Below are 144,179 nucleotides of genomic sequence, written 5' to 3'. Positions count from 1 at the left end.
CCAAAAATTTTCGGATAGGTAGATAAAATCGGTAAACCACTGTATTGATAAGAATTAGCGATGATTTTCCCCCTAGGATGCGGTGAACAGAGGGTAGGCCCAAAATAGAAACAGGCCGAAAAACTGATGTCGCAGCCCTAATTACTTATATTATTTATTTATTTATTTATTTATTGATCTCCAAAAACTTAAGACTTCTGTCTTTTATGTTCAAGTGCCGAGGGTAAGACAAGTGATACGTGTGAAAAATTAACAATAAGAAAATTTATACATGAGAAACGTGAAACATTGATTTAAAAAAAACCTTAATTTGAGAAAAACTCAAAAGAAATACTCGAAACATAATCTTCTGAATCCTACTGCTGAATTGTTTAACTGTATGCTAGATGGTAACTCATTCCATGTGCTGATACCTCTTACAAATAACGAGCTACCATAGTGGGAAGTTCTGTTCCGAGGAATTAAAAACTTTCTACCGCGCTGACTTCTCATAGTTGTCAATTTTTCAAATAAATACTTTGGCGTTACATTAGTTATTATCTTATGCAAAAGAAAAACCGACCTCATCTTTGGAAATTTATCAAAGTTAGAACCTATCAAAATATATTGTAAATGAGTCAAGCTTGCGAACCGATTCAAATTAAATATGAACCGTATGCAACAATTTAATGCAACCCTCAATCGATTTACGATGTTAGCTGAAGCCTGCATAAGTATAAAATCACAGAACAGAAAGTGAGGGTAGACTAGAGCTTTGAAGAGTCGAAGTTTAGTCTGAGAACTCAGACACCCAGCTTTCCATCTGAGTGATCGTAATGAAGCATATATTTTACCACATTGTTTTAATACGAAAGAATCCCATTCGAAGTTACTCTTTATGGTTATTCCTAAACTGACAACTTCATTTGAGAATAAAATTCTATTATTATGCAGCAATATGTTTAGTTCTATAGATGCATTTCTACTACGACTGATGAAAATAGCTTGTGTTTTTCTTGCATTTACAATCAAACTATTTTCATTGGACCAATTGGCCACATCTGCCAAACAGTCATTAATGAGACTTTCAGTTTCTTCCTTCGTCTTGTTAGTACAATCAAAATACATTTGAACATCGTCGGCAAAAATATGTACCGTGCAATTCCTCAGCTTGGAGGGTAAATCATTTATGTACAATGAGAATAGCAAAGGGCCTAAAACGGACCCTTGCGGAACGCCAGAGCCAATTGGCAATAAAGTCGAAAAACAATCATTACACATCACAGTTTGAAATCTATCTGACAAATAAGATCGAACCATTTTTACTGCATTAGAACAGAAACCAAACTGATTTTGAAGCTTTTTACAAAGATTAACATGGCTAATAGTATCAAAAGCTTTTGAAAAGTCCAAAAGAATCATGACTACGCTTCCTCCCCTGTCGAGAACTAAACCAATATCATCACAGACACTAAGCATGGCTGTTTTTGTGCTATGTCCGGAACGATAACCAGATTGCTTGGGAGAAAGAAGATTATTTCTTGAGATAAAAGAACTGATTTGACCCTTGACCACTCGTTCGAATGATTTAGACAACGCGCTTAAAATACTTATCGGTCTAAGGTTTTCAAGTGACGAGGATGATTTTTTCTTCCTAATGGGAAGAATTTTAGAAGTTTTCCAAATTTTTGGGTAATTTCCGGTCTTAATAATTGAATTAAATAAATGTCTTAAGGGTTTAATTATCAGAGGGAGAATTAACTTAACGAATTTAATGGGAATACCATCTAATCCCACAGCATTTGACTTTATATCATGTATCGCATTGATGATATGATATTCTTCAACTGTATTAAACTGGAAAGGAGGATTATTATTTATATGATCAACTCTCGCGAATTCATTCCGGTTAATTTTTTACTGGAGGGAAAAATTCAGATATAAAAATTCGGTCCAAATGTACTGAAAAACAATAAAAATTGGCCCTATACAATTGCCATTGTATTGTATTGTATTGTATTGTATTGTATTGTATTAAAAATTTTATGTGTGCCTATTTTAATGTGTAAATTCACTAGTTTATTACTAAAAGATGGATTTAACTCTTTAATTTATTTACATGAGAAAATGTTCACATTCAAAATCTTTGCTAATACCTTGTTAGTGAAAAGCAATTCTGTAGCAGTACAGTAATGAACATTTGTAATCTCTCATTTGTGCGTTTGTCCTTTGCACGTTACGTATAGGTGCTAATCTCTGTAAATAATAAATGATACTATGGTGCATAAATAATGATATTGATTTTATTTACTTTTTTTTATTTTTCAAGGTATCATAACTGGTGGGCTTATAGATACTATATATGTGAATTTTTATCACTGGTAAATGTGATAGGTAAGTAAAATAAAACAATCCTTCACAGCACCGTAGGCATCTAATTCATAATTTACCATTATCAATTTTCCTTTAATTTCAGGCCAAATGTTCTTAATGAACCGATTTTTTGACGGCGAATTTATGACTTTTGGTTTAGATGTAATAGCACATATGGAAGCGGACCAGGAAGATCGAATGGATCCAATGATCTACATATTTCCTAGAATGACCAAATGCACCTTCTATAAGTATGGTGTCAGCGGTGAAGTAAGAATATTTTTTATTTTTAAGTGACCTATCATTGCTACTTGTTGTTTTGCAGGTTGAACGACACGATGCCATATGCATTCTTCCGCTTAACGTAGTCAATGAAAAGATTTACATATTTCTGTGGTTTTGGTTTATAATTCTATCAATTCTGACAACGTTGACATTATTTTATAGAATAATTATTATTTTCTCGCCGCGAATGCGAGTATATTTATTAAGGTTAAGGTTTAGGTAAGTAAGAATATTTTTTCTATATATTTTGTATTCAGTTACCTAAATGATTTAATTCTACACCAATTTGAGAAAAAACTATTCCTATGATATATTGATTGAAATAATTTCATGCTCTTGATTCAAAACATACGAAAAATGTAAAAAATGTACGTATTGAAAATACACCTGATCTGGAGGACCTAACAAAATTTTAATAGGCCACGTTATCTTGTTACCAACTTTTCCAACAATGAGTGTTTTAAATGGGCATCAATAACTGGTTGAAAGGTTGAAGACCTTCTAATCAATAATTTACTTTATACATACTTTATATTTGTTTATTATAATACCATGACTTCTGATTAGTTTATTTATGAATTTTATTACACTGTGTTACAAACATCAAAGTGATATATTTTTGCCAAGGTCTACTGTTAGAGTATTGTTCTATTTAACATGAAATAAAAGTGTTTGAAATGATTATTTGAAACAGTAAGTATCGCCTTCAATTTCCATTCGTTATTCCTATCTAATAGTTTGGTAGTAAAATCTGTAGGTTTTTATGTCCTGTTGAAAACTTACAAACATTTGCTGTTCAACCACGCAAAATTCCATTTTCTGTTCAATCAGGGCGTACCAAGTACATGCTAATTATCAACACGGTATCATATAATGATTTGGTATTTTGTAACGGCTATTGATTAATTTCATGAATTGCATGTATATTGACTCACTTTTGGTGTTTTTCGCAGCAAAAGATTTTAATCAATAAAAATAAATTTATTTTAAAAGAAATTGTATCTATTTCCTTTTGGCTGAACTCAAACTTGAAAAATACAATACAGCTCTACCAACGCTGTTTTATACTTCAGGGCAGCCGAAAGAGCTGTATTCCAGGTTCCTATGGTTGGTTTTCGGTTCGCTCTGCTTGGATGCAATTTGGTGCATGCAACCAGTGTTGTTACCAGTCCGAACGGCACGATTATTTTATGGTCAATAGATTATCAGTTTTTGAATTCAATGGCATAAATAACTCAATTTTTGGAAAATTGGCGCTCGGTTCGCTTTGGCAGAACCCCGACCATTTAGAAAAATTATATCAATATAAGCCTCCCAGTTGTCCTTGCGGCACGACACTGATCTATAAAGCCAGTCGTAGTAGGTTTAAATCTTGGCTGGGAGAGACTGTTAGAATCAATAGGATCGTAACTCTTGGCACACTATTGTCCTGTAAACTTACAGTTGGTTGCGAAAAAAAGAATCAGTAGATCAAATCATGATTCAGAATATAGTACCAGGACTTTGTTATGCTTACATCCCCCACCCTGCATTTCAGATTCGATTTGGTCGAGCCATCTAGCACGTCGTGTGCGTCTATTGCTGGTGCCGGTAAGCAGCTAACTGGCACCTTTATCTCATTTGCCTTTAGTTGACTGATTTCTGACAGGATCTTCTCAAGATCGAAAGCCGAGATGCTACTATCGGTTGTGGACACTCCCAGGTTGAATTTTGTTCCGCCTCATTTCACTATATTGCAATTGATATGTTCAACGAAAACCTGCTTCCACATGTCGACCACCTCTCTTTGCTTTATAATCCGATTTCCTCACGGTACTACTAGGCAGCCATGTTAATGCAGTCAACATCTAACCATTTGCGTAAATTAGACAGCATGGCACCGCTATACATTCTGTTCGATTCACTCTGCAAAGCCAGTATGCTGGCAGATCGGTATTATTTTCAAATCATATCCAGATTTTTGCAAATAATACCCACGCCGGCAGTAGATGTTGGCTACTGTCAAATACATAGAGGACACACTTAAAAAATTTTACCGAACACCGCAATTTTTTGATGAAATTAGAACTGCTGAGTGTTCGGTAAAAATTTCGGTGATGGATATCAACGTTTTCGGGCCTTCAGTAACGCACGCTATGTCCGAAGGCACTTATTATTTAACTTTCATGCACCTCAGATGTTTCTTCACAGGTTGTTAGTATTGATCAAGACAATGAATTTAAAGAAGGTCTTAAAATATTCTATCTTGGGTTTTTTTAAATATTCCATTTTTAAGTTTATGACCCCTATCATTCCCTCTCAAGTGATCTTACTCGTTGTAATTGACCACCTCCGATTTCAACCAAATTTGTTATAATTGCTCATTCCACCCCCACATTTAACTTTTCAAAGTTTTGTACGGATTAATCAATCCCCCTTGCAGTGACATGCAGTGGAAAATGAGTTTTTTCGAAAATCTGAGAAAAATAGCGAAGCGGCACTGCGAGGGGGATTGATCAATTCATACAAAAATTTGAGAAATTGAATGTGGGGTCGGAATGAACAATTATACCGAATTTGGTTGAAATCGGAGGTGGTCGATTAAAACGGGTAAGATAACTTGAGAAGGAATGATAGGGGCCATAAACTTAAAAATCGAATTTTTCAAAAAACCCAAGATGGAATATTTTAAGACCTTCTTTAAATTCATTGTTTTGATCAATACTAACGGCCTGTGAAGAAAAATCTGAGGTGCATGAAAGTTAAATAATAAGTGCCTTCGGACATAGCGTGTAACGTTTGGCATCACCGAAATTTTTACCGAACACTCAGCAGTTCTAATTTCGTCAAAAAATTGCGGTGTTCGGCACAAAATTTTTAGTGTGTAAGGATAGGGTTGCCAATCCCTTGAATTCCCCTCATTTACCCTACACATATCAGATTTTGGTATGTAGTTCTTACAAGATTGGTTCACCTTCTTGCTAGAGATGCTAGGTCTACGGAATGTTCGTAGATCTACGGAATTGTTCGTGTTTTACGGAAATACGAATCGTATTCAACATCTTCGGAATTCAGTATAAACTATAAACTATACGCAATACTCCAGATTTTTCAAATTTCTACAGAACTGCAGATTTTTTTCAACTCCAGACGTTTTCCCTAGTCTTTTACAAAATCATTCAATCATTTCGTAGTTTGCTCAGGTGGTGTTCACTAAGCTTCAAAATATGTCTCCAATGTAACTTATTGGCGATCTATCATAGGAATAGAAAAAGTCTGTAAAAATCCATTGATCTACGATTTTAAATTATGAAAAATGTGGTATCTCTGTTCTCCATAAAACTTGCGTGGGTTGTTCGGTTGCCGGATATTTGGTTCAGGAAGAGGATTTTGTTACGTATTAGGGTGATTTATGTATTTTGGACAAGCGTTGCGCGTACTTTATTTTGGACATTTCCAATGGATTTTGCCGTAATGCCAAAATAGATAAATAACCCTATTTAGAGCGCACCTGTATTGCAACTAGACCGTTCCCAGTCAATGTCCGCTCTCAGTAAAAAGCGTACGTTGGTGATGTTCAAGAAAAACCGGTCATCGATGAAAATCAATATTGCATGTTGGTCAGATGATCTCCAAGTGGCCTCCATGGAGATATTGATATTTCACGACGAATAGCTGTCACAGATTGCCTCCAATTGCGCGTAGAACGCTTCCTACTCGTTGTCAGAAATATCTTCGTGAGGACAGTACACGTTAACGATGCTGTAACTGAAAAAATGGCTCAACAAACACGACCTCTCGTAAATTACCTAGTTCAACAATTCCGAACTTTCGATATTCTAGCTGCTCAAGCAGCATCTGGTCGACACATAAGAAGTTCAGCGATCTGCAGTTCCAGGTACTTAGCATCTATCTGCTTATATAATTACTTGGTTCCATGCCGCAAATTCCGAGTCCAATTTTCTTGGTTGTTCGCAGTTATTGTATTTGGTTGGTTATCATACTACGACAATGCTACCGAACTACGGGGTGAGATCTTAGCTCTAGCGTCCGAGAAAGCATGTTTCTTAATTTAGTCGTCCTTATAGTTACTATATATATAGTTCGGCGGATAGAAAATCGGGAGCCAAATAAACGTCAAAAGCGGAGCCAAAAGTTTTTTAAAAACCAGAATGCAGGAGTAATGTTAAAAAAACACACTTTATTTTCATAGAACTAGTCATTTTCAACACCCGCCAGTGATTATTTTTCGTAAAAACCTGCACATTTCACCATAATTTCAAATTTAATTTCATAAATCAGGGATGCCAATTCGCCTGGTTTTCTATCCGCCGAACTATATATATAGTAACTATAGTCGTCCTGGGTCAGACATTAGTTGCTACCGCGGTTGGTTCTCGGGCTACACCAATAACATACAATGCAATAACACATAACTTCACTGTTAGAGCTCTTCTTACCTTCGGCAGTGCCAATGGCACGAAAAAACAATTATTATATTTAGGAGTTCCATTTCTCGACCAACATGTCAAAGGTCCAATGTGCAAAAGAGAGATTCTCTTTGCGTCTCCTTTCTTATGCTTATTACGACGGCATAAATGCATTTCAACCCATTTTTTCTTAAGGGTTAGCTAGCCAATAACACCAGCAACCGTTAGCAAACCGTTAGCAACCGTTAGCAAAATAGCCAGCTAGCATTTTTATATGTATATGTACTAGGTGACCAGGCAAACTTCGTACTGCCACAAATTGGACTAAATGTTACGATTTGTAAATTTCAGATGAACTACTGCTGATTTTTAGAAAAATGGGTTATTCTCTGAATTTTCAGAAAACATCTATATCTAACAGCTAAATTTAGCCATTAGTAAGAAATGGTAATCTGTCAAAATTCCAAAATTTATTATCCTCTACGCTTTGGCAATACGTCGGTGTAAAAGTTGGTTTGCCAATCCCCAATACCAATACAGTTGTGTTGGTTGTAGCTTTGTCTTATATACTCTACTGTTTAACCCTCTAATGGGTAAGCCTGTAGACGGCGTTCGCTTTTGGAGCTCCAGAGGCGCATACAAAATTTGTTTTTAATTGGCAATACTCAAAATGTGTTCAGAACAGATTTCTTGACATTTTGATACTAATATCATAACATTCTGACCATGCATTCAAAAGTTATCATCTTTCAAAAACAAAAATTCGGAAAATAATTAATGCGCGAATATTCCCTTTTTAACTTTTGAAGGAAAAGGACATCTAGAACAAAATGATTGACCTAAAAAATGTTTCTATGAGTAAATTTCATGCATTATTTTAATTTTGTAATATATCTGAATTGAAAAAACATCTGGACAAAGCGTTAGACATGAAAAAAGAAAAAGAGAAATTGGACTTTTTCTTACCTGGCGCTCCTCCAGATAATTATTTTTGCATGAAAATCAGAACTTAAGGTTTTTTTGTGTGTACTTTCATGATAAAATAGTCATTAGCTTGATCGCATCGTTTTTACGGTGTTGCCTGTTAGAGGGTTAATCCTCAATTGATCAACCGGGTACACCTGTACCCTTTTCATATTTCATACTCTGATTTCGGCATGTTCTTTTAGAAATAATGTCTAAGGGCTCATGTTCCTCGTTATTTAGACGAATTTGGATAAAATCAATCATTTATTTGAAAACACGTTGAAAAAAAATTTTGAGTTTTGGGCCGTCGAAGTCTAATACCTCGATTTTGATCAACCGGGTACAGGTGTACCCACTTAGCAATTCCATGATAAAGCCGATCTGTTCCGATTTAGTTTAAACTTTGTGTACTTGTTCCTTTTCTCAAAATTTTATATCATCATTTTTAAAATAATTGAGACTATTTTATAAAAATTTGTATCTCCAAAACATAAAAAGATACGTTTCAAAAATTTTGTTATGTTATGTAAAAAAACGCAGACTTTCAGAAAAAAATATAAAAACTGGGATGTTTTTAGGTATTACAACATGAAAACACTAAGATTCAATGATTTTAAAAGTAAGTAAAAATTTGGGTTTCGATCCAATATTTTTCACAGAAAGCTCATGTAGGCATCAAATTTTTCTTAAAAGCTCATCATCATATCTTTCATTTGCTATCAAAATCATTAAAATCGGTCGAGTAAATCAAAAGTTATGATTTTTTTTTAAAAAAAAGGTCTCATGGCAAGGGTGATGATTTTTTGAACCACCCTAAGTAAGAAGGGGGATCCCTACGCGCCAAATAAAAAATATAGGTCACAAATTTTCGAAAATTCGTTTTTCGATGCATGCAAAATTTGAGCAAAATCGGTGCACTTTTTGTCATGGAATTGCTAAGTGGGTACACCTATACAGTCAGATTGCGTTTATTTTTTGGTTGATTAATTGAGGGTTAAGAAATGATTGTACTGGCTACTGGGCGTTGATTTATTTTGTGTAACAGTAAGTTCGATGGCGAGCATATTTTGCCGTATATTTATATTTTGCCAAAGTAGCATTTAAGGCGACTTAAATGCTTATTGGCTTGCATTTGAATAGCATTGGTGATGCTTATTGGTTGCCTGGGATGCTTTTATAGTTTCGTAACTGCCAAAATGAATCATCTAAGGCAGCGGTTCCCAAATGGGGGTTCGCGAACCCCCAGGGGTTCGCCAAAACTTTAGTTCGCTGCAGAATAGTATAGGGAAATCCGTCAGGGGGTACGCGAACCGAAAAAAGGTTGGGAACCGCTGATCTAAGGTTGAACTCTTCAGAAACTTGCAAAACTCGAGATTGTATCAAAAATCATCCGAGCTTCATGATGTATGAACAACACAGGTTAATTTGTGGCAACACGAAGTTTGTCGAGTCAGCTAGTATAAGATAAAAGTTAAAAATCAGCATTACGTACATATATAAATACATGCTAATAACTCGTATTTGATGCGCAAAATTGGCATATTCGTGCTATTTTGGAGGCGATAGACGTGATGAGGAATAAATATACGCGTTTCAGCTATAGAAGTAATTATATAGGACAATATCCGATTAAGCTCGACCCGGTCCATGCTACTATATCGTATGTATGTCAGCTATTATTATCATTATATACGACTGAAAATCAAGTTGAGCGTTAGCCACGATTCCGAAATTGTTAAGAATTAGTTATGATAATTTTCGGTTATTGATGAACGATTTGGTGCTAGCTGGGTAGAGGCATTCAAGTGCATTTATGCCGCCATGATAAGCGGAAGAGAAAAGACACAAAGAAAATCTCTTATTTGCACATTGGACCTTTTGAAATGTTGCTCATTATTTATACTACACTCAAGTCTTTTTTACAGGGGGATACGTGGCGCATAAGAAGACGTGTTAATTTGAAAAATGATGTAAAAAACCGTTAATTCAAAAATCGTCATAAATCGATTCAAAAATCATAAAAAACGTGTAAAAAGAGACTTGAGAGTATGTCAGGTATACATGCTTAAGTTCGTCAAACTGAAAATACCTTACGCAAATAATTGAGAGATAAGACCGTTAGGAGTTTTTTTTAACTAAAACACAAAAATTACTTAAATGATCCTACAGTGGCACGAAAAATGCCAGCGTCAACATTTTAAGGGGAGGCTGTATATAAAAAGGTTCATTTTCGAAAGAGTTTTATGCATTTGGCATTGTCTGCTTTTATAGTCTTTCGAATCTGATTAACCAATTTATCATATATAGTAATACTTCGATATAAAGCAACCTCGATTCAAAGCAACTTCTATATAAGGTAACTCGATATAAGGCAATTTTTACCCCGATATAACGTAAATTTTTAAAATCAATAAAAAAACTGAATTAATTTTCATAGTGGTGTGACCTCGCATTGCTACTGTGTGAAAATAATTTTTATTTTTAAAATTTTGTAAGTTATGATACGATTCCGTTATTTAGATTTTTAAATTTCAATTAACATGATCCTTACACGCTCTTCGCTTCTTCGCATTTGTATTTTTCAAACTACAAGACCAATCACCATAAAACTGGACAGTTAATGGTTTGAAAGGTCCTCTTTCATTTGCAATCAATTTCGTTCGAATAGGAATGAATTTCGTTTTTGATTCGATATACCTAACGTAACGAAAATAAATATAAACTTCTTTATATCGAGGTATTACTGTATCATATACCTACCTACTTACTTTATGCGCTATTTACAAATAGCGACAGTTTTTTCTCCCGGAATAGAGAGAACAAAGGATAGGTCGCAAATAGAAGTCAACCAAAAAAAAAACGTTCCCGTACCCCATTAAAAGCTTTTGCAGTTATCGTATGATGGTTTTGCTGAAATTTAATTTGCACATTTGATTACACATAGTTATAGTTCTCCCAATGAATAATTTCAAACTCGAGCTTATATGACAATTGATTGATAAAAAGTAAGATCAATTTGAATACATTCACAAAAAAGTAAGTTCATAACAACAGCAGAGAACCATGACTTGGAATTGGTAAAATTAATCTAATAATCTATCAGACCAATATGAGAGAAAACAATTTTGAAGCTCAATTTACTTGTGTGTACATATTATTAATAATATTCTCTATAATTTCAGGTTAGTTCGTCGCGACGCTATAGAGATTATAGTAAGACGTTCGAAAATGGGCGATTGGTTTTTATTATATAGATTAGGTGAAAATTTAGATAGTATTATATTTCGTGATGTAATGCAAGATTTAGCAAATCGTCTACATAATAATCAACACCATCGTGTACCTGGTATGAAAGGTGAAATACAGGATGCATGATATTGGCTATCATAGACCTTATTTGTTATTACAACGCTGTTTCTGTATAATTTATTTACTCCTCGATTTGATCTTGAGATATTTGTGTTTGTATAAATACTCATAATTCTTTCGACATATTTTGTCATCATTGAGGTAGTTTCATAAAACAACACAAACCACGATATAAAAGACTAACGAGAACAAAGTATCTCTATCAAACAGAGCTTTGTTTGAGGTGAAAATTTAAAATGACTTCCATTCAAATCAAAAGTAATACTTTGAATTAATCGGCATCACCAAATCCTTGTTAAGTTTTAGCTATATTTCCGCAATAGAGCATAATCGCCTACGAAATAGTTTTGTACTAGAAAGATAAATATTTATACGACGAATGATACTAATACACCAAACAAAAATGACTTTGGAATGTTTCAACAGATTCTAGAATGTAAATATCACTAATAACGAAGAATGACAGACAGGTATTAGGATAATTATTTGGCACATAGAATTGATAATACTCGGTCACACAAAACGAAAACACACATACGTATTTAGCTATGTACATTACATATCCACAAACCATGTCTCATTATGATTGTAACTGCACGCAATTAGTACATATTAATGTCACTAGAACTTTCTTTACATTTTTTCATCCTTTCAGAGTTCAGTTTTCCTAAGTTTCTAGCATTACACCCTTCGATTCAGTCCGCACCCGATTTTGTCTATTCTGATCTCGATTATACATTGCCCACTTATTATTCAGTAACAACTGCACGCATTACCGATGCGATTGGTTTTAAAATAAAATAATTCAATGGATTACTATTTGGCACTTGACGTCATATTCATATTAAACCAAGCATGATAAATGGTGATTTGTTTCAACTACTTTGCTACTGTTTTTATTTTATTTGCATCAATCAATACTTAATTCATTGTTTAATTTATACTGATTCTTAGTTTATAGGAAAACGATTATTTTTCATCAAACATATGTATGTCTATGTACCAGTAATTTTGCGCATAGTTCCTAATTCTGCGCACAGCATATTTTTATTGAAAATTAAAATATTCTCAAATTAATAACTACATGTACGAATATTTTGTTAGATGCATTAATGGAGTTAACAATTTAGAATTTTGAGAACAATTCAGAAGTTTTGGCTGAAATTTTACATGCGCAGAATTAGGCGCGCTTACAGTAATAATACGTGAATTGTTTTCAAAAATTACAAGCTGTATTGTGCTTTGCAGCAATTTTACGAGTGCTACGCAAATTCATATTTGAACATTAATTGTCCCGTACAAACTAATAAATTGAAGATATGCTTGTCAAGCAAAGAGGCGTAAAGAGGTGTCAAATTGGAGGTGAACAAATGCATCAAATTGCTAAATTGCAAATTTGTATGTGAGACGCAAAAAAAAACAACGCTAATAATTTTCGCGTCGGAGTCTAAGAAGGTGGATTTCCGCAATATTTGGTACTTTATGATTTATAGGCATTCAATTGAATTTCTCACATATCAAGGCTGTGCGATACTTCTGAGCAGAAAAAGCGAAAAAAATAATTTTGAACTAAATGTTACGGCACAGCACATCTCGACTGCTACCTATTATTAGCTACTTGAATTTGATGTTTGTGAGTCGTTGGGTTGGCCTCCCAGTTGGCTTCGAGGTATGACGCTGGCCTAATAAGCGTCGTCGTATGTTCGAATCTCGGCTGGGAGAGGTTGTTAGAGTCAAAAGGATCGTAGCAACTGGTCCTGCAATTGTTCTGTACTCTAACAGCTGGCTGCGAAGTCTGCCGTATAAAAACAGAAGGTCAAGTTTGCTTTGCTTTTTTTGAGCCGTAGGGTTCTTTATCTATTTTGGACAAGCGTTACGCCCACTCTATTTTGGACATTTTCCATTTGATTTTGCCATAAAAGTCCAAACACCTGTCCAAAATAAATAAATCACCCTATTACTGATCAAGATGTAGGGTGATTAATATACTTTGGACAGCCGTTACGCGTATTCAAATTAAATGGAAATGTCCAAAATTTTCCATTTCCATTTGATTTTGCCGCTAAAGTTCAAAATAGAGTACGCGTAATGCCTGTCCAAAATACCTAAATCAAACTTGGTCACACAGATACCTAATTACACATTTTAATAAAATTTGCTCAAATTAAGTTTAAATGAGATTTATCGGTAAACTGTATGCAAAAGCACCATTTTTCATGTTTTGCCGTTGAACTTATTTTCCTACAACAATATTCAAAGGCGAACAATATCATAAAAAGTCCAACTTGATGCGATGACCGAAATTTTCAATTATTCGATTACCGATTAATCGGTTAGCTTTGTACGCACTGATCGATCACTTCAGTATTCGTGCTAGTAGTATTCGACTATAAATATTCGAATATTTTGGCTAATTATTCGATTAATCGTACGCTTATGAACGATTAATGGAGATTATTCGCATTTTTTTATCCCCTTTGAACTATTTATTCGATTAATGAATTACTCGTGTCGGCAATATTCGATTACAAATTATTCTATTATTTCATGTTCTAATCGATTACTCGACTATTCGAGCGATTACCGGACATAACTAGATGCCACCTGAAATAGTTATTGAACTTTAAACAACGTGAAATTTGAATGGAGTTTTAATTTCTTCCAAACCGTTGGGTTTTAAGCGCAGCATTAGACTGCGTTCTGCAAATCGATAACTACGGTAGAATCGGTTGGATTAACCATCAAATTTTCAGAACGTAGCTGCAAACTGTCAAATTTACGAAGTAGGATTTGTGCACAGTCCTTATCTGACAGAATAAAGTTTATTTATCCATCCGGCTACTTTGATTCTTTCGACAAATGATGTCACACTGTATGGGATATTTTAGATATGGTACTCATGAAAAATTAATTCGCTCACTTCGACTATTCCAAAACCTAAAATATGCACCGCTTCCGCTTGCCATACTTACTGGCAGTTTACGTCAGCATGGAAAAAAATTGCAAGTCCGTATCATCTAAATATTTTTGTAGTGAATGTTTTATTTTATAATAATAGAGTTGAGTGGATACATTTTCCTCCTATACTCAAATCTGAGAATCTACTAAAATGGAACTTTGTGTATGAAACTGCCAGTGCAATAGGTTTACAGTTTATCTACTGCGGCTCAGATATCTAAGTTTACTGATCCCAGTGCATAGACATTGATTTAAGAAGCTTGATCGTTGGGGCGAACCAACCAACGGTTGAAAGCCCCATCAAATAGTAAATAAATAAAAAAAAGCTTGATCTGAATGCAAAAAGAAATTTCAGGAAATTTGAGCAGTACTGTATGCCTATATGCTGTGTTTACTGTTTACAGCTTTTTTATTATATCTAGTTGAGAAAATATTAAAAATTTCTTACATTAACTTTTCATTGATGAAAAGATCCTTTTATGTTTCAAGAGTATAGGTATAAAATTTGAGTTGGACCAATCGTTTTGTGCGGTCTGACATATGTTTACACTATTACTATTCTTACATACAATCACGAGGATAGGATAGAGGAAGAGGAGATTAATAACAGTTGTTTTTCTTAGCTTCTTTATATTGATGTTTAATAAGATTATTATTATAATTTCAATTTAGCCACATTCAATGAAATAGAATTGCGCATCGACTCCATTCGCATTAATCATAACTCAAAGCACATGAATAATAATAATCTACTACACTGTATGGTCGACTGCAAATCATTCTAAACTTGTTTGTTTTAGTGTTTTTTTACTTCTCTTATGTGTTCTGTTGCCAAGCCTTTTTAGTACATTAAGAGTGGCTTTATTAACCGATCATCTATAATAATAACACATCATACTATGCGCTAAATGCTTTTTCTTGATTTTCAGATGTCGACAAAATTGAGTACGGATTCGGAGTAAATTTATTTTGATTTAAATTGAACATACGCCCGACGGATTTTGCTAGTTACACACATAAATTACGGATTAAGTTATTCGAGAGCTTATGATGATCATTTCAAGTAAAAATAAACTATTAGCCAAACATATTTAGAAACGCATTACTAATCAACTGAATTACACTTTTATAGTAGATGAAATACATGCATTTACTGCTAACATTTTTCAGTAGAGACGTATTCAATTGATCTCACAATTTTCATCTACATTATAGTCAACCTTAGAGAATTAGAGATACATAAACAATTTCACAAACAAAAGCAAACCATCATAACAAGTCTCAATAAAATCATTAGCTACAGTTAAGATAGGCATAAAAACATAGCCCATCCAGGGTTCATCAGGCAAAACTATGAAACGCTAAAAAAAATTACATACCGTGGGACACGGCTTATGTCCAAATGCGAATAGCACATAAATAAATAAGTAGGAGAATTAGTTTCCCTTTCATTACGAAAAAAACAGTTCGTTCAAACGGCTGTATTCATTACGTTTTGTTGTAGCTATTGCTCTGTTTATTCATATTTTTACCATTGTAGTCTAAATGACTTTGTTATGTAGTTGAATCGATAAGGATTAATTAATAATAGCCATAATAGTCCTTGCTCTCGCACAAAGGACACTTCAGTTCGTAAACTCGAAAACATGGCACAATGAAAAAATTCAAATACTGTTATATACTGCTTTTACTATCCTTAGACACTATATAGCTTCTACGTAAAAAGCGAATCGAAATATGCATTACATTTTTTTAATATGATTTGCGAATGGTTTTATTTTTTGTTCAAACTCTATGACACATCGCGTGTACCTTCCGAAGACGCCAGGCTTTCAGGCAAATGAACAAAAATTTCTTTTGAGCGAACCACGTGAATCATTGTATGGAAAAACAGCTAGCAAACTGGCCCGTAAAATTTTTTGTAAACACTGCCAAACATCTCCAGTAGAATCGAGCTCAAACTAATGCATGAATCGATATATTTCACATATTGTTAATATGCTCATAACAGCGTTTGTACATAATTTCTAACTTTTTTAATATGATCATCATCTTCGACAAACTTATTTAAGGACTAAGAAATACTCATCGAGTGATTCTTTTAAAAAGGGTCTTTAAGTCTAATTTTAAAGCATGCAGATTCCAAAGTATTTATTGAAAGATATCACATACTGTAAATAAATAATATCTGCGTGTAATGCAGTTTTTTTTCAACGTCAAACAAATCAACCACTGGTCAAATCACTGTATCTTGAAATGGTAGTTGTTTTAGAAACCGACCGAAAAAGTATCAAAAATATATATATAAAATCTCTAAACAGCGAACTATGCTATTTCTCGATTCAAATCAAAATGAAATAACTAGATAGTGTAAATATTTAAAAATTGTATATAACAATGATAAGAAAATTTATATCAACGAAACCAAAAGAGGAAAACAATTCAAAGAATTTCAGCATTTCCAAAAACTACTAACGAGAGCGCGATCATGAAATATCATGTAAAAATAAAAATTGCTGAGTGATATTTTATGCAAAGCACCACAAAAGTCTATATAAATAGTAAAATGGCTTCAATTTCACTCTATTTCATTCAATAATCATTTATTAAAAAGAGTATTTTTAGTGCTTCATGATTTATGAAAAATCCTCATAGAGCATCAACTGACAGTTTATGTGGGATTTAAAATCAAAATTGTTTCTTTTGGCCTTTGGAGAACTGCCGTTATAGATTCGTGTGTATATCGACACTACAAATGTAAATAATCGTCTAAATCCGACCCTGCAAAATAATCTTACATAGCAAGAATCGAGTCGTAATCCCGGCGTAACCGGAACTCAAAATAGCTATTTAATACAAAATGACTGCTCTTCATCTAAAGCCAAACACCAACTTTTTGTACCGGACAGAAGAGGCGCACCAAAATTGCTACTTCTCAAAGCAAAATATTTTTCTTACAAAATGTGCCAATAACAATGATGCAATTACGAGCACGAGAACACTTACGTCAATATGACCGACGCAGGCTTGGGATTTTGTTGCCAGTTTTGAGTCGATAGAATACAAATCTAGTAAATCATACGCCATAAATTGACAAGAATTTCTGGTCAATCATGAGAATCGTTCACATTGATTTTCTTTTACCATGTCACAGTGAGTGACAGTAGCTGAAAATCCAGACACGAACTAAATTGGGGCTGCTGTCAACTCTTAGCCGGCAAAGATGAACAAGTAAAAAAAGCGGTGCAGATCTAGTTAAAGCACATAAAAGCATGTCGATGATAACAATATTATTCTAAATATGCCAATCGCTCATTTGTTCGCTGCTGTAGGATTTATCATGATATCAAGTGATTGATGTAGCTTTTCTGCCCGGTTCAAATCACAAACAAGGAGCTTTTTTATGTAATACACAGTCATTCCATGAAATGAAAAACGAAATTTAAAAGTGCTCCGATTTTGTTAAAATCATGTATACTTTTTCATTTTCGGAAAACTATACACACGTGTTTTTACATTTAGCGCTTCCGGTGATACCTTCTCTTCACCTTGAGACCTTTCTTTAGAAACCCATGCCTTCTAAGTAAATTGATTGAATGATTTCGGTGGCACACTAAGTATGTTTTAAAGAGTTTTTTAGGAAAAATATTGAATTGTAGCTTAGTTTTTTCATAATTTCAAAAACATTAAAAATATTCGTCGTTCGTTTTGCATGGTGTGAGGACCAAAGAAATCCCAGTTTTTAAATATTTTTCTAGAAAGCTGAAATGTTTTTAAAACCAAACTTCAGAAAAACAGCAATTTATTATTTTGCAATAATATTTTAAATACAATGCGACAATGGATAAGCATGGTGTACTATTTTTAATTACAAAGAAACAAAAATTGCTTGCAAGGAAAAATTTTATAACATTTTGCATTTGCTTCGTGGACCAAAAATATCCGTATCGAAACTTTAATTTTTAGAATACTTTATCTCAATAACAAAAATACACGTCTTTTTCATGTTTTATCGACATATACTAGTCAAGTAATTTTACTTTTTCAAGGGAGGTAAATGAAACAAAAGGAACAAAAATCGGATAAATTGGAAAAAAATAAAAGCAAACAGTGAAAAATAATTGACTGGGCAGATGACACTTGAACCCACAACTCTCAATCTCGCGTCGAATGCGTTTCCAAAATATATAAAAAATATGGTTTTCAGAATTTCTGATACGTTATGAAATAAATATTAATTTTCCAGAAAAAATATAAAACAACTGGTAATCACACCATGTAAACTCGAAAAACGAACATTTTCTCTGCTTTAGCAATTATTAATATATTCAATTCAATATTTTTTCTGGAGCTTTCATTACCTAAATCACTAGGGTCAGTTCAGTAGTTTAAAAGTTATGATTTTTTCAAGAAAAATTTCGAATATTAAATTTCAACAGCAGCTTTTTCTTGGAATTTCTGTGTATATAACATACATATATACATCTTTGTGCGTATATTGGGACATAATGTGGACATAGGCTAACAGACATGCTATTCCTAAATTCAAAGAAAAGCACTACGACTTCGTCGTCCTCTTTTTAACCATAATTCCTAAGCGCCAAAATATGAGTATATTTCTCACAAGCTAGTCAGTATATCCTTTGGCTGAGTAATTAGTTTGGGCATTAAAATTAAAGCGCTAAATAATGTATTTTTTTCGACAGACTAATTTTCCGTGATATTTTAATATAATTCTAAAATGTTACTATTACATCACATTTTTTCTATTAAATTTTACGTAGATGCAATTATGTCAATTATGTACACGCGAAGCTTACCGTCTGTTTTGATACAGCATTAATATCATCTGATCAACTAGCCAATGAACTTAAACAAAGGATTTGTACCTAAGTGTAGTCAATATTTCGGAAACACAACTGGCAGTGTGGTCGACTACTAGATCGAATTTTAACTAACTAGTATTTTCCAGGACGATGAAATCAACAACGAGTGCCATGTCTGTTCGTCTGTGATGTAGGTTTTATCTAATGTTCTAAAGGAAAGAGCATGATAACAATGTTGAAGAATATATGGGCTTTAACATGAACATACCATTAAAAGTTGACCTACCGATAACGCAGGTACATCACAATTAGTATAAAGGTCAATGGTAAATATTTGTCATTATCACTGACAGTTGCCATTATATTATTACTTGTCATTAAACCAGTAAGCAAAAATGTTTCACCAGTACGCATAACAAATTACAGCTGAATATTTCAAAACAAAGGTAAACTGTGACTTTATGATTACGGTTACACCATATCCAATAGATATTACTTAAGCAAGAATATCACTTATATAATAAAACAACCTCACGTGGACGCTTCTCACTGAAATACTGATCTGTCTAACAGAGAAATATTTCTTTGCACATTATAAGAAGATACAAAGTAAAACAAAAATTTAATCAACCACTCAACTTATGATATGCGAAGAAAAAATATATTAAATTATAGCCGTGTAGTGATATTAAAATCGAAAATACTAGATTTGACAATTTGAATATCTACGGCGCGGCACAACTAAACCACTAGATGTCGGCTCTTTGCGACAGAACAACTGGTTGAAAATTATTTTTTATGTTATAAAAGAAACCTTGATGTTACTTGCTACAGCATATAATCTTAGTTTATTCATTAACCGCATGAGATTCGGGATGTCTTCCTGTACGAGCCGTATTCCTGTTACAGTAACGAAAAAATAGCGTTAGAAACCAGCTTCAATGCGTATTACATACAAATTACTGCGCATCAATATGGATGGAGTATGGATTACCTCTTCATTGTCGACAAAAAAAAAATATATTAGAAAAACGTTATCCTTACAATTTTGTTTTTTTTAATTAAAGCCGATCTTGAGCATTTCCCGATCACCCGTACTAAGGAATCCAGAGGGTAAAACGTTCCTATATACCCCTTTCCTTAAGTGCGTTACGTTATTTGTCCCTAAGAAGAGATATGTTGTGCTGTGATTCAATCTCTTCCTCACTTATAATGAATTAGCTGAACTTCGCATAGCGTCTAACTGAGAGCTAATCGCAGATGTCCAGCCTAATATGCTAGAATATCTGTGGGAAAACACCTCCTTGAAGTGTGTGTGTGTGTGTGGTCAATCCTGGTGTAATGGTTAGCATTCACGCCTCTCACGCTGAGGACCCGGGTTCAAATCCCAATCCCGCAGCAGTCACGAATGTCCTAAGCTGTTAAAGTGACTATAATCTAACAAAAAAAAAAGAAAGTTCGTTGATATGATAACCTAGATAGCACAAAACGCCTAAATGTACCTCTAACGTTAAGTCAATTTGAGGCGTCCTGTCAGAAGTTTTGGTTACAGGCAAGACTCTTAAATAGTAGGGAAACATTCATAAAATTCACAACACAGCTCTTAATGAATTTTAACACCCCATATCTAGCATAAACCTTCTTGTAGGACTACTCGGATACCTATGAAATTATTCCAATGATAGATGCGACTTCAGCAGTTCGTCAATTGAAGCGATTTTTCCCTGCTGGTTTTCCGTCTATAAAAGCAGTGATCTTCGAAATATGAAGAACTACACACTGTGGAATTTGCCAGCCATCGGTATTGGAACACTTGAAGACGCCGGAGCGAATGACGCCACGTTTTACCTGTAGGACTGCTTGCGAGAGAAGAGGCCGATAAACCATGCCAGAAAACCGAAGAGCCCGGTTTATACAAATGTGCTAATGTGCGCGTAATCTCAGTAATACGCCGCGCACACACAGAGGCGAATGCCAAATAGGCAAAGCCCCTATAAGTATTGTACCTTGCAGCAATTTTACGAGTCCTACACAATTTTCTTTTTAATAATAATTATCCTGTACTTACTAAATACACTGAAAATATGCTTGTCAAGCAAGGAAGGGTGCAGTGAGGAGGCAATAACGAAAAACTGATGATTGCTAAGCTGCCAACATGTGTGGTAAACGCAGAAAATAACCACGCTAATAATTTTCGCGTGGTTCTCTAAATTGGTGGAAACTTCGCAATATCAATGTTCAACGTATGCCGATGCGAGTGGAAATCAGGTGCTGCTCAATATTAATCGAGAACTATAGTTAACTCGCAAACGGGTAGTCTCGCCCGTATCCCACAACGTCAGCTGAAGACGAATAGGCAGTTAGAATCGCTTGAAAAAAGTTCTTTCTTGGGATACCGCTATATCAAGTATCAACATTTGTAGCTCGAGCGGCACGTTAATTTTTATCAGTAAAAATATAATCGCAACTTTTGATAATAGAATACAACCAAATTAGCAAACTTCTAAAACTCGTACAAATTATACTTGATACTTTATATTTACTAATTCTATTCGTATTCGTTCATTGTCGTAATATGCTAATTTGAAAAAAAGTAAAACATATTAACACATGCAATAGTTAATGGACTATTCATTAACCATGAATGAAAACCAGTCATCTCAATCGTTGAAATATCGTTTGTCGAAACAACTTTCCCATGATTTTAATTTACAATTTACCATTTTTTCCAACGAAAATTTACAATTCATGAGTCCTAGTACCGTTTTAGCCATAGAGAGAATTCTAGATGAAAATTATAGAGCATTATAGGTACTTTTAAATCTACTTTCGAAATATATTAGGGTGATTTATGTATTTTGGACTGGCGTAACGCATACTCTATTTTGGACATTTCGATTTGATTTTGCCGTAAATGTTCACAATAGAGTACGCGTAACGCCTGTCCAAAATACGTAAACCACCTTACTGGTTAACAATTTACTTTGCTCTTCCCGTGTAAAGTATATGGGATAAGTTAACAAACTCGTTTATTCATACGGCCTATTGTGTGAATCGTTTTGAATATTAGTTGAGCGACCAATCGAAGAACACCAAAGACCGGTAATAAAAAAAACAACAATTTCTCTGTCAATTCGCGTCGCGGGGATTCCCCGAAATCCATAAAAATTGTGAATGTATGCATAATGTATCTATCAGTTGGCCTTTAAGCACGATACTGGTCTACAAAACTAGTCGTGGTATGTTCGAATCTCGACTGAACGAGACTATTTGAGTGAATAGGATTAAAGCACTAGCCCCGTCATTGTGTTGTACCTACTCCAACAGTTGGTTAGTCTGTCGAATGAAAGTTGAAGGTTAGGTTACGAAAACGGAATGCAGCACCGAACACTTTTGCTATTTGCTTGCTTTGCATTCAATTATAAGCAAAACCATTTATCAACATCAGTAATGTAATAGTTGTCAAAATTACTCTTTTGTACTAGCATTTATAGGCTCGCAAATGTTTGGTGTTTTCCATGTTTCTTTACCGCCTTTCATCTTCTTCTCTTTCCGATCCATTACATCTATGAATTTTTTTAATCTTTCCCACTTCTCCAATATTTCTGACAAACATTATTTGTAAAACAGAAGATCATAAAGACTTGTGATACCATAGCGTTTCCAGCTGTTTAATAATTCAATACCGCCCATTTACTGCGCCCTTCCATGCAGATTAAGCCAATAAACTGGCCAATACCATATCAAATACTTGTTGTCTGCCTGCAGAAGTGCCAAAATATGACTTAAAGTAATTAACCAAAATATAACCTAAATTTATGCGCTAGAATTCACACCTTTATAGCCACTGATACTTGCATCTTCCTGTTCCTCAATATCAATTTGGCAGACATTTTGATTATAACTGTTTTCTTCCAATCAATATATTCAGCTTATTTGTTATGTGTGCTAAAGAAACTGTAACACATACGGCAATATTATTATTATATAAGTTTGCACCTTCGTAGTGAGCCTGCAGTTTATTCTAGTCGAAACTCTGCTAAATTTGCAAATTGTTTTTTTTTTATATATTTCAACTGCAAATTATGCACAGTTTGTTTCCTAAATTTCCAAGAATAATTGAACATCATTTCAGTTCATTTCGAAGACTGCTTGATAATATGGTTCTAAATTCATCGTCAATTAACTAGGGGCAACAAATTGTGCACCATTTGATGAGTACCTGAATCTAAATATTTGTTTTAATCGATTAGGGATTTAAAATGGTATAAGGAAAAGAAATATTATCAATAAATTGCAGATTGCTGTTTCCAAGTTTGCAGGGTATGATTCACTCTTCTAACATCGATGGTCAGTCATTTCGCTACAAAATTTAAGAAAGAAAACTGCAGGATCTCGAGCATCAGAAATATTTTCAGTTATGATGTTACCAAACCCCATACTGTTACGAATTCATTAATACAAACTGCCAAACATTGACATATAACAACTAGCCAGGAAACATAACAAAACTTTCTTACCATTCAACTTTCACATTTTGTCGAACTGGTCACGTAACACAGAATATTTAAATAATAGGCAATTTTGTTGAGATTTAGCAGAAACAGAAATAATCAGACTATTTTTATATATTGAAAGTCTTATAACGTGGTATGTGCGAAAGTAGTAATCAAGTAAAAGGATTTTTGATGAAAAATCAGTCAAAATTACGTACTTAACCAGAAGGACTATACATCATTACATGTTTAAAATTGCATATACATAAGGTATTTGTAATTTTCGGGCAGAAATCGATTGCGTGGAAAATTCGATGAATTGAGAAATAAAACACAAACAAAAACATACAAAAAATAAGCATACTGAAATCATCTCTAGTGATTTTATAGCATACAAGAACAAGAATTTTAATAACGACCAAACTTAATATTAATTATACACATAAATGTTTTTAACGATACGGAAGAATGAAAAAAGAGCAAAATTGATACTAAAACACCAACAAGTGCTATTAGTAAATAAAACTCAATATTATCCGTTTATTATATTTCATTAAAATAATGAAGACGAATCTTCCATTTCAGATAAAGTAAAAAGAATAGATCATAAATAATACAATGCGCATTATAAAACGAGTTAAAATATGGTGATACGAGTGTTAAACCAGAGTTATTATCTTTTATTAATAATCTGATGCAGAAGGATGAGAAATAATAATAAAAACTAGTTACTGCCTTAAAAACATAGAAAAGATACAATTGAAGTTTATTAAACAAAAAGTAGCCGATGACTATATAATGTATTGAGAAAGCAATCGGATGAAAGCGGATAACATGAAATAAGAAGTAACCTACTTTATACGTTGCAAACAGAGCATCAATTCGAATCAAACAGAATTCTTTTCGTGCAAAATATTACATATAACTATTCCAACTCATGAAAATGAACGAACAAGTCACAAACTATTTGTTTTCTATCTGCTTAGTTCATGTTTTTGATATCATGATTCGAAGTAACCCTGTACTCATTCAATTTATATAAGTCTCAGTGACATTGTAAATACTGCCATGTATACAATAAAATAAAAACAAAATATTTCTAACACAAAGATACAAAGCAAATGTAATCATCAATATCACAAATGCGTCGTCCTATTCATTATATTTCATACTATCTATCGATCTATCCATATATAAAAAAGTGAACGTGAGTATGTTTTTATGTTTGTTTGTATATTCCGCCATAACTCCAGAACCCCTTGACCATTCCCCACCAAACTTGGCACGGGGGAATCAGCACTGCCGGTTGAGAAAAGGGGGGATGCGGTCCCCAGCATAGGGGAGGTCCAAATAAGTAAACGGAAGCTAAATTACCTAAGTAACAGACGAGTGAGCCGACAAGGGGAGGGGAGGGGGGGGGTGCACCGAACGTGAATGAATAAAATCATACATGATCGCATGGATGACGTAGAACTACGTAAGTCTCTTTGTAGTGATAGTAGCATACATCCTTGTAATCAATGTAGAAAATGACCCCACCTTTATGAACGCGATCAGATAAGAGTCTTAGATTTTACTCTATATAGTGCCGCCTTAGCTAAGAAAGTCAAAAACTGGCATGTCTCTGATGAACCAGGGGTGACATTGCGCATCTCGTTTCGAGTGATTTTGGTTCGTTTCGACCACGTTAAACAAATGGGCGTCTCGAACGAAAATCACTCGAAACGAGATGCGCAATGTCACCCCAGGTTTAACTGACCACAGACGTATCATTTTCGACATCGAGGGTAATCCTCTAACAAGAAAACAATTGGAGTTCCTTTAGGGAACATCTGATTGTCTCCCGTAATTCCAGTTAGAATAATATACGGACTCCAGTTGAACTGGATATCAGCGCGAGTTACCTGCCATGTAGGATCACGGACGCGTATAACACAAACTGTCCCATAAATATGTGAACAGTTTGCTGTAATGTGCCCAGTGATGGTAAAAACTCAAAATCTCAAAACTCATCAAAAATCAAAATCAACTGTGAATCATGTCAACTTGATCCTATGCAGAAAAACTCAGAAAAACATACTTTCTAGTTAACAAAATGTCGATTACCGCGAAGGAAAAATATAAACTCCGCCAATATGTTTGCCATCTTAATTTATGAATGTGTGCGGTATTTTTTGCTGCTGATGTTTTCTCTGACGGTAGATTCTCTTTCGCTCTCTGGTTCGTTGTATGAAATGCCAGCTGCAGAAGAATTAAGCAGAATGATCACAGCTGAATTTGGTTCACATCGCATAGCAACAGAGACATCGCGTATAATAACGAGAGAAATGCATACGTGAGCTTGGCGCTTGTGATCAAGGATGAAAGTTCATATGCTTGAAATCTCATTGAGGTTTTTGCTGCTTTGAATTTCTCAACACTGGATGCGCGCTGGTGGAATAAGATGCTTAGTAATGTCCATCGGAAGACCAGGCGTCTGTTCAATAGGTCCAAAATCACGTCTAACTGGAAAGACTACAGAGCTGACGCTCGCAAAGCCAAACGGAAATCAAGAGTTAAACTTTGCGGCAGCATACAAAATCTGACAGGGGCTATGCGTCTCCAAATAGCGATGCGCAAGGACCACTGCAATGGTCTAGAGCAGTGATGGTTAAACTGCGGCCCGCAGGCCCCATGCGACTCTTCAATAAGGTCCTTGCGGCCCGCGGACTGGTTTGATGGATGGTGGAAGAGAGCTATAGGTTGAATTTATTAATGTCAGAAATCATCTCGGGCCGCGGAGATTGAGGAGATCTGATTTATGCTTATATCGTGACCACCACTGGTCTAGAGCGATTAAAAAAAGTGATTGGGAGTCTCACTGTCACCACCAAGGAAACTCTGGAACACGCACTTCCATGGCTCTATATTGTATTGTATATTGTATATTGGTCGAATCATCTGACAATTGATATTATCTACATGAAAATCAAATCTAAAACTAAGACTAATGAAGCATCCTGGACCTTGTTATTCTTCTACTGAAAGCGCGTGAGGTAACATTTCCGAAGTAAAATAAGTCTTCGACTAGCGTGAAGATGCGAGTGCATGACGTCAATGGTTCATAAAATCCGTACGTGGTCCGATGGAATCTAATTGTTAGCAGACTCGATGAACGAAGCTGTCTACGTGAAGTTCTAAAATCAATTTTAGACCGTAAAACCGGGGCATCAAGCTTGGCTACAAAAGTCGCTTGCTGATTCTTCCGACGACTCTCTAGCGTATCCAAGTCTAAAAGCTGGCAACGGTCTTCGTAGCGGGGAAGATTATTAGGTAGACGTCACGGCAAATGTCTTAGAACGATACGGACAAATCTTCGTTGCACACGTTCTATTCTAGCTGTCCAGCACAAGTTATGGGGATTCCAGATAATACAGGCGTGTTCGTACTAATGCGCAGTACAATGCTTTCAAGCAATGCGGATCTTTAAAGTCACGAGCGATTTTTGTGATGAATCCCAGTTGCTGCGAAGCTCCTGAGATGACAGCAGCATATTGTTGGTTGAACGTGAGCTCGTTATCCAACAGAACTCCAAGATCATTAATCTGATCGACGCGTTCTAGAACAACTCCGTTTATCTGTAACCCTCACGGTTACAATTTCACCGCCGAGTGGAAAGAATTTGTTTCGTTTTTTATTTGGCAACCATGCTCACCATTAAGCAAGGAAATCGTTCGCCGATATTAGTTTGTTTGTGTTAGGTTTTCGATCGGTGAACGATGTCTGGATAGGTAGGTTAGAAACTTTGATATGATATGTGTTAATATTGGAAGATAATAGTTAGGGCGTAATTCTCTCACGGCTCGTTGCTGAATACATGCTGAGTACGGCAACAGACGGAGCGACGTGTGTACAGCATGTACGGAAGAAAAGTACCGTTACGAGAGACAGATGAAAAGGGCATGCACGCGGCTGGAACGAGAGATTGGACTTCCGATCGTGGGTGTGCACAGTTAGTCTGACGGATCGGTAGTGCGGTGATATCTCGATCGGTGCAAAAAAAAAGATAAGTCGAGTGGCAGTGGATAACGGTTACAGAGAAATTGCAGCTAGTGTTGGGGTGTTCTGTCGGCCCGTGAAAAGTGCTAGTAATTCATTAAAAAAATCCCACCGTGGTATAAAATTTAGAGTCGAAGGTGGGGTTACCGTGTGATAATTAAGGCCGGGCGAAATAGAGCCTTCTTACAATTGGCGCACAGCGCAAAACACACTTTTTCTTTCAAAAAAAAATTTTTTTTCCCGGGTGTGGGGTGGCCTACCTACCAAACATATCAAACAAATACTTACGCATATGAAAAAGCACACACTAACAATAAACGCGAGAGTAGATACTATCCTATTAAAATAAAAGAAGAGCATAACACATATATAATAGACTCTAACGGAAGAAAAGTACATAAAATTAATTTACGAAAAAACCCTAGTGAATGAATCCATTTTTCTTTCCAGTTTCATCACGTGTATACTCTATTCCGAAGCAACTGTCAAAATACACGATCTGACAAATAGTCCACTAGCCATCATACCTCTAGGAAAAGCAAGGGTACAAATAGGTCACATTAGAATCATTCATCTCATAGATTTAGGATAAGTAGAAGATAGGGTACGGGTGGGTATTTCCAGCCCATTAAGCGGTAGCCTGAACAATATTCAGGAACTACGTTAGAACTATATTTATTCGAGACAAGATTTTTATACCAGTTGATAGAATAATATTTACTGAATATCGGCGTGTATTTTGGTCTTAATAAAACGCTACTGAATTTGATTTATAGTCGCGAGAAATGATGAAGTTGCTGCGGCTAAATTGAGCCCATTTTCTATAGTGGTGTCTGTGTTTTTTAAATCCGACAGGCCGAAATAGCTAGCGCAACAATTAAATGCTTTTCAAAAACAGATCAAAAGAGACAAGAAAAGAGAGACCGATGGATAACTTCTCGCTATTGTCTACATTCCGGACTCATTGAAGATAATTAGTTTTGCGGTGACAGCAGCTTGCTGCTGGCGCTAGTGTATCACTGAATCGTTCATATACACTAGCGCCAGTTGTCACTCAAATATCAGATATGTCAGCACATATATTGGTAGTAGTGTAAATAACGCACCATATGGAGGAATTAAAAACAAAATGCTGCTAATTGGCTAGTGATTGAAAATTGATTTATATTTTCATATCAGAGGGGAATTTTTGTGTTCTTCCGTGATAAAAATCAGAGGGGTTGTGTACAAGACACGACCGCATATATAGGTGACGCAGGACTACGTAAGTCTCTTTGTAGTGATAGTAGCATGCATTCATGCTTGTGATCATTCGATTCTTCATGTATACATGCTATATGCAACATATATACATGCTACATGCATTGTATGTAACATTTATCAAAGTAGTAACATTGCATACGTTCAATTCTCAAAAGATTGTGCATTTGAAAACAATTTAACAAAATCAAGAACACAAACTATTGCTTTCCTGCTACCTTACTGAAATTAAAGATTGTTTTTATTACCCATGGTTCCCCACGTTGAGGGGATTTTACCAATTCAATCCTATTTTATCAACAGCACATCTTTTCAATACACTTCTAATGAAACGGTAAGCATATGTATTCACGGGAAACTAGCAGTCATTGACTTTTCGGCGGAAAGCACAATTTCGGAAGTTTTTCGGCCCAAAAGCGGGATTGTATTTATAAAAATGTATACTGCGTGTACTGCATTCTTCTTCCCAATCTGAACACAGCGAATATATTTTCATAAACCGAATTTTTGTTTCGAACAAAAAAACTGCTTTTGAAATTAGCAGAATCGATGATGACTAATTTCAACTTCATACAGAGTCGTATTATAACCGAACACTACAGCTGTAGCACATTTTTCCAACAAAGATATCAAATTCGCCGAGGTTTAATCGTCTCGCAGTAAAGAATTTGCGATCTCTTGGGACAACGAACTTGTGTCATTTTTTCTGGCACACTCCCTAACACAGACATCAAATTGGACTAGGTTTAATCGCGTTCGTAAGAAATCTGTTGGCACGAGGGGGCTTTGACACTCTTTCTGGCGTACTTCCCAAGCAAGGACATCAAAATGGTCTAGGTTGAACCGCGGAGTTAAGAAATCTTGTTGAAATGAGGAAACTTGGTCACTTGTTTTGGCTTACTTCCCAAGCACAGATATCAAATTGATATATGTTTAAATCTACGTAAAGAATCTTCCAACCAATCACGAAACGAGAATTCTGGTAAAACATAGGTTCATTATTTTCTGAACTGAAGTTTTTGGAGCGTCTTAGTAGAATACGAAACCTAAAAATAAAAAATAAGAAAACTTATCCAATTTAATTCTACTATGTGTATTTTATTCAATGACAGATACGTATTTCGCCTACGACTTGCAGGCTTCCTCAGTGTCTGTTTTCGAACTACACTGAGGAAAACAGACACTGAGGAAGCCTGCAAGTCGTAGGCGAAATACGTATCTGTCATTGAATAAAATACACATAGTAGAATTAAATTGGATAAGTTTTCTTATTTTTTATTTTTAGGTCATTATTTTCAATTTTTCAATAGTTCAATGTCAAGAATCCATACTTTTTTTCATTTGGGTCAATTCTTAGAAGATTTTCCGATCGATTGGTGTAAGAATATTGAAAATCGATGGGAAAACCGCTGAGCTGTTAGCGCTCAAAACCTTTCATTTTTCGTGACGCTCGCATTTTTCGATTTTTTGGAATGACACCCTATCTTAAAACTTGCCGTAAGACGTAGTCCTACGTCAAAAGAAGTAGAATTGTTCTGTGATAGCATATTCACAGCTGTTTAGTTTCTAGAATAAGTAAACGTGATCATAATTTTGTGTTTTCCAAACCATCACCAAGAGCGGATACGCGTAAGCGATTGCTGCTAGTTTTTTTAGCCTGGTTACGTGCTGGTGGAAAACAGTGGTTTTGATGCTTATTGAATAAAATTAAGCAAACTACTTACATTTTTATGAAAATAGTTATAACACATTAAGCCTATGAGTGCTACATTAGTTTCAGTATTGTTATATAGCGGCAAAGTTTTTATTTGGGAAAGTGTAGCCAAAAAAGGTAATGTATGCCGAAATTAGTAGCGTGATGGGAATACCCTCCCTTACCCTACATTGAATTATACCAATGAAGATTCACTGAACTACCACATATATAATCCATTGTACAAGTTAATTGAAATCAAGAAAGATAGGCTATCAAAAACTTTTAAGAAACTAAAGCCAACTACCTCACGACGATCTCGACGATGGGATGCTATAGGAACCGCATGGAAGTGGATAGCTGGAACAACTAACGCCGAAGATTTAAAAATCCTCATCTCAAACCTCAACGCTCTCATCGAAGAAAATAACAACCACGTAGTGACCAACGAAATGATAATTCGCCGTATCGAAACTATAACAGATATTACTAACCGGCTACATAAGGTGGGAAGGGAAAACACGCAAACATACCGTATCATGATTAATTTGCTCGTCATTCTCAACAATCTAGACACTCTCCAAAACTACTTAGAGATTTTAGAAGAAGCAATATCGATCGCCAAACATGGAATAGCCAGCAGTAAAATCTTTTCAATCCATGACTTTGAAACCATCACAACGCAACTAAGCAAACACGACATCCATATCATATCGTTCGAGCAATTACTCTCTAGGTCAACCTAATTGTACGATCGAGAAAGCTTATTCCAATGGCCTAGTAAAACGAATAGATGAAGCCACAGTACTAATATATGATGCTGTCGTAGATGCCACATCAAATTGTACTAATGCTAACAAAACTCTAACCGATTCATTCCTAATACAGTTCGAGAATTGCAGTTTACGAATCAACGGAGAATATTATGCCAACTTCGAAGCCATCATCCAAAAAAATGCGTTCTACCCAATAATCGGTCTTCACATCGAGGAGCACAAACTGATAAACGCTCGCCCGGTCAAATACTTGCAACAGCTCACTCTGAAACGCCTGGAGCAGCTCCAGTTACTGCACGAAGGACACGATTTGTTTCATTGGAAATTCAATATATTCGGATCCATTGGAACTTCGGTAATTGTGATCCTGATAATTATCATTGCCTTTTGTTATCTCTCCAGCAAATCAAAGACCAGCATCAAAGTCAAACTATCCAAAGAACAGCAGTCATCGACATCCAATCGACTTTGCGGACAAAGTCATTTAAGACGAGAGGAGTTAACACAGGAAACAAATATCCCTCCCGCATAGAAGCGAAACCATCTGGAGTGGAAATTCTTAAAGTTGTTTCCACTCCTGTCGTAAAACACCCGGCACGCATATCTGGCAAGATCGCATCCCAGCGCAGCGTGGGAAAAGTAGAATATGGAAACCGTGGGAAACCACGCTATCACTCTGTCCGCTTTCCACTATTCCAGTGCACCGATCGATGCAGCGTGGGAGATAGGAAGAACCGCGTGGGGGTGGCAGCTAGGCTAGGTTATAAATAAGAGTGCTAGAATTATGGAACAGCAGTTTGTAACTCGATAGTAAATAAAGAGGACGTACGTCCTTTTCAAAAAGCGATTAGCTTTATTTTTCTTTAACTTCTATAAGGATAACTTGTGAGATTTTTAATTTAAGAATTTTGTTACGACTAAAGTAATTTTTGTACACCAATTGAATAGTTGGAATCAAACTTTCCGGGCAATGAATGCAATTCGTCTTCCTCAAGTCCATGTATTCTTTCAAAATTCTTAACATGGCAGGAACTCCAAAGCTAAATTTTGTTATTGTTCTTCTAAGAACACGAGGAAAAACTTCCTCCAAAACATTGCTATCGGTTTCACAGATTCTAAGAACTATTTGGTTAGAAAACACGTTTAGTGGTTTCAGAGTCATTTCCACGAATTCGCTGTCGTCTGTGTCAGCAGAATGTACTGTCGCATCGTCTGAGTTAGCGTTTTCGTCGTCTTCGTCGGCTTCGTTCACATTGATGTCGTTAGGTAGTCTTGACAGCGCGTTCCAGATAAATAAGGTCTGAAATACTTGCAGGCCCACACTATGGCTAAAAATTCTTTTTCAATTGCTGCAAGATTCTCTTCGGACTTTGTCAGTGTCCGTGATGCATAGGCGACCGGCTTATCACTGCCAATGGGTCCTTGTGACAGGACTGCACCTTTCGCATGATTTGAAGCATCGGTTGTTCGCACGAATTGCTGTTCGAAATCTGGATACTGCAAGATTGTACTACTAGTTAAACTTGCAAGCTTCAAAGGCTTCAATGAACTCCTCCGTGTGAGATATAGTTTCTCCCTTCCTCAGAGCTTTCGTCAAGGGTTTCGCAATTCTAGCAAAATCACGAATGAATTTTCGGTAATAACCTAACACACCAAGAAATCCTTTTAACTCTTTTTCATTCTTGGGCACAGGCCAATTTTTGATAACCTCGATTTTGCCTGGATTGGGCTTCACACCTTCAGGAGTTACTATATGACCCAAAAAGGCAACCTCCTTCGACAGAAACTCACTTTTATCCAATTGAACCTTCATATTAAATTTACGTAAAGAAGCAAAAATCTTGGTAAGATTCTCCAGGTGTTCTTGCAAACTAGTCGAAAACACAATAATGTCGTCCATGTATACAAGACATATGACGCCAATGTGTTCTCGTAAAATTGTATCCATCACACGTTGGAAAGTAGATGGGGCATTTTTCAGTCCAAACGGCATGCGTAAGAACTCATAATGCCCGTGTTCAACACTAAACGCTGTTTTGGGGATATCCCTTTCATCGCCCTCTATCTGGTGAAATCCAGACGTGAGGTCCAAAGTGGAGAAGTACTGACATCTTCCTAATTTGTCTAAGATGTCATTCACGTTTGGGATAGGCTATCGGTCGTCAACTGTCTTTTCGTTGAGTTTCCGATAATCAATCACTAGTCTCCATTTTTATTTTCCAGAAGCGTCAAGCTTTTTCGGTACTACCCACACTGGAGACGACCAGGGACTATCCGAAGAACGGATTACGCCCTGATCAAGCATTTCAAAGATTTGTTTTTGGACTTCCTGCTTATGGCAGAAAGGATATCTTTAGGACTTTGAGTGTATGGGTGTATCATCTTTTGTTTTAATTTGGTGTCTTATGGCGTTGGCATTGGCGTAGCTAGGAAATTTCGCTGGGAGGGGCTTAGGGGGTGCCTTTAAAAAAAATTCACTTTTTATAAACACTTATATAAGCGTTGTCGTTAGCAGCATAGAGCCGAAGTGGCTCGTGCTGTTTCAAGCACTCGTCTCCATTCAACTCGATCTTGGGCCACTCGTCGCCAATTTTCAGCCGTCTCAGAAGTCGTGAATCACTTTCAATCCGGTCGAGCCATCCTGCACGTGGAGCTTTTTTGTTCTTGGGGTCAGTTGAGATGTTGTAGAGAACTATTTTTGACGCATTGTCGTCCGGCATCCTTACGACGTATCCACCGTAGCCTATCATTTTTCGCCAGATGTGCGTTGGGAATCTCTCCAAGCTCGTGATTCATACATCTCCACCACTTTCCGCTTTCAGTTTCTACTCCGCCAAATATCGTCTACAGCACTTTCCGCTCGAACACGTAAATGGCGCGTATGTATTCCGTGGGCAGCATCCCGGCTTCAACTACGTAAATAACTACCTTTCTAACAATGGCTATGTACTTTTTTAGCTTCGTATGACGACGATCGTAGCGTTTTGCGTCGCAAAGTTCCTGCCTAGGAGTTGACTACCCTTGGTAAATAATGTGCCTCTCGTTTCGATAGCCGCTCATCGGATCAACCCCTCAAGAACAATGTTGAACAGCATACAGGATAAGCCGTCACATTGCTCAACTCTCGCTGCGTCTCAAAGGGACTCGTGAGTGTCTCCGAGATGTGCACGAAACACACACTCGATCTTATGTAACTCTGATCAGTCATATCAGTTTATGCGGAAAACCGTGTTTTTGCATTATCTTCCATATAGGTGGTATCGATCGACTGTATCGTATGCTTCTTTAAAAACAATAAAGATGTGGTTCGTGGGTAGGTTGTACTTCCGACATCTGATATGTCTGATCTGTCGAATGGTAAAAATATGGTCCTTAGTTGTCAGAGCCCCATGAAGCCTGTCTGGTAATTCCCTACGAACACCCGGTAACACTCGATGTAACAAGATCTAGGAGCATACTTTGTAGGCGACTTTACCAGTGTTATGCCTCTTCCAAGCAGCACACATTTTAGCACTTTTAGTTACAGCAACTCATTTATGACTAAAATTGGATATATATCGGTTGCCACAACTTAACAGTTGTTATAACAACTGTACTACCAGGGCTGCTTACATCTATTTCTCCGGTAGCTTCTCTTCCCAAATCTTGGAAATCACCCTCGTCCCTATCACATATAAGATTTCGGTGTGTAATATCATAATTACAAAGCTGTTGATATTCGTTTGGTTTTTGCTCGAGAAAAATAAGGAAGGAATTATTTTAGGGAACATATACATTGAATTTTTCCGGTTTTCAATTTCCAATGGTGAAAATTTCTGGAGGGGGCCTGCAGAATTCTGGAGGGGGCCTGGTCGCCTAGGCACCCCCACTAGCTTCGTCAATGGGCGTTGGTAAAGGTCAGCGTCTGTCCTTCTAAAGAAAAAATGTCTGTAAATTTGATCACTGTGTCTGTAAGTTTTTGTCTCTCTTCACTATTCAAATGTTCTAGTCGTAACTGTTTACTCTTGTAAAAGTCATCCTTTTTATTGGGTTTGATTGTTAATGAAGCGAGATCAAAATTGTTAACTTCTGCGAAAATTGGTCGGTTATTATTAATTTGCACTGAGCAACTTCCAATGTTTTTTACCATTACCGTTGTTTTGTTGGAATGGACCTTATAAAGTCCTTCCAATATCACGATATCGTTGGTTAAATTCATTTGTTCACTGATGTAAAATTCTCCTTCGTCAATGTGTCTTGGAAATTCCAGTGGAATGCATTGATTGCTGTTAAGGCTAGTTGTGTACGTGTCTGGATATTTCCTCAACATTTTAATCTGTTCATCTGGTAACTTCAAAATATTGGATGCGGTGATTATCTCCGCTTTAAGAATTCTTAATGATTCATACCCAATTAGACCATCGAAATATGGGTGGAATTTAAAATTATAAAAGATAAGAGGTGGTTTTCCCACAAAGGGTGCGAATTCAACAAACTCGTCAATCTGATGAATTCCATAACATTCCTGACGATCTGAGAACTGTAGTTTGGTACATTTTAAATTTAGTTTCTTGCAATCAATATAATTTTTGTTAGCACCCGTGTCCACAAGCTGTGATGGTCAGTAACCGTAAGTCGACCCTAGAGGCAAAAATAATTGTGGGGGGACAGGTGATTGTCTCCAAACGAAGTGTGAAGTACCTGGGTGTCATGACAGACAACAGGCTGAACTTTACCAGCCATGTGGATTATGCTTGTGGTAAAGCGTCAACGGCGGTCACTGCGCTGTCTAAGATGATGCCGAACGGTTACGGTCCTAGCAGCAGTAAGAGACGCCTGATGGCCAGCGTTGCCATGTCGGTGCTACGATACGGTGCACCGGCGTGGGCCCCGGCTTTGTAGAGTAAGCGCAATCAGGCATGTCTGAACAAGGTGTTCAGGCTGTTAGCATTGCGCGTTGCGTGCGGCTACCATACCATATCGTTGGATGCGATTGGGGTTATTGCAGCCATGATTCCAATATGCATACTCCTAGGTGAGGATATCGAGTGCCATAGGCAGAGGAACGTCAGGGGCGCTAGGGACAGAGTTAGGCTGGGCTCTATTAGGCGTTGGCAGGCGGAATGAGATCGCACCGACCATGGTAGGTGGACCCATAGGCTGATCCAGAACATATCGTCCTGGATCGGCAGAGGACATGGTGAGGTAAACTTTTTCCTTACCCAATTTCTGTCGGGTCATGGATGCTTTAAGAAGTATCTACATACATGCGGGCGGGTAGACTCACCCTTTTGCCCCGTTTGCACGGTAGCCGAGGAAACGGCGGAGCATGTGATCTTTCACTGCCCGCGGTTTACGTCCACTCGGCGGGTGATGCTTGCGGTCGTTGGGGAAGACACCAACGCCGACAACATTGTGCAGAGAATGTGCGCTGAGCAGCGCGCATGGGGTGCCGTCGATAGGGCGGCAACGTCGGTGATAACGGAGTTGCAACGGCTAGAACGTTTGCAACGACAGGGCCTGACATAGCTTGCTAGGGTCAGTAATGGGCTGATTGGGCAGCCCAGGCCCTAAGTGAAGGGTAGTGGCGGTACGAAATGGCAAGAGTATTGTGTGAACCCACACACGCAACGGACAAGTCGGAGTGCTTCGGCACGTCCTCCCTCCTGAAGTAAAACCTAACGGTAGTTCCGGGAGGGGTTCAGGAATGGGCAGCAGGATAGTTTTTAGTAGGTAGGCGCATGTTGGCACCATGTGAATCCTATTCGGCACCGTGAAGGTGCTGTCTATGAAGATTTTCTCCCTGCATAAACAATACAAAAAAAACACATAGGCTGGTGAATGGCTATAACAGTGTAACCTCACCACTTTCAGTTATAGCAACTCTTATCCCTACCTCCTCGTGGTGCCAGCTGGTAATACAACCAAGTCACGGGTAAAACCAGAAACTACCCTCTGGTTGGACCCGTGGTTGTAAACAGACAGGGAGAGAGGGACACCTAGACCTTAAACTTCTGGTTTATCAGGTATCTGAACGGTCCGTTGGGACCCATTGGGGCCGATGCCAGTAAGGTTTCATCTTCGGTAAACTGGCGGCTATGTTATTGGACATGATTCGGACACGATATACAACACGACTTAGGGCTGGCATTTGCGACGAGCTCCCCTAGTAAAGTCACGTGATAGCGACTTAAAACGGCGAGGTGGCAAACGGTGCAAGTGTCTCCGTCCCGTAAAACCTGGCAGGCCTTCAAGTACGTTCCAAATCTATCGACCGGCGACCACCGGGCGAGAGTAGGTTCAGATGCTTTATCCTGTTTTACGCCGATTTGGCTCTGAGGTGCAGTTGCCAATAAGGCGCTGCCCCAACCATCGCATGGTTCTCCCTGTTCCATAGATTGCCATGGGATCATTAAAGCGACTACTTCAAATGGGTTTGGATAGCGGCTTGAAGGGGACCCTTTAGAATCAAAATGAGTCTTTCAAACAAATTTACAGCAAGTGCAGAGACGGTGGAAAACCCGTTCGCGAGGGGAGGCATCCAGCGTTCTCCACCAAGCGTGGAGAAGGATGCAACCCGAAGTGCTAGTGTGGGTGGCAAGAGCAGCGGTACGCCTGCCACACCAGACACAGCGATGAACGGGCCATCGCTAATCAAGGCGATGGAAAAGAATAGGAAGGAATTACCCAAGGTAGTAGCCGCGTCACAGCAGCTCGATATAATCATCGAGTTCACGTCAGGTCGCGGCAATTTCTCCAAGGACTTGAAGCAGAGCTTGTTCATGCTTCGGAGAACCTTGTGTGCTGCGACCAAAGTGCACAACGACCTCGTGGCGCGAGCAGGAGAGGTGAAGACCGTGAAGGCGTCGAAGTTAGTACAAACGGATGCCTGCTCGTTGACGGCGTGTCGCAACGTGGCCCTGGAAGCCACGGAGAGCGCTTCCAACAGCGGTAAGGCATCTGCCAAGCGTCTGAGACAGTCTCCGGGGGATGGCACCCCTGGTGGACCAAAAAAACGCCCGATCGGTAAAAGCCCTCAGGCTAGCGAGTTGGTGGAGCCAACCGACCAAGCAGCGGGAAACACCAGGACAGGTGGCCCGTGAATCGAGGTCATGGCCAAGAGGAAGAAAAGAGAAAGCTCCACCAAAAAGAAAGCTTGATCTAAACCGACAGGGAAGCGAGCGAAGAAGGGCGACGCTCTTATCCTGAAAACCGACGGGTTGAAATACTCGGAGGTTCTGCAGGCCATGAGAGGAGCTGCCCTACTCAAGGATCTAGGCGCGAACGTGCGGAGCATCCGCCGCTCACGCACGGGCGAAATGATCCTTGAGTTGAAGAAGGACGCCACCAAGAAGAGTTCCGCATACAAGTCGATAGCGGAAGGAGTGCTCGGGGAGAGAGTGCAGGTACGTGTTCTCACACCAGAAATGATCTCCAGCTTAAAAACCTGCATGAGATCACCGATGTGCGTGAGGTCGTACAGGCCCTCAAAGAGCAAAGTGGAGTGGTGGTGACAACCGAGGCGGTTCGCCTACGCAAGGGTCCGGCCGAGACCCAGGTAGCCACCATACGACTTTCGCTAGCGGACGGAAACGAAGCCCTGAAAGCTGCTAGGCTAAAAGTAGGGTGGTCGATATGCCCACCAAGCGTGCTGAAGCAATCGGAGGCTCGCTTCCGATGCTTCGAGCACAGACATAAGGCCTGGAACTGCAAAGGGCCAGCTAGGAGCCAATTGTGCAGGAGATGTGGCAATGCTGGCCATAAAGCAAGGGACTGCGCGGAGCCTCCCCAGCGCTTGATCTGTACCGGTAAACGGGACGCAAAGCACGTAACAGGAGGTTCAAGGTGCCCGGCTGGAGTGCCGGTGACCAAGCCACGATCATAGTGCAAGTGACACAACTCAACCTGAACCACTGCAGCACGGCTCAGCAGCTGTTACACCAAGCAGTTTCCGAGTCGGCAACGGATATTGCCATCATTCCATATCGCGTCCCTGCCGGAAATGGCAACTGGGTCTCGGATGGGTCCGGGACGGCGGCTATATGGACGACAAGCAGGTTTCCGGTTCAAGAGGTTGTGTCAACCGCAGACGAGGGATTTGCGGTTGCCAAAGTGGGTGGAGTGTTCTACTGCAGCTGTTATGCTCCACCGAGATGGTCTATCGAGCAGTTTACGCGGATGGTAGGCCGAGTATCAGTTGTGCTGACTGGTCTAAGGCCGGTGGTTGTGGCGGGAGACTTTAACGCTTGGGCGGTAGAGTGGGGCAGTCGTCGCACGAACCATAGGGGTCGGATTCTGCTTGAGGCTCTGGCAGAGCTCAACGTAGATTTGGCCAACGTCGGCACCACAAGTAGCTTCAGTAGGAACGGTGCGGAGTCTATCATCGACGTGACATTCGGCAGCCCTGGTCTGATAGGGGACTAGAGGGTAGACAATGGCTACACTCACAGTGACCATCAGGCGGTCCGCTATGGTGTCGGTCAGATAACGAGGCGGCAGGTGGCGAGTAGAGCCAACACTCCAACCACCCGTGGATGGAAGACATCATACTTTGATCCCGAAGTATTTGTGGAAGCGATCCGGAGAGAGTGCGGTGATCGCGGTATGCCCGATCCGAACGCTGATCATTTGGTCGAGGGACTGTCGCGATCATGTGACGCTACCATGCCTAGGAAAGGTCGACCTAGGTACGGCAGGTCACTTGCTTACCGGTAGACAGATGAAATTGCGGAGCTCCGCGGAGCGTGCTTTCGTGCGAGGCGAATTATGCAAAGAGCTCGTTCGGACGAAGGCAGGGTTAAATGTCGAGTAGCACTTGTTGCTGCACGCGCAGCGCTTAAGAGTAGGATAAAAGTTAGTAAACGAGCCTGCTTTGAAAGGTTATATGCTAATGCCAATGCGAACCCGTGGGGTGACGCCTACAGGGTCGTAATGGCAAAGACCAAGGGCGTGATGGCGCCCGCAGAGCAATCGCCAAAGATGCTGGAGCGGATCATCCAGGGCCTCTTTCCGCGCCACGAGCCAAGGCCCTGGCCCCAGGCTGCTGAGTCGTCCCACGGCCGACGTTCCAGTATCTCAGACCATAGCGTAGGATGGTCGGCCTCCCAGCCCAACATCCAAAGTAACGTGGGCGATGGCGGTTTGGAGGTCGGGGAGGAAGTGACGGTTACGAACGAGGAGCTCATCGATATCGCTAAATCCCTAAAGGTGAGCAAGGCACCGGGGCCAGACGGAATCCCGAATATGGCCATTAAAGCGGCTATTCTAGAGGCTACCGAATTATTCGGGGCAGTAATGAGTAGATGCCTGGAAGATGGCCACTTCCCGGACAGATGGAACCAACAGGACCTGGTCCTATTACCGAAGCCGGCAAAACCTCCGGGTGTCCCCTCGTCATATAGGCCGATCTGTCTGCTCGATACTGCCGGCAAGGTACTGGAGAGGGTTATCCTTAACAGACTCGTACAGTACACGGAGGGTACAAACGGTCTGTCAAGGAACCAATTCGGCTTCCGAAAAGGCAAATCTACGGTGGATGTCATCTTGTCTGTCACTAAGACAGCCGAGGTGGCAATCCAGGCCAAGAGGACAGGTATCCGTTATTGCGCAGTTGTCACGCTCGACGTGAGAAATGCGTTTAATAGCGCTAGCTGGGACTCCATAGCCAGCTCGCTTCGGAACGACCAAGTGCCGGTGTCGCTGTACAGGATCCTGGAAAATTATTTCCAGAATCGTGTGCTATGCTACAACACGGAGGAAGGTCAGAAATGCATTCCAATCACCGCAGGGGTTCCGCAAGGTTCCATACTGGGCCCGGTGTTGTGGAACGTCATGTATGACGAGGTGTTGAAGCTAAAGTTCTCGGTAGGGGTGGTGATTGTCAGCTTTGCGGACTATATCACCTTGGAAGTCTACGGTGAATCTATCAGAGAGTTTGAGTTGACGGCTGCCCACTCTATAAGCATTGTTGAAGATTGGATGCGATCCAGGAAACTGGACCTAGTGCATCATAAAACGGAGGTTATCGTGGTGAACAACCAGCAAATATCAGCGTCGGGGACTGCACTATTTCGTCAACGCGGTCCTTAAAACTCCTTGGAGTAATAGTCGACGACAAGCTCAAATTCGGGAGCCATGTCGACTATGTCTGCAAGAAGGCTTCCACAGCTATTTCGGCATTGTCTCGTATGATGTCTAATAGCTCTGCGGTATGTGGCAGCAAGCGAAGGCTATTAGCCAACGTGGGCCAGTCCATATTGTTACGTACGCTACTTGTTGGAGGTATTTCTTGCGCTCTCCTGGAGCTATTTCGGAGGCAGTACTTTCCTACCCTCTTGTACGTCTGGTCACTGGGCGTGTGCGAAGAGAACTTTTAAATATTACGTTGAGAACGACTGAACCTAATGGACTTTCATAATCATTTTTGACGACACAAAACAGCTTGGTTAGGCAGACCATACACTTTTTTTTATTTCTTTCGATGGGGGAGAGGGGGGGAAGGGTAACTTCGCATGCATCAAGACGCTTACTTGTAGAACTTTTTGTTTTATTTCTTATATCACTGTTCGGTATCGTTGCGGCCGGGACGAACGGTGGTCGACATGCAGGCAGGAACTAGGAACGGGACCGGAACTGACGATTGGAACGGGAACTGGCAATCACGACGGCAGGAACGACGGGAACGGGTCTGACGACGAGCACTGGCACTGAGCAGGCATGGGCACTGACGGCACTTGCAAGTCGTATCGAGGGCGGCAACTCGGCCCTGTAACGGGCGGCCTAGCGGACCTAGCCTAGGGAGTGGTAACATGCGCACTATACACCTTCGCGAGCGACTTCGCACTGTCGATTGGGGTTTATAACGTTTTTCGCCGTCGGAGCAATCCCTAAAGCACCAGTCCCCGGTTTAGTCTCAATCAGCGTCCAAAATGGCGGCTACCGACCTAATGTCGCACTCGCGGGATAACTGCAGTTTTATTCTTCTTGGGACTGGGCTTTCTAACGTGAATACTTCGCTTACCTCAACCGACTGTTCCGGCCAGGAATTAACGTTCGTGTAGATCTTCTGGCGGATCGTGCTACGGATTTACAAATCTCACTAACTGTTCTGGCTGAAACGCGGTTCAAAATGACGGAACGACGCTGCCACTGATCTTCACTTCCACGGACCGATTTTTATCAAGCAAAAAGACCTCGTTTGCGCCATCGTGCCGCTTTTTATACCCTCTTGCGGTCATTGGTATTCGTGATCGCTCCTCTCGATGACTCAGCAACTCGATGACAGTTCTTAAGCGGGCTAACAATATTAAGTTGGTGTCCCGAGCAAAACTACTTTAATGGTACTTTTATGGTAAATGTTGCTGCAGATTTTTTTGATATTTTTGTTAATTTTCTTTATCCTAAAACTAATACTAAACCTAACTTGAACCAAAACTGAACTCAAAACTATTTCATGCAACAAACAAATAATTCAACAAAACTAAATAATTTAAATAAATAACACTAATATTCGCGGACACCAACTTCAGGCTACTGAACACAGAATAAACGTCCCTCAAACATGCAAGCATGGAGGACTGACATTTATTCTGCCTTCAGACATTTACTAACAATATTAACAAAAAAAAATGACAATGTTTCACAGGGCCTACCCAGCAAACCACAAATCGTATAATAATGTGTGAAAATCATCTTAAATATCGCTAAACAAACTCGAAATCGTACATAAAGCTTAATAAAGCGCACTCTTGTTTACATTTATTCGTACAAAATGATAGTAACTGATTCACATACGATTTTCATCACATAATTGTATAGCATTATGGAACTAATCATGTTGAGTCGGATTTCATCGTATACAAATACTTATGAATGTGAATTGTTTTCACATATTTGCAGTATGTATATCGCCTCCAAAACAGTACGCATATGCTGGTTTCGTGCATCGAATGCGATTTTTCTAGATATATATCGGTACATATGTCATATATGTTACTTTGATATACGTACGAAAATGTTTGCTGGGTAATTCGAGCTGGCCCAGTAAACAAAACGTATTGCGATCACAAGGTAGATCACAATACTCAGCTGCTATGAAAATTATTTATAAAGAATTACAAAAAGAGATAAAACAAAAATTTACTGCTTTGAGGAATGAACAGTTTGCGAATAAGATTGAGCAGTTGAAGCCTTATTCAAAACCTTTCTGGAAATTGTCAAAAATTCTGAAGAAACCATCAAAACCTATTCCAGCAATTAAAGATGGCGATCATATTCTATTAACAAATGAACAAAAGGCTCAAAGACTTGCTCAGCAGTTTGAAAATGTTCATAATTTAAATTTGAACGTGGTGAGCTCAGTTGAAAACGATGTCTCTCAAAAATATGATCAAATTTCTACTTATAACGTCTCACCTAATGAAGTATTTGAAACTGACTTGGATGAGGTTCGTTCAATTATCAAGAAATTCAAGAATATGAAAGCTCCTGGTGACGATGGGATATTTTACATTTTAATTAAAAAACTCCCTGAAATCACTTATCAACTTTTGGTTAAAATATTTAATAACTGTTTTAAATTAGCATATTTTCCTAACTTATGGAAAACTGCTAAGATTACACCTATTTTGAAACCAGATAAAAATCCAGCGGAGGCTTCAAGCTATAGGCCAATTAGTTTACTTCCATCCATAGGTAAATTATTTGAGAGAATAATTCTTAACCGAATGATGTCACATATTACTGAACATTCCATTTTTGCAGATGAACAATTTGGTTTTCGACATGGGCATTCCACTACTCATCAATTGCTCAGAGTTACTAATATGATACGAGCTAATAAAGCCGACGGCTATTCTACTGGAGTTGCTCTTCTAGACATAGAAATAGCATTCGACAGTGTGTGGCATAAAGGTTTAATCACGAAATTGCTAAATTTTAACTTTCCAATTTACATTGTAAAAATTTTACAAAATTATTTAACTGATCGATTTTTACAGGTTGTCTATCAGAATTCTAAATCTGATAAATTTCCTGTTAAAGCAGGTGTGCCTCAAGGCTCGATCTTGGGCCCAATCCTGTATAACATATACACATCTGATCTTCCTGAATTACCGGCTGGCTGCACAAAGTCGTTATTCTGCGACGATACAAGCATTTCCGTAAAAGGAAAAAGTCTTCGTGTCATATGTAGTCGACTGCAGAAAAGCTTGGATATTTTCTCCAAATACTTGCAAAAGTGGAAAATTTCTCCCAATGCTTGTAAAACTCAATTAATTATTTTTCCTCATAAGCCTAGAGCTTCTTCCCTTAAGCCAAATAGCAATCACATTATCAAGATGAATGGAGTTGCTTTGAGTTGGTCTGACCAAGTTAAATATTTGGGATTAATTTATGATAAAAAACTTACTTTTAAAGACCACATCGAAAGTATTCAAGCAAAATGTAATAAATATATGAAATGTTTATATCCTCTTATTAACAGAAATTCTAGACTTTGTCTGAAAAATAAACTATTGATTTACAAACAAATTTTTAGACCGGCGATGTTATATGCCGTTCCGATTTGGTCAAGTTGTTGTATTACAAGGAAGAAGAGTCTTCAGAGGATTCAAAATAAAATTTTGAAAATGATTTTGAAGCGTCCTCCTTGGTTTAGTACATTAGAATTACATAGACTTACTGGTGTTGAAACCCTAGAAACTATGTCAAACAAAATTATTTCAAATTTCCGTCAAAAATCGTTGCAATCCTCTATTGCTATGATTAGGTCTCTTTATAGATCATAAGTTAGCTAGGTTAGATATTAGGTTAAGATTTATATTTTTTCCCCTTACATTTAGGTTGTAATCCCTACTGCTAAATAATCTTAATTGTCGTAACAAATCATAAGAAATCAGAATAATAGTATATATTGCAATTCTAATAGTGTTGAAAAGTCACCACTTGTGATTGAACACACAATATGATATAGGATAGTTACTCTTAAGTATTTTATGTAATCGAATATTTGCCCCAATAAAAAAAAAAAAAAAAAAAAACAATACTCAGGTATGGCGGGCCGATGTGGTCATCGGTGTTAGGTACCAAAAACTGGCTAGCCAAGCTGGAAAGCACCTATCGTCTCATGTGCTTAAGAGTGCACTATGGGTCAGAAATTAAAATTTCGGGACAAAAATATTTGCGGTTAAACAGCATGTCTCAGCTCAATGTGGTCTTCGGCAACTTTTTGAATAAACAATTTATGCATATTTTGAAGGGGTCGTCCAATATTTAAGCGTTACTTAAACAACAATTTAAGTAAAAACTTTTTGAGTAAACTTTTTTTTTACCTTTTCGGTTTCAAAATATTAAAGATAAACCAATTTCAAGTAATTTTTGTGAAGATATCAAACTTCTACCTTTTACCCATTTTCAGCAATAGACCTTTGTTTATAAACGACCCCTCAAATCACATTTCTTCTTGTAACATGTTTATTTCAACAGACAGCCTAATGTGATGTTCTAGAAAATATTTTGCACATAAAAGAGGAATATTTTTGCCGAAGACTATTTTGCTTTATATGCATTAGTTAATAAGATATAACTGATTTTAAGTTAAAAACCGAAAAACCGATGAAAAATCCGAATATCTGAGCCATCTGCAGGTATCTGCAATTAGTTTGCATACCAATTTATAGGGAATTATTAAAGCTATCTGCCCAAATGTGTATTTCAGAGAATACCTGCGAATACCATGGCTGGGAATACCTGGGAATAGTGCGGATTTTTTTTCATACATTTTATAACTTAATAAATATGCGTCCCAGCGTCAAACAGTCTTCACAGAAAATATGAATTTCAACATACTAAATAACTTTGTAGAACATTTGTAAGCAATAAAATAATCGTGTGCAAAGTTATTGAGTGTAATTGATTATTAAATGCTCTTTTTTAACACATCATTCTATTTCGTAACCGGTAAGAGATAGATAGTTACTTTATTCAGCAAAGTTGCTTATTTTAGTATTTTCTGCAACTTTTGGAGAAAAAACCTTGTTTTTAAAATTATTTAAGAAAACAAAAGTTTGTATCACCCTAATATGTGAATCCATGGTCACCCAAATAATGCAGGAAGATGCGCTATATTTTATTATTTTACTTCTCCGAAGACACCACCCTTGAAAAAATACACATTTTTCATCAAACGGTTTTTAGCCTAAAAACAGTTATATATCTTATTAATTAATGCAGAAAAAGCGAAACAGTCTCCAGCAAAAATATTCCTCATTTATGTGCAAAATGTTGTCTAGAACATCACATTGAGCTGTCTGTTGAAATAAACATGTTACAAGAAGAAATGTGATTTGAGGGGTTGTTTATAAACAAAGGTCTATTGCTGAAAATGGGTAAAAGGTAGAAGTTTGATATCTTCAAAAAAATACTTGAAATTGGTTTATCTTTAATATTCTGAAACCAAAAAGGTGAAAAAAAATTTACTCAAAAAGTTATTACTTAAATTGTTGTTAAAGTAACACGTAAATATTGGACGACCCCTTCAAAAGATGCATCATTTTTTCATTCAAAAAGTTGCTGAAGACTACATTGAGCTGAGACACGCCGTTTAACCGCAAATATATTTGTCCCGAAATTACAATTTCTGGCCCATAGTGGAGTGGCCAGTGCGTATCGCACAGTTTCACATGACGCAATCTGCGTCTTAGCGGGCATGATGCCTATTGGTATCATCAACAGCGAGGACGTAGAGTGCTTCAACCAACGTGGAACTAGAGGCATACGGAGTACCACAAGATCGGCCTCGACGATCACATGGCAGCGGGCATGGTCTAATTCCACAAAAGGCCGGTGGACACATCGACTTATTCCGGAACTATCCGGGTGGGTCAACAGGCGCCACGACGAAGTCAACTGCCACCTGACACAAATTCTGTCAGGGCATGGTTGTTTTAGACAGTATCTGCACAAGTTTGGGCAGGCGGAGTTCCCCGCGTGTCCCGAATGCGTGGACGTTGAGGAAACTGCAGAACATGCTTTCTTCATATGCCCTCGTTTCGCGGTCGTGAGAAGCAACGTGACTCCGGATAACTTAGTCCAAAAGATGTGTTCTAGCTCGGACGTCTGGGGAGCGGTCAATGCGGCTGCTACCCAGATCGTACTTGAGCTACAAAACCGCTGGGAAGCCGATCAACGGCGAATAAACAGCCTAACTACCATTGTCCAGTAGTTATCTAAGAGTGTGCGTTAAGCACAATAGCCCCTCCCTAAAGTAATACCGATAAGGTGGTGCCAGGGGGGATTGAGGCTGGAGACTCGAGTAGGGTTTTAGTGGGTCTGGATCCTCACGCCCCAGTAGGGGGGTCGGGATACCAAACCCCACTCCCTGAGTTGTCTTCTCAGGTGTCTGATAGCATATTTCCCTACTCGTTAAAAAAAAAGAACACACACTCGTCGCTGCTTCTTTGGATCCGGGACACCCTTTACCAGGCACTATGGAAGCCCCAACCTTCTCCGAGACAGTCGTGCTTTCTACTGATACCCGCCATCCTCTTCGTCCCGGTCCTGTTTTCGGAGTGCGGGATAGGGTCTTCCAGCTTGTAATGTCAGGCATGTATAATAATAATGATGAATTTTCGGTGCCTGATTTTTACCCCTGTTCCAGTAATGCGGGTCCCTGTACCACCGTTCAGCAGTCTGAGCGTATCGAAAACAATATCTGGGTTACCTATCAGAACGTGCGCGGACTGCGAACCAAAATCGACGAAATTTTTCTTAACACCGAAGACTGCATGTACGATGTTATTATCCTCACCGAAACTGGATTGGACGACCGCATTCGATCACTTCAGCTGTTCGGTAATTCATTCAATGTTTTTCGGTGCGATAGGAGCCACTTGAACAGCAACAAACATTCGTTCGGTGGTGTGTTGATAGCTGTGGCAAAACAGTATCCGTGCGCTTTATACGAGCCCGCACTTGGCACAGTTTGGAACAGGTCTGTGTTAAAACGACTATACTGGGCTCAATAATATTGCTTTATGCTATCTATATAGCGCCAGATAAAAGTAATGACGTAGCAATATTATCAATATGCATATTGCCTCTGTGCGGGATTTTTGGGAGAAACATTCTGATGTACCGTGATTGTATGCGGTGACTACAATCAGCCACGTACACTGCGAAAACTTTTCGTATAGTTTTTATGTGTTTCACACATAGATTTTTTCCATGTGCCCAGTAAATGAACTTTATGTGCCAAACAGTTACCATTTATGTGTTTTTAAAATTTACCTTTAAAATTTGCACCTACTATTCATATGCATATAATTTTCATGTGTACTTCTGGGCGGATTGTGTTTATATGTGGCACTTAATAATCATAAGGATTTTCATATGGAAATTTTCCATTAGTTATGTGCGGATTATTTTGAGTGTATCACTTGGAATACATGTAACGGCATATTGATTCAGCTCAACTTTCGGCAGCGAATGCAGCACTAATAGACAGCATGGATTTTTTGAACCTGTATCAAGCTAATGTTCAGCGTAATCAACGTGTGCTTGATTTAGTTTTTACCAATATTACGGTTGATACGACGGTAGCACCTTTAACACAACCGGACTTGCATGTTTACCGCAATGAGTCCTATAGAAAAACAGCGACACTGGCATTCTATATATATATATTAATTCTACTATTCCTACAGAAGTCTACCTTGATGGAAATGAATCATCCACTGAATACAGCTCATGTGAGTTATTTGCTACGTTCTTTTCATCTGTTTTCACTTGTGATCCTGGACCAAGTGGGGCAGATGATGGCGCTGCGTTTATGGTTCCTGCCAATTGTGTCGACTTTGACATCTTCGAGATATCTGCTGACATGATCATCACTGCCGCCAAAGAATTGAAATGATCGTATTGTGTTGGACCTGATGGAATCCCTGCCTTTGTTTTTTGCCGGTGCGCCGCAGCTTTAGCTGCACCCCTCTGCTGTATCTTTAATAAATCTTTCGCGCAAGGAAAATTTCAGGACATTTGGAAGCATTCGTTCATGTTCCCGGTATTTAAAAGTGGAGATCGCCGAAGTGTCGGGAACTACCGTGGTATTACCAGTTTATCCGCCGCGTCCAAATTACTTGAAATAATCGTGAGCGATGCTTTAATTCGTAGCACTAAACATTACATTTCCTCTAACCAACATGGATTTGTAGCTGGCCGCTCTGTGACAACGAACCTACTTGACTTTACTTCCAATTGCATTTCTGATTTCCAATTAAATCATCGCATATTGCTTGATAAAAATTACGACTAGGTGTTTCGCAACAGTTTGTCACATGGTTACGCTCGTATTTGTGCGACAGAGTTTTACAAGTGAAACTTGGCTCGAAGGTATCGTCCCCGTTTACGAATCAATCTGGTGTGCCACAAGACAGTAACTTAGGACCACTTTTATTCATTCTATTCTTTAACGACGCTGCATCTGCCCTTGAAAGAGGATGTAGACTGGTTTTAGCTGATGATTTTAAAATCTACTTGACGATTCGTTGCATCGAGGATTGTTATCGCCTTCAACTTCTCTTGGACACATTTGTAAATTGGTGCAAAGTGAATAACATGCCTAACAAAACTAGGAACGGCTCAGTAGTTTATTCGCCCTGAACCGTTTCTGGCACCTCTATATCCGCCATAAAAAGTGAATTACTGACATGAGAAAAGCTAGAAATAGTATCCCGTTGGAATCAAACACAGGGTTTATCTACCCAAACCATGCAGAAGCTTAAAAACTATTCCATTTAACTCGAAGTGAACTACGCCCAATCACGGGAGTCCTAAGAATACACAGCCCCGCTATTTATCATTTAATGAATATCGGCAAGGTATCATTCGACACCTGCCGCTTTTGTAACTCTGAACTTGAAGGTTCAGCGCATCTACTCTGCAATTGCGGGGCTCTTGCATTATCAAGGCACAACTTCACCGGAAGTTTCCTTTTTACTCTATATTAGTTATTTATTTATTTATTTATTTATTTATTATTCGACTAGCGGACCCGACAAACTTCGTATTGCCACAAATTTAACTGTGTTCTACATAAATCGTGAATCTCGGATGACCTTTGTCACAATTTTGAGTTTTGCAAGTTTCTGGAGAGTTCATGGGAGTTTTAATATATAAATTCTCCTCACAGTAGAGTAGAAAACAACTCACCCCATTGCTTAGCCTGCTAAAATAAAGCGGATAGCATTTAAATATTCGCCATCATTACAAACCATTTCGCCGAATTCCATTTTGCGGAACACCAATTCTCGGTTGACCACAACGCGGAATATAGAGCTTCGCAGAATACCATTTCACCAAACCAAATTTAGCATGTGGGTGTTTTTGTAGGCAAGAATATTTTCTATGGTGAATCAGGACCCCTCCCCACTTTAGAAGGGGGGCTCCTATACGAATGAAATACAAATTTTCTCATAACTCGAGAACTAATCAATCAAATGGAACCAAATTTGACATGTAAGTGGTTTTGGAGACAAGATTTTTTTCTATAGTGAATTGAGACCCCTCTCCTCTTTAGAAAGCGAGTTATGACCCATCTCCCCTTTAAGAAGGTGGGCTTCCATACAAATGAAATGCAAATTTCCTCTTATCTCGAGAACTAATCAAGCAAATGGAACCAAATTTAGCATGTGAAGGTTTTTGGAGACAGAAATTTTTTCTATGGTGAATTACGACCCCTCCCCAATAACAAGACCACAAAAACTATCTATAGTTCTAACACTAACTATCTAACTATCTAACACTAAATCATTCAGGACAAGACGGCTGCGAGTGTTGCCGGCGGCCCGCCGTCGGAAGCGCCGGCCACTGGGGTGAGGCAACTCCCCGCAGAAATCACTACTGTCTAGGTTTATTTGTTTTCTTAGGTTTACCTGGGTTTTCTGGAACGAGCGACAGCGAGTAAGGAGAGGATCGCGAAATGCTACTTTCCACGAAAAAGTTTTCCGTGGAATGGTACATTCCGCTTAAGGTTTTTCGCAAAATGATATTCGGCGAAATGTTGTACAATCATGGCGAATATTACTATCCGCTTTCTGGCTATGCAATGAGGGGACAGGGGAGTTGTTTTCTACTTTACTGTGAGGAAAAATTGCAAATTTGAATGTTAAACTACCCACTCCTGGTAACTAATAAGCGTTAACATAAGCAGCAAATCAGCATATCTGGTATTTTATACTGCGCGTTGTTGTATATTAGCTAGGGGGGCTCCGTAGCCGCAAGGTTACCGAGTCTGCTCCGATCTGCTACCGATGTCAAGTGACTTTAGCATGGGTTTATTCTCAGGCCCCTCCATTTACCCTTCCTTCGTGCTGAATTCTATATTTAACCCTCTGAAGCCTCTTGACAGTGCAAATGTCCCTCCTATAGTTAAGTGTACTGGGTCAGAGGTACGAATGAGTCCTCGCCAGGGACGGCTATAATATGGGATAATGCTGGTAGCGAGGAATAAGTGGGTAAAGTAGATCAAGCATTGAAGGAAGGGTAAACCCCAATACACGCAAGCACGCATACAATTTAAAATAAGCATATCGCTCATTCAATAGCGATTATAGCAAAAAGAAATGCAGTGCAGGTCATACAGCAAACACCCGGGCGATATTACAATAGACCAACTATACTGGTCGCAGTAATGAGTCCACTTAAAATTAAATATTAGCTTTTTGACTGCATAGGTGTTGTAAATTGGCATCAAAAATTGTATACAAATTTTTCGTGTCGGTAATTACCTGTAAATTAGCATTGTCAGCACTATAAGAAGGTTATCAGTAAAGTAGTTGGATATTTTGCCAAAATAACATTTAAGTAGCATTTAAGGCGACTTAAATGCTTATTGGCCTACATTTGAATAGCATTGGTGATGCTTATTGGTTACCTGGGATGCTTTCATAGTTACGTAACTGCCAAAATGAATCATCTAAGGTTGAACTTCTCAGAAACTTGCAAAACTCGAGATTGTGACAAAGATTATCCGAGATTGATGATTTATGTACAACACAGGTTAATTTGTGGCAATACGAAGTTTGTCGGGTCAGCTAGTATTTTATAAATTCTTCTCACCGCATTTTTAAAAAGATATGTGAGAGATGTAAAATGCTGGAACAATATTACAACAAGCAATATCTTCTTGTTGTTATCGTAGGGAACAAACCGAGTTAGATGAATCAGCGTAAAGCAAATCTAATGAAACTGAATTATTTACTTGAGTGTAACTGAAATTCCTTGCATAGGAAGAATACCGTCATACGAACGGTAAGAGACAAGGAGAGAAATATATCGTTACGCATACTGTGTTACGCATACTGTGGCAAGATATAGCATACTCTAAACAAGAGTCAGTTTTTGGACGAACGTAGACTTTGACGGACGTTGTTCCGTATTCCGGAGGGCTCGGTTGGAAATAACCGACGGACACGACACAGTGGACTCTCGGAAAAGTTAATTCTCTGAAAAGTTGATTGTTTAGAAAAGTTAAGCGTATATCAGCTCTCATGCAACACTCTAAAAAGTTAATTTTTGTCTTTACTTTTCTGAGGGTTTGAATTTATTGGTTGTCCAAGCGTTTCTTCACACACGTGTGTTTACCTTCTATCTTTATTTCCCATTTTTCGGTTTATTGTCACCTTTCCATATTTTCATGCAGAGTCGCATCATAACTGATGGGATTGAACTCAGCTGTTGTATCGGACAGTTGCAACAATAGTTCAATACGGGCACATCGTTACTTCAGAATTTTTGATAACATACTGGAAAAGCGCAAACACAGATTGAATTTCAAATGCAAAAGAAGGAAGAGCAAGAAACTAAAAACGCTTATTTTTAATCAAAGCGTAATTGCAGACAATGAAAAAACTAAAGTGAACTAGTGTAACCGACTATTTTAAACTTACTGAAAGGAACTAAGTATTATTTCATAAAGATCTTGCTTCATATTTCATTCCATTACAACTTCCAGATACATAAAAATGTGTATCCTATATCTCGGAATGCATTCTTCGCTTTTGTTTTGAAATCATTTTCAGTGATTTTTAGGACTACTCGGAAAAGTTAATATTTCGGAAAAGTTAATCGACCCATTCCCCAATCGATTAACTTTTCCGAGAGTCCACTGTATTTGCCGAATGACGAAATATTACATCAAAATCGCTCTAAAATAAAATTTACACATAACTCAGCAACTATTTACGATAGATTTAAGCTGTCAAAGTAGTCACCCATCCATGCCAATGTAAATCATTGATAAACCATTGAATTGCACTTTTGCCCCTTCTTACTCTACTGTGTTAACATCTCGCTTAAAAACGCAAAAGCTCATCAAGTTGAATTAAGCTTGACAAGTTTACTCATGAAGATGGGTTCTTTCATTTTTCCTACGATAGGTATTTAAGCTTTTCTACAATGACGTCTCAACTATTCCCTGTGAAAAAGAGACCAAGAAAATGGAGAAACGAATTGTTCTCATCCTTAATGAATCATCTCCCTCTCTCTTCAGCTTATTTGTTAAGTTCAAAACTGTCGCTTAAAACATACCACATCCCAGATTTTAGGGTTTCTTCGACAATATTGGAATTTGGCTAAGCCTTTGAAAAGAACAGCAGCTTTATTGCAATTAAATTATAGGTATTATTGTATTCAATTTTGAATGTGAATGTGATAATGTGAAGGCAGAGTAAGAGCTTGTTGTAAGTTCATAAAGAATGAACATCTTCAGCCACATACAAAAGCTAACAACCGTCATTTATGCTTGAAGCTTGAAGTGCTCAAGCGTTAGCGTTAGATTTATCGATCTCATCAACAATCGCAATTATATTCAATAAATTTGATACCTAGTCTAAGTAAACCTCCGTTTAAGATTATCTGATTTATTGACAATAATAACTATTGACAATATATTGACAATAACTGAAGTCAAACCGAATAATAAAGTAGTGTCTTACCGTCGAAGTTATATTTCATTTGTTCATATAAGAAAAATCATTCCTATGCACATAGGAGTATTTGACCCAAAAAGTTGGTCAAAAGTATTGTTAGTCATTTTTATTAGAGTAAACAAGCGGTAATGAGTGAAAAATAGTATCATTAGTTCTATGAAGTAATTTTTTACGGAATTATGCTTGTATCTACCTAGTAGTGTAGCACAACTTTTCTGATATTGCCTATAGTTGAGGAATGGAAACTTTTGTAGAAATTGTGTGAATAAAGGGAGAGAGATATATGATAGAGTGAAAGATGAGAGGGAGAGAGGTGAGAAAGACAGGTGTGTATTAGAGAGAGACGTGAGAAAGAGAGTGTATGTGGAGAAAGATAGAGAGTGTGTGTGTGTGTGTGAGATAGACAGATATATATATATATATATATATATATATATATATATATATATATATATATATACTAGCTGACCCGACAAACTTCGTATTGCCACAAATTAACCTGTGTTGTACATAAATCATGAATCTCGGATGATCTTTGTCACAATCTCGAGTTTTGCAAGCCCCCCAGTGGGCGGCGCTTCCGACGGCGGGTCACCGGCAACACTCGCAACCGTCTCGTCCTGAATGATCTAGTGTTACTATAGATAGTTTTTGTGGTCTTGTATTGACTAATGTTTTATGGAAGAGTCTCGAATTTCTCGAGTTCGATTAGTTTTTGAGTTTCGCAAAAATTTCTGTTTTATTTGTATGAGAGTCCATATCCCCCTACCACAGGGGTGAGAGGTCTCTAACTATCGTAAAATAAATTCAAGACTCCAAAATCTCCCACATGCCAAATTTGGTTCCATTTGCTTGATTAGTTCTCAAGTTATAAGGAAATTTGAATTTCATTTGTATAGAAGCCCACCCTCTTAAAGGGGAGACAGCCCATAACTCGCTTTCTAAAGAAGAGAGGAGTCTCAATTCACCATAGAAAAAAATCTTGCGTCCAAAACCACTTACATGTCAAATTTGTTTCCATTTGCTTGATTAGTTCTCGAGTTATGAGGAAATTTGTTTTTCATTTGTATAGGAGCCCCCTCTCTCTTAAAGTGGGGAAATCCATAGAAAATATACCATAGAAAATATTCTTGCCTACAAAAACACCCACATGATAAATTTGGTTCCATTTGCTTGATTAGTTCTAGAGTTATGAGGAAATTTGTATTTCGTTTGTATGAGAGCCCCCCCCTCTTAAAAAGGTAAGGGGTCCCAATTCATCATAGAAAAAATGGTTGCCTCCAAAAACACCCACATGCCAAATATGATTCCATTTGCTTGATTAGTTCTCGAATTAAGAGGAAATTTGTATTTCATTTCTGTAGAAGCACCCCCTCTTAAAGTTGGGAGGGGTCCTAATTCACCACAGAAAATATTTTTGCCAGCAGAAACCTCCACATGCCAAATTTGGTTCTATTTGCTTGATTAGTTCTCGAGTTATGAGGAAATTTGAATTTCATTTGTATAGGAGCCCCCCTCCTAAAGTGGGTAGGGGTCCCAATTCATCATAGAAAAAATTTTTGTCTCCAAAAACACCCACGTGCCAAATTTGGTTCCATTTGCTTGATTAGTTCTCGAGTTATGAGGAAATTTGTATTTCGTTTGTATAGGAGCCCCCCCTCTTAAAGTTGGGAGGGGTCCTAATTCACCATAGAAAATATTCTTGCCCTCGAAAACTTTCACATGCCAAATTTGGTTCTATTTGTTTGATTAGCTCTCGAGTTATGAGGAAATTTGTATTTCATTTGTATAGGAGCCCCCCCTCCCAAAGTGAGGAGGGGTCCCAGTTCATCATAGAAAAAAAATTTGTCTCCAAAAACACCCACGTGTCAAATTTGGTTCCATTTGCTTGATTAGTTCTCGAGTTATGAGGAAATTTGTATTTCGTTTGTATAGGAGCCCCCCCTCTTAAAGTGGGGAGGGGTTCTAATTCACCATAGAAAATATTCATGCCCTAGAAAACTCACATGCCAAATTTGGTTCCATTTGCTTGATTAATTCTCGAGTTATGAGGAAATTTGCATTTCATTTGTATAGAAGCCCCCCTTCCTAAAGTGGAGAGGGGTCCCAATTCATCATAGAAAAAAATTTTGTCTCCAAAAACACCCACATGCCAAATTTTGTTCCATTTGCTTGATTAGTTCTCGAGTTATGAGGAAATTTGTATTTCGTTTGTATAGGAGCCCCCCCTCTTAAAGTGGGGAGGGGTCCTTATTCACCATAGAAAATATTCTTGCCCTCGAAAACTTTCACATGCCAAATTTTGTTCCATTTGCTGGATTAGTTCTTCAGTTATGAGGAAATTTGTATTTCATGTGTATAGGATCCCCCCCTCCTAAAACGGGGAGGGGTCCCAATTCATCATAGAAAAAAATTTTGTCTCCAAAAACAACCACATGCCAAATTTGGTTGCATTTGCTTAATTACTTCTCGAGTTATGAGGAAAATTGTGTTTCTTTGGTACAGGAGCCCCCCTCTTAATGTGGGGAGGGGTGCTAATTTACTATAGAAAATATTCTTGCCCTCGAAAACCTTCACATGCCAAATTTGGTTCCATTTGCTTGATTAGTTCTCGAGTTATGAGGAAATTTGTATGGAAGCCCCCCCTTTTAAAGAGGAGAGGAGTTATAATTCCCCTTATAAAGAGGGGAGGGGTCTCAATTTACCATAGAATAAATTCTTGTCACCGAAAACACCCACATGCCAAATTTTGTTCTATTTGCTTGATTAGTTGTCGAGTTATGCAGAAATTTGTGTTTCATTTGTATGGGAGCCCCCCCTCTTAGTGGGGGGAGGGGTTTCTAACCATCACTAAAACCTTTCCTGGCCCCAAAAAACCTCTACATGCATATTTTCATGCCGATTGGTTCAGTAGTTTTCGATTCTATAAGGAACATACGGACAGACAGACAGACAGACAGACCCCCAGTGGGCGGCGCTTCCGACGGCGGGTCACCGGCAACACTCGCGACCGGCTCGTCCTGAATGATCTAGTGTTACTATAGATAGTTTTTGTGGTCTTGTTATTGATTAATGTTTTATGGAAGAGTCTCGAATTTCTCGAGTTGGATTAGTTTTTGAGTTTCGCAAAAATTTCTGTTTTATTTGTATGAGAGTCCATACCCCCCTACCACAGGGGTGAGAGGTCTCTAACTATCATAAAATAAATTCAAGACTCAAAAATCTCCTACATGCTAAATTTGGTTCCATTTGCTTGATTAGTACTCAAATTATAAGGAAATTTGTATTTCATTTGTATGGGAGCCCACCCTCTTAAAAGGGAAAGGGGTCGTAATACACCACAGAAAAAAAATTCTGCCATCTAAAACTCTCACATGCCAAATTTGGTTCCATTTGCTTGATTAGTTCTAAAGTTATGAGCAAATTTGTATTTCGTTTGAATGGGAGCCCCCCCCCCCCTCCTAAAAAGGTAAGAAGTCCTAATTCATAATGGGAAAAATGGTTGCCTCCAAAAACACCCACATGCCAAATATGGTTCCATTTGCTTGATTAGTTCTCGAATTATGAGGAAATTTGTATTTCATTTGTGTAGAAGCTCCCCTCTTGAAGTGTGGAAGGATCCTAATTCACCGTAGAAAATATTTTTGCCTCCAAAAACCTCCACATGCCGAATTTGGTTCTATTTGCTTGATTAGTTCTCGAGTTATGGGGAAATTTGTATTTCATTTGTATTGGAGCCCCCCCTCCTAATGTGGGAAGAGGTCCTAATTCATCACAGAAAAAATTCTTGCCTCCTTAAACACCTACACGCCAAATTTGGTTCCATTTGCTTGATTAGTTCTCGAGTTATGAGGAAATTTGTATTTCGTTTGTATAGGACCCCCCCTCCTAAAGTGGGGAGGGGTCCCAATTCATCATTGAAAAAAAAAAAATTGTCTCCAAAAACACACATATGCCAAATTTGGTTCAATTCGCTTGATTAGTTCTCGAGTTATGAGGAAATTTGTATTTCATTTGTACAGGAGCCCCTCCTCTTAAAGTGGGGAGGGGTCCTAATTCACCATAGAAAATTTTCTTGCTCTCGAAAACCTTCACATGCCAAATTTGGTTGCATTTGCTTGATTAGTTCTCGAGTTATGAGGAAATTTGTATGGAAGCCCCCCCTCTTAAAGGGGAGAGGAGTTATAATTCCTCTTATAAAGAGGGGAGGGGTCTCAATTCACCATAGAATAAAATCTTGTCACCAAAAAAAACACCCACATGCCAAATGTTGTTCTATTTGCTTGATTAGTTCTCGAGTTAGAAGGAAATTTGTATTTCATTTGTACAGGAGCCCCCCCCCCCCCTCTTAGATTGGGGAGGGGTCCTAATTCACCGTAGAAAATTTTCCTGCCCTCGAAAACCTTCACATGCCAAATTTGGTTCCATTTGCTTGATTAGTTCTCGAGTTATGAGGAAATTTGTATGGAAGCCCCCCCTCTTAAAGGGGAGAGGAGAGACAATTCCCCTTATAAAGAGGGAGGGGTCTCAATTTACCATAGAATAAATTCTTGTCACCGAAAACACCCACATGCCAAATTTGGTTCTATTTGCTTGATTAGTTCTCGAGTTATGAGGAAATTTGTATTTCATTTGTAAAGGAGCCCCCCCTCCTAAAGTGGGGAGAGGTTCTTATTCATCATAGAAAAAATTCTTGCCTCCAAAAACACCTACATGCCAAATTTGGTTCCATTTGCTGGATTAGCTCTCGAGTTATAAGGAAATTTGTATTTCGTTTGTATAGGAGCCCCCCCCACTTAAAGTGGGGAGAGGTCCCAATTCATCATAGAAAAAAATTTTGTCTCCAAAAACACACACATGCCAAATTTGGTTCCATTTGCTTGATTAGTTCTCGAGTTATGAGGAAATTTGTATTTCGTTTGTATAGGACCCCCCCTCCTAAAGTGGGGAGGGGTCCCAATTCATCATTGAAAAAAAAAAATTGTCTCCAAAAACACACATATGCCAAATTTGGTTCAATTCGCTTGATTAGTTCTCGAGTTATGAGGAAATTTGTATTTCATTTGTACAGGAGCCCCTCCTCTTAAAGTGGGGAGGGGTCCTAATTCACCATAGAAAATTTTCTTGCTCTCGAAAACCTTCACATGCCAAATTTGGTTGCATTTGCTTGATTAGTTCTCGAGTTATGAGGAAATTTGTATGGAAGCCCCCCCTCTTAAAGGGGAGAGGAGTTATAATTCCTCTTATAAAGAGGGGAGGGGTCTCAATTCACCATAGAATAAAATCTTGTCACCAAAAAAAACACCCACATGCCAAATGTTGTTCTATTTGCTTGATTAGTTCTCGAGTTAGAAGGAAATTTGTATTTCATTTGTACAGGAGCCCCCCCCCCCTCTTAGATTGGGGAGGGGTCCTAATTCACCGTAGAAAATTTTCCTGCCCTCGAAAACCTTCACATGCCAAATTTGGTTCCATTTGCTTGATTAGTTCTCGAGTTATGAGGAAATTTGTATGGAAGCCCCCCCTCTTAAAGGGGAGAGGAGAGACAATTCCCCTTATAAAGAGGGAGGGGTCTCAATTTACCATAGAATAAATTCTTGTCACCGAAAACACCCACATGCCAAATTTGGTTCTATTTGCTTGATTAGTTCTCGAGTTATGAGGAAATTTGTATTTCATTTGTAAAGGAGCCCCCCCTCCTAAAGTGGGGAGAGGTTCTTATTCATCATAGAAAAAATTCTTGCCTCCAAAAACACCTACATGCCAAATTTGGTTCCATTTGCTGGATTAGCTCTCGAGTTATAAGGAAATTTGTATTTCGTTTGTATAGGAGCCCCCCCCACTTAAAGTGGGGAGAGGTCCCAATTCATCATAGAAAAAAATTTTGTCTCCAAAAACACACACATGCCAAATTTGGTTCCATTTGCTTGATTAGTTCTCGAGTTATGAGGAAATTGGTATTTCATTTGTACAGGAGCCCCTCCTCTTAAAGTGAGGAGGGGTCCTAATTCAACATAGAAAATTTTCTTGCCCTCGAAAACTTTCACATGCCAAATTTGGTTCCATTTGCTTGATTAGTTCTCGAGTTATGAGGAAATTTGTATGGAAACCCCCCTTCTTAAAGGGGAGAGGAGTTATAATTCCCCTTATAAAGAGGGGAGGGGTCTCAAATTACCCTAGAATAAATTCTTGTCACCGAAAACACCCACATGCCAAATTTGGTTCTATTTGCTTGATTAGTTCTCGAGTTATGCAGAAATTTGTGTTTCATTTGTATGGGAGCCCCCCTCTTAGTGGGGGGAGGGGTCTCTAACCATCACTAAAACCTTTCCTGGCCCCAAAAACCTCTACATGCAAATTTTCACGCCGATTGGTTCAGTAGTTTTTGATTTTATAAGGAACACAGGACAGACAGACAGACAGACAGAAATCCTTCTTTATAGATATATATATATATATATATATATATATATATATATATATATATATATATATATATATATATAGAGAGAGAGAGAGAGAGAGAGAGAGAGAGAGAGAGAGAGAGAGAGAGAGAGAGGTGAGATATTGAACACTTTCCTTCGTTTTCCTGCGCATGCTTCTCTCTCGGTCCATTACTGAATCCTTTCGATGGATAACCCTCCGGAAATTATCACAGGCAAACCTAATCCAGATCTAGCATGTACTTATTCTTCTTACAAAACAGGCCTTTTGACTGATAATACGCTTACCGAATGAATTGCGTAATGAAGAGACACAAAGCATGCGCAAATTTGATAGAAATTAAAGAAATTTGGCGAATTTTTCTTTTAATACCTAAAATTTCTTATTCAATTACTTTATGGAGCATTCCTCTGGTGTCCCACAAGCACAGTGAGATAAAATATGAAGACATTGTATACATATTCATTGTATACACATTCAATCCTCAACCGATTTTGGAGTTGTATCCATGAATTGATTGAATATATTTTATTAAAACGAAACCAAGTTAGTAACTAAACCAAACAGTAAACAAAATTCATGATCTGTTTCTATGTTGAATAGTGCTTTTCCTCTGGTAATCGGTAGACAGTACGTGCGAGTTTTCAAGAAGTTGAAATTTTGCGCAACTTTTCTGCGGCTTACAAAAGAACACTGATAAAGCATTTACAACCTGCAGACGTTTTGGAAGTCGCAGAAAATGTTGCCCGTAACCAGAAAACTTATTTCCGTCATTTGTTGGTCGTCCGCAATGGCGAAAAATTCAACTTTTCCCTCGTTGCCTGTGTTATTATGGTATTAACTGGGCAAGAAAATATAATAAACTCTTCAATCGTTCTGTGGCCCTTGAAAGGACCGATTGTTTGATTATCATAACTCCAGCTTGCAATAAACTTGCACTAACGCACTTAACGTAATTCTCTGTTCGGTAAATTGGAGTACAGATAACCGCTAACCAGGTACGGCTTGTTGCAACGGACCAGCCGGAAAGCTTCAGCAGCTATGCGATTAACGAAGCCGTTCGTGTATGGTCCTGAATCACGATGAAATACCACTCCAAGTGGCCAGCTGCAAGTGACGTGGGATGCTTCTGGTCGTTTTGGTCAGACGAAACGAGTGCTCCAGCTCCAACACCTCGCTTGGTGAATTTGCATGTCTTCGTTGCCTTATCCGTGGGAAGCAGCAACAGCTGAAGCTCAACAATTTTCGATCGGATTCTATAGGGCGTAAATTAAATACAATCATAAGGAAGCTTAACCCATAGCTTATATCGTATATATTTCTGTCATCCGTGCTAGGGAAGTACTGACGAGGGAAGGCAAAAATATGAAAATAATTCAAATTTTCAAAATCAATTCTAAAACAAAAATTTTTCAATTTCAATTTCAAAAACAAAATCATTAGTTTTCTATATTTTCAATATTTTCAATCGATTTTCCGATCAATTGGTGTAAATATCTTGGAAATCTATTGAAAGTTGACTGTATTATAAACCGAAGCGTGAAAACGCGTTTCTACTTTGATGACGTCATTTCCAACAACCAATCACAAAGCGAGAATTCTGGTAGAACATTATTTTCATTATTTTCAATAGTTCAACATCAAGAATCCACACTTTTCTTCATTTGGGTCAATTCTTAGAAGATTTTCCAATCGATTGGTGTAAGAATATTGAAAATCGATCGGAAAACCGCTGAGCTATTGGCGCTCCAAATCTTTCATTTTTCGTGACGCTCGCATTTTTGATTTTTTGGAATGACACCCTATCTCAAAACTTGCCGTAAGACGTAGTCCTACGTCAAAATATATCATCTCATTTCGAAAATCTTTATATTTTACATGTTTTCTAAAACCATATTGGAATGTCCCTTATCCTATGGACTTTTTCGGGTTTACAATAGGATAACGTCCAGGTCTATTATAGAAATTCAAGTGTGTTTGAATGCCCATTAATGATGACTATTTTTGCGTTGTTTGCATTGCGGGTAACGGTAATTCATTTATTGAAAATCATCAAAAAGAAGAAGTGTAAGCTAATTAACGGTTAACATTTTTTGAAACGATGGTTCTACAATTGATGAAGGGACGGTAATAGAAAGTAATGAAGAAGAATTTTTTGGGAATGGAGGGGAAAGAGTGGAAAGTAGCATTTAAGGCGACTTAAATGCTTATTGGCCTACATTTGAATAGCATTGGTGATGCTTATTGGTTACCTGGGATGCTTTCATAGTTACGTAACTGCCAAAATGAATCATCTAAGGTTGAACTCCTCAGAAACTTGCAAAACTCGAGATTGTGACAAAGATTATCCGAGATTGATGATTTATGTACAACACAGGTTAATTTGTGGCAATACGAAGTTTGTCGGGTCAGCTAGTATTTTATAAATTCTTCTCACCGCATTTTTAAAAAGATATGTGAGCGATGTAAAATGTTGGAACAATATTACAACAAGCAATAGCTTCTTGTTGTTATCGTACAGTGCACTATGGGGGATTTCCATACAAGCAGGCGGACAAAAATATTTTTGAATTTTTTTAGGATTTTTGATGTTTTCCTAGTTGATATGACTAAAATATGTTGGTAGAGTACATTTACAAACATTTCACGAACATATTTTGAAAAGAATTTAACTTTTTGCCTTTTCCATATGTGGAAAACTAGTACATGACTTGGTAAAATCACCATTTTAGGATCAATTCTTAACCAATTTTCGATCTGTTTTTTGCATTAAGTTTGTAAATCCTGTCTTCAAATGTGCAGATGTTTATTTATATTGGACAAGATGGCGATCATAAAATGTTAAAAGTCCCTTATTGCTTAAAATTTCAAAATCGGCCTTTCAGCTCAATTATTTTTTTTACCAATGGCCAAACTTAAAGAAATTAGGTTTTAAGTTAAAACCCATCAACAAATCATTAAAGGAAGCCAGAACAGAAGAAAAATTTAAAAAGTGCCGCACGGTAGAAGACCTGACTTTTTAGCAAAGCCCAAAGGGCCGAGTGTTATTCACTCTTTAACTCAGGTCGATGAGATCGACAAATGTCTGACTGTATGTATGTAAGTATGTATGTATGTATGTATGTATGAATTTATATATACACGTATGTGTTTCTGTGTTTGTGCCTCCCAGTTGGCTTCGAGGCATGACGCTGGCCTAATAAGCCAAACGTCGTATGTTCGAATCCCGGCTGCGAGAGGCTGTTAGAATCAATAGGATCGTAGCAACTGGCCCTGCAATTGTCTTGTACTCTAACAGCTGGCTGCGAAGTCTGTCGTATAAAAACAGAATGTCAAGTTTCGATAACGGAATGTAGCACCTAGGCTTTATGTGTTTTTATATATGTGTTTATGTAATAAATTGTCTACTAACGTTTTCTCGGAGATGACGCAAACAAATTTTACACAATATGTTTCATTTGCAAGATACTATCGTCGATTTACCGAAATTGGTCCATAAGTTCAGTAGATTTAGAACTTATCTTGAAATAGGCCTTAGGACTTTCAACCCACTCAATATGGACTGCAATTTTAAATTTTTGAAGACGTTTCTTCGATAAACTTAGCAGGAGGGGCGCATGTTTTCTTCATAGTTCCAATAATGTCGTAAGCAGGAAATCTCGATGGTGACTTCCTATAAATTACTTCATATTGAAATCTGGCTGAAGATTTCAAAAGGTCGCATAATCAACCCTATTGAATGTATTATGCTACCTTCTGAAAACTAAAGCCAGTAAATCTGCTTAACCCAGCTTCTAAATATGATTACACTAAATGCTTCTTCTGTTGACATAATTTCACGTTGCTCAGTTAGCTGAATGGCGTGTGTGTGTGTGTGTGTGTGTGTGTGTGTGTGTGTGTGTGTGTGTGTGTGTGTGTGTGTGTGTGTGTGTGTGTGTGTGTGTGTGTGTGTGTGTGTGTGTGTGTGTGTGTGTGTGTGTGTGTGTGTGTGTGTGTGTGTGTGTGTGTGTGTGTGTGTGTGTGTGTGTGTGTGTGTGTGTGTGTGTGTGTGTGTGTGTGTGTGTGTGTGTGTGTGTGTGTGTGTGTGTGTGTGTGTGTGTGTGTGTGTGTGTGTGTGTGTGTGTGTGTGTGTGTGTGTGTGTGTGTGTGTGTTATTCGCTGGAAATATATTTAGTCTTGAAATCTCCCATAGTGACTAGAAATTTTCAAAACACTATATTTCGCAGAGTGGCGCATGGTGGCACGTAATTCTTTCATAATTCGCTAGTATATACCTGAGATTTTACCCAGAAGAACAAATTAACCTGGAGATATCTGGAGAAAAAAAGTTCTCGTCTAACAAAAGAGAAAATACTCTTATTTTTTCATGTTTTTCCTCTTCTCATGCTTTTTATTATTATTTTTATTCCTCTAGCTGCCTAAACCATCTGTTTTCCGGAAAGCTCATTTTATTACCTTTCTAATGATATATAATACATAAGATTTAATTTTGAAAATAGTGTTCAAAAATTGCTTTGAAACTAAACGTGTTTTCAAGGCAAAAAGCATATAAATCCTATCGCTTTTCAACTTTGACAGCCTCTATCTCAGGAACAACATCCAATTGAGAGTGCTATTTTGGATTTTTCTTAATTGAAGTGTTTACTATCAATAGAAAATTTTATTAAGCGGATTAGTGAAAGTCAGTTTTCTGATTTTTGTCCGCCTGATATCTCATAGTGCAGTGGACTCTCGGAAAAATTAATTCTCTGAAAAGTTGATTGTTCAGAAAAGTTAAGCGTATATCAGCTCTCATGCAACACTCTAAAAAGTTAATTTTTGTCTTTACTTTTCTGAGGGTTTGAATTTATTGGTTGTCCAAGCGTTTCTTCACACACGTGTGTTTACCTTCTATCTTTATTTCCCATTTTTCGGTTTATTGTCACCTTTCCACATTTTCATGCAGAGTCGCATCATAACTGGGATTGAACTCAGCTGTTGTCTCGGACAGTTGCAACAATAGTTCAATACGGGCACATACTCACTTCAGAATTTTTGATAACATATGTTACAATGAACAAAATTAGGCGTAAACCGGAGACAACAATAGGTGGTTGCACCCTAAATTATTATGGCTACAGAGCCATTACACGAAACGCAAACTTAGCGCAAAAGCGTACCAATTGTCATTTGACAATGTCACATTTCCGCTCACTCGCTCGCTCAAGCAGATCAGATACCACTGTATTAGAATATAGGAGACCTGGGTTTCGCAGTTAGTCTCCCAGTGTTCAGTCGAATAAACGAGAACAGGCGATCTCGTTCCTGATCTTCACGTGCTGTAGCACAGAACACCATAGTGGAGGTAATTATATTATTTCATCGCATAAAGCACTGATTAACGGAATTCGTTCTCCAGATAATTAAGTGATACGGCTATCGTTGGAAAACTGCGACAAAGCCGGACACGAAACGTTGGTGACGATATCTGGCTGAACAAGCACCAAGACAAAAGGCTAGCAAGGCAAGCACGTGTAGGTAATAATTAAAAGTCAAAAACATAAGTGAATCGCGTCTAATATAAAAATTACCCGCACAGCACGCACTTAACCTGGTAGAACTCACCGGACTTTCCACGGGAAGAGCCACGTGCTGATGAGGCGCCGATATACATCCTTGGCAGATAATACCACCCTCGGCTGAGGTAGGCACTTATCGCTTGATGGCATTTAAGATATTAATGTTACTTATTTTAGGGTGTTTTAAGGAGACCTGAAGTCGCGGTACCACGTGTGATGCAGTTATCAAATTCCTAACCTCGTTAAGCGTCCCAGCAGGACGGATAGTATCCGCAGGAGTAGGCACGTAGTGCCGAAGTGTGTTCCGTATACACCTCGTCCCAGCAGGACGGATCGAATCCGAGTGAGTAGGCACTGAGTGCTGAAGTGGCATCTGTTTAATAATCGTCCCAGCAGGACGGATCGAATCCGAGTGAGAAGGCAAAGGGATTGCTGAAGTAACCACAGTCGTGTGAACCGATACAAGTGAGCGAGCCGAGTGAAGCGCACATAGCGCTATCTGATGAAGGCGCATTCGAACGTAAACGGAAGAACAAATTCCTAACCAAGTGAACATGAAGCGTGAGGAGATAGGGCAACTTAGGTAGGCATAGGCTAAGCTGATAAAAATGTGAGAATAGATGTAAAAGTACAAGCGCTGTTTAATATACTTCCATTGGCTGTACGTGAATCTTAAAGACTATTACATTTGCTTAGCCGGGCAAGAACAATGAGTGCAATAGGTTGCGTCCACCCAATGAGTTACCGGGAACCTGTCGGGGGAGTAGATTTAAAGTAAATGGAGAAAGAGTTACACATACTGGAAAAGCGCAAACACAGATTGAATTTCAAATGCAAAAGAAGGAAGAGCAAGAAACTAAAAACGCTTATTTTTAATCAAAGCCGACCGTAACCGACTATTTTAAACTTACTGAAAGGAACTAAGTATTATTTCATAAAGATCTTGCTTCATATTTCATTCCATTACAATTTCCAGATACATAAAAATGTGTATCCTATATCTCGGAATGCATTCTTCGCTTTTGTTTTGAAATCATTTTCAATGATTTTTAGGACTACTCGGAAAAGTTAATATTTCGGAAAAGTTAATCGACCCATTCCCCAATCGATTAACTTTTCCGAGAGTCCACTGTATTTGCCGAATGACGAAATATTACATCAAAATCGCTCTAAAATAAAATTTACACATAACTCAGCAACTGTTTACAATACATTTAAGCTGTCAAAGTAGTCACCCATCCATGCCAATGTAAATCATTGATAAACCATTGAATTGCACTTTTGCCCCTTCTTACTCTACTGTGTTAACATCTCGCTTAAAAACGCAAAAGCTCATCAAGTTGAATTAAGCTTGACAAGTTTACTCATGAAGATGGGTTCTTTCATTTTTCCTACGATAGGTATTTAAGCTTTTCTACAATGACGTTTCAACTATTCCCTGTGAAAAAGAGACCAAGAAAATGGAGAAACGAATTGTTCTCATCCTTAATGAATCATCTCCCTCTCTCTTCAGCTTATTTGTTAAGTTAAAACTGTCGCTTAAAACATACCACATCCCAGATTTTAGGGTTTCTTCGACAATATTGGAATTTGGCTAAGCCTTTGAAAAGAACAGCAGCTTTATTGCAAAAATTAAATTATAGGTATTATTGTATTCAATTTTGAATGTGAATGTGATAATGTGAAGGCAGAGTAAGAGCTTGTTGTAAGTTCATAAAGAATGAACATCTTCAGCCACATATTGTTGTTGCGGTTGAAAACCGTAATAATCGACGTGCGACATTCGGTTTTTTTCTAGTTGTGTGTGTCGCAACTATGTCGCACGTGGTGCGCTGTATAGCGCATTAATGTGCGATCAAAGCGCACCACGTGCGACGTAGTTGCGACACACATAACAAGAATAAAACCGAATGTCGCACGTCAAGTATTACGGTTTTCAACTGCAACAGCAATACAAAAGCTAACAACCGTCATTTATACTTGAAGCTTGAAGTGCTCAAGCGTTAGCGTTAGATTTATCGATCTCATCAACAATCGCAATTATATTCAATAAATTTGATACCTATTCTAAGTAAACCTCCGTTTAAGATTATCTGATTTATTGACAATAATAACTATTGACAATATATTGACAATAACTGAAGTCAAACCGAATAATAAAATAGTGTCTTGCCGTCAAAGTTATATTTCATTTGTTCATATAAGAAAAATCATTCCTATGATGAGGAAGCACTACAGAGTCTATTTTCTCTAGAAGCGTCAACGAACTCAACAAATATTTGGACACTGTAGTTTATAGACACTGTAGGCAGCGCGGATATATTTTATGACAATACGATGGGTAACATTTATTACTTACCGATGGTCGATTTTTTTATATGTTCATGTATTTGAGCAAAATGAATTTTCGATTGAGATTGCGTAGGGTATAATAACCAACAGTAGACACTTTTGCGTTTGAGTTCTCTTCTTCAATAGATTTTTATAACTAGTAATACAAAATATCTAGACATCCAAATATTTGTCATCGTGACTCTTACAACATCAGTAATTTGATCAAACTAAAAAATATATCATCTCATTTCTAAAATCTTTATATTTTACATGTTTTCTAAAACCATATTGGAATGTCCCTTATCCTATGGACTTTTTCGGGTTTATAATAGGATAACGTCCAGGTCCATTATAGAAATTCAAGTGTGTTTGAATGCCCATTAATGATGACTATTTTTGCGTTGTTTGCATTGCGGGTAATGGTAATTCATTTCTTGAAAATAATCAAAAAGAAGAAGTGTAAGCTAATTAACGGTTAATATTTTTTGAAACGATGGATCAACAATTGATGAAGGGACGGTAAGGGAAAGTAATGAAGAAGAATTTTTTGGGAATGGAGGGGAAAGAGTGGAAAGGAACGGGGGGAGTAATAGGTAGCTACCACGGTCCTGCTAGGCAGCCAAGTTTTTACAGTCAACATCTAACCATTTGCGAAAATGAAATAGCATGCCACCGCTATACGTTCTGTTCGTTTCACTCTGCAAAGCCGGTACGCTGGCAGATGGGTAGTATTTTCAAATCTTAGCCAGATTTTTTCAAATAATACCCACGCCGGCAGTAGATGTTGGCTACTGTCAAACACATTGAGTAGGGATAGGGTTGCCAGTCCCTTGGTAGCTATGCTTAACAAGTTGTCGTTGTGACGCCTACCTTTTATCCAATGCTGGAAGGTGCATGGTAGAGATGGTCGGGTAGCGGAAAATTTGCCCGAAACCCGCACCCGTACCCGTACCCGCCGGGTTAGGGTCGGGTTCGGATATCGAAAAAAAGTAATTTGCGGGTTCGGGTCGGGTACGGGTACTCAATTTTTGTTTTTGAAACCGGGTACGGGTCGGGTCGGGTATTTCTATTGACCACATTTAACACTAAAGATGGTCGGATACCCGGGCCCGTCCCGTACCCGTCGGGTTGCGGTCGGGTTCAGGTATCAGAAATAATAAACTTGCGGGTTCGGGTCGGGTACGGGTTTTTAATTTTTTTCTTGATCGGGTACGGGTCGGGTTCGGGTATTCAAATTTTCATACCCGACCATCTCTAGTGCATGGGTAGAACCAAGCTATAATTTGAGATACACGGTATAAATAAATATAAATAAATATCTAAGGTGTACCCAAGATTCATTACAGGGAGAGTCCACTACTGGTTAACATGCCCTAGTCTACCATATGGTATAGACAACTGGAATATGCGTTACGTGTCGTTGTATTAGTTTGAGTTCCGATAAACTGATTCGTATGCTTACGACCCGTATCCGTATACGAATGAACTAAATCGTATTCAGTCGCCTCTCATATGCCAGCATTGAAGTCTCTTTCAATGCGATTGTGATCCTTTCTGATCCAAATTCCGAACGCGTTAAATTCAATTAATTTAAAACTTTTATTTTATCATAGTGAATGATTTTTTTGGTCAACTACGTAGCTATCAACAAATCGATATGGCGAATTTTTATCATTTCAGTTCTGGTTTATTTTCTGTGATATATTTAGAATGTTAATGTGTTTGTAGCACCTATCCAAATTGCATTCTTTTTCGCTGATGAATAAGAATTCAAATGAATTACTTGTGATCTAATCAGACTTACCCGATGAGAAAGAGAGGGAGAGCTAGTAACACTCAATCTGGTTGGAAATGTAATCCAGTTGGACTCAGGTCATCGAGTAGTGCGAACCTAATCGGAATATGTTCAACTTTTTTCATTCAGTTTTGTGGGATACAGATTTTTAACAGTGAAAGAAAATCTGGAAGACATTCAATGTTTAACTAATGAAACTAAAGAAACAGAAAGTATGGATATCAATAGAAAAATCCATTTTTTCAGTTTTGAGTAACATTACGTTTAAGCCAGTGATATAGAAGTATTTGTGCGTTGCAATTTTTTGCGTTAGTGCTTGTATGTAGTGTAGAGTTGCTGACACGATTATTATAGCAACTTTAGTGCGGAGGCTGAATAATTAAATATCTTAAGCTGTGTAGGTGGTGCAAAAGCCTTCATACTGAACGATATAACGATATAAAGGTAAGTTTATGGTCTTTAATAAAAAAAACGTCTTACTAAGAGCAGTCTTTCTTTGCCATAAAAACTACTCCATATCACGCCAGAAAACTCAAGAAAATGAGATTGACACCTGATATTTGATTCTTTTGTCAAACTAATAGTTAAGATTGTAATATAGATAGAATTATCATGAGAATAGTATTTTCAGCGAGAATCATTAATATTTCAATGTTAAACGTATTTATTTATCGAGATGAAAAAGTCGTGTCTCTGACATTGTCTTTTCCTACATTCTACCCACATGCATTAAATATCCAGTAAACTGAGAGCGGTATTGATGAGGTAAAGATATACCAGAAATTCAATGGCATTGCGAATTTTGCATTTTTGTTGCGTTAATGGTTGAAGCTGACGTCAGCAATATTCCATTGGCATACCAGTCTTTTAATATTATTTAAGATTTTTTTTCCATTATATTCAGATCAGTTCAACATTAAAATAATTCTTTCAAGTAATTCCCGGCTCTAGAGAAACAAGACCAATTTACCAACTTGGGATGCATGTTTTTACAATTTTGGTTAAAACTATAAGTAATCCAACCCATCAAAGGCATAAAGTACATCATGAAGCTGTTAACTGTCAGCATCGTTTTACATAATAAGTAAATATATAAACGATGAAACATGGCGACTTTTATACACACACATGTTCACTTTTTTTTTAATTTTTATCTTGCACTAATTTTTTTATTTATTCCCTCTATCACTATGCGCGGGTATCCCGGTTGCTCGAATTTCGTCGAATATTCGATCAATCAATGTACTGCAATGAGAAAAATTACTCAGTATTTTCTGCAACTTCTGTAAGGTACTATATTTTTACGTAAACATAATCAAACGTAATCGTAATTTTGCATCACCCGGATATATGGATACTTGAAATGATGTAAAAAAGTCTATATTTTATCAATAGCATAAGCTTAAGCGAAAAAAACACCATCATCGTAAAGGGGATCATTTCTGCGCAGTGAAAAACTTGACTTTGGTATATTCATTCCACGATGCATCTAGGTCACCTATTTTCATCCATTTCATCATCGATTTACTCAACAACCATTGAACCGATTTGGAAGTAGTCAAATGGAACACCGCAAATGACACTAGAATTCAATAAAACTAATTCAATATCAGTTTACCAATTATTAGGCAGCGGCAACTAACTGGCACCAACGAGACTTTTTATGCTTCTCTTAAAATATCGGTTATTATATATACTGTATATTATATACTGAATTGATACTGACATTTGGCAACATTTAATTGGTTGTAGATCGCTAAATTTGTAAACGTCTGGGATTTGGGAGCCACTTTTTGGAAGACAGATTTCGCACCAACTCGAAGAGAGGTTCTCGCATTAAGGGGGCATAGTAAATACTTTTTACACCATATTGTTGGCCTTATTTCAAATATTTTTTTTCTCGATAACGCGAAAGGCGAATCGATTCGGGTTTTTTGCATTGTAAACATTGTATTTTATAATAATATTTACAATTTTGTTTACATATGGGTACCTCTTCCCCCCTCCCTTACGGCTCCTTGAACATGATCATTCGAAAAAAAACCCGAATTAATCCACCTCGCAGCGTGACCTAGCCTTTTTACTGACACAATAATCATTTAATTTCTCAGAAACATCTGAACAGAACAGAAAAATAATGTTAACACAAAAGATAATTTTTGCAGACTTGAATGAATATATATATATATATATATATATATATATATATATATATATATATATATATATATATATATATAGAAAATTAGAAATTAACCCTCTAACGGGTCTACAGACGGCCTTAACTTTCGGGCTTCAGAGCCACATACGAAACTTGTTTTGAATTGATAAAAAAGAAGAAAAACAAAGTTATTTATATCCTTTAATTCTACTACTGTGTTTTATTGATAAATACGTATTTCGGTCTCGACGTGTGACCTTCATCAGTATCTAACTAACTTAGACTGTTTTGTTTTGAATTGACAATATGAAATATGTGTTCATAGCAGATGTTTTGATGTTTTGATATTAATACCATCCCGAGTAAATGATTATAACAAACATAACAAAAAATATCTCAATTAGATAGAAATAACAGAATTTGTGATATTTTTGATCAGACAAAATAATGGCGCTAGCAGAATTATTACAAGTTTTGTTCTTATATCAAAATTTGTTATAATTTTATTACAGAGCCAGCGGCGGTGGCTGCGAACGGACTGAACTACAAGTCTCACGTTTATTACCCTATTTATAGGTACATCGTTTGATAATAGCTTATTGTTCCTACATTTAGCCAGAACAACAATACCGCTTTGTCTCATCTTCGACCGAGTACACTGATTGTTGTTCTGCTAGATGTGAAGGTCAACGCGGTCATATTGCGGCTTTGTGCCGCAACATACTCCCGCACCAAAACCGAAGGTTTTACACTGCGATGTACAAAACGAGAATGATTCTAGGGCTTAGCAGGAAGGCAAAAATTTAACTCGTGAGGTGTTGTCGAAGTCTCTCAGTCTATCACTTGAACTGGCGCAGAGTGGCCGGTATAACGTATCTGGACCTGGTGTCTTCCCAACATGGAGCCTGGATCATCAAAAACGAATTGGCGCTGGGTGGCCGGGTTATCACAACTGGACCTGGCGTCCTCACAAAATGGCGCTGCGTGGCCGGATTATTACAACTGGACCTGGCGTCCTCACAAATTGGCGCTGATTGGCCGGATTATAACGATTGGACCTAGCGTCCTCACAAGTTGGCGCAGAGTGGCCGAAGGTTACAACTGGATCTGGTGTCCACACAAATTAGCACTTGGTGGCCGGATTATCACACATGAATTCTCATTACGATGTACCGATGAAACGAAATGGATGAACGACAAGAGTCAGCGAGTTAGCTTCCTTCTGGCAAACGACCCAGACGAAACTTCTAACCGCAACCAAGCACTTGCTGATAGGAATACACCCTCGGATGCTGCAAGCTTCGGTGCTGTACAACCCTCCTACTACTAGCTGAATCCAAAACCGGGGATTCAGAAGCTGAATGTATTTTACTAAGCGGCTGTGATTCGCCCACACCGGCAAAGCTCCGCTCGGGGATTTGTTGCTAAGCGGCTGCGAAGTCACCCACACCGGCCTAGCTGAAGCGTAGTGAATGAAATCCTATTTCGACTATCGATAGCCGTACTTCCTCTGGTACGACGAGCACAGCAAGGTTCAGCAGCATCGTCCCACTACGTGGATGCCAAATGTAATACACTCTAGTAGCAATGCAGCAACACGGTCGATGGATTTGATGTCCCGTGAGTAAACTGTTACTGTTCTAGTCACTATTCCACTACCGAAAATATCACGTGTTGCCGCGAACCGATAACACGATCGATAAAACTGAAGTCCCGTTGGTAAAACGTTGTTAGTGCCAGGACAAATCCTGGTCACGGCACCAATGTTCCGTGATCGTCGTAAGGGGGGCCGGTTACCAACGGGACTGTGATATTCACCAGCAATATATGTATAACAAGTGTTGCGATATGCACACCACCGCCAGCGGCGGTGGCTGCGAACGGACTGAACTACAAGTATCACGTTTATTACCCTATTTATAGGTACATCGTTTGATAATAGCTTATTGTTCCTACATCTAGCCAGAACAACAATAGCGCTTTGTCTCATCTTCGACCGAGTACACTGATTGTTGTTCTGCTAGATGTGAAGATCAACGCGGTCATATTGCGGCTTTGTGCCGCAACACTTATCTTTTATAATCTCGCTATATGTATGTTTACAAAGTTCAAAAGTAGTTAAAATTTTCTCCAAACCTTTACCAACAAAACAAAAAAAAATGTCTAAATAGGTCGCATAATTACTGAGAAATAGTTTCTTCTACACATCATTTATATATTTTTTTATTTATTTATTTATTGGGCTTTCAACCGTACACATCATTTAAATAATTAAGTTCATGGTTGTTTTTAATCTTTTCTGTGGTTAAATCCTGCTAAAATGAGCAGAAAAGTCTACAGACTCGAAAACTAAAACATAGGAGTCATTGCATTATTTTCTTATATGGTCAGTGTTAAATCAGACCGGACCAAGCCGCAAAATTTAAAAAAATAAGTTAATGACAGAAAACGGTTGAGAATTTCCTAAGCTGCATTGTACTCTAATCAAATTACATTACATTACGTTGCAAACAGCCAAAGTTATGAAATGATTTCGAATGATTGATAGCTTTAAACTACACAGCAGCAGCAAACTTTGAACTCGTTTTTCTCGAAATCAGAGTTTTGTCAGTTGGTTCGGTCTGACATAACACCGATCATATGTGGTCGTCTTTAAGTCTGTATGGTTAATACCCATCAATGGTTCGAAATCATCTGATAACTATGGCTGTTTGCAACATTTATGATAGTCTGATTAAAGTAAAATGCAGCTTAGAAAATTGTTGATCGCTAGCTGTCATTAACTCATTTTTTTCAATTTGCGACTTGGTCTGATTTAACACCGAACATATTTGATGGCAATTCATGCAACATTCTTAAAGTGGCGCAACACTGATAAAATGGATTGGATTTCTTCGTCTTCTTGATATCGGCTTTGGATTGAACGCTTACTATCTATTTATAGACATCTCGAAGCAAAAACTGACAACGCCGAATGAGCTATCGGCTAAATCATATAAGCATTTAATCTACTTTCATTCAAGAGTAGTTCTGGCACAGAGGTAAGACTGTTGCATTCTATGCGATGTGTCGTGAGTTCAATCCCGGTCAAGGCCGAAACGATTTTTGAAAATGTATGAAAGTTTTTTTCTGTGCTATTTGTGAATGTTCCTGATAAATAGTTGCTCTATTTTTGGCAATTTAGCCGAAATAAAATGTCGATATAGCAGATAAAAACAAAGAAGTTTTTGTTATGTTTTAACAAAATTATAACAAAACCTGTTACAAATATCATAACAAATTTTGATATAATTTTGTTCAAAACATAACAAATTTTGTTACATTTTTGCTACTGCTGCTAAGAAGTTCTGATAGAATTTTTGATATTTTAACTACTAACGAGACCAAAATTATAGTAAATCATGTTAGAAATACCGTCATAATAGAATATCATGATTTGTTATAATTTTGTTATGTTTGTCTGATCGGGATGCGTTCAAAAGTTAGCATCTTTGAAAAACAAGAATTCAGAAAAATTATTATTATACTTCACTTTTAAAGAAATAGGATATCTACAACAAAATGATTAATCTGACAATTTTACTATTAGTTTGTTTGGCTTCAATTTTGCAACATATCTGAATTAGAAAAAATAACTGATTAGAGCATTAGATATGAAAAAGAGAAATTTCTTAGCTGGTGCTCCTTCAGATAATTATTTTTGAATAAAAATCAAAACTTGAGCCTCTTTTGAATGTACTTTCATGAAAAGATAGTCATTAGCCTGATCGCATCGTTTTTACAATGTTAGAGGGTTAAGAAAACAAGAAGAAGTCGAAAAATAGTGCAAAAGCTGCGCCATAAACATGCTTGAGAATGAAAAATATGATCGACATGATTTCCAGCGCTTGTCATTTTGGATTTATTTATTCTTAAATCAAAGAAAGAAAAAACTTTTCGATTGAATCCCACTATTTAATATTTATTTGCAACAGATACGTAGTTCGCCTACGACGTGCAGGCTTCATCAGTGTCTTATTTCAAAGCGTATACGTATCTGTCGCGAATGAATATTAAATAGTGGAATTTAGTCGGTAAAAGTTTTTTCTTTTCTTTAATTTCATACATACATACATACATACATACATACATACATACATACATACATACATACATACATACATACATACATACATACATACATACATACATACATACATACATACATACATACATACATACATACATACATACATACATACATACATACATACATACATACATACATACATACATACACACATACATACATACATACATACATACATACATACATACTTACAAACATACATACATACATACATACATACATACATTCATACATACATACATACATACATACATACATACATACATACATACATACATACATACATACATACATACATACATACATACATACATACATACATACATACATACATACATACATACATGATGTGCCATTCGAATGTCCTCTTTTGACATGAATGGCAACAGGCACGTAAGTTAGCAGCGTCGATTCAGTGTTTTTTTGCTTCGACAAGGTTTAACTAGTTTACCTTCACAGTTTACTGCTTGTTACATAGCAGAAAATATGGCACATTGTTACAATTCTTTTTGTCTTTGTTTCTTACCGGCTTGGGTCGTCTCGGTTGGTCTCCTGCTGAAAATTCTAAAATGGTGGACTTACAACCCACGCCAATGGTCACTGAGCAAAGTTCTTACAACAAACAAACTTTAGAATTTTACGGCTTGAACAATTACAGACCATACATATATTTTTTTGACGTAGGACTACGTCTTTGTTTACTATACTGGGACTGGGTAGCACTTTGTAAAAACGAGAAATAGAAGTGTAACGTTTGAATGAAATATTTCAAGCGCTAATAGCTACTATACTACTGAACGAAACATAACAGTTAATATGTCGTTGGATAGATAAAATATCCAGCAATTTTATAGTAACATACTAATAATAATTTTTTATACGCTAAATAGTGAAAATGTGTGTAAAGTTTTTAAGGTCGAATTTTCCCATACATTTCCCTTGTGATCACCTAGCTTCACAGGCACGGACGACAATTAGATACACCAAAGGATTTGGATCCAAATAATAACCTTTGAGACCACTTTGTAAGCCACACCCCTTTTCCAATCCAATTGGCAACATCGATGGCTATTGACGGCAACACCGACCCCGAAGACAAGTGGAATCAGCGGGCAATGGCCAACGTGAATCCCACACGATGCACTTTACGTTACATTTTGCATTATCCCCATCGCAGACATGCGAAATTGTTCGATAGCTTGCTCAATCAGTGTCGGACAATCATTTAAGCAGCAGCAGCCGATATGGTTTCCTCCACCACCTACACTAGCTTACAAGCAGCAGCGGCAGTGCCAGTGACTATAAAATGGTACTCTTGGTTTGCCGTCTGCTCATTCATCGCACAATCGCACTGACGGACGGTCAGTATTTATCATCGACGGCTATTGGTGGCGAAAGCAACGGCATTTGGCGGCAACACCAGCGATCGGAGGCAACACCGATAGCAATTGGGAGGTAAAAACGATAGTATTTTGGCGGCAATTGGTGGCAAATCCAAGGACTTTTGCGGCAATTGATGTCATCTTCGATGACAATTCGAGGCAAACCCAATGGCATTTTGGCGGTAATTTTCGCAAACCAACACTGAAGGCAAATGGAAACGGATCGACTGACGGGCAGCAAATTCAGCAATAGGCCGTTGTGGTCTTAAACAGTTCTTATAAGAACTATAGTAATTGAAGAATGGAAAGATTTTTCTACACTTTCTAAATGGTTAACGTTCCATTTTGCGTTATACCATGGAAAATGCTTGCTCATTCAGCGTCGGATAATCATTCGAGCAGCAGCAGCAGTTGATCTGGTTTCCCCCACCACCTACACTAGCTTACATGCAGTAGCGGCAGTACCAGTGATTATAATGAAATGGTACTCTTGGTTCGCCGTCTGCTCATTCATCGCACAATCGTACTGACGGACGGTCAGTATTTACCATCGACGGCTATTGGTGGCGAAAGCAACGGCATTTGGCGGCAACACCAGCGATCGGAGGCAACACCGATAGCAATTGGGAGGTAAAAACGATAGCATTTTGGCGGCAATTGGAGGCAAATCCAAGGACTTTTGTGGCAATTAATGTCATCTTCGATGACAATTCGAGGCAAACCCAATGGCATTTTGGCGGTAATTTTCACAAACCAACACTAAAGGCAAATGGAAACGGATCGACTGACGGGCAGCAAATTCAGCAGTAGGCCGTTGAGGTCTTAAACAGTTCTTATAAGAACTATAGTAATTGAAGAATGGAAAGATTTTTCTACACTTTCTAAATGATTAACGTTCCATTCGGATAATTATTTGAGCAGCAGTAGCAGCCGATCTGGTTTCTCCCATACCTACACTAGCTTACAAGTAGCAACGGCAGTGCCAGTGACTATAAAATCGCACACTAGGTTCGCCGTCTACTTATTTACCGCACGATCGCACTGACGGACGGTCAGTATTTTGATAAAACTAATCCATTTCTACTTTACAGTGATTTGGTATTTCCTATCACTCCTGTATTAGCAGGCAACCATCATCCTAGAGTCTAAAGGACCGAATAGCGACATCCATCTATATATTGGCAACAGTAATTATAGTACTGATTTTTAACCGTTATGTGTACGGGAAATTTAACACCCATAAGTGTTCGGATGGGTACCCGGGTACCCACCGAAATGAAATGCTTCTAACTTTATCAATTCTTGACCGATTTTGGATCTTGAACCGTCAAAAGATTGGAAAATTTGTCTATTTTTAGAGCATGAGACTTACCAAGCCTGGGACCACGTCTGGTTTCCGTAAATCCGGATCTCCAGGACCATGTTCCGGATCCAAAACAAATGTGTACAATTGTCAATAAAACCCCACAATATTGGTATCAAAATTCATGAACTCACTCCAGGAGTTGATGTTTATCCATTTTGAGTCCATTTAACGAGTTGTCTTCGGAATGGTCATTCCGGAGCAGGTTCCTGTGGGGCTCTATGAGACCAGTAACATGTTTGGATAGAAACCCTAGCAATATGTATATCAAAATTCGTGAAATCACTCCAGGAATTGAAATTTATCCTTTTTGAGTTCAGTTGATGACATGTCCTCGGAATGGCCATTCCGCAACAGGTTCCTGTGGAGCCTTATGAGACCAGTAACATGTTTGGTTAGAGCCCCCAGCAATATGTATGATTTGATTGTATGATTGATTTTTATCCACTTTGAGTCCATTTGATGAGTTGTCTCCAGAATGGCCATTTCGGAGCTCAAACATAGTTCTTTTCAGGGCCACCAAACAATTTCAAACGGTTTTTTTCAAAACCACCATTGATTCAATAAAGAATTAAATCAGAATATTTCGCTCTTCTTTTACAAATAAACACTCAAACAATGATACTCACAAATATGCATATGCCAGAAATGCAGTTTACATTAGTCTTTGATTAAATGATCAGACATAAAGTTATACTTCATCGATTAAAACATGTTATCAATATAGTGAGTATTATATGACACAGTCCTACGTCACCCTTTCGTACAACCCTTAGGGCTGTATACCTTGTAGTTTTTTTATTTTTCAGTTTCGTAAACAAAATACAGGTTGAGGAAAACGAAAAAGAAGAAAAATAGATGTCTGAAAAAATAAAATTTTGTCTCCTTTTTCTTTTTTCTCTGGCTGTGTTTCATTTGTACCTCAAAAGTTATAGAAGTCTTTGCCAAGCTACTACCAACAAAACAAAAAAAAGTTTGTTCCAATAAGCTGTGTAGTTTCTGAGAAAAAGGTACATAAAGTTTGAAAATCGTGGTTTTCCAGGAGCGGTGTTTTATTCCGCCGAAGTTGTTCCACGCCGCACTGGAATGCTTATGTGTATGATCGTTTTTCGGCCACTTCCCGTGCTCGGATCATTACAACTTTAGTATTAAAATAAGCGGAAAAGACTGCAGAATCAAAATCTGGAATAAAAAAATAACGATTTTTTCAAAATTTTTATTCGTTCATGTCCCCTTAATGACTCAAATGACTCAAATTAAATATTCCAAGCATTGTCACACTCACTTCTTTGCTTCTAAAAGCAGAGTACAGATTATTCTCTCCTGTCTTTATGCCGTATAAATAAAACCATTTACTTTGTTTTTCCTGTGGAAACCTTATGGGTAATTGAATGAACGATTCACATTGGATTTCATTCACTTATTTCGAGAATGACTGAATGTAGTATGTAGAGAACAGCACGAACACGATCGCAACTGATTCGCTCGAAGCGTTGGTTTCAGGTTGGCAATGCTGAGTTCATTTCATCTGTATGAGCCACCCCGCTGTCACAAATGTCATTCACATACATTTTTCGTGTAGCCAACATCTCATCTAGCCCACAACAAACTTTGCCTCGGACAAAATGTATTTGTGAGTAGCCCGCTCTAACTTCAGCCTCGGATGAATCTGTATTGGTAAGCTCCCGAACAAAGTTACTTTTTTGCTTTTTACCTTTGTTATACTATAACAAAGGTTTAGGAATTGGTCGAAAAACACGAAATTGATCCGAGGCCCGGAGGGCCGAGCCACATATACCAATCGACAGGGTTCGACGAACTGAGCAATGTCTGTGTGTGTGTGTGTGTGTGTGTGTGTATGTGTGTATGTATGTGCGGAGCGCAACTTTTCTATCGCCTGTTTCTCGGAGATGGCTGAACCGATTTGTTCGCTATTACTTTTGTTTGAAAGGTATTATTGCCTAGTATATCACTATTGAATTGTTTCGAGGTACGACATTTCGTTTAAAAGTTATAAGTAAAAAAGTAAAAATTACGTGACACGATTTTCTCCGTACCCAAATGACCAATTTCTACGATCTTGGTATCGAATGAAAGCTCTTGTTAACACTAAATTTTTCGGATAAACTTTATTGAAAACAAACAATCAGTTTAAAAGTTATGCTTAAAAAACCTGTTTTGACAAGGTAATAATTATCGCCTGTTTCTTAGAAATGACTAAAGCGATTTAAACGCTATTAGTCTCATTTGACAGGTAACATAACCTAATAGATCACTATTGATTTGTTTTTTGATTGGACGTTTAATTTGAGAGTTCTGATCAATTGAATACAACACATTAAAATTTACAATAATTTATAACGATTTCATCTAAGATGATTTATCTAGTTTGAATTATTTTGGCATCAAATTAGAGATTTTAATGCTACAAATATATCTGCAAAATTTCAGAAGAATCGGTTTTGCCGATCAAAAGATATTAACCCTCCAACACTCGCGCCGACTTTTGTAATTCTGTTACTCGTGCGCACAATGGTCCAAAGCCAAAAAGACATGCGCATTAGAATTTTGACTGGAAAAACTTGGTTTTACGTTTATGGAACCTTCGGAAGAATTTCTTGAAATTGAAAGTTCTATCGTCTGGTGCAATTTAAATTTTGATTAATCCCCCTATAAGTGAAATAAAAAAATTATTTTTCTTCAGTTTCAATATAACACATTGATGTGTTCTGCAAAGTTTTAGAACATATTATTACAAAAAATTTTGTTGAATACAGTAATCTTCTATCTATTAAGCGAAGAGAGAAAAATCTTATTCATTGTATATGAATTTGTAAGATCAGTTTTTTCTATTTTAGCTCTTTTTGTAATTGTTGTATTTCTTTTTCATGTATTACAAAATTGTATAAATAGTAAAAATACACAACTTTGATTAATATAGTATACCTCTATGTTTGTTTGTTTAGGTACTGTAGAACTTTGATTAAAAAAAAGCCTTAATTTTGACCCCGAATGACTCGACTACCAACAGATACATTTTAAACATTTTATATTTGCTAATTGTGTTGCTGCATACAGACACCATTTTTACATATGAAGAAACGAGAGAAACTTCCAGGGCCAATCGCGGTACAACTCACATGCTGATTGCTTCGTTTCTGTGATGTCAGTTTATGCTGATCTATTTGCCCAACAATTTAAAGTATTAATGCATAATTATGACATTTTGCTCATAACAAGGTAATTGAAGAACATACGTTAGTTAAGCAGAGATTTGTAACTTTATAACAATATGGCATTCAAAAACCTACACGTGTTGTACAAAATGCAACAGCGTGAGTAATCGAAGGTTAATAGAAATTGATGAAATTTATTCAAGAAAACTTTATTGATGTCAATCAAAAATAATGGCGTTACAGAAATTTATGCGTAGTTCAAAAACCTATGAACTAGACTTTTACTACGCAATGTATATGTTAAAGAATAATATTTCCTCTTATAACTTGCTTTTACTTGCACTTACTCAAATTAGAAACAACCAGCTTACCCTTACTCAGTAATTTCATGAAAAAAGGATCTATCAAAATTTATAGGTGCTGCTATTTTATTCAAATTTTGTAAACTTATTAAATTTCCAAAAATTTAATGAAAACCAACGCACCACGCAACGTTAACCAATAGATGAATTATGTTTCGAAGACGTGTCGATTTCTATCTCAAATAGCAAGTAAGACCGTATAACAAAGGTTCCTTTCACCACTAGGTGGATTAAATCGGGTTTTTTAAAAAGGGAGTACTACCACTAATCGTATCAATCGGCACCAAATTTAAAATTTTTGCTTTCTGACCTAAAATGAACAATCTGACAAAATTTGGTTCAAATCCGATTACACGGTTATCGGATACTTTGCATGTGTTGACTCTAATAGATAATTTTTAGATTTCACATCTGAATAACTTGAGAAAGGCTGGGCCTAAGAAACAGTTTATATAAGAATTTAGTTCAAAGTGATACGTATATAATTTGACTCTGTCAGTTTTATGAAAATTACAAATTCAAATACAAAGCAAAAATAATATTTGAGCTGGAAATGCCCATAACAAATGACATATAAGATGGTATAACAAAGGTTCCTTTCACCACAAGGTGGATTAAATCGGGTTTTTTCTTTTTGTGTCGGACGTGTAGGAAGCGTAAAAAGATGTTAGCTACTTCTTTACCCTAGAGTGACTATATACAGAGTGGCGACAAGTCATCCCAAATGTATGCAATGCGGTTTTTCGAAGGTTTTTCTTTCTCTTTCCCGCATACGCGTTGGATAGGTCGTCTGCTCGATTGGAATGACACTGACAGATAATTATCATTCCAATTTTGACATTGTCGCCACTCTGTATATAGTCACTCTACTTTACCCTTCAGTTTCATACGCCTGGTATAAGCTGTACGTTGAGAATGAGCAGTATATTGCATCAGTTCAGGCGTATTGCGTAAATAGATCATTACACGGGAGCTCCTAACCACACTTTTTTGACAGCACTTGGTGGTTTGTTTACATGGTGTTAAAGTTTGAATTGAGTTTTCTATCTTTGTCCGACAGATAACGATAAAAAATTTTAGTTTTTATTTAAGAGAAAGTACCTTACATGCAGTTTAAAGCACCTGATGCAGTAATCCTTCACGAAATTTCAAATCGAAACCGCTGGATGTGACAAAAAACATGTAAACAAACCACCTAGTGGTGTCATTTGACGGCAAAAAGACGTCATCGCAAAATGATCTATTGAATATGAGTTTTCTAAGCACTGTCTCACATTCTTTCTTTTATCTCTTGCTCGTAGTATGCTGTAGTGGTGCCATACAAAATACTAAGATTGTGGCTGTTTCGTCATGTAATAAGGAAATCTAACGGAGGATATGGCAACAATACGCTGGGTAAAGAATACCAGACAATTTTGTGTTAGGCCCTCGCGTGACTTTAGCTGAAATGTTCATCATGCGTTATACAATACTTTCGTTTTTAATAACATTGCACATTCGCAAAACAATACAAATATAAAATGATGATATCTTAATGATCACTAATTTCACATTAACCCTCAATTGGTAATTCTATGACAAAAAGTGCTCAAATTTTACATGTTCGTTCGTTTTTCGAAAATTTATGAGCTACATTTTTTATTTGGCGCTTAGGGATCCCCCTTCTGACTTAGGGTGGTTCCAAAAATCATCACCCTTGCCATAAGACCTTTTTTTTTAAACATTCATAGCTTTTGATTCACCGATTTTTATAATTTTGATACTGTTACTACTGGCAACGCTTCTGTGACCCAATGAGTGAGCATCTCTAAACTGATACGAGCCACAGTGATAAGCATCCGTCAGCGTGACATTTCTGATGAAACGTCAAGTGAGCAAGAGTACCAACCACACGCTTAAAAAATTTGACCCACTTTCACAAAAAGTGGAACAGCTCAAAACATGCGTATTTTTTACACACCATTTTGAGTAACTCTTACTCCTTTTATGACTTCAACGTAGAAGCTCAATAATGAGCAATATTTACTCAAAAATGAGTGCCATTTCACCCAAAACTGAGTAATACTTACACAAATTACGAGTAAATTTAACTCAGTTATGAGGTCGGCCTAAACTACTCAGAATTGAGAAATTGCCTTTACTAATATTTTTGGGCTGTTCCACTTTTTGTCAAAGTGAGTCGGTTTTTACTCATTTTCGAGTTGAAACTCACTCATTTCTGAGTTAATCTTATTCATTCGTGAGTTAAATTTTTTAAGCGTGCAGATAAAAAAGCGAGTCATTGTTCGCTAAGTTGAAGCGAAAACGTGCTTTATAAATTGCACGGATTATATATATAAATTTCATACTTTTCTCTACATTTCGCATTGAGGTGAGCAGTTAAAGTATTTTTCTTAGTGTAAATTTATATCTTATTACTAAATTTGTTTGAAAAACCTACTTATGTGCTAAAATTATGCTATATTCTAGTGCATATGTACATTCTTATATTAAAATACATAACCTACAATTGAATTGTTCGTGGAACAACGAAACTAAGAAGCACTGAATTTGTAAGTTAACCTCATACTAAATCATGCAAAAATTAAAATAAATACCTATTTGTAGCTTGAAGCACTACGCTAACAAGAGTCGCTGCTATTTTTATTCCGTTCCCGAACAAAACTTCAAGACATTCATCTAAGATGAACGAGCATGGTGAGACCACCACGGAAACAGTTCCGGATAATAGCAACATCTTCACCTGCCCCGCCTGTCAGAGGCCCGACTCCGCCAATAATCTTGTCGGCTGCGTCAAGTGTGAAAGCTGGTGGCTCTATTCGTGCGCCGGTGTAACCTATTCCGTTAAAGATCGCCAGTGGTATTGCACTAAATGCTTTCCACAAACAGCATAATCATGTTCCAATACACCGTCGTCGGCTTCTCGAAAAGTTCGACTGGAGTTAAATATGAAGCAGTTGGAGGAACAACGAGATCTCGATAAGAAGTTGTTATAGCTGCAATTGGAGAAAAAGTACCTTAAGGAGAAATACCAATTGATGGAGGATTCGCTGCTCGAAGAGGGTGAAACCCGCAGTGTTCGAAGTCGAATCGACGAGATTGAGTCTCGAAAGAAGCAAGTCACTGACTGGGTAGGACCAATCGGCTGAGCGAGTAAAATTGGAAGCGCAGTGCGCTCCTTTAGCAAAGGTAATACCGGAAAATTCGTCGATTCCCAAGGATAAAAATATATCCACCGCTATTATTGAAGACAAAGAAGAAGAAGTGACTCACGGTGAGAATACAATTCCACCAGTCATCCCGAAAAATGACGCCTTTCGTAATTTACCACGAAAGCTGAAAATCTGCCAGGAGCTCCAACAATCAAAGTTAGAGCAGATACAAGAACTGCAAGTACAGCTGCAACTGTGCATGCTGCAATTGCAACATCAGTCCACGCCTGTTGCTTCTCGACCTGCTGATACTTTAAAAGGAGCCGTACCGAAAGCATCTGCGATCGATCATCCAAAACAGCAAAGCTATAAGACCTCCGCTGATTTGATGCAGCAGTCTAAGCAGTCCGGACAAGTCCAGCAGCATATTAACGTCATTGACATTATAAGCGAACCTTCCGCTAAGGAGAACCACCAAAATGCTATGCAGCAGCAAAACCTACTCGCGCTCTCGAGAGAGACCCGGTTTCGACACTTAATTCTAATGCCAACAGGACACCAGGACCATCCCCAGTACAACTTGCAGTCAGACAGGTGATGCCCCGGGATTTGCCGGAATTCTCTGGCGACCCTGAAGAGTGGCCGATGTTTGTAAGTAGCTACAACAACACCACATCTGCTTGTGACTACAACAATGCCGAAAATCTCTCTCGGCTTCAGCGGTGTTTGAAAGGTGCTGCACTCAAGTCGCTCAGGTACTACCTCATGTCACCAGAATCGGTCCCGGATGTTATGCGAACCCTACAAACTCTATACGGCCGTCCCGAGATGATAATCGGCAAGCTCATCAAAACCGTGCGTGAAACGCCCTCTCCAAAACCAGAAAAGCTGGAGATACTGATCGAGTTTGGAATGGCAATACGGAACCTAACCCAACATCTCATCGTTGCGGGTCAACAAGCCCACCTTTCCAACCCGATTTTATTGCAGGAGCTTGCTGAAAAACTTCCTGCTGGTGTAAAGTTGCAGTGGGCTCAATATTTGCAAAATCATCCTGTAGCATCGTTGCAAATTTTCAGTGAGTTCATGACGACAGTAGTGGATTCTGTCAGTAAAGTTGTTGTATATGCGGGACCGACACAGAAAAACGAAACTCCAAGAGGCCTTGAAAAGGGATTTGTTCATACGCACGCCGAGATAAGCGGACAGGGCGAAATACAAGCAGCATCAAAACGCTGTCCAGTTTGTAGCAGAGATGGTCATCGTGTAGCTGATTGTGCTGTTTTCAAAAAAAGTATCACTAAGAATCGATGGAAGATAGTTACTACTTTGAAATTGTGCCGTACCTGCTTGAATTTCCATGGTCGTCGAACATGTAGGAGCACTCGTCGTCTGTTGCTAAGACTTTGCGACATTGGCCTCGCTGTTCTGCAGGAGACAGGAGAGGAGAAGGAGATCGTGGACCGGTAGATACCAAAACGCGTTTAGGTTGGTGTGTACGAGAGTCTCGATCACCAACCAAAACCAGAACATGTCAATTATCACATCTGTGATTGTAACATTAATGGGAAATTCGATACCCTGATGCGAGAGTATTTCAACGCAGATTTCGTTGAAACGCAACCACCTACAAGCATCGATTCCGAAGAAAACAAAAGAACACGTCGGATTTTGGATGAGACAGCCTCTAGAATTGGCGATCGGTTAGGCTGGTGTATACAGTGGAACGAGCGTGTCAACGATCGTATCCACAACCGTTGGAAGAAATGGATCGCAATGTTCAGCAAAGCTGGCGAGATACGAATTCCGCGCTGCTATTTCATGGTTGCATATTCTGATTTGTATGAATCTCTCGAGGTCAACGTGTTCGTGAATGCCAGTGAGGATGCATACTCCGCCAATGTCTATTTTCCAGTTAAGGCTCTAGATGATACCGGTCAATGCTTTTTAGTTGCAGCAAAAACGAAAGTCGCACCTATACAACACGTTTCAGTTGACGGCTGCACTACCGGGAGTTTGACTCGCAAAATTCGTGGCCGATGGCCATACCGTAACTATTCTATTCTTCCGGTTCGATTTGAGGACCGTATTAGCTTGGATTGGGTCCGAGCACCGACGCTTTCGTCAATTTGTTGCCGGTCGAGTCGGTGAAAATTTGTCACCAGCAAACGCAAACAATTGGAGATGGGTGCCAAGTGAGCTCAACGTGGCGGATGAAGCCATTAAGTGGAGGAAAGGCCCTTGCTTTGAGACTTCCAGTCACTGGTTTCATGACCCACTTTTCTTATGCTCTGACGAGCTATGTTGGCCGCAAATCGTACAGGAGATTCTTTCTACCGATGAGTAGCTACGTCTATGTAACGTTCATCAAGTGGAACTTGTACCATTTATTCAATTTGAGTGTTTTTCGAACTAGTATCGCTTGCTGCGGTCAGTGGTTTATGCGAGACAATTCGTGAACACCTTCAGAAGAAAGATAGAAAAATCCTTCACGAAGAAAATACTGACTCAACATGAAATGTATTTTGAAAATTTATTATGGAGAATGGCTCAGTTGCAAGCAGGCTTCATTTTCGGTTTTTTGCTCAGTAGATGATCAATCTTAACGCCTTAACCCTTTATAAGGCACCCAGTAAACCATTTGGTTTGTATATCTCAATTGCAACTGAGATATACGAAATCATATCTGAACGAAAAAGTTATATTTCACGCCATATAAGAACATATATGTACCAAACTGGAGGCGATATACGTGCAAGAATTTTGACAACTATTTGTAATTCTATTTTGCGTAGTTTTTATAACACGCAACTAAATACTCCTGAATATATGATTAAGATATAATCAAATACTGCAATCATCTATACTCCTTTATAATTCACAGTCATGAATTGTATATGAAGACACGCACGACTGCAAAACAACTTATTGTTTACTTCGGTTTGACATACTCTAATCATTATACAAGTCCAATCTGAATTTGCCATGAAAACGATTTAATGTGAACTTTCTATTACGATTTTGTGTTATCTGGGCAGTGGCAACTATATTGCCACCAACAAAATTTACCACGGCCTTATAAAGGGTTAACGACTCAGAATTCGAAAAAGTAGTGTAAGGGGAAATTATAGAGTTAATTATTATCTAAAATATTGTTGAAGAAAGTATAGTGTTATCTTTTGTATTTACGGCGCTATGGTACTGCTACCCCGTTGGTAGCCAAATGTGCGCTCTTTTTGCTACCAATGGAGTAGCAGCCCTGTAGCGCCGTAAATACAAAAGATAAAACTATACTTTCTTCAACATTATTGTAGATAATAATTAACTCTACAATTGCCCCCTACCTTACCTTTTCAATTTCTGTTTCATTGAAGCGTTTTAGTCAAATGAGCATCTACTGAGCAAAAAACCGAAAATGAAGCCTGGTTGCAAGCATACGCGGACGAAATCAACAATATCCAAGGCAACAAGAGTTTGTCCATTGGCAAACACCAGCCAGACGACAAATCAAGCGTACTGTATAAACTAACACCAATATTTGATGATCAAGGAGTTCTGCGAGTCGATGGTCGCATAGGCGCTCTTCAGGTAGCTTTGGTGAATCAAAAGTGTTCCATCATATTCCGTTTCTATGGACCACGGCTCCGAGTGTTAGTAAAAAGCGTGATGAAAAGACGTCAGTGGTGTAAAATAGCAATAGAGAAAGCTCGACCCTCCGTTCCTCGAATGGTACCACTACCTACATCGCGACTGTCCCCCTTCATTCATTCAGGTTTTCTATATTTGGTGTAACAAAAGTCTTCTTCAACTTAACACTCATAAATATAGATCAATAGCCTTTAGTAGAAAAAGAAACATGCCAAACATTACAATTTCTCTAGGAAATAATTCTAGGAAAAACTAACATTTATTGAACATTATAACACAATTATCAACAGAGCTAACAGTATGCTAGGATTTATAAAAAGATTTAGCTACGACTTCCGTGACCCATACACAATAAAAACACTATATCTTGCATATGTGAGGTCAATATTAGAATACTGTAGCATAGTCTGGTCACCATTTTCATTAATACACCAGGAACGAATAGAATCAGTACAAAAACAATTCGTGCTGTTTGCTTTGCGTAAACTAAATTGGACAAGCTTTCCTCTTCCCTCTTATGAAGCCCGCTGCTTGCTTATAAATATACAGACACTAAAACAGCGACGTGAGTTCGCCAAAGTGTCATTTGTAAACGATATTGTTTCACACCGTATAGATTCTATAGAAATTTTATCTAAATTCAGCTTTTATGTACCGAACCGTCAATTGCTGAACCGAAATATATTTAACATAAGTCACTGTCGCACAGGCTTGGCATACACTTTTCGCTTTGATTTTGCTCTTTTGATTACTGCTCTTCACCCAAGCAAAATTTGAAAAAGTGATGTATGGGGCGTTTGTAGAACTTGCTTTTATCTACAATATTGCTGAAGTACGCATTACTGTGCATTATGTATTTATGGCGCTATAAGGCTGCTACCCGCTTGGTAGCAAAAAGAGCGCTCTTTTTGCTACCAACGGCATTGCTGCCCTACGGCGCCGTAAATACTAAAGATAAACCCGAATTAATCCACCTAGCGGCGTGATCTAGCCTTTCTACTGCCACAATAATCATTATTTAGTTTCTCAGGAGCATCTATAATTAACTTGACTCTATTTTTAAATATCCGTTCTGTATTCCTCAAAATCCTTATTTGCCAGTAAAATTCACAACGTCCAATACGTAGAATAATTATATTTTCTTTCCTTGGGTGCGTAAATAGTTGCAAGCGTCATTTGTGTTACTTGATGAACACCTTATTTAGTTTCATAATTTTTACGTGATTTATAAAAAAAATATAATTTTTGCAGACTTGAATGAATATATATAGAAAATTAGAAATTAACCCTCTAACGGGTTTACAGACGGCCTTAACTTTCGGGCTTCAGAGCCACATACGAAACATGTTTCGAATTGATAATATGAAATATGTGTTCTTAGCAGATTTTTTGATATTTTGATATTAATACCATGCGTTCAAAAGATAGCATCTTTGAAAAACAAAAGTTCAGAAAAATTATCATTATACTTCGCTTTTGAAGAAAAAGGATATCTACAACAAAATGATTAATCTCAAAATTTTACTATTAGTTTGCTTGGCTTCAATTTTGCAATATATGGTATCTGAATTAGAAAAAATAACTGAATAGAGAATTAGATATGAAAAGAGAAATTGGAATTTTTCTTAGCTGGCGCTCTTTCAAATAATTATTTTTGCATGAAAATCAAAACTTAAGCTTCTTTTGAATGTACTTTTATGAAAAGATAGCCATTAGCTTGGTCGCATCGTTTTTACAATGTATCCCATAAGAGGGACAGGGAAACAAGATGAGATAACAAAATAGTGCAAAAGCTGCGCCATAAACATGCTTGAGAATGGGAAATATGATCGATATGATTTCAAGTGCTTGTCATTTTTTATTTATTTATTAAAACATGATACATGACATAAGACATCTATCCTTGAAAATGTCACTAACGAAAACAAATCTTATAAAATTATTACCGTGCAACGTTTACTTCCTATTTTTCATATAACATGCCTAAGCTCTAGTATCTATTGATAGAAAAGAGCTTCTATTGATACGCAAAATTTGTTTGAAATTTGTATAATTTTGTTTGGAAAAATCAGCTCACTAGTATTTTTAATCCTATACACCACTAGACCTACATGCTTAAATTAACTGCTTTTCTTCGCTTTTTGCTTTTCTTGTACAATTGTGAGTAACAGCAAGTGAAGAAAATGACAATTGAAATCTGAAATCAAAGAAAAGAAAAAACTTTTCGATTGAATCCCACTATTTAATATTTATTTGCAACAGATACGTAGTTCGCCTACGACGTGCAGACTTCATCAGTGTCTTATTTCAAAGCGTATACGTATCTGTCGCGAATAAATATTAAATAGTGGAATTTAGTCGGTAAAAGTTTTTTCTTTTCTTTAATTTCAGAGTTCGTATTCCACTAAGAGGCTTCAAAAACTTCAGACAATTGACATGTTTCTCACTTTTCTTGAATTTCATTGCAAATTTTAAAATTGCAAATTGTCATCACATACATACATACATACATACATACATACACACATACATCACACACATCTCATACATTGAATACAATCAACATTTGATTGATATGTTTTGATTTCACACGTTTTAACGGTTTAATATACGGTGCTTAAGTGTTAAAGTTTGAATAACTTTTGAATGAAGCGTCCGATTTTAAATAACTCGGTTTCGTTTGATAGATCTCAGCAGTAATTTTCAAATAATCATAAAATGTGTGATGTTTTTCATTGAATTAATGTTTATATGTTTCAAAAATATGTTTTAAATACTATTTTTTCACATTTCTTTATGTAACTTTCAAACTACAAGTCCAATCGTCATGAAATTTGGAAGTTAAGGGTTTGCAAGGCTCCTCTTTCATATGCAATCAATTTTGTTCAAATCGGTTAAGAGATCTATGAGATAATGAAGTCCCATATTTTTCGTATTTTTATACATAACTTTTGAACTAAAAGTCCGATCAGTATGAAATTCAATAGCGACCAATGGGACACCTAGACCTTTCATTTGACACTAAGAACATTAAAATCGGTCCAGCCATCTCCGAGAAAAGTGAGTGAGATTAAAAGCGTCACATACACACACACACACACACACATACACACACACACACACATACATACACACACACAGAAAATGCTCAGTTTTCGAAACTGAGTCGAATGGTATATAACATTCGGCCCGCAGGACCTTCTTTCCATTTCCGGTTTTCCAAGTGATTTCTATACCTTTATACTATATATTTATATAGTAGAAAGGCAAAAATATGTTTTAAATACTATTTTTTCACATTTCTTTATGTAACTTTCAAACTACAAGTCCAATCATCATGAAATTTGGAAGTTAAGGGTTTGCAAGGCTCCTCTTTCATATGCAATCAATTTTGTTCAAATCGGTTAAGGGACCTATGAGATAATAAAGTCCCATATTTTTCGTATTTTTATACATAACTTTTGAACTAAAAGTCCGATCAGTATGAAATTCAATAGCGACCAATGGGACATCTAGACCTTTCATTTGACAGAACATTAAAATCGGTTCAGCCATCTCCGAGAAAAGTGAGTGAGATTAAAAGCGTCACATACACACACACACATACACACACACACACACACACACACACACACACACACACACACACACACACACACACACACACACACACACACACACACACACACACACACACACACACACACACACACACACACACACACACACACACACACACACACACACACACACACACACACACACACACACACACACACACACACACACACACACACACACACACACACACACACACACACACACACACACACACACACACACACACACACACACACACACACACACACACACACACACACACACACACACACACACACACACACACACACACACACACACACACACACACACACACACACACACACACACACACACACACACACACACACACACACACACACACACACATACATACACACACAGAAAATGCTCAGTTTTCGAAACTGAGTCGAATGGTATATGACATTCGGCCCGCAGGACCTTCTTTCCATTTCCGGTTTTCCGAGTTCTATACCTTTATACTATATATTTATATAGTAGAAAGGCAAAACTTCATTTTCTTCAGCAATATTATAGATAATTACTAGCTCTACAAATGCCCCATACACCACTTTTTCAAATTCTGCTTGGGTGAGGAGCAGTAACCAAAAGAGCAAAATCAAAGCGAAAAGTGTATGCCAAACCTGCTGTCGCACAAACTATGCCAAATTCGGGCTTTTAAATCAGATGATGATCGCCTATAACCAACATTGCGAAAATATTGACTTTACTATGTCTAAATTAAAATTAAAACAATACTTTAATTCTACGCGTTAGATGCAAAAAATGTAAGCAATATTATGTAATTTAAAAGTTACACTGTTCAGTTTTCTTTGTAGATTGTATTGTAGTAATAGAACTAATCAGAGGTGGGCACATTTCCGCTAATCCGCTAACAGCTAATTAGCTCAGCTAACATTTTGGTTAGCGGTTAGCGGTTTCGCTAATTTTTAAAACCGTTAGCGTTAGCGTTAGCTTCCGCTAAATTTATGTACCGCTAAATAAACCGCTAACTTTTTTTAGCAGGAGGAAAATTGCTGAGGAATATGAAAATTTTCTTTTAATTCTGCTATTGAACTATTATCTATCAATATTATCGCACAGATTTGAGTCGAATCTCAAGACTTCGTAAAGTTTTGTACGCCTGGAAAACAGTTTTTCACAAAATTTGCTATGGCTGCGGAGCTCCAAAGCAAACTTTGAAAAACTCTATCTTATGGAAAATTTCTAAAATTTTTTTTATTGTTTCTTGTTCCTGTACTTGTGTCATTCATTTACAAATGTGGCCATTGACTCATTGGCAAATTTCATCATTGACAATCCGGATAAAATATTATTTGGAAAAATCTTTTACAAAATGTTCCACAGTGATAGAAAACTGCAAAGAATAATCAAAAAACCATAGCCTGTCTCTTGAAAATATTTTCTATCTGTTCTATTTTCAATGTGAGAATATTCTTCAAAACATTTTTTATGAGCGCCTGTGATTTTTTTCATGATTTTTCCAGATATATACTTTATCTTAGACTTTCGCAACGAACATTTCCGTTTTTGCCAAAATTGGCGCTTATCACAGTATTGCCAAATTTGCGCTACCACACAATTTAGCGGTTAGCGGTTAGCTTTAGCTTCCGCTAAATTTTTGGTTACTTTAGCGGTTAGCGGTTATCGAAGCTAACGTTTTGAATTAGCGGACTAGCTGTTAGCGAAGCTAAAATTTCGGTTAGCGGTGCCCACCTCTGGAACTAATATAATATAATAACGAATGTAAAAGGTCTACTATGATCTGACGACTAAATAAATAAATAAATAAATAAATAAATAAATAAATAAGTAAATAAAAATCTATTCAGCTATGTTGGCAGGAACTACTTTGGTTCGATTACCGTAAATGTGGGCCGTGCGATTGGTGGCGTAAAGCAACCGGCAGTAAAGACGATCGATTCAGCTAAAGCTATTAGTGGTACGTGGCATATGATCCAGCATACATTCGATCTCTTCTGCAGTCGCTGGATCAGAGAGTAAGTTCCTACTCTGACAAAAAGGACCAGGTGGTTCGAGAAGACGAAAGTGGTGCAGCCCGGAGATTTGGTTGTGATCGTCCACGAGTCTAGGCGAAATGGATGGCTTAGAGGAAAAGTATTGACGGCGGTTCCAGGAAAACACAGCAGAGTAAGGCAAGCAGTAATTCAGACGTCCGGTGGAGTATTCCGGATGCCCGTATCTAAGTTATCGGTGTTGGAGATAGACCAAGGAGGTAAAGCTGATGCTGATACCCATCTTTACGAGGCGGGGGATGTTACTACTGGCAACGCTTCTGTGATCCAATGATTAAGCATTTCTGAACTGATACGAGCAGGGCTGAAAACAGTTGACAGAAAACAATGAGTTTGAAAAAAGGAAAATATCAGTTCATTATATTCCCTCTATTGTAAAACCAAGTGTCCACTATAGAGTTTTTCAGGTAGAGCTAGAGAAAAATCTCACGTAGAGTTAGGTAGAGTAGTGTATACACCCTGTAGAGCTCACTGGTAGAGCTCTACAGCAACTCTATAGGAGAGTTCTCTACTACAAAAAACTCTAAAGTGTATACACGTTCGTTTTGTGTTTGGTAGAGCTCTACATATACTCTACGCTTTATCTAACCTGCTAGATAGAGCTGTAGAGAACTCGGTAGAGAACGATTTCGTTTTTGAAACTATTTCGCAATATGACGCCATATTTTGCTGATGCAACCGACGCAAATAAATCGCGCATACATATACGCGTATACACACTTAATCGGTTCGGTAAAATTTTACCGAAATCTAAACAGCAGAACGTTCGGGAAAATTTTTTATTGCACCAAGCATTATTAACGATCTGTAAACGTCGATTGGCACCATCGAAATTTTTACCGAACGTTCAGCTGTTTAGATTTCGGTAAAATTTTACCGAATTCGGTGCTTTTTGTTAAGTATGTATGAAAAGTGTGTATAAGATGAATGTCAAACATTTTTTTATTTTTCATAGAAATGGAAATGGAAATTCAATTGAAAATTATATTCTTCTATGAAATTAGAAGAAAACGGCCTTTCAGTATCCGGAAAAGAAATTTTTCATTCAGAAAGGCCTTTCTTTTGATATAATTGATGGTTGGGGTGGTTCTAATTTTCGCAATAATTGTAAAACTAATTTTTAATAATTTTAATAATTAACTAATTTATTTTAAATACGTTTCTCGTTAGTTTTGTTATGCCTAGTAGGGTGGTTCTCATTTTTACAAAAACCGTGATACACTGAAGTCTATTATGCGCGGGTTTTTAGCACGACTACCCAACCGGCGCAACTACAAAATGTAAACAAACCGAGTGAGAGTTATTTTCTCTTGGACTAGCATAGCGAAGAGAACCCTCACTCGGTTTGTTTACATTTTGCAGTTAAGCCTTTTTGAAAAGCTGGTACCAAGATTTTGTGTTTCAAATGAGCCGATTTGATATCGCGTTGAGCAATCCAGTCGAGCAGGCGAGTCAAGCAGTCGAGTCAAGCAAATGAGGCGAGCAGTCGAGTCGACCAGTTCAATCAAGCTGTTCAGTCAAGTAGTCCAATCGAGCAGTTGAGTCGAGCAGTTAAATCGAGTCGTCTAGTCGAGAAGTTGAATCGAGCAGTCGGGTCAAGCAATTGAGTCCAGTAGCCGATTCGAATAGTCGAATCGAGCAGTTGAATCGAGTAGTCCAGTCGAGCAGTTGAGTCGAGTAGTCCAGTCGAGCAGTTGAATCGAGCAGGTGAATCAAGCTGTCCAATCAAGCAGTCGAACCGAACAGTCCAACCAAGCAGTTTAATCGACCAGTTCAGTCCAGCAGTTGAATCAAGCTGTCCAGTCGTGCAGTTAAGTTGAGTAGTCCAGTCTAGAAGTTTAATCGAGTAGCCTAGTTGAGAAGTTAAATCGAGTAGTCTTATTGGACAGTCCAGTCAAGCAGTTCAATCGATCAGTCTAGCCGAGCAGTCAAGTCGATCAGTCCAATCGTGCAGTCGAATTCAACAGTCCAGTTGAGCAGTTCAGTTGAGCAGTCCTGTCGAGCAATCAAATCGAGCAGTCTAGTCGACCAATCCAGCCGAGCAGCCTAGTCGACCAGATGAGCAATCGAGCAGTCCAGCAGTCGACAAGCTCTATCCCGCTTAGGAAAAATTCGGATGCCTGGCAGAAATCGAACAGAATCAATATGGCGCCGGCAAAATTTGCCATTCAGAACCGGTTCGTTTTCTTCGTTTTTCGCTCGCTTTTCTGTATGTCAAAAATGACATTTTAAAACGGGAGATACGTGCTTCACACGATGCTGCCTAATGTAGTAGTTCCGCATTACAGGTAAGAAAATAATATTTAACTTGTTTCTGCAGGATTTAGTTTCTGTTTTTAAAGCCTCACGAAACATTTTAAATGGTCGATTCCAATAACGTGCGTGCTCCGTGCATTCTTTTTGTTTTCAGACCGAAGGTCCCGCTCATCTGGTTTCAGCTTCTGAATCTGAAATGCACCGAAAACTAACAAAAATAAGCTGAACGTAAGAATGAACAATAAAGTAGTGTAAAATGCGCAAATGTATGTATGTATTGTATTTATTTTTTAACGACAGCTTTTTTTAATCAAAAAGTTACGCAAAAAACACAAACCGGTTGAATCGGTTTCGGTATCGGTTCTGTTCGACATGGCTGACAGAAATCGAACAGAAACCTGGCAGACAAAACCGTTTGGCGAAATTTCTGCCAGAATCGGTTGTTGCATTTCTGCTAGTTTTCACGGGTGACGGCGGCCAGAAATCCAGCAGAATGCCTGGCAGAAAAAGTTTTTCGCTGCCAGATTTTTGTTCGATTTCTGCCGGGCGCGCCTAAGCGGGATCTAGCAGATTAGATAAAGCGTAGAGCTCTACCAAACGCTATGTTGACATAGTGTTTGGTCGAACTCTACGCTCTACAGTTTCCCCAGTGGACACACCCCGTACCCGTAGAGTGCGTGGTAGAGCTCTACGTAGAATTTCTCTACGGTTTCTCTAGGTAGAGTGGTAAAGTGGTAGAGATGCCTTATAGTGTATACACAGCTGGTAGAGTTTCTACGCTCTACGCTTTTTACTCTACCAAAATAACTCTATAGTGGACACTTAGTTTAAAACCGATCATCAAACTTATAATTCAACAAAATTGCGATAAAACAGCCATAAAACCTTTATAAAACTAGGGAGGCCCACACTAAAGAAGGTTCTCAGGAATAATTCCAAAGGTCCTTTTAAAACCTGTAATTTTTATCGATATCTATTTATAGTGACTTTCAAGAGTCGCTTGAAACTAAAAGAAAACCACCACAAGTGTTGCAGATTTTATGGTTGTCTTCTCAAAGAACGCTTGCAAGATAACCTACAGTTTTCACAGCCTTAAAGTTTTTAATTAACTGAGAGCTATAAGAGAAAAAAGAAAATGGATATAAATGAAAATTGAAAATAAAAATGGTAACAAAAATAGCTGTTTTGTAGCCCATAAATAAAAAAAATTTCATGCCACGCTCAGTTTGTCGATATTTTGTGACATGAAAGTTAGAAAATTTTAACGCGCCGGTTATTTTTACTAAATTATTGAAAAATTGAATTAATAAAAAAAATTCAATAGTTTGATTAAAAAGTTGATAGTCGCCAAATTTTTAACAAATTGCGGCAAAAAGCCTTTTATATGTTCAAACATTTATTTAAAAAGATAAGATCACTTATGGTACTGCAAAACACCACGTTTATAAACGCCCATATGCAATTGGCTACAATTTCAAAAGTAGTCAAAATAGTCCTGTTCGGCATTTTTTCAATGGTTTTATCTAAATCAACCAGAAAGCGATTCTTAGACTAACGTTTCATGCACAAGACAAAGAAATTTTTTTCAAGAGGGCAATAAGCTCATCTATACTTATTGCATTCCGGAAGAAGACAAGCTGCGCTTGAATAAGAATTGTTAGAATTATTTAAGGGAACCAAGCTTTTTCGCAACCATTCTAGTATAAACAAAGAAAACGTCAACGAAGTGTCGATGTTTGTGCTGGAGATTCATATACTTCCCCTTAGCTCGATAATTTTAAAGTACAGCAGACATGTTGATTGTCAATATAAATTGATTTTCAAAATTAAAAGAAGACTGCACGACAGTTCCATGCGGAAAATTTATTCTACAGAATTTTTTATACACTTTATCGTTACCATCGCTTTTACAAAATACGCTTCAATTGGGTCCTAAAATTTGTGATAAAAAGATGATTTTTTTAGAAGGAACGATAAAGCTTCCCATTATGACTACCAGAGTATAGTTTTTTCTTTTTTAAAAAGATGCAGAGCACTAAAAAATTAAAAAACAAAAATATTGTAATTTATTCTCCCTTGACATTATAGATCTTCCTTGACATAACGAAAATAACACGTTTCTGGCAACAATGATAACTTTTTCTCACTGGCAACTCTGGTTTGACATTAGAGCAGCTGATCGTTTTGACAGTTACAGCTTCGCAGTTGTCTCTTGTTCTTGTCTGCGTATTGCTGGTCGTAAGGAAGTGGAACATCAAATTTGTACTAGTTATCGGATAAAAGTTTTGATTCGGGCAATGTATTTCAATCCATCGATTCACGGTGCTAGACTTTGCCCAAATCTAGTTTGCGCTAATGACTAAACGATGTCAAACTGATGGCCAACAGTATAATCTCGGTACAATCGACCCCGCAGAACAGTATGAAAAAAAAAACGCCAACCGAAACTGGCACCGTATTATCAATCAGATTGGTATGTTCTGGTACTCCGATGTGAATCAGCAGTAGGGCGAACGGCAGACCAAAAATTTCTGTGCGTTTCTAACCAAACACGGTCGCATCTCGATGGCGAGTGTTGCATCCGAAAACTGAAGCCATCCACGCTGTGACCAAGTGCAGTCACTACGCTTATTGCTGATTTTGACAAAGGCCTTAATTAAACTGAGATGACCGGAACCGGAAAATGAGCTGTAAACTCAGAAAATGTTTTAGGTCGCGATTGCCAAGCCATTTCCTGACTTTGCAACTTTTGACTTTTTGACACACTATCACATGAGCGTGAAGGTAAACAAAAAGTTTTCCGTGACATTTCAAGATATACTATGGTTTCTTTTTATAATTCATGTTGTCTAAACACCGCTTGACGCAACCATGCACAACTATAGTTTGTCTATATAAGGTTGCCCAAATGTTTATTTTTTGTTCAAAATTTCACAAAATTAAAAAAAAAAGGTTTTTAACGGCAATAGCCTAAAAATATAAAATTGAATATCAAAATATTTGTTCCTAACCCTAACCTCATCGATTCAAGCTAAAAACGACATAGGGCTTTAGGACCCAATTGCTTCGATCCCTTCAAACATTTTCCAAACAAAGACACTGACACTGACTGATATATAGGTCAATGAGTTTAAAAATACAAACAAGTCTAGAGGAAACCCGCACCGTCTCCGTCAAAACACAATCGAACCAAATTTATCTAATTACTTACAAATCTACCACTGATCACCACTGATGAAACATCACCGGCAGCGTCATTCCCCAGCTCTGTTGCTGTTGTCGTCATTCATTTTGTGACTCCGCTGATTGTTTATATGAAAGAGTTTTCAAAATATTGAGCCGATTTTTGCTTAGTTTTCGTTTAAAGGATCCATATTTTTTCAATTTTCTCCAGGTTCAGGTACCCGTTTTGACAGATGAGTTGTTTACGTTAGAATGTTCTTTCTTAGGAGTATGATTTCTCTTTCAAGAATACACAGTTTTAAGAGAGTTTTATGGCAGTATTGTTAATATAAACCAATCTTGCAGAAGAATGCCATAAATTTTTGTCAAATCTATTGCTAAGCTTTCGTTTTTCGTTCGGAGTATCGTTTTTATGCATAAATCAAGCATCCCTTAAGATCGCATATAAGGTGAATTACACTTATTGATAATACAGTTTTATGAATGTTTCTTCAAGTCTCCTTCAGTCATATTTCAGAAATATTAATCAAATAAGATAAAATTCACTTTAGGAAAAACATTATAAAATCTGCTACACTTAGCAATGCTCTGATAAAACTACTATAAGAAATGAATAAGACCGATTTGCTATTGGATTGTTACTTGGGAATGCTTCATTATTTTCAATTTTTCAACAGTTCAATGTCAAGAATCCATACTTTCCTTCATTTTAGAAGATTTTCCAATCGATTGGTGTAAGAATATTGAAAATCGATCGGGAAATCACTAAGCTACTAGCGTTTAAAACCTGACCACTTTACGAGAAAGATTTTTTGGAATTACCCCCTATACCAGCTACCTTCCTGAAAGACGTAGTCCTAGGTCAAAAAATAACTGAATAGAGCATTAGATATGAAAAAGAGAAATTGAACTTTTTCTTAGATGCCGCTCCTTCACATAATTATTTTTGCATGAAAATCAAAATTTTAGCTTCTTTTGAATGTACTTTCATGAAAAGATAGTCATTACCTTGATCGCATCGTTTTTACAATGTATCCCGTTAGAGGGTTACGAAAACAAGATGAGGTCGAAAAATAATGCAAAAGCTGCGCCATAAACAGGGTTAAGAATGGGAAATATGATCGATATGATTTCCAGTGCTTGTCAATTCGATTTATTTATTAAAATATGATACATGACATAAAATTTCTGTTGTTTAAAGTGTCACTAACGAAAACAAATCGTACAAAATTACTACCTTATAATGTTTTCCTGTTATTTTTCATACAAAATTTTTAAGCTCTAGTATCTATTGTTTGGAAAGAGCAGCTATTGATGCGCAAAAATTGTTTGAAATTTATATAAATTTATTTGGAAAAATCAACTCACTAGTATTTTTAATCCTATAGACCACTATACCTACATGCTTAAATTAACTGCTTTTCTTCGCTTTTTGCTTTTCTTGCACAATGGATCATTGGAAAAGCTAAAAAAATTCACAGATGGCTCCAGCATAGACATGTTCTGTCAAACACACTCGACGAACGTCTATGACCGACTGTCATCAAACTGCCTTGCAATCTGTTTGGTCCACCTAAAAAGATCGGTTCAGATTAACCGTTATCAACCGTCAACAACAACGGAACGGCAAGAAATTATGACGTGTAATCTGTATCAGCCTTAAAGTTTACTCTAAATATGCCACGTGGGGCTTTAGTGTCCATCTAGCGGCAAGCATGAGCAAAAGCTACCTACAATGATTTGATTGATATGTTTTGATTTTACTCCTTTTAACGGTTTAATATACGGGCTTAAGTGTTAAAGTTTGAATAACTTTTGAATGAACCGTCCGATTTTAAATAACTCGGTTTCGTTTATTTGATCTCAGCAGTAATTTTCAAATAATAATAAAATGCGTGATGTTTTTCATTGAATTAATGTTTATATGTTTCAAAAATATGTTTTAAATACTATTTTTTCACATTTCTGTATGTAACTTTCAAACTACAAGGCCAATCGTCATGAAATTTGGAAGTTAAGGGTTTGCAAGATTCCTCTTTCATATGCAATCAATCAATCAATTTGTTCAAATCGGTTAAGGGACCTGTCAGATAATGAAGTCCCATATTTTTCGTATTTTTATACATAACTTTTGAACTAGAAGTCCGATCAAAATGAAATTCAATAGCAACCTATGGGACACCTAGACCTTTCATTTGACACTAAGAACATTAAAATCGGTCCAGCCATCTCTGAGAAAAGTGAGTGAGATTGAAAGCGTTACATACACACACACACACACACACACACACACACACACACACACACACACACACACACACACACACACACACACACACACACACACACACACACACACACACACACACACACACACACACACACACACACATACATACACACACACACACATACATACACACACACACATACATACACACACACACATACATACACACACACACATACATACACAGACACACACACACACATACAGACACACACACACACACATACAGACACACACACACACACACACATACATACACACACACACACACATACATACACACACACACATACATACACACACACACACACACAGACATACACACACACACATACATACACACACACACATACATACACACACACACATACATACACACACACACACACACACACACATACATACACACACACACACACATACATACACACACACACACATACATACACACACAGGAATTGCTCAGTTTTCGAAACTGAGTCGAATGGTATATGACATTTGGCCCGCAGGACCTTCTTTCCATTTCCGGTTTTCCAAGTGATTTCTATACCTTTATATTATATATTTATATAGTAGAAAGGCAAAAAGGTTTGAGTGCATTAAATGGAACAATGATATATTTCAGCATCAATTAAAATATAGTTGGTGGTGTAACGATTATGTTCTCAGGAAGGTTTTAACTAAACATTGCCTATAATTAGAAAATCAACAGCAGCAGACGCAATTTGGCGCTGTTTAAGCCGTCGAATTCACTTTTACAAAAAAATAAGTTAACAATCAGTAGGGTTTATAAGACAAGACACGACGTAACTTCTTGGATTCTTGGAGGAAAACAAAAAAATGTAGGATCGAGAAAGTTTCCAATAAAATTTTTTTTATCATTTTTTTTATGACCCACTCAGCTTACAAAGAAAATATGCATCTAGTTTCTTCTAAATCAACTTGAATATAGGGGAAGGCTTAAGTTTTAAGTTTCGAGCAAGATTTGGGGCACTATTTACGTTCATTTAAAAATAATCGAATTTTCTCAACCTGTACGAATTGTAAACCTTGATACAGATAATTAATTGTTTCGTCCCTTGGCGAACGTATCGAGGCGTTGTTTCGAGGTATTAATAGCGTAATTCTTATTTTTTAACCACTTTCTACCAATTAAGTGCAAAAATGTCAATATTTGAGACACTGTGTCAGTAGTGGCCCCGTTTCAACTAGAATTACTTATTACAGCTCCGGTTTCTATGGAGATGGAACTGTTATGCGAGAAGCGGCAGTATAAATACGTAATACGTCGTATACGCAACATAGCAAGCGCAACGTGAATACCCCTAATATGTTATTAGCATTATTAAGAGCCATTGCTTGAGCCTGGCTTCATTAAAATTTAAATAATTCTACATTTAACGTACGTTTATCCGCTGATAATTATCAAAAAGCAAACCTGTCGTTCAGATGCCATTTAATTCTATACATTCCAGTGGCTGCAACCGGAATGTCATGAAAATTGATTCCAGTCCATGACTGCATATGTCGCTTGTTTGCAGCATTATGTAGTAGGCAAAAAGCCTGAGTCTCTCAGTTGGCCTCGATCAAGGTACAATACTGGTCGAAGAAGCAAGACGTCGCTTATTCGAATTTTGACTGGGAAAGGCTGTAAGAGCCAATAGAATTTTAGCACTAGTCCTGGAATTGTCCTGTACTCTTACATCGGGGTGCGAATTCTGTCGTATAACAATAGAAGGTCAAGCTTCCAATTCGGAATGTAGCACCTAGGCTTTACTGTGCTTTGTAGCAAGCAAGATATATGATCGAAAGTGACGCTTTCTCATTTTAAGTCGAAGTAGAAAGTTGCAATGATCAGCTCAGAAGATGAGTAGTGAATAAATGACTACAATGCTTTCCTTTTTATTTCATTTCAATAGTCTTTACATATCAACACGGCGGGATTACGTAACCACCGCAAGCTTCGTTTGCTTCCGTGTCTTAAGCAGCAGCACCAGCCACAAGCTTGGTGTTGGTAATGATAGTCCGTGCCTAAGAAGCAAGGCTAACACACAGAAAGTGTATGGAAAAATTTTAGCTTGAAAGTTTCCGTTAATTTTCACTATTCAGCGATTGGAAAACAATCTTTTCAAGAAATTCATAACATTCCTGCATCTTTTATGAATCCAACGATATGCGAACTATCAAAATCCGGTCTAAATTGAAAGAGTTATTAGCGTTCAAAATCTTTCATTCTTTTGTGACGCTGGCTTGAATTCAAATTTTGGATTGACATGCTGCGGTAAGACGAAGTTCTACGCCAAAATCTGAGGAATACGATGGAGAAGGATTTTTTAACATCAAATTGTATTCATTAAGAGGAACATATAAATTTAGTTTTTAAATCAAATTTAAAAATATTTGGCAGCACTGTTGTTAAAAACTAATATTTGTTTCGGATTCCTTGGGCAATTTACTTTAAACACATGGAAATATCTAAAATTAAAAAAAGAAGAAAACTTATCCAATTTAATTCTACTATGTATGTATTAAATTGGATAAGTTTTCTTCTTTTTTTAATTTTAGGTTTCGTATTCTACTAAGACGCTCCAAAAACTTCAGACATGTAAATATTGTCTTTCTAAAAGTCCCATAAATGTGTCTTTTCTTAAAAAATGCAAGCACTTCAATTAAGCGAGGGGACGTTCAATCGACACCAAACTTAGGATTTTTTCTTGCTGAACTGGAACGAACAATCTGACAAAATTTGGTTCAAATTCGTGAAGGATTACATGAAACTCGGACACTTGACATGGACCCATATTTATCATACACGAAAACAATCGCTTTAATTCGTGAACTGGAATGAAGTTCAGCAATCGTTTACTTTTAAGATTTCATGCCAAAAATTTTCATGCCGCAAATAGGAATTCTTTTTATGGAATTTGACCGCATGTTTTACTTTTGTTTACTAGATCACAAGGAATATATTTTAATGAATATATTTTAATGAATATAATTATTATTTTGAGTATCAAAACTGCTTTTAAAAACTAAAAAAACCTGAAATACATACGAAATTTACGACTCCTTACCTACAATAAACAATGCTTATAAATGTCTACCTTCGCAGATGAATGCAGGATGGAGATGCCGTTTAACGGCAATAATGATTACATTTGCTATTCTTAGCAAAGGAATTAAATCCCAGTCTAATTATGCCTCACATGCAAATAGCATCGAGTATCAAGGAGAAGGATTACCAGAAGAAGCAACACTGGATGGAAAGGTTAGTAGAATTTATTTTTATATATTAAAACAAAATACAGTAATGTATTCGTCAATAGATGAAAACATTTATCTAACTGCAGAGAAATTTGTTTGACAATTTTGCTGTAATCGTATCCATTACTTTACATCAGAAATTGAAAGAGTCTAGTACTCTTTCCGGATCTGTATGAGAAAATTTGTATCTACCGTAAACGCACCTAATTCTGCGCATGGTTCCTAATTGTACGCACAGGATATTTTCATACCATTCTCAAAAGAATTGCTCTATGTACATATATTTTCCTAGATGTATTATTTAAGATAAAAATTTGCAGGAATTTTTAAGTTTTGACTGAAATGTGGGGTGCACAGATTTAGGTGTGTTTACGTTAATTAGCCAAGCATGATATACGCATTGAATTTATAAGTCATGCAATATCCTAAATCTTTAGCATTTTAGCGAAACATATTTCTTGGTTGTGTTCTAACAAATCCTTTCAAGGCTCCTACCTGTTCGCTTAGAAATAGGCATTTTTTATATTGATAATCAAAGAACAAACTATGCCAAAAATGGTCCTTTGAATAGAATGGTGTCATGCTACAACTTACATATATTGCAAAACTATTGATATTCCTATGCAAGGATGGCACGATCATTTTGACTTAATTAACATTCATTTGACAGTACCGTCTTAACCAAGCAAAAGTTGACAAAATTATAAATGGAGCATTTGCAGACCTAGTTATTATCTACAATTTTGCTGAATGAAGTTTTGCCGTATTTTTTGTAGTTACAGTACTAGAATGCTAGTAGCTCATTAGCAGCTAAGTGAACGTTCACTTAATTACTAATAAACTAGTAGCATTGTAGCACCGTAAATTCAAAAGATACAGCCCAACTTTATTCAGAAAACTTGTAGATAATAAGTAGTTCTCCAGTCGCCCCGTATTTAACTTTTTCAAATTCTGCTTGGCTGAGACGGCACAGTCAAATGAATGTGAATTGAGTCAAAGTGATTGTGCCATTCCTGTTCCTAATGAACAAAAAACCGTTCAAGAAACATTTATGTTTTAGAGTTAATTTAACTTCTATTGCTAAATATTGTAATGCATATACAGGGTGATAGGTAGCTTAGTGCAGATATTTCAGGGGCTGATAGAGGACCATATTTGACGAAAAAAAATCCTTCTACGCATATCGTGAATTCTCAATTGATACAGAGTTATAGAACATTTTTAGTTTTCGGTTCTGTATGGCTTAAATAAGCTCTGGTACAAAAACTATGCTGGCTAGCTCAATTCGGTTACATTCATTCGAAACCTGAGAAAATTTTGTATTGAAAATTGGTCTTAAACCTGCTACTTCATGAGATTTTGTGACTTTTTAGAAGCAAAAAGCTATGAAATAAGTGTTTCTCAAGGCGTTTTTATCGAATTTCTCCCAAAAATGTGCGATTGACTGACTGATTGCTGTTATTCACCAATTTAAAGCTCTGGTACCGTTGTCCGATTCGTTCTTTGACGTAAAACGCCTATCTTTTTTAGTTTCGTTGCAATTTAATTTTAAACGTATCGTATTAGGTGTTAAATTAGTATCTGAAAACTGCAAGAATTTATACATTTCGCATAACACACTAGATTACCGCGTGCGATGAACACAGTCTAAGGGTTCGCCTCCGCTTTTGCTTGCATAATTTTGCAAAACTCAAGCCGCTTAGGTTAATTCGCTGGCAGCAGCCTTTAACCCATTAAGCCCCACACTTTTTCCAGCAGGGATTGAAAGTTGAAATTTTCAGGAAAATTCTCTTTTAGTTCAACTACGAAAAAGCCGCTGAGGGGTCAGTCCCGGCGTAGTGGTTAGCATTCACGCCTCTCACGTCGAGGACCCGGGTTCAAATCCCAACCCCGCAGAAGTCACGAATGACATAAGCTGTTAAAGTGACTAGAATCTAATAAAAAAAATCAGAGGCGTTGTGTACAAGACACGACCGCATAGAGGTGACGCAGGACTACGTAAGTCTTTTTGTGGCGATTGTAGCATATATCTATGCATGTAATAATACTATTTCTTCATGTATACATGCTACATGCAGCATATATAGGACTCATTCCAGCGTTACGGGACACAATTAGCAACCATGTGCAAATTAGCTCTTGTTTCACCAAATTTTTGGCAAAGAGCTTGTAAATTTGGTGGCTAAAGGGGACTTTATTTTTCCAGTTGTATGCCAGGGATTTGGTTTAATAGGAACTGTTTTGCGGGGTAGGAATAGTGTCCCGTAACGCTGGAATGTGTCATAGGGTTTGTTTGTTGAGACTGCTCGTTGAGAATATTCAATTATTTTCGAATGAATATTAAAAGCGCCTCAAAATCTTACTTCAATATCAAACACTATTTAGTTAGACACATATGTATTTATGTATTTGATTCGATGATATCAAAAAATTGTTAAATTAAAATACTTCGGTTGTGCTGCAGGTTGAGAAATCCAAAGTTTTGCAAGTCGATAGCTGTTTACAGCGTTTTATTCATTCGCATGAAAAAGCTGCTAAATGAATTAAAGTTATTTGCAAAATGTTTTGTACCTTACCGCCTTATACTGAGTTGACAGTCAAATAAACATTACCATCACAACGGGTCCCTCCTGCTTTGTCTTGTTCATCATTTTCGAAAGAAATTAATCTAAATGTAATGCTTGACTATGGAAACTATTTAAAGAACTAGGTTGATCCGACGTGGCTAGCCACGATACATTGATGTCATTTAAAATTGTATTATGATTTACAATTTAATAGCACGTATTAAAATTCATTAGCGGAAAATTGGAAACCTTTTATTAATTAAAACACGTGTAAACTACAAACGAAGCAAACGGGGCTTAAATAAAAGGGCAAAAATATACCAATTGCAAAGAACGTGCAGCTCGTGGGAAAACATTTTAAAAAAGTATTCAATTTTAGAACCGATACAAAATTTAAATTCAGCCTTGTCAAAACTATGATTGCAGAAAATATTGATTGCATTATACCGGGCAAACGCTTGCTGTCTAATTCGCTACCACTCGTTGGACCACAACTACAAAAACATTCTTCGTTTTAGTACACCGGACAAACTCCTGAAACTCCTTAGTTAAAATCGAATCAATACAATATAAAATCTCTGGATATTGCAGATTTCGATGGTATTTTTGCGACCCAGTCCCTTAAAAAATTAGGCTTTTGAAATACGTTAAATGAAATACTTTAAAGAAAATATCTAAAGCTACTTCTACTAAATTCTTAAAGTTAGAACCCACATACTCATGTTAGTTTATATTGAGATATTCCAGGTCACGTTCGTAAATAAACTTTACAACAAAATCATAGAACAACACGTTCCACATAAATCACATTTTGATTAACTTCAACTCTGATTGCCTTCAAAGTCCATGTGAATATGTCCATGATAAAATTACAAGGTATACAGCCCTAAGGGTTGTACGAAAGGGTGACGTAGGAGTATATCAGATCATTAGATCAAAGACCAATGGAAATTGCATTTCTGGCATATGTATGTTTATAAAAGAATCTGTGTGCGCCATTGTTTAAATGAATGTTTAAAAGAGAAGAGCGAAATATTCAGATTCAATTCTTCATTGAATGCAATGGTGGCTTTGAAAATACGTGGACGTGGGTTCATAAGTACAACGCCTGCAACCATTGAGACAGAAATTTCTTTTAAAAATCACTTGTGTGCATCATAAAGGCTGAAATAGTAATGAATAACCAGCCCACTAATTATTGTATTAAGTATGATTATGCGTAGCTTGACATTTTCAATAATCTTTGTAAAAAAATTGCATGTAATTTCTATGGGAGTTTCCATTCACCATAGAAAAAATTCTTGCCTTCTGAAACCCCATGTGCCAAATTTGGTTCCATTGCTTATTTCTTGAGTTTTGAGGAAATTTGTGTTTCATTTGTATAGGAGCCCCGTCTCTTAAGCCCTCCATAGAATTGCTCTTTTACCTCCTTCATAAAATTGATTATCATTTTATCAATCCAACGACATATAAATTGTTCAGTTTCGTTCAGTAGTTTAGTAGTTATTAGCATTTGAAATCTTTCATTCAAACGTTACACTTCTATTTTAGTTTTCACAAAGTGCTACCCAGTTCCAATATAGTAAACAAAGACGTAGTCCTACGCCAAAATATCTGACCGTTTAAGAAAACACGCTACATCACCTCTATGTGATTTAGATAAGGTACCCCGGGGCAAGTGGGAATACGGGGTAAGTGGGAACGGAGCTCATAACTCGCTTCAACCTTATTTTATCCAACCGAACCTTTCTAGAAATGAAAGATACAACTCAAACTCATGTATTAAAATTATAGATTATTTACAACTGGCATTCCAAACACCAAAATTGGACTTTCAATTTGAGCGTTATTTTCAATTTGCGTTGTTAAGTTTGACGCACCTTTCTATAAATGATATTTTGGCCACAGGCTTCACGTAAAAGTACATGTTTTTCTGACAGTAGGTAAACACAATGAGTGTATTAACAAATTACACCCGAAAACTAGTAGTTTAATTTGACAAACGGCATTAAAAAAAATGGGTCGAAATAAGGTCGGCACTTCAAAGCACCCGGGGCAAGCGGGACCTATTAAAAATAAAGTGTTTCAGCACAAAACTTCCTGTTTTAATACATTTTTTAGATGAACTACCGAACATTTTCAGTTCAATTACATAATATTTATACCAGTAAAGCTTTAAAATAAAACCGAAAAGGACTAAACCAAGGGGCCCCAAAAAAGAAGCCCATATGCACAGCTTATAAGGGAACAAACAGTTTGGTCACATTTTGGTTACACCTAAACGATGTTAATTGAATTTGGAAAGTCAAATTTGATATAATTAAGCAAATCTGCAACTGGAATTGAAACAATAAAGTGTTGTGGTTATTATAACGTAACTATCTCTTATAAGTAGCTCTACCGAATTGGGCATAATAGAACAAACAGATCATAATCGTATTTTCGAGCTATTAAACAATGGTTAATCCTAAATTACGTCTCGCAAGAATTGGATACAACGACATATTCAACTACATTTCATTACAATAATGCTTTACAGCGTAATTGCTCACGATCTGTGTTTTATATAAATTAAAAAGTCGCCCGTTGTGATCTGATTTTGTTACGCTATTTTTGATTGAACCCTTCTTACAAATATTGTTTTTGATTGCTTCTTGCAATGCTTTTACATTGCAGTATATTAACTTATACAATTTACTATTATTTTATGCTTTTTAATCAAACTTGAATACAGGTCCCATTTGCCCCGGTAAATGGGGGAAGTGGGACCTATCGCCATAATTTTGAAAATTCTCCTCCAGATTTATTTCATGTAAATTGATAGGCCTTTTTCGTAATTAATTCTTCGAAGTGATACCACTGAAGAGTTTCTGTGCTGAAAGAATTTTGGAATAATCATAGGTATAGAAAACACAGTGGAATAAACCCAAACTATGCATTTTCTAGGTCCCACTTGCCCCGGTGTACCTTATGCGTTTTCACGCTTTATATTGAGAATGCGCTGCTTTGACAGCTTCTGATAATTAATTATTATAACTTGATTAAATCGTAGGCTATCCTTATTATCACGCTCCAAATCACATGTTTAGAATGCTCCATTAATCTCATACGGTTGTTTATTTCAAATATTGTTTTAAACTCAAATTATTTTGTTCAACCTTAGGACTTGTTGGAATCAGTATCGCATTATGTGGCAACCCATCACATTGCTGATTTCACCCACCCACCCACTGCTGAAATCATTGTTACCTTCACTACACGTGTCTAGAAAAAATGTATTTAACAGCTTGCTTGGACCTAGCGTTACAGTCAGACACAAGGAAACTATATACCTATAGTAATTGCCAGCAACTAACTGATGCAAAGCCGCAAATAAAACGTTCAATTTTCCTCGCTTTGAGAATTCTGTGTCACGTCACATGCACAAATTCAAGACAACAGTTTCGAACAAATTCTTGCAGTACCTATATGGGTACAACCTGGCAAAAGAATGACCGCTCACTTTTCGATGACGTTTCACCTTCAGGACATCAATTTGAACTAATTTCAATCTTAAATGTAAAAGGCGGTCGAAGAAAAGGGGTGGTTTTATGCTTTAAGAAAATTGTTTACCTTCAGGACATCACATTGGACTAGGTTTAATGCTGAAACATCGGCTGAAGAAGAGGGATGGTTTTGCACTCTGAGGTACTTCCCAAGCACAGATATCAAATTGGTATAGGTTTAAGCGTCGTAAAGAATCTTCGACGACGACGATCTTCCTCTTGGGACGAGGAGTTTCTGTCAATTTTTTGCATAAAATACGTGCAAACCATGATGACGTCTTTCCTTCGACCAATCAGAATGCGAGGATTTCTAGTTGGACAATGGTTCATTATTTTCAATTTTTCAACAGTTCAACGTCAAGAATCCTTACTTTTCTTCATTTGAGCCAATTCTTAGAAGATTTTCCAATCGATTGGTGTAAGAATATTTAAAATCGATCGGGAAATCACTAAGCTATTAGCGTTCAAAACCTGACCACTTTTCGAGAAAGATTTTTTGGAATTACCCCCTATACCAGCTACCTTCCTGAAAGACGTAGTTAGTGATGTCCGAAATTTCCAATTATTCGATTACCGATTAATCGGCGAGCGCAGTCTGCACTAATCGATTAATTCAACTATTCGTGCTAGTGGTATTCGATTAGAAATATTCGAATACAATTTTCATTTATTCGACTAATCGAACGATTATGAACGATTAGCGGCCATTATTCGGGGATTATTCGCATTCATATTATTTCCTTTGAACTATTCGATTAATTCAACTAGTCGTGCTGGCAGTATTCGATTAAAAATTATTCGAATATTTTTATAGTTATTCGATTAGTTGAATTAATCGAACGATTAACGGACATCACTAGACGTAGTCCTACGTCAAAAAAAAGCCGCTGACATGTATTTTTAATTTTGACCCAGTGTCACACAACGGTACGTTGCGAAAACGCAACGCTGGGCGTTAAGGATATACCGTTTTTGCATACCTTCATTATTGTGCATATAAACACTTCGTATCTTTTCACCATTAAATCAAACTTGGGATTTTTTTTGCGATTTTGAGTATAAATAAAGATTAAATGAACAAGTAAGAGTATTACATATTACATGTTATGTTTTACGATATATATCAAAACATTTGTGTTGGAGACCATCTTTGCACTAGGCGCATAATAGGCAGTTTGAGTGTTAAATGCACGGCATCGCAGATGATTAAATGCCTACCAACACGTTCCGGAAAGGTTGTAACATTAAATTTGGGTCCATGATACTGTCGTTGCTGTCACTCAATTGGTCGAGATATTCCCGAGGCAAAGTTACTATAACGATTTTATTACGCTCTTATCACAACGGATGCTCCATTTACCATCAGTGTTTGAAGCAGCGAATTTTATGTTATGTTAACTTTTATAATGTTTCTGGGATATTCTGAGCAAAAGAAAGTTAAGATTTACATTCATTTGTTTACTAAAAAGGAACGACATCAAATGAAACACCGCAGCGAGCGAACGAAAACAAGCGTTCGCGTTGCATATTTTGAATATCTTTTCTTCCTAGCGTTGCGTTTTCGCAACGCAAAGCTTAAAGCCTAACTTAAAATTCCATAAATAATCAAAATTATCAAACAATTTTTTTTTGGCAAGCAACCGATTCTTACTAACACTGATCAGGCGTCAACAAACATAAAATCGAGTTTTGTGAGCATTTAACTGTCTGAAAAATAGCAAAACCTGTTGTTTTGTCACAGCTGTAATTATGTTACATGTAACATCTGACCTTTGAGCAAAAACAGGTCGATTAGATTTTTTTCCAATTTTTCTTTGTTCTTCAGGGTTCAAGTTGATATCTTAAACCGGCCCTTCTCTAGAATCGAGTGAAAATGCGTTGCGTTTTCGCAACGCTGGGAGGAAATGGGTTAAACCTGTTGTGTGAAAAGGATGCATTTTCACCCGTTTTAATACTTTCCACACCGCCGTGGTGACAAGGGACTGTGCCACAATTTGCTTGTGCGTGTCTTGAAATCATTTCTCACGATTTATTTTTATGGTCAATCGCTGACGGCACTAGCTGATAAGGCCGAGGCTTCCTTCGAAGCCTCGTTGAAAAGAACGCTCCTTCTCGGAAGCGACGGTCCGTTGTCGTAGACGTCCCTGAATTAAAATCATTGTGTATCGAAACAAACACTTCTGGATTTGTGTTCACTTACTTGCATTAGGTAGCCGACGATCAGAAAATCTAGAACCATACTCCTGCTGGGCGGTCGTTGCTACACGTTTAGCGAAGCCATAACAAAGGTGAATGTCCGCGAGTCCTTCCGGAGAATACATTTTAATACTGCAATCGTTTTCAGACACCACCCAGAGAGGTCCGAGAAGTCAGTTTCGAAACTGTTTTCCATATGCGTCTAGACGTGTCCGTCGCACGCGTTGATCTAGTATGCTATACGTGATGTATGAGTTCGAGCAGTTTTCAGATACTATTTTTTTTTTAAATTTTTGTTATAGTCACTTTAACAGCTTGGGTCATTCGTGACTTCTGTGGGGTTGGGATTTGAATCCGGGTCCTCGGCGTGAGAGTCGTGAATGCTAATCACTACCCCAGGAGCCAGGACTGACCCCTTCTGGTACTAATTCAAAACACAAAATTATACTTTTAAAATGAAATTGCAACGAAACCAAAAGAGATAGACGTTTTACGTCAAAGAACAAATTGTAGAACGGTACTAGAGCTTTAAATTGGTGAATAACAGTAATCAGAGTTATCACACATTTTGAGAAGAAATACGATAAAAATGCCTTAAAAAACACTTATTTCAAAGTTTTTTGCTTCTTATAAGTTCTCATGAAGAAGGAGGTTTAAAAATAAATTTCAGTACAAAATTTCCTCAACTTTCGGATGAAAGTAACAGAATTGAGCTAGCTAGCATAGGTTTTGTACCAGAGTCAATTTAAGGTAAGCAAAACCGAAAACTTAAAATGTTCAATAACTCTGTAACAATTGAGATTTGGTCATATGTGTTGGAGGATTTTTACGTCAAATATGATCCTCTATCACTCCCTGAAATATCTGCTTTAAACTACCTAACATCCTGTATATGGTCTGCATTGTTTGTCGACTAATAAATAAACTATGTGCATTAATGAAAAATACGTAAAAACTTTTAAAATTATCTAACATTTGTTCTATGCCCAGGTTACAAAACTCGACGACCTCAGTCCGATAATATTTTTAAATCGAACAAAAGCTGCCTTAAATTGCGCTGCCGGTTCTATGCAAGTAGAGCTTAAATTTAACGAGAAGTTTTACGGCACTGCCTACGCAAATTTTGATAGAACCAGTGCTTGCCAAATTACTGGAAAAGGAGATACAAGTTATAGTATTGAACTGCCACTAAAGGGATGTGGAACCAAACAGGTTTGTATAATATATATGTACCAATAGTAAGCTTCGAATGATTGAAATTCTTGTCAAATAGGATCCGCAACGAGTTTTTACCAACAATATTATAGTGCGCTTTCACCCTGGGTTGGAGATGGATGGAGATGAGATTATTACTATAGTCTGCCGTTATCCACCCCCACTTGCACCCATTCCTGCTGGTTTACCAGCTCCAATGTATGACTACATTTATTATATTTTTTTACCATGTTAATCATGTTGATAACGAACAAATGTATTTTCAGACTGACTGATATAGTGCCGGCATCTATTTTAGAACCACCGCTGAAGGGAATTCAAATTTTGTTTATAATATGTGCCATTATGTTCCTAACCTTATTGCTTATTGGTTTGGGGATTTCCTATTATTGCTTACGTCGACAACCAATACCTATTGTGAGAAGAGTAGTACACGTTGGAAGTGGGTCAGAAATTACTGCATTGGAAACTGGAAGCATAGGTAGATATATTTTCATTTCAGCAACTTAACGGGTGCCTAAATATCACTGATCATTTTACTAAAATGCACAATGCACAATTAAATGTTTCCCATATTTTACTGTACAGGAAGTATATCGGCGCTGAAGATTCCACAAGCACATGTCGCTTTACAACAAGCTCAAAGTGTCTCTGGGAGTGAAGGTCCTCTCATTCCATCTGATTACCCTAGTGAATCACATTCAGAAAACGAGGAAGTTGACACAGGATCATTGCCCGTTAGTTCTCACGGCAGTTATGAAAACAGTGCCTTCATTCAAGATGCTTCTAGTATCTATAGTGAGAACTACGGACATACTCAAGAGATACGGACAGTAGCGGCTTGTGAATCTTCTCCAAAGTTCGACATTCATGTACGAGTAAAACGTACTCCACCGCCGTTACCGTCGCTATTAACATCTGACAGCGATAGTAGCACGTCCATCAACAGAATTGAACGAAACAATTTATCAACTATTTTGGAATCCCACGAAGATGCTCGCAGCGACAGCATACTAACATTAGAATCATTACAAGAAGCAGGACAAACTCAATTTACCTACACTCCAGAATTACACTCTGCCCCTAAACACATCAAGTTGCCACCGGCTCTCTCTCAAATTTCCATAACTTCGCAGCAACAAGTAATACATTTTATTTCTAATTCCTTAACAAACCCAATTGGAACTCTGTTTTTAACACACATTCACAGATACAACGTAATGCTTGGCCAGAAAACTATACGGATGGACCACAAGCGTCTTCCAGTCGTAGTATTGTTTCATTAGGCACAGAAATGACAGATACGCATTCCATGACTGAGATAGTTGATTCTTCACACTTATATCCGAATAACTACCACGATGTTATTGATCTAAAGCACAATGAGCACTTTTTCGAACCCAAGATTAATGCAATCAAAAAGAATGAAATTTCATCTCATGTTGTAGATGACGTATTCATGCAAACAGTTACCGAAAAAACTACTATCGAAGATGTTGAACGTCATAAACGAATGGTAACTGAGTATAAATCTAAACCGGTATTAGACCCCAATTGGGATGTAACTATTAGGAATTATAAAGATAATTCTCCAGAATGGGAAGATTTTTCAGATATTTCTAGCGCGTCCGGCATGACTATCCCACAATCTGCGCCTGCTCAAATGTCTGTACCGGTTTCTACGTACATCTCTGAAAACGACAACTTACTTCAAAGTCCCGAGTTGGTGGGTAATATGAAACCAATTGATCTTCCACCGGAGGATAAATCGATTTCCAACTGGGATGTACTCATACGTGTCTTACAAGATGTTGAAATTCCGGAAGTATCTGTGGCCACTTCTTCGTTACAAAATAACCGTGTTCCCGTTCCGTTAGCTAGACAATTGAGTTACGATGACAAAGCTAAATGGAAAGAAATAATTACAACCGAATCAACATTAAGGTAAATATAGAATAAGAAGCCTTTCGTTTCCTTATTCTCCCTCATCATAACTTCTGTAACATGTATTTTACTATTTTGCGGGACATTATTTGAAATGCGAATAACACTGTCACTAGGCGTTCAGGTCAGGGAACTCTGCTATATTAATTTGTTACATTTTCTAAAATGAACTATGTTCGAAATCTGTTGATATACTATTGAGCTGCATTATGTTGCCGTATACTACTGCAATGCATAATATGTATTTCGGTCATAGAGGACACGCAACAGTTTAAAAAGAACTTTTTTTCAAACTTTGTTTTTCATATTAAAGTTAAGCTGTTACCGGAAAACAACTTTATCACACCGAAGTATAGAAATATCGCTTCTTTATAGGGGAACTGTGGGTAAAATGAACAGGGGAGGTAAAATGAACAGGTAGCCAAATTCCCAGTAAACCGATTAAAATCTGTACCAGATCAATAGGTATCTTCTCCTAGAAGTATTTCAAGCTGTTTGAGACAATATGTGGTGATCATAAGCTTTCTAATGTGAAAAAAATTGAAAAAGTAAAAAATATTTGTTGAAATCTGACGCCGATGGTAATTTTCACTAATAGTATATAAGCTTTTTTGGCGAAACAAATTAAATTTCGACTATTGGTATCATTTAGTGTTGTTTGCTTATCACTGTCCTGTGGATCTGTCGAAAATTCCAAATATTTTTATCAACTGTTTGTTTATAATAAACACTAGGAAACAATTGGTGTTTTGGGGGCAAAATAAACACTTCACTATGGGGGCAAAATGAACAATGTGTATAATGATGTTTTATTTTCCATATATCAGCAGCCATGACCTAATTACAATTCAATCAATAAAAATGATCGAGTCTCTCGAAAAAAGACGGAAAATGACCGATGAAGCGAGTTGAAAGTCAAGCATTATATGAACGTGGCGAAGATACATTATGTTAACTTTGTGGAGTCCAATTTTAATTTTAGCAGCCTTGTTGAATATCTACAGCTTATGTAGAACAATGATAAGGTAAAATAATGTTTAATTTGTCCAAACTGCATGTTAACTTTAGTTTTTTATGACATGTTCATTTTGCCCTTACTACATGTTCATTTTACCCACACGAAAAAAATCAGGCTCGAATGTGACACTTTCGAAAATGAGGAATTTTTCATGACAAATCGTCCTTTTTCAAACAGCTTTATATTTTGATACGTGGAATATGAATCCAGCTTTCAATTCATGTAGTGCCTTCAGCATTTGGTTGGTTCCTGGGGAAACAAATGGCGTCATTGCTAAGGGTGTTCATTTTCCCCCCAGTTCCCCTATATTAAAAATTGCAACTACGCTTCCATAAAATTTGCTCGATCCTCTTTATTTTGAATGGTTGAAACCAAGAGACTGGCATCCCTATCCCTACTCTGTCAATATCTACTGCCAGTACGGGCGTTATTTGCTAAAATCTGGCTAAGATTTGAAAAAATACTCATCTGCCAGCATTCCGGCTTTGCAGAGTGAAACGCACAGAACGTACAGCGGTGTCATGCTGTTTCATTTCCGCAAATGCTTAGATGTTGACCGCAAAAATATGGCTGTCTAGCAGTACCTTGGCTGAAACGTTTGACAATTCTCGTTTATTTACCTTTTGAAATAAAAATGTCGTCATTGGGCACCAAAAAATCTTGCAATTTACTATTGTACCATTCTTTACTTATATTTTAATTTAGCTTAGTTCATGAGAAATCATTAGTATCTAGGCATAAAGGCTGTCCAACCATAGAGGACTTTTCCCAAATTGAATTGCTAAATTTGAGAAATTGGAAAGTTTTTTACACACCCCTTCTGATTTTTTTGGATAGCCAAAAAGCCATAAGCGAGGAAACATGAGTTGTAGAAATAATACATAATATTTAATGTTTTTAAGAACGCATGACTCCGTAAGATCAGACGAAGCACTATGTCAATTGCTTTTTCAAAACATCAATAACTAATGTAATAGTAATTAGCTATTTAGCTATTGTACAACTATTTGACTTACATCGATAAATCATATTTTTCCGAAAACATTGATAGATAAATACCATCCATATTCAGTGACAAACAGATTATTATCGTTTGAAATATTTTATCTAGCTAGTACTCATTTCCACAAAATTCTATTGACCCTCTAAAACCTAACCCCAGCATTTGTCGGATTTGGAGTATTTCTCTTTAAATCCACAGAAATCCCTGTTGCTTCATTTTTATATATTAGTATACACTCATACCTTTCCATAGTCTACACAGTGCATTCAAATACATAATTTGAATTATTAGGGTAGACGCACCATTAGTGGTGGTAGTACCAGTAGTGGTGGAAACTTGAATTATTCCTTTATTTTTGCAGATTTTGGTACAAGTTTGATAAGTATCGAACCACCAGTAACAGTATTATTTGATAAATATCAAACTTGTACCAAAATCTGCAAAAATAATGGAGTAATTCGAGTTTCCACCACTACTGGTACTACCACCACTAATGGTGCGTTTACCCTAATATATTTTTTTTGTTAGATTATAGTCACTTTAATAGCTTATGTCATTCGTGACTTCTGCGGGGCTGGGATTTGAACCCCGGTCCTCGACGTGAGAGGCGTGAATGCTAACCACTACGCCGGGACTGACCTCCAAATTAAAATATTGATTTATTAAAAAAAATCTTGAAAATTAAACGGAAACTTGGGTTCTAAAGGGTTGAGTGTAGTAAACAAACACGTAAAGAGACAAACGTTTTAATAGTATTATAGAACAATATCAGCAATAACAGAGTATGCAAAGTTACTTGATTGAAAAAGATCTTTATACTCGAAGTATCGTCTACCGTAAATGATTTATGTAATTATTTTCAGAACTATGCTAACAGAAGCCGTTGTACGTGAAGACTTCGAAAAAATTCGTGCGGATGCTCGTTATGAAAAATTGTTTGAACCGCAATCTTGGGAAATTATTTTACGTATACTGACACCACCGGATGATGTTGAGCTAAGGCGCTCAAAGCGGAAAAAACGAGAAGCTTGGGATACTCGTTCTAGACGAAGTTCATTGCCGACCCTATATGAGTACGATAGCGATGGTGGATCATCTGTACGAACTATAACACAAGATCCTATTGTTGTGACTACACAAAACAGAGATAGTTACAGTAGCTCAAGACCTCGATCACGAAAAACGTCACGGTCATCGTACAGCTCAAACAATGTTGACTATCGCTCCATGACTGAAGTAATGGTCGATTTTGCTAAGCCAAGCTACCCAGATAGTTATTCTGATGGAAGCTCGTATTCGGTACATCAGTATTATGAGGACGATCAATACGATCATCGATCGATACAACATTCTTCCAGTCATCCAAGTCTTGCTAGATCCGCCAGTGAATTTAGTGAACGATGGATCGCTCCAGAAGAAAACGACTCATCTACCCCGGACGTGAGCCCACAACTGAGCCGGCGCGAAAGAGATATGATGGTAAGTAATTTTTTTTTTATTTTATTTTATTTAACACCGCCTTCGATAAAAAATCGTACAGACTGAATATGCTTATAACTATGTTTTACTGTATAATTTCACTGATTCGTTTTTTAAAAAGCGATTTTGGAATGTCGAAGTCGAAAATTTCACCAACAGCGTTAAAGGCTTGAAGACATGAGTTTAAAGCGTTGTTCTGGCCAAAATGCGTCCAGTGGAAAGGTATTGCAAGTAACTGCGTATCGCGAAACCGACGAGGAGGTACGTTGATTGGCACCTGTTATAATAATGCTGGACAATCAATGTTTCCCTGCATTGCGCAAATTGCGCAGAGGAAAACGTAAAAAAAAATTCTGTACTCGTTCGATTACAAGGGTTTGCGTTACCTAATGCGGGCACCAAACGACAGACGCGTGCTCCAAGATGCTACGCACCAACGCGCAATACAACGTTTTGAGTGCGTAAATGTCACTAAAGCTGGAAGCATGACGACGAATGAATCCTAGTGTGGTGAACCCCTTCGCGTTGATAATTCCGATGTGCTCGTTGAATCTGACTTTCGAGTCAATTGTGACGCCTAAGTCGCATATTGAATAAACGCGATCTACAATGTCTAACCCCAATGAGTATTGATGGTGTAGAGCGTTATTGCTTCGAGTGAATGTTACTATTTTGCATTTCTTGTAGTTGACGCGCATGCCATTGCTGTCGCACCAAATTAATAGTTTGTTTAAGTCCTCTTGCAGTGCCACGCAGTGCGAAACCGACAGTATTGTTCGAAAAATTTTCAAATCATCGGCGAATGAAAGTACAGGAGATGACATATATGTACCCAGGTCGTTTACGAAAATGTTGAACAGCAGTGGCCCCAGTATGCTTCCTTGGGGTACGCCGGAGGAAATGAAAAACGTTCGAGAACGAGCAGAATTCACTACTGCGTACGCCATGCGGTCCGTCAGATATGAGCTGAGCCATTCTGTAATCCAATCCGGTAGACCCATTTGCTGCAACTTGGCGATAACCAGAACTTCGCTAATTAAGGGCGAGTTAATTTAAAGCCCATGCTTTAACAAATATTTTCAATACTAATCAGTGTGAAGTCAAATTTTATATGATTAAAAAACATCTTGTTTCTGACGTGGTAAATATAATACAAATGGTAATACAAATCCAATATCCTTAGTAAGGATAAACAACATACAGGACAGTGCATCCCCTTTCCGTAATTCTAAGAATGATCCGAAAGTACTCGGAAGTGCGTAAATAGTAGTAGTAGTAGTAGGGGAAAGCCACCATCATTTCAAGGACTTGCCCATGTATGTGGGTAGAATTACAGTAGATCCAAATTTGATTATCAAATGAATTTCACACTAATGCTGTTACAGAAGGGCCAAAAGGGATTAGACGGACCCACAAGCAGAGGCACTTGTGCGCATTCCGGGGTTATAAGAGTCGCCTTCCAGCATTAGGATCTTTCCATGTAACAATCAATTCCGCTGTACCAACTTTAACCCACGTGATGATTTGTTTGTTTTGAATTGAGAAGTGCCATATTTGCTTCAGACCTTAAGGATTCAGATTGGCAATCCACTCCATCATCCAGCCTTCCACATTTATGATATCAATAATAATAATAATATGATATTAAGTAGCTCGATGGGCCTCGTCCATCGGTTTTACTATGGCACCGAATAAATGTGCGGTTTCTCAACCACCGACATCACCCATGGAATAGACCCGTTACTGTCGATAGAACAACAATCCCCTTTAAAAACTACAAGGTATACAGCCCTAAGGGTTGTACGAAAGGGTGACGTAGGACTGTGTCATATAATACTCATTATATTGATAACATGTTTTAATCGATGAAGTATAACTTTATGTCTGATCATTTAATCAAAGACTAATGTAAACTGCATTTCTGGCATATGCATATTTGTGAGTATCATTGTTTGAGTGTTTATTTGTAAAAGAAGAGCGAAATATTCTGATTTAATTCTTCATTGAATCAATGGTGGTTTTGAAAAAAAACCGTTTGAAATTGTTTGGTGGCCCTGAAAAGAACTATGTTTGAGCTTCGAAATGGCCATTCTGGAGACAACTCATCAAATGGACTCAAAGTGGATAAAAATCAATCATACAATCAAATCATACATATTGCTGGTTAGAGCCCCCAAACATGTTACTGGTCTCATAAGGCTCCACAGGAACCTGTTGCGGAATGGCCATTCCGAGGACATGTCATCAACTGAACTCAAAAAGGATAAATTTCAATTCCTGGAGTGATTTCACGAATTTTGATATACATATTGCTAGGGTTTCTATCCAAACATGTTACTGGTCTCATAGAGCCCCACAGGAACCTGCTCCGGAATGGCCATTCCGAAGACAACTCGTTAAATGGACTCAAAATGGATAAACATCAACTCCTGGAGTGAGTTCATGAATTTTGATACCAATATTGTGTGGTTTTATTGACAATTGTACACATTTGTTTTGGATCCGGAACATGGTCCTGGAGATCCGGATTTACGAAAACCAGACGTGGTCCCAGGCTTGGTAAGTCTCATGCTCTAAAAATAGACAAATTTTCCAATCTTTTGACGGTTCAAGATCCAAAATCGGTCAAGAATTGATAAAGTTAGAAGCATTTCATTTCGGTGGGTACCCGGGTACCCATCCGAACACTTATAGGTGTTAAATTTCCCGTACACATAACGGTTAAAAATCAGTACTATAATTACTGTTGCCAATATATAGATGGATGTCGCTATTCGGTCCTTTAGGCTCTAGGATGATGGTTGCCTGCTAATACAGGAGTGATAGGAAATACCAAATCACTGTAAAGTAGAAATGGATTAGTTTTATTAAAATACTGACCGTCCGTCAGTGCGATCGTGCGGTAAATAAGTAGACGGCGAACCTAGTGTGCGATTTTATAGTCACTGGCACTGCCGTTGCTACTTGTAAGCTAGTGTAGGTATGGGAGAAACCAGATCGGCTGCTACTGCTGCTCAAATAATTATCCGAATGGAACGTTAATCATTTAGAAAGTGTAGAAAAATCTTTCCATTCTTCAATTACTATAGTTCTTATAAGAACTGTTTAAGACCTCAACGGCCTACTGCTGAATTTGCTGCCCGTCAGTCGATCCGTTTCCATTTGCCTTTAGTGTTGGTTTGTGAAAATTACCGCCAAAATGCCATTGGGTTTGCCTCGAATTGTCATCGAAGATGACATTAATTGCCACAAAAGTCCTTGGATTTGCCTCCAATTGCCGCCAAAATGCTATCGTTTTTACCTCCCAATTGCTATCGGTGTTGCCTCCGATCGCTGGTGTTGCCGCCAAATGCCGTTGCTTTCGCCACCAATAGCCGTCGATGGTAAATACAGACCGTCCGTCAGTGCGATTGTGCGATGAATGAGCAGACGGCGAACCAAGAATACCATTTCATTATAATCACTGGTACTGCCGCTGCTGCATGTAAGCTAGTGTAGGTGGTGGGGGAAACCAGATCAACTGCTGCTGCTGCTCGAATGATTATCCGACGCTGAATGAGCAAGCATTTTCCATGGTATAACGCAAAATGGAACGTTAACCATTTAGAAAGTGTAGAAAAATCTTTCCATTCTTCAATTACTATAGTTCTTATAAGAACTGTTTAAGACCACAACGGCCTATTGCTGAATTTGCTGCCCGTCAGTCGATCCGTTTCCATTTGCCTTCAGTGTTGGTTTGCGAAAATTACCGCCAAAATGCCATTGGGTTTGCCTCGAATTGTCATCGAAGATGACATCAATTGCCGCAAAAGTCCTTGGATTTGCCTCCAATTGCCGCCAAAATACTATCGTTTTTACCTCCCAATTGCTATCGGTGTTGCCTCCGATCGCTGGTGTTGCCGTCAAATGCCGTTGCTTTCGCCACCAATAGCCGTCGATGATAAATACTGACCGTCCGTCAGTGCGATTGTGCGATGAATGAGCAGACGGCAAACCAAGAGTACCATTTTATAGTCACTGGCACTGCCGCTGCTGCTTGTAAGCTAGTGTAGGTGGTGGAGGAAACCATATCGGCTGCTGCTGCTTAAATGATTGTCCGACACTGATTGAGCAAGCTATCGAACAATTTCGCATGTCTGCGATGGGGATAATGCAAAATGTAACGTAAAGTGCATCGTGTGGGATTCACGTTGGCCATTGCCCGCTGATTCCACTTGTCTTCGGGGTCGGTGTTGCCGTCAATAGCCATCGATGTTGCCAATTGTATTGGAAAAGGGGTGTGGCTTACAAAGTGGTCTCAAAGGTTATTATTTGGATCCAAATCCTTTGGTGTATCTAATTGTCGTCCATGCCTGTGAAGCTAGGTGATCATAAGGGAAATGTATGGGAAAATTCGACCTTAAAAACTTTACACACATTTTCACTATTTAGCGTATAAAAAATTATTATTAGTATGTTACTATAAAATTGCTGGACATTTTATCTATCCAACGACATATTAACTGTTATGTTTCGTTCAGTAGTATAGTAGCTATTAGCGTTTGAAATATTTCATTCAAACGTTACACTTCTATTTCTCGTTTTTACAAAGTGCTACCCAGTCCCAGTATAGTAAACAAAGACGTAGTCCTACGTCAAAAAACACAAAAATCTTAGGAATTACCATCGATCGTAAATTTGACTTTGGGCATCATTTCCAAACCGTTAAAGTCGAAACCAAGTCCAGAAAAAACTTAGTGCGAACAATCTCTAAAAGGCATACTACTGGTAATCGCAAAACATTATTAAATGTAGGAAACAGCATCGTAACAAGCAAACTTCTATATGGAATCGAGTTGACCTGCCGCGGTATCGAGAAAATGAAATCAATCTTGGAACCAGTCTACAATGATATGATTCGACATTGCTCCGGCCTTCTTCCCTGTTCACCAGCTTTAAATAGTTGTTGTTGTCGCGAGCAACATTTAGTTTGGCTAGAGATGGTCTTAGCCGGTGGTTTTCGTTGTTGCTCCAAAGTCACTTTTCCGACTAGGTCGTACTTTGAAATTGGATGTGATATTCACTCGTGCTGATTAATTCACTTCACTATACTGCTATGTGGGAAACTGTTCCCAGCAAAACTTAACTTTATTGAAAAAAGTTACAATTGTCGTCTTAAAGCTACGCGTTGAATAATCGATGGATACTTATGTAAAGCATCCCAGAAAAATTGACTTATATACTATGTCCCTTTAGATACCAGACTTTTCTTCGAATATCCATAATTTTCATTTATTTTCCTTCTGGAGTCTAACGGGCGCTTATTCTAAAACACTATAATTGTTTGAACACTCCTCATTGCGTCCTAACGATAAAAAGAGAAAGAAATTCTAAATGCGACACATGGGAGTGGCTTAATCTTTCATGCCCTAAATAAATAGTCTAATCAGTACATAATCCATGCGCGAGATGGTTTTTCAGATTCCTTTTCATATTCTGATTTTCCTACTCCCGATCAGATGGATCGTTTTCTGGCATGTTTATTTGATTGCATCGTTGGCGCGTCTAGCTAAGCAGCTTGTTTGCTCTACCTCTGGAAGCGATAATGCCTCCAGCTAAGTTATTTATTTTTATCATTCCGCTCTAGCAGCGACAGTTGTGTAGAGTCAGCAGTTCTCCCTTTCGACGCCATAGTGATGAAAGCATGCACACGTAGGGCAATAAGCTTCCTAGAGAAAACTACCGGTAACCACGATCCCACTCGTTCATCTGTGGGTCAAATCTTTCGAGCATTCACAGGTAACGATATTTCCCCAGTCGCCGAACTTCACTATGTCGGACACTTGCGATGGAACCTTCGCAAACCTACCATAGACTGGGCAATGAAAAAGACTGTCAAAGCCGGTGATCCCGCCAGCCGTATTGTACCTACCTTCAATCACCTAAATGAAACGAAATATGCTGGCTACACTAAATTATATACAGACGGCTCTAAAGTAGGCAACGAGGTTGGTATTGGAATTGCAGGACAATCAACCTGCTCATATTATAGTCTTCCCAAAGATTGTTCTGTTTTCTCTGCCGAAGCTGCTGCGGTACATTATGCCGTAAGTCAGCCTCGTACACGAACTAATGAACACGTAGTGATCTTCTCCGACTCAGCAAGTGTTTTAAGCGCGATAGAAAAAGGCCTAACGGATCACCTCTGGATTCAAGCCATACTACTCGATTGCCCCTCCAACACTAGTCTCTGTTGGGTCCCAGAACATAGCGGTATTACAGGAAACACAAAATCTGACCATCTCGCAGCCTCTGGCAGAACTGGACCCCCACTAACAAATCTCACTCCGGGAGCTGATCTCAAACGAGAAACAGCCACCGCTATCAAGAAAACCGTCGAAGAAAACTGGTTAACAAACCGTATGAACTTTACCAGAAAAATCAAAGACAGTTTCCAGCGCTGGAATGACCGCTCACTTCGAAAAGAGCAGCAGGTATTATCGCGTCTCCGAGTAGGACATACACTAAAAACGCACGGCTTTCTCTTTAATAAAGAACCCCGCCCAACATGTGACTGTTGCAGAGTTAACCTCACCGTGGAACATCTACTGATTCACTGACCCATCTACAATAACTTAAGAGCGAAACACCAAATATCCTCTTCCATCCGAGAAGTGCTTTGTAACGATTCCTCAAGTGAAACACAACTCATCAAATTCTTAAAAGACGCCGAGTTGTTTGATCAAATCTAATATTAATACATATATACATGTAACCTATCTTAGAAATAGCGTGGTGAATGACCAATTGGTTAAAACCACATTAAATAGCAATAAAAAAAATGATATTAAGATGAAATGTGGCATGTATGGGTAAAACTAGAACAATCTCACCAGCAGTCCTTCGTATGGAATATAGTAGCGTCCTTTGAGGTTCCATAAGTGCTTCTAATAGTTAATTTAATTTTTCATTCTAGTATCCTTGTGCAGTATTAAAACTCGTTTTGGACAAAGTTTTTACTATATAGCAGGAGATGCTTCATAAGCTAAAACGAAAAAAATAATTAAAATATATTTAAAATTAATATATATTATATTATATTAAAATATATAAAATATTGGCAACGCTGTCATGCGAAGTCATCATAAACATTGGCAACATCACTCGCATATCGTCCTCTTTCGATGACAGGCGCTAGAACAAGTAAGGCGTACTTTGTGTGCATAGCAGTTTCCCGTGTCGAGTAATTCTCCGGATCGTTGTATAATGGTGTCTGGTATTGTGCTTTGCAAGAAATCTTTTCATTCTCGGAAAGTTCATAGCAAGCTGTCAAAATAATTCTGTATTGAGCGAAGCTGACGAATTTTCGTTAATTGAATATCGATATTTTTCACATATCGATACGTATACTCAGCTGAAAGCATAATCAGCAAAATTGTTCACATCACGTGACGAATTTGCATTTTACATTTGTTTTATAACACTCCGTATAACGTGTTAACATTTACAAAGCTGTTATATGCATGCCGAAATTAACTATTTAAAAAAAACCTATAAGGGTAGACGGGGCAAGACCGCCCGCCTAAGCAAAACCACCTGTATAAAAAAAAGTTGTAGCTCAATTTCTAATCTATCTGCTTTAAATGAACAATTGATCTATTACCTACATGTAAAAAATAAAAACATAAATATTTGTAATGATTTTCTATTTTTTATTGCGATTTGGAAACACTTCCAAAAAATAGAGTATTTTTTCCATGCGGGGTGAAACATGCCCACTAACGGGGTAAAACCGCCATAGCGTATAACTTTAACAATATTCAACCGATTTGAATGAAACTGGTGGCATTGGATTCGTGAATTTATCTAATTTAAACAAATTGAACCAGTTTGCTATCAAACAATACATAGTTCCCCGAGATTCGCAAATTCGAAAGAGTGTCCGGCAACCACTCGTATTGGAAGAATATCAGTAATATAGGTACCAACAGTCTTGAAATTGATACCGTATAGTTTCTTTAGACAACAAGATGGATCGGGTTAGGCATCCTGGAGTCAATCTTTAAGGACTAGAGAGGATCTAAGATAAAATATAACAATATGGGTATTAAAGTTCCTACAATTTATCGGGTGGGTCATTTTTTGACATTTCAAATTGTTCTGATTGATAAAGCAGATGCATATTATTTTTCCATTGCTAAGATAATTTGCTATATTTTCATAAAAAATATGTTTATTCCATGATATTTGTTCCAAGAGGGAGGAATTATTGAAAAAAGCTATAACTGAGAAAACAAGAAAATGTCCATAGAGCCCGCGGGAAAATTGGCGATTTAGATTTTTCCAAACAGTCTACCAGCTACAAACTAAGCACATTTATATTGCTTTATGTAAATCTGAGATTCTTTGGTCCAAACTATGCAATTATTTTAAAAATCTCCTTAGCGCACTAGCATTCTGTACAACGGTCTTGCGCCGTTCGTTGTGGGCGGTTTTACCCCCAAATGACCGAGTTACACATTTCACTATTTATTTCAACAAAACTGCATGAACAGTTACCTAATTTAGGTACTGTCGGATGAAGACAGGATCAGAGATGCGATATGGGTTGGATTTACTAAAAGTTTTAACGTTTTGAATAAAATAGACCCTAGGTTCTGCGGGAACAAAGTTATAAAAAACGAAACAATTATAACGAAAAATCTGTTTTTATTTATTTCTCCGATAGTTTATACGATATTGCTGTACAAGGTATTGTAAAATATTGCGAACGCATTCAGTAATATGACTGTCATCAACATTTAACACCAATTTGAGCAAGGCCCTGTAAAAACATGGTGGGCGGTATTACCCCGGCGGGCGTTGTTACCCCGTTTACCCTTATCGAGATTTCGTCCACGAATATCGATACCAGTTATATCGATACATTATCGCCCAATGCTGACCTCGCCAAATATTGAAGGATGTGCTTTTGTCCAGAGCTGCCATACAAATAGATTAATTTCTATTGTTTAGATATTTGCAACCCCATTCCGTACTTCTTAAATTTTGTTACTATTTACACATATTTTCATACTTATGATATTCAATGAATTTATATAATACATATTTTTGAATGTAAAAGGCTAAAAGACGTTTTTTTATGTAGTTTTAGTTGCTAAAGCATCAGTAACAATTGCGCATGACTTACTGGTGTTGAAACCCTAGAAACTATGTCAAACAAAATTATTTCAAATTTCCGTCAAAAATCGTTGCAATCCTCTATTGCTATGATTAGGTCTCTTTATAGATCATAAGTTAGCTAGGTTAGATATTAGGTTAAGATTTATATTTTTTTCTCTTACATTTAGGTTGTAATCCCTACTGCTAAATAATCTTAATTGTCGTAACAAATCATAAGAAATCAGAATAATAGTATATATTGCAATTCTAATAGTGTTGAAAAGTCACCACTTGTGATTGAACACACAATATGATATAGGATAGTTACTCTTAAGTATTTTATGTAATCGAATATTTGCCCCAATAAAAAAAAAAAAAAAAAAAAAAAAAAAAAAAACAATTGCGCATATAAACCAAAATATATTTTGCCACCTTGCCTTGTTCTCGTTGCGGTGATTGACGATGCGGGTTACCGCCGCAACAGGATGAAAATTTATATAAATAACCGCAATATATCACGCGCATATATACCAGGGGGGATCTATTGCTGTCAAATTCCATACATGTGTGCGTTACCGCAGATGGTGTTTGGTCCATGACGTTTGTACTGTCATGGACCAAACGGCGTGTGATTGATTTCGAGCCAAGGGACTCGCAACTCTATTTTTGTCTGCTGCAGTTGACAGAAACTCAAACCCAAACACGCAGCGCAATTGTCGTTTGTATTGTTTTGATCCCGATAATGCATTTATCTGCTTTTTAGCGTAAACAAAACAAACTAAGAAACTTATCGAAAGCTACATATATAGGCAAGAGCAGCAAATCGGTAAGAAAAAAAGTAGCAAGAGCGGCATTGAAAATTATGGTCACCTGCTTGCCCCTTCACATGTGAGTTTCACAATTCCTTACCGATAGATCCCCCCTGATATATACGTGTATTCATATTGGCGACCGTGACAGGACAGTTGGCATATTTTTTGTTTTGCTCATTCATTTCGTAGACTTATCTGGCACGGGTAAACTTTGAAAGTTATTCAAGGGACGTGGTCTGTAAAGAAAACGACCTCAAATAACAAAATGGCGTGACGAGACGTCCGCCGAGTGGGTAATGAAAACCACACGAAACACAACACGACGTGTTGAGAAAAGGTGTATAACGAAAACCACCACTAAAAAGGGCGTGTTGGGACAACCGCCTAAATGGGTAATGAAAACCATAAAATTGGTGTGTAAAGAAAACCACCTCATAACGGCGAGTTGACAGCCGCTTAAGTTGATATTGAAAACCATAAAATACAGGTGCGTAAGAAAAACTACCTGAGCGCGTCGGGGCGGCCGCTGACAAATAAATAGGTAATGAAAACCACGAAAAGAGAGGTGCGTTAGACAAATTTCCTAGGCGCATCAGGACGGCCGCTTATAAATAAATGGACGATGGAAACCGTGAGAACTAAGAACGTTTCAATGTTGTCTAAAAATCAGCGGGGTTGTGTACAAGACACGACCGCATATATAGGTGACGCAGGACTACGTAAGTCTCTTTGTAGTGATAGTGGCATGTGTTCATGCTTGTAATCATTCGATTCTTCATGTATACATGCTATATGCAATATATATATACATGTAACATTTATCAAAGTAGTAACATTGCATACGTTCAATTCTCAAAAGATTGTGCATTTTAAAACAATTTAACAAAATCAAGAACACAAACTATTGCTTTCCTGCTACCTTACTGAAATTAAAGATTGTTTTTATTATCCATGGTTTCCCACGTTAAAGGGATTTTACCAATTCAATCCTATTTTATCAACAGCACATCTTTTCACTACACTTCTAATGAAACGGCAAGCATACGTATTCATACAGTCGTATTATAACCGAATAGTACAGCAGTAGCACATTTTTCTAACACAGATATCAAGTTCGCCTAGGTTTAATCGTCTCGCAGTAAAGAATTTGCGATCTGTTGGGACAATGAACTTGTGTCATTTTTTCTGGCACACTTCCCTAACACAGACATCAAATTGGACTAGGTTTAATCGCGTTCGTAAGAAATCTGTTGGCACGAGGGGGCTTTGTTACTCTCTCTGGCGTACTTCCCAAGCAAGGACATCAAAATGGTCTAGGTTGAACCGCGGTGCTAAGAAATCTTGTTGAAATGAGGGAGCTTGGTCACTTGTTTTGGCTTACTTCCCAAGCACAGATATCAAATTGGTATAGGTTTAGATCATCGTAAAGAATCTTCCAACCAATCACGACGCGAGAATTCTGGTAAAACATAGGTTCATTATTTTCAATTTTTCAATAGTTCAACATCAAAAATCCATACTTTTCTTTATTTGGGTCAATTCTTAGAAGATTTTTCGATCGATTGGTGTAAGAATATTGAAAATCGATTGGAAAACCGCTGAGCTATTAGCGCTCAAAACCTTTCATTTTTTGTGACGCTCGCATTTTTCGATTTTTTGGAATGACACCCTAACTCAAAACTTGCCGTAAGACGTAGTCCTACGTCAAAAGCATTGACGGAAATCGAAGAGATACCCACAGAATCAATGAAAAGCGCTTGGCGCAGTCTGGGTAGTAGAACACTTATACTTGTAGCTGATTCGAAATTTTGTTTTACGTACTGACGCAAAAGGAATTACGTTTATTTTGAATCGATCACGGTAAAGCTCAAAAAGGGCTTTGTTGCGGACGCGACAACCGAAAGGGGGAATTCTTTCGCGATTATAACCTCCAAGCCGTAAATGATTTACACCGTGTATTTGGAAGATTGTAATTTTCCTGTGAAGCAGGGAATTTGCATTTTTAATCTAATTTTAATCATCTTAGCTGTATGTATACTCTTGTCTTTATAATTTTAATGTGTATAATATAGCGATTTATTGTGTGTTTATAATATTAATGTAATGAGATGTGATGTCGTATCGTACTCTAGTGCATGCTGTTTTTATTTTGAATGTAAACTTTTTCGACTCACGTTTAGTTTCCCCTTGAGTAAGCTTGATCTTCCGGTGGCGGGTAGCTTTTATTTGTACTAGCTGTAAGATAGTTTTAGCCTTTAGTTTTAAGTTACAGTATAATAGAAATCATTTTCAACTCTTACCCTTTATGTTAAGAATAGCGTTAAGATAGGTTAGTTCTTATCCCAACGAGCAATCGTATGCAAGCTAAATCAAGATAATTATAAGCAACACATTTCAATAGATTTAATTTTAAGTTACCTTTAAATCAAATAGATAGTTTAGCTTTAACAATAATTTTAAGTCTTAGAATAAGTAGATTTAAGTAAATAATTTTAGCACTGTCGAGTTTACATGTTCACAACGTTCTGTTTCTGTATTTTCACTCACCCGACTCGATGACAGTATCTGTTGTCACCGCTCTATCGATCATTCGTCGATCAGTTTGGCAGTTCAGTCGGTTGATCGGTCGATTGGTCGTCAGACGCGTGTCGGTCGAATAGGGTCGGCCAACACTCCCCCGGGTGCACCAGCGTCTTCGCTGGCATGCTCTTCCTCGCGTCGGACATTCAACTTTGCCAACTTCGCCACAGGACGCTCGTAAATGCCGTTCATCGTCCTGACTGTAGCCGACTGGACTCTGCCGTAGTTGCTGGGGCAGGTTCCGATGATCCTGCCTTTCAGCCAACAATTCCTTGGTAGATTATTATCAACGATGACAACAACATCTCCTAGGGCTATTGCTTTGACGTCAGTAAACCATTTCATCCGTCTCGTCGGAAGATAGTCGGAAACCCAGCATTTCCAAAATTGGTCAGCCATCGCCTGAGATGCCCGCCAGTCCTGCCGTAGTGCGACTCCACTATCATTCAAAGGCAAAAGTGGTTTAGTTCCGTTCGACGACCCCAATAGGAAGTGATTCGGAGTTCTTTTTTGTATGGGCTTATCACTTTGACCACAATATTATTGATCTATTGTAATAGTTAGCGCTGGAGACGAGTCATCATCGATGGGAACGTGCGTTAGGGGGCGGTTTTTTTTTATTTAATTCCATTTGGCCGGCCGCCAGCACAGCTAGGGCTATATGGGTAGGGGGCGGTTGTTGATGGTGTTTTCTACTAAGACAAGCAAGTTTCGCAGAACTTCTTCAGACGGCTTTTTCGAGAAACAGACGGCAGACAGGTTCTTTTTAACGATGCGAATGAGCCGCTCCCAGCTACCACCCATGTGTGGTGTCAATGGTGGATTGAAGATCCAGTTAGTTTCCGTACCATCGAAGGCTTTTCGTATCTCGTCGTAGTATACCGCTTCGTTCAGCCTCTTCAACTCACGGCTTGCACCGATAAAATTTGTACCACGGTCGCTCCGAATAGTTCTGGGAGTACCGCGTCGTGCCATGAAGTTTTCGAGTCCAATGATACATGAGCTTGTGCTGAGTGTGTATAGAAGCTCAATATGGATTGCCCGAGTTGTCAGGCACGTAACAATCATTCCCCATCTTTTTTCACACTTCCTTCCAGCGACGATTTCCATTGGACCGAAGCAGTCAATCCCGACGTGAGTGAAGGGGTGTGAGTAAGCGGTCAGTCGGTGGGATAACGAATCTTTGCCGAAGCTCGTTTACAACGGTCTCGTGGTTTTGGTGGTGATATTTCGTATGGTAGTGTTGAATGATCAGTGTGGTGATGTAGTGAAAGCGTGGGAGGATTACTGGTTTTTTCGCTTCCTCGGTTGCGTAATTGCAGGCAGAGATCCTACTACGCATACGCATGACGCCGCAATCATCTAGCCATGGGGACAGCTTGAATATTGAACTAGATTTTGGGAGCAGATTTATTTGAGCGGTGGACTACGGTGTTTCGTTTAGAAGGGCGACTTCATCTGTGTATCCTTCATGTGGTGCCAAGCGAAAAAGAAATGCTTCGGCCGCACGTAATTCTTGGTTTATGGGTGATCCAGATACTTTCGGCTGTCTGTTTCTTCTACATTCACGGTTCGTCAGAAAACGATAGCATAATCCAACAGTAGTGATTAATCGTTTCCAGCTACCAAAGCGTGTCACGTCGGCTACCTGTTCGGGAGATAGAAAATGCGCAAGCAAATGAGGCCGCAGCTCGTTTTCTGTTTCGGAAATCTTCGAAGAGACTACAGGCCATGCAGATTCAGGCTTCCAGAGGAATGCAGGGCCGTTGAACCACCTGGAATGTGGGCCAAGATCCGGATTTGTTTCCCACTTGGTTCCATCATCTGCCACGTTTTGCTTAGTGGGAACCCACAACCATTCCTTGGCTTCAGTGGTGTCCAAGATCTCACTGACACGGTGAGCCACGAATTGACTGAATCGACGATGGTCGGAGTTAATCCAACTGAGTACGTCACGTGAGTCAGTCCAATAGACATGCCGCTGAATGGAGATTGCTAGAGATTGAGTGACCGTACGTGCTAATCGTGCTCCTACGATTGCTGCCTGCAATTCAAGTCTTGGGATGGAATGAAACTTTAGAGGAGCCACTCTTGTTTTTGCTGCAAAACCATTTTCACCAGCGTCTACGAAAGTGTGCAGCTGAACTTCACAGTTGCTCTGAATCGATGAGGAATGGTACCACCGCGGAATTCTGACCTGCTCTATTTTCGGTAACATCTTCAACCATCGGCACCATTTCTCGAACAGCGAATCATTGATTTCATCATCCCACTGTATCCCTGATCGCCAAACTTCCTGTAGAAGGACTTTTAAAAACATAAGAAAATGGGCAATTAGACCAAGCGGGTCGAAGATTGACATTAGCACCCGTAGCATTTCCCGTTTCGTGGGATGTCCTCGGCCTTCAAAGAGATCTACATCGTAACGTTGCCATCCGATTCGGTATACGAATTTGTCGGATGCGGTGCACCACCACATGCCCAACACTTTTTCTGTAGCTAGTGCTCCGGTAAACAAATCGAGGTTCTTTTCTACAGATCCACTTTGTTGCAGAGCTGCGAGGACTTCTGGACTATTGCTCACCCAATTACGTATTTCAAAGCCGCCCGCAGCGTGTATTCGTCGGATTTCCTGAGCTAACAGGATGGCACGCGCTGGTGTCTCAGTACTAAGCATTGCATTGTCAACGTAATGCCGATTCTTGATGACGTCAACCGCTTCAGTAAGCTCACCGGCAAATCTATCAGCATTGATATTTTTAACATATTGTGCACAAGCAGGGGAGCAGCTTGCGCCAAACGTCATTACGTTCATAACGTAGGTCTGGATTATTCCGTTGTCATCCCTCCACAAGAAACGCTGGCATTGTTGATCGAGAGGGTTGATAAGAACCTGGTGGAACATTTCTTTGATGTCCCCAGTGAGGCCAATTCGATGTTCACGAAATTGAAGGAGTATGGCGAACAGTGAGCGAAGTTGATCAGGTCCCTTGATGAGTGCAGAATTGAGAGATACGCCAAAGGCCGTTGATGCAGCATCCCACACAAGCCTGACTTTTCCTGGCTTATTTATGTTTATAACCGGAAACACAGGCAGGTACCAAGCGCGTGAATAAACCGTATGCAATTCCATCTCCGTCAGTTTTCGAGCGTAGCCTTTAGAAAGGTAGTCAGACATCTTCTCCTGCAGGGTCTTTGCCAGCTCAGGATCTTTTTGTAACTGTTTCTCGAGGCAGTGGAATCGTCGTAGAGCCATATCTTTGTTATTTGGCAGACGAATGTTGTCGTGGCGCCACAATAAGCCGGTTTCGTAGGGACTTCCCTTAAAGGTGGTGCGAGATTGTAGAAGCGAAAGAGCTCGTTGATCCTCGGTGGACAGCAGAGTATCGTCTGCCCTCGCAATTCCAAGACTGTCTAACGCAAAGTAGTCTTTAACCGTTTGGTTCAAAGTTTCGTCTGCTTGGCTACTAGAATCGTAAACGTGGAAGGCGTAATGAGCGAAGTGGGAATCATTGCTGCTGCTACATCCACCACAGATGGTCCACCCTAGACGGGTCTTTACTCCGATGGGCTGGTCTAGTGTACCTTCTTTGCTCTTCAACACAAGGCTGACCGAAGCGTATTTCAGTCCTATGAGAATTTGTGGGCGAATATTGTTATACGATTGTATCGGTAAGTTCCGGAGGTGCGTGTAACGGTGAGTCATCTCAGTCATGCTGAGTGACTGATACGGGAGGAGCAATTCCCTTACGGTACGAACTCCAGACATGTTGTATTGTTTAGCTTCGTTCTGGATTCCACTAATCTTTACGTCCACCGTACGCGAATTGTTTTCGTAGCGCTCTGTACCGCCCGTCCAACGGAGATTCAATGGATTAATATTTTCCTCCAGTTTCAACTGATTGGCAATCTCTTGGTCTAGCAGCGTTACTGCGGATCCTTCGTCTAAGAAGGCATATACATGCACCGCAGAATCCTTGCCCTGGAGAATAACCGGCAAATATTTAAACAGCACAGCGTTAGGAGCAAAGTGATGTGTATTGCACCCTTCCGCAGAATCCTCATTTAGAGATTGAGAGGATTCTTGTGATGGAGTGTTAGTGTACAACTGCGGTTTTTTGTCGTTGTGTAGCAACTCATGATGGAAGTAAGAGCATCCGTCTTTTCCGCAAGGTCTGGCAGTGCATTTTCCATGTTGTCGGCGGAGACATCTGCGGCAGAGCTCGAATTCCCTCACCGCAGCCCATCTTGAATCCCGGGAGAAACTGAGGAAGCGATTGCAGCTAGATGCAGTCTTGCAACTTCCATTGCAAACGGGACACGTGTCGATATACGTTTTCGGCTTAACGTTGGATGTAGATGGATTCGCAGCCTGCGAATGATCCATAGTATGCGGCTCGGAATGAGAATGAAGGAACGTGTTGGTTTTCTTGGTCGACTTGCTTTCTCCATACAGTGATTTGACGTCTTGAACCAACGGGGGAATTGTTAGTGTGCTAGCAGCTTCCGCAAGAGAGTACATCCACTTCCCAAACGTTGCCAAATTAACCCTTGGAAGATTATGGCGATACCGTGCCCAATCAAGCTTAATCGATGGTGGCAGTTTGTTGACCAGTTGGTGAAGTAGCATTACATTATACATGTATTCTTCTAGAGAACATGCATCGACCGTCGCGCAGAAATTTTGGACATTCCCTGCGAAATCAACTAGTGTTTCGCGTTTGTCCTCTCTTATAGCTGGAAGTACGCTAATCTTTCTGATGAGAGAGTGTACGATGGCTTCTGGCTGGCCATACAGCATCTGTAGCGTCTTTATTACGCCCGGCATGTTCGACGGATGCATAAGACGGCTATTAACTGCATCGTACGCTTTGCCCCGCAGGTTTTTCTGTAGTCGGATGATGTTCTCTTCGTGGGAATAGCCGCACATTGCGGTAGTACTATGAAACATCGAGATAAAAACAGGCCATTCCTCGGAATTACCAGAAAAGGTTGTAAGGTCTCTAGGTATCGCCTGGCGAGCAGCAATTTGCTGTTTCGAAAGTTCATGGAGAGTAGTTGACTGGCTGTACAGGTAGGGCTCTGACTTACGAGGCGGAAACAGAGCTGGAGCCACGGGTAAAATAACAGATCGAGCACCGGGTGGAGCAATCGGTAAAACGGTGGGGGGAGCGACGGGCGGAGCATTATCGCATGCGCTCGATGCAATTGGAGGCGTTCTAAACCCGTATAGAGGTGTAGTATTCGGATTATCCGGTCGCGGATGAATCTCGCCTGATTCCCTTCCGTGTGTGAACTTCTGATGGGAAGGATCGGCATGATTAGTTGTCGAATGCCCGGCTGGATCGAATGCTAGATCTTCCATAGCGATATTGACCTTATCGACCCAGTTCTCCACTCTACGTTCGGAAACACTCGAGCCTGAAACTGATTTTTCCGTCATCTGTTCCAGTAACTTGTACTTCTCTTTCATATACTCGCGGTGCTTCCTTGCTTCCTGCTCTTCGAAGGCTTGTTTTTCCTCTAACTGCATTAACTGTAGCTTCAGAATGGATCTTGAGGAACGGTGGGACAATTTTGATACTTGCTCTAAACGTTTGGCATTAGCAGAGCCGTCCTCAGGAATTACAATAATACGTGGCTTAGTTTTCACTTCCGCTGTATTGGACTGCTGATCGTGTACAGATAGTTTGCTGCTTGCAGCTTCCTTCGAAACAGCTGGTGGTTGTAGACGATTCCGGTTTGCAGTCAAGATTGATTGCTGGATTTTAGCAGATTGGCATGTCATGCAGATCCAGCTTTGGTCCTCGACTTGCTGCGTGACACCTACACAAGAGAAGTGGCACCACACATCACACTCGTCACACTGCACCATTTGGTTGGTTTCTGGTCCCTCGCAGACTTGGCATCTATCATCTGTCAACGCTTTCTTCGCGGTTGACTTCGCTCTTTCCGTAGTATTCACCTCTACCACACTTTCATCCGGATCACTCTTTTTACCACCACTTGCACCACCTGATTTATCAGTTGCCTTCGATAGGCTCTTATCACTACCACAACCGGGCATGTTTAATATCGTTTGCGACGTAAACGAAAATTATAATTTGTTGCGGACGCGACAACCGAAAGGGGGAATTCTTTCGCGATTATAACCTCCAAGACGTAAATGATTTACACCGTGTATTTGGGAGATTATAATTTTCCTGTGAAGCAGGGAATTTGCATTTTTAATCTAATTTTAATCATCTTAGCTGTATGTATACTCTGGTCTTTATAATTTTAATGTGTATAATATAGCGATTTTAATGTGTGTTTATAATATTAATGTAATAAGATGTGATGTCGTATCGTACTCTAGTGCATGCTGTTTTTATATTGAATGTAAACTTTTTCGACTCACGTTTAGTTTCCCCTTAAGTAAGCTTGATCTTCCGGTAGCGGGTAGCTTTTATTTGTACTAGCTGTAAGATAGTTTTAGCCTTTAGTTTTGAGTTACAGTATAATAGAAATCATTTTCAACTCTTACCCTTTATGTTAAGAATAGCGTTAAGATAGGTTAGTTCTTATCCCAACGAGCAATCGTATGCAAGCTAAATCAAGATAATTATAAGCAACACATTTCAATAGATTTAATTTTAAGTTACCTTTAAATCAAATAGATGGTTTAGCTTTAACAATAATTTTAAGTCTTAGAATAAGTAGATTTAAGTAAATAATTTTAGCACTGTCGAGTTTATATGTTCACAACGTTCTGTTTCTGTATTTTCACTCACCCGACTCGATGACAGTATCTCTTGTCACCGCTCTATCGATCGTTCGTCGATCAGTTTGGCAGTTCAGTCAGTTGATCGGTCGATTGGTCGTCAGACGCGTGTCGGTCGAATAGGGTCGGCCAACAGGGACTATAACCAGAGTAGTTGTTAAAGGGGCTGACTATATAACTGATCCATCTTCTCGTTTATCCCACGGTGAAGATGCACCCTTTAATGAGGAATCAAACCCGAGGGAAGTCGCTCATATAAAAGCCAGGTTTTTGTTTTAACTGAAGACAAGGAAAAAGTAATAGAGGCTTTAGGCACGAAGCAAAAAGGTAATTTAAAGAAACAAAAAGGTAATATAGGCTTTAGACACGGGCTAAAAACGAGTAGAGCCCAATTCGGGTCTTCGCCAAGGCGTTGGTGAAATCTGACAAATTATATTGTTCTTTTCATATGAAACTGACCAACATTGATGGTAGTCGAATTTTTATCTTTAAGCATATTAGAAATTCAATAAAATACACTTACTCCCTTTCAATTTTCGTAATAGATTTGAAGAGATAATGTAATATTGTATCTAACTGAAATGTATGAAGCACTTTCTATGGGTTGTTTTATGGACTGGTGGTTGAAAGCGTGATTTTTAATTAGTTTTTCGGCAAATGGCGTAGCTCAAGTTTCCACCATAGGAGGGTTTTGAAAATTTCACCAGAGATATAGTACATCCTTTCATGGATTTCATGGAGCAGTTTTTGTTATAATTACGGTCTGGGAAGTGCCGTGCTCTGTTACTAGGGCCACGGTACTGAGTATCGTAACGGGCGGCTATGTTAGCTTAAGAGACAGCGTGTTTTAAGCACACTGTCGCAAGCTGCTCCTATTCGCAAAGCTATTCGGATCGTAGCACTAGCCCCGCCATTGTCCTCTACTCTAACGGCTGTTTGTGAAGTCTGTTGGATAAAAACGGAATGTAGCACCTATAGTCTGCTTTGCTTTACTTACGGAGCATTGAATTTGTTCAAAAACAATTTTTTGCTCGCATTACGAAAACTTAATTAGATCATTTTTTTAACCTACCTCAATGTTTTACAACAAAACAATCCGCAAGATTACTTTCTTAAACTTTTTTCTCCCTGGCTGTAATTTTAAAACTATTTTTAAAAATCATATAGAACCTATCATTCGAAAAATGATCTGCCAGTCGAATGATACGCCGTTATAAGCGCCATTGCGATAGATTTGTATTACCTTGTTCGAAAGCTAAATTAAATTTCGACTGATATTGTCATTTGCAAGGGAAATTGTACCATCCAAAGTGCGATATCGCTCATAAAAGTACTATTTTGCATTAAATCGTTTCTGTATCTTTGGCGCACTTATTGCTTGAAAGATAACGAAAAAGTGCGCTGAAGATACCGACACGATTTAATGCAAAATAGCACTTTTATGAGCGATATCGCACTTCAGATGGTACAATTTTGCTTGCAATTGACAATAACAATAATAAATAGTATTTGTATAGGAAAACATAGCATAATTACACTACATACAGTCTACATTTGATTGGTGAATAATTGAATAAAAAAATTATTAACAAAGACTAAAATAATAATGTGTAAAATATTCTATTGTTCTAGGTTGATACTCAAATTGGAAATAATCATCAGGCTGTGCGTGGAAGTCAAGCCCAGTATATTGAAACCAGGCAAACCCACTATAGAACATCTAACAGTGGATGGTAACAAACAAGTGTGACAAAAATCACAAATAATTACAAAGTTATCTTTATGTGCCAATAGTGTCTAATCCCATAATAATTTTAACACCATGCTTAAAGAAAATATTTGTTTTTGCTTGTCTAATAACACAAAAAGCATCCTTATGATCAAAAAGTGCACGATGTTCTCTCTACTGCAATTTGACTCTCTTGAATAAATTGTCGCGTAATTGTTAAAAAAGACCTAAGTAAAATTCTGCATCACTCGTCTCTTCCGCCTATCACGGCGATTAAAATGCGTTTATGCATCTGCTTCATAAGAATTGGTGCTGACATCTTTAGCCAGACAATTATTGAGAAAACTTGCATTGAAATACATGTACGTCACCGTTACCGTGACAGTTAGAAAAGAGTCCCTCAATGTTACCTTGGTAGTTTTGAAGCATAACGCGATAATTTCCATTAGATAAATCATAACTCACTACGGTCGTGAAAACTCATTTTCTTTTCATAAACGAAATACATTCAAAATAATTATATTTGATTCACGAGTCTTCGTAGAAAAAAAATTACAAAAGGTAAAATTTATTCAGCACGGTTATCAATTGGAATAAAATGTTTTTAGTTCACTTTAGACAACGGTAATGATGAAATCATAAAATTGATACTTGCTAGCTCACTGTGATTTTGACAATGTTGAACTTATTCCCAACCAGTATGTTTTCATATAGTGTAAGTTAGTGGACTTTTATGATCTTAGGATGCTACGAATTGTCTCAACTGTGATAACAAAATATGAAATATCCTCTATTACGGAAATGCATACAATTTACCATATCTTATAGATGTTGTTCCAAGCATCTTGTTTTAAAACAAAAATCTTTTGTATACCACAGTTGAAACACACATATAAATAGTACCGATTTAAACAGGTGATGGGTTAATATTTCAACAGCGTTTTTAATGCCAATATAATCTAACATTTTGAAGCTGGACGAACGACACGAAAATAAATCACCAATAGCTAATATTGTTTACAATATATCGCAAAAATAAATACTTTTTAACGCACTAACAAACTAAAACAAAGTCTTCCCAATTTTTTATCCGAAATCTCATGATAAATATCAATACAACTTATTGAAAAGCAAATATGGATTTAACAACCAGAAAAAATAAGCACAAAATGCTCAATCACTATTATACACTTACATCGAACCAAGGACGTGGAGGGCTCCGTACCCGCAAGGTTACCGAGTCTGCCGTGACAAGCGGGTTCGAACCTTAAAAGAATCAAGCCATTCGATGTGAAGTGAATTTAGCATGAATTTATTCTAAACCCCCCCCCCTCCCTCATTTACCTTTCCTTCATGCCGAATTCTAAATTTACCCACTGAAGCCTCTTGACAGTGCAAAAGTCCCTCCTATAGTTAAGTGTACTGGTCAGAGGAACGAATGAATCCTCGCCAGGGACGGCTATAATATGGGATAGTACTGGTAGTGAGGAATAAGTGGGTAAAGTAGATTAAGCTTTGAAGGAAGGGTAAACCCCAATATACACAAGCACGCATAAAATTTAATAAGCATATCGCTCATTCAATAGCGATTATAGCAAAAAGAAATGCAGTGCAGCAAGC

At 38.0% G+C, this 144,179-nt stretch overlaps 2 protein-coding genes across 2 annotated transcripts in view; both read left to right on the top strand.

The window, feature by feature from the left end:
• The window catches only part of LOC128742126 (innexin shaking-B), a 195,732-nt gene extending 180,420 nt beyond the window's left edge, over positions 1-15,312 (top strand). The window contains exons 6-10 of the mRNA XM_053838349.1: positions 2,309-2,373; positions 2,456-2,622; positions 2,678-2,856; positions 11,195-11,367; positions 15,269-15,312. Coding sequence (XP_053694324.1) covers positions 2,309-2,373; positions 2,456-2,622; positions 2,678-2,856; positions 11,195-11,367; positions 15,269-15,312 — 628 coding nt within the window. The remainder of the gene's footprint in view (positions 1-2,308; positions 2,374-2,455; positions 2,623-2,677; positions 2,857-11,194; positions 11,368-15,268) is intronic.
• A 55,105-nt stretch (positions 15,313-70,417) lies between these two features.
• LOC128742383 (uncharacterized) lies at positions 70,418-143,608 on the top strand. The gene is made up of 9 exons (XM_053838726.1): positions 70,418-70,967; positions 106,416-106,571; positions 115,866-116,087; positions 116,149-116,288; positions 116,357-116,571; positions 116,679-117,232; positions 117,301-118,034; positions 120,919-121,534; positions 142,463-143,608. The coding sequence occupies exons 2-9, from the start codon at positions 106,416-106,418 to the stop codon at positions 142,565-142,567; spliced, it is 2,742 nt and encodes a 913-aa protein (XP_053694701.1). The 5' UTR covers positions 70,418-70,967; the 3' UTR covers positions 142,568-143,608.
• Positions 143,609-144,179: the final 571 nt, after the last annotated feature.

Source organism: Sabethes cyaneus, chromosome 3, assembly GCF_943734655.1.
Source record: "Sabethes cyaneus chromosome 3, idSabCyanKW18_F2, whole genome shotgun sequence".
NCBI lineage: Eukaryota > Metazoa > Arthropoda > Insecta > Diptera > Culicidae > Sabethes > Sabethes cyaneus.
Note: the sequence above shows the minus strand (reverse complement) of the source record. Positions and strands in the feature narration are given on the sequence as shown.

Bases quoted from the DNA above. Each gene is read 5' to 3' on its own strand.
- LOC128742383 (XM_053838726.1), top strand. From the start codon at position 106,416: ATGAATGCAGGATGGAGATGCCGTTTAACGGCAATAATGATTACATTT. The intron at 116,572-116,678 runs GTAGATATATTT...TTTACTGTACAG, and splicing joins ATTGGAAACTGGAAGCATAG to GAAGTATATCGGCGCTGAAG. The intron at 121,535-142,462 runs GTAAGTAATTTT...CTATTGTTCTAG, and splicing joins GGCGCGAAAGAGATATGATG to GTTGATACTCAAATTGGAAA.